Source organism: Alosa sapidissima, chromosome 16 (assembly GCF_018492685.1).
Source record: "Alosa sapidissima isolate fAloSap1 chromosome 16, fAloSap1.pri, whole genome shotgun sequence".
NCBI classification, from domain to species: Eukaryota; Metazoa; Chordata; class Actinopteri; order Clupeiformes; family Clupeidae; genus Alosa; species Alosa sapidissima.
Window position 1 is genome coordinate 17,621,576 of NC_055972.1, and position 141,940 is coordinate 17,763,515.

General features: G+C 43.0%; 8 protein-coding genes and 1 long non-coding RNA gene across 14 annotated transcripts; 6 read left to right on the top strand and 3 right to left on the bottom strand.

The window, feature by feature from the left end:
* Positions 1 to 2,072: 2,072 nt before the first annotated feature.
* foxn2a (forkhead box N2a) lies at positions 2,073 to 26,968 on the top strand. 3 transcript variants are annotated; one of them, XM_042065744.1, is made up of 6 exons: positions 2,073 to 2,263; positions 14,451 to 15,046; positions 19,586 to 19,710; positions 20,150 to 20,199; positions 21,573 to 21,641; positions 23,019 to 26,968. In XM_042065744.1, exons 2-6 carry the CDS (start codon positions 14,465 to 14,467, stop codon positions 23,495 to 23,497), a joined length of 1,305 nt encoding a protein of 434 aa, XP_041921678.1. In that variant the 5' UTR covers positions 2,073 to 2,263; positions 14,451 to 14,464; the 3' UTR covers positions 23,498 to 26,968. The 3 variants fall into 3 exon arrangements, with proteins under 3 accessions (XP_041921678.1, XP_041921677.1, XP_041921679.1); XM_042065743.1 differs by lacking the exon at positions 2,073 to 2,263 and adding an exon at positions 8,152 to 8,493; XM_042065745.1 differs by lacking the exon at positions 2,073 to 2,263 and adding an exon at positions 9,651 to 9,875.
* Positions 26,969 to 29,201: 2,233 nt separating this feature from the next.
* Positions 29,202 to 42,232, bottom strand: smc2 (structural maintenance of chromosomes 2). 2 transcript variants are annotated; one of them, XM_042066124.1, is made up of 24 exons: positions 41,891 to 42,232; positions 40,475 to 40,624; positions 40,231 to 40,353; positions 40,102 to 40,140; positions 39,904 to 40,014; positions 39,645 to 39,689; positions 39,291 to 39,524; positions 38,978 to 39,127; positions 37,708 to 37,941; positions 37,024 to 37,183; positions 36,704 to 36,821; positions 35,914 to 36,052; positions 35,273 to 35,392; positions 34,877 to 35,081; positions 34,454 to 34,589; positions 34,064 to 34,188; positions 33,469 to 33,662; positions 32,732 to 32,875; positions 32,197 to 32,391; positions 31,652 to 31,852; positions 31,074 to 31,190; positions 30,763 to 30,923; positions 30,039 to 30,186; positions 29,202 to 29,589 (listed from the first exon to the last, which is right to left on the bottom strand). In XM_042066124.1, exons 1-24 carry the CDS (start codon positions 42,056 to 42,058, stop codon positions 29,407 to 29,409), a joined length of 3,600 nt encoding a protein of 1,199 aa, XP_041922058.1. In that variant the 5' UTR covers positions 42,059 to 42,232; the 3' UTR covers positions 29,202 to 29,406. The 2 variants fall into 2 exon arrangements, with proteins under 2 accessions (XP_041922058.1, XP_041922057.1); XM_042066123.1 differs by lacking the exon at positions 41,891 to 42,232 and adding an exon at positions 41,041 to 41,333.
* A 446-nt stretch (positions 42,233 to 42,678) lies between these two features.
* exoc1l (exocyst complex component 1 like) lies at positions 42,679 to 48,906 on the bottom strand. The gene is made up of 4 exons (XM_042065561.1): positions 48,844 to 48,906; positions 43,955 to 44,077; positions 43,556 to 43,719; positions 42,679 to 43,353 (listed from the first exon to the last, which is right to left on the bottom strand). Exons 2-4 carry the CDS (start codon positions 44,073 to 44,075, stop codon positions 43,093 to 43,095), a joined length of 546 nt encoding a protein of 181 aa, XP_041921495.1. The 5' UTR covers positions 44,076 to 44,077; positions 48,844 to 48,906; the 3' UTR covers positions 42,679 to 43,092.
* Positions 45,103 to 46,755, top strand: LOC121685185 (phosducin-like protein 3). Its single transcript, XM_042065559.1, has 6 exons — positions 45,103 to 45,365; positions 45,552 to 45,651; positions 45,783 to 45,909; positions 45,986 to 46,132; positions 46,319 to 46,527; positions 46,646 to 46,755. The coding sequence occupies exons 1-6, from the start codon at positions 45,360 to 45,362 to the stop codon at positions 46,684 to 46,686; spliced, it is 630 nt and encodes a 209-aa protein (XP_041921493.1). The 5' UTR covers positions 45,103 to 45,359; the 3' UTR covers positions 46,687 to 46,755.
* ppp1r21 (protein phosphatase 1, regulatory subunit 21) lies at positions 47,288 to 63,755 on the top strand. Its single transcript, XM_042065558.1, has 22 exons — positions 47,288 to 48,601; positions 49,251 to 49,319; positions 49,593 to 49,739; positions 49,884 to 49,985; positions 50,105 to 50,269; positions 50,622 to 50,680; positions 51,006 to 51,100; positions 51,329 to 51,381; positions 51,862 to 52,011; positions 52,112 to 52,213; positions 52,304 to 52,392; positions 52,512 to 52,648; positions 52,966 to 53,058; positions 54,327 to 54,454; positions 56,037 to 56,189; positions 56,619 to 56,711; positions 58,746 to 59,018; positions 59,469 to 59,504; positions 59,781 to 59,897; positions 60,782 to 60,880; positions 61,035 to 61,163; positions 61,966 to 63,755. Exons 1-22 carry the CDS (start codon positions 48,548 to 48,550, stop codon positions 61,993 to 61,995), a joined length of 2,373 nt encoding a protein of 790 aa, XP_041921492.1. The 5' UTR covers positions 47,288 to 48,547; the 3' UTR covers positions 61,996 to 63,755.
* A 1,419-nt stretch (positions 63,756 to 65,174) lies between these two features.
* On the top strand, positions 65,175 to 74,488 carry LOC121685044 (stonin-1). Its single transcript, XM_042065301.1, has 4 exons — positions 65,175 to 65,527; positions 70,506 to 72,453; positions 73,177 to 73,379; positions 73,735 to 74,488. Exons 2-4 carry the CDS (start codon positions 70,572 to 70,574, stop codon positions 73,798 to 73,800), a joined length of 2,151 nt encoding a protein of 716 aa, XP_041921235.1. The 5' UTR covers positions 65,175 to 65,527; positions 70,506 to 70,571; the 3' UTR covers positions 73,801 to 74,488.
* Positions 74,489 to 77,487: 2,999 nt separating this feature from the next.
* On the top strand, positions 77,488 to 86,546 carry gtf2a1l (general transcription factor IIA, 1-like). 2 transcript variants are annotated; one of them, XM_042065304.1, is made up of 10 exons: positions 77,502 to 77,615; positions 77,851 to 77,899; positions 78,298 to 78,399; positions 78,616 to 78,739; positions 79,326 to 79,378; positions 81,219 to 81,312; positions 81,869 to 82,434; positions 83,778 to 84,014; positions 85,749 to 85,841; positions 86,032 to 86,546. In XM_042065304.1, the coding sequence occupies exons 2-10, from the start codon at positions 77,876 to 77,878 to the stop codon at positions 86,137 to 86,139; spliced, it is 1,401 nt and encodes a 466-aa protein (XP_041921238.1). In that variant the 5' UTR covers positions 77,502 to 77,615; positions 77,851 to 77,875; the 3' UTR covers positions 86,140 to 86,546. The 2 variants fall into 2 exon arrangements, with proteins under 2 accessions (XP_041921239.1, XP_041921238.1); XM_042065305.1 differs by lacking the exon at positions 83,778 to 84,014 and having other exon boundaries at positions 77,488 to 77,899.
* A 459-nt stretch (positions 86,547 to 87,005) lies between these two features.
* On the bottom strand, positions 87,006 to 99,964 carry LOC121685045 (lutropin-choriogonadotropic hormone receptor-like). 2 transcript variants are annotated; one of them, XM_042065302.1, is made up of 11 exons: positions 98,125 to 99,964; positions 97,906 to 97,977; positions 92,957 to 93,031; positions 92,707 to 92,781; positions 92,544 to 92,615; positions 91,858 to 91,932; positions 91,344 to 91,412; positions 90,406 to 90,480; positions 89,765 to 89,950; positions 89,276 to 89,341; positions 87,006 to 88,977 (listed from the first exon to the last, which is right to left on the bottom strand). In XM_042065302.1, exons 1-11 carry the CDS (start codon positions 98,286 to 98,288, stop codon positions 87,825 to 87,827), a joined length of 2,082 nt encoding a protein of 693 aa, XP_041921236.1. In that variant the 5' UTR covers positions 98,289 to 99,964; the 3' UTR covers positions 87,006 to 87,824. The 2 variants fall into 2 exon arrangements, with proteins under 2 accessions (XP_041921236.1, XP_041921237.1); XM_042065303.1 differs by lacking the exon at positions 97,906 to 97,977 and having other exon boundaries at positions 98,568 to 99,964.
* A 1,345-nt stretch (positions 99,965 to 101,309) lies between these two features.
* LOC121685048 lies at positions 101,310 to 103,669 on the top strand. Its single transcript, XR_006023237.1, has 3 exons — positions 101,310 to 101,582; positions 101,751 to 101,795; positions 103,568 to 103,669. It is a non-coding gene; the product is annotated as an uncharacterized LOC121685048 (long non-coding RNA).
* The last annotated feature ends 38,271 nt before the right edge of the window (positions 103,670 to 141,940 follow it).

Below are 141,940 nucleotides of genomic sequence, written 5' to 3' on the forward strand. Positions count from 1 at the left end.
AAAACAGCCTGATTCATTTTCCGCATCAGAGGGTCTCAGTGGGGTGGCGTCAGCGCAGCCAGTCCAGCTCTGATTTATGGACCATTAAAGCAGCAGGGGCACCTGACCACAGCACCACCACAGCCCGCCCACTCCACACACACACACACACACACACTGATCTGCTCACGAGCTGGCCCATAGAAAAGAGGAACTGCTCCTCAAGAAAAGATGGGCTCTCCTGGCAGTCAATATCTTCATTCATTCATTCATTCATTCATTCATTCATTCATTTGTTCATTCATTCACTCCGTTTGCAGGTCTATTTGATTTGAAACCTCTCTATTCCAACTCACTGCGGACACCTGTAATATACAATAGCCTATCCAATTGTAATTGGACATTTGTTTAAAGGTTCTGTTCATTTATGCCATCTATTTCACTGCACTATGCATTTACAGTCTGTTCTATTTCCATTTGTGTTATTAAACACAAAAAGGTTTCTCTGTACATGTCTCTGTTCTCACAGTCACAAAACATATGGACCATATCTTTATTGACCACTTGTTCACCTGAATTCCTGTTTTGGTCTGAATAGGGCTGCATTGAAGAAGGCAGGTACAGAGGCAATGCCTTTCTTTCTGATGACACCTTAACCACTGTTGCCACGGCGATCACTGTGTCTTGTCCTTCTCCCTTATCTGCTGGCGCTGCAGTTTCATCTCTCTGATGGAATGATCCGGAGAGTGACAATGGAAGTGCCCTACACAGTATGGTGCTATCTTGCCAGGTACCGCAATAACATTGTGGAGGCATTAAGCAAATTGAACAGAAGAGATAAATGCCATGGAGCAAGGTTTTTTTTATTTTTTATTAATTACATCAAATATCAATACATTTATCACAAGTATAGACACATGTTCCTATTGACAAGCATTCACACACAAATAGATCTTAGTGAGATTTTACATTACATACAGACATGGCCTAAACCTGGACACATAAGATGTCACACATACTGGTATGTGCAAACAAAAGCACCTGCAGGCCTCCTGAGAAATTCTTCTAAGCTTCATTTACTGAAGTCATCTCTGCTTAGGCACTGTCCAGACCCTGTTTAACCTGTTCAACAACAAAATGTAACTTCTGGTAAAACAGGGTGTGTGCAAACTGAGAAACACACAACAAAGTGCCAGCCTAGGCTAAATGTCATGGCATTTAATTTGCTGCTGACTTTAAGAGAATGGGTGAAAACTTCAAAAATTAGATCATTCAGAAAAAATGAGGAGAAATCAGGAGGTAAATTATGTTGGATTACTATAGGCTGTGAGGTTTTTGACTCCACTGGACAGCTGGGTAAGCTATGTAGGCTACAGAGTCACATATCACTCTGCTGTTGAAGTGACAGTTTAGTGTGAAATCACAGATGCTCCACACCAGTAAGGCCAACATACGCAAGAATGTGTAAAATAGAAAGATATCTGCCTCAGTCAATAATGACAACAATGGAAGATTTTTTGTGCGTGTTTACTATTTCTTTCTTTCTTATTTTGCTTTAAAATAGTATTTGTTTTCCTTTTACTCATCAATGGCTTTGTTTCGAAAGACAGTGAGTCCAGGGGGTCTGACATAAGGCTTCAAAACTGGGTTTACCCATTTTCAGCAGTAAGATTACATAAGGGAGAAATGGAAATGCTTGGATTAAACGCGTTTGACGTCACACGTAGGCCTTGGCTGTGGTTACCCTAAATGGATTCCCCAGCAAACGTGGAACAAAAACCCAGTGATTGTCATCAATCTGATATTGCTTATTACATTATTTTATCTGGCTAAATCCCAAATTAGCCAATGCAGACATACTATTCAGTCTATCATCGCCTCCACTTTAATGCATTTGCAATGCATAGGGCAATCCACATTTGCTTAATGAATTGTTATTTTACATTTCTAAAACAACTGAAACACTATCACGGGAGAAATGTATAATTGAGCCGTAATGGCGTGCAGTGAACATTTCACCAGTAGTTGTGCTGTGCTGCGGCAGTTGCCAGGGGGATGTCAGAAGGGAGGGGGTTTGATTGGCTGAAGTAGGTCTGTTGCCTTGGCGACGGCGCAGGGTTTGGTAGCGTTGCCGTGCGGCTCGAGCGGCGTGATCTGTTCGCCGCGCGGATGGAGGAAGCAGCTGCTGCTCTCTGATTCAGTCCAAGCAGACAGGCATCTAAACGAGAGCACACTAAGTACACAACCTGAATTACATTGCTTCACAGGGACAGCGTGTATGAATGTAAGTACATAAACCATTGTTTTTAATAGAGTTTTGAAGTCGGTAAACCAAACACAATTTATTTTAGTTGTACGATAACTGTTAGTGCTAAGGGGAAAAGTGACTCATAATAACGCAACCAGTTCTGTCGTTGTAGCAAGCATGGTAGCCCGGACGGACATTTCCTACATTTCTTTTATTCAAGACAGTGACCTGGGGTTACATTTAAAGATTTATCTATAGTAACACATAGGCAATGTAGTTGAGTATCCATTGTTTAACGTTTGAATAACAAACAAGTGAAAATAAACCACTTTCCCGAAGTGTCCATGTGGTTCGTCGGTCGTAGCTAGTTAGCTGTGGTGCTGCTAGCGAAGGAAAACTTCTTTTGTGGTCAGTAGTGGTGGCGGAAAGCACGAAAGCGTTGACTCATTTGAGTGTTCGTGTGGCATACGTTATTCTTTGCACTTGGAACAGACAGTAATGTTACTGCTTCACCACATTTCGTGTTTCAGATTTTTTAGCATATCCTACCTACCCAACGCGTAACTGGCTCGCCAAGCGCAGCGTGCTGTAAAACTGTTTCAAGTGAAATAAATAACGTTAGGCTTTTCTATAATCATTGGTCCTGCACACCCATATATCAAGGCTTATCAAGTAATGGACATATACATATATAAAATATGGAACATCCAACCGCAACTTGCATACTTGGACTTTATGTCGTCTTTCAAATTGTTCATCTTGTATAGCGCCTGTCTAACTGTTTGAAATGTCTTCTCGTCTAATCCAAGCCCGACAGATGTGTGGTGCATCTGGTGTTATAAAACTGACAATGTAACCAGCTCAGCTGATCACTGGAGCCAAACTGGGGCAACTTTATAGCTAGTAGCCTATGTGGTCGGGTAGAAATGCGAATTTATATGACTGATTTGTTCGTATGATGTGGCTGTTGTGGACGTGTTGTTGTTAACCACGGCATTCGGTCATAACAACTTTGACGATGCCCTTGCTATGGTGATTTTAAAGTATGGTTCTTTCTCCTTAGAGAAAATCAAGTGTTTGGAGTAGTTTCTCAAAAGAAAATGTCAGGGATTTTGGTTCGCTTCCAAAAAAGTACCAATTTGATGCGCTACCTAATTTTCATGGAGTGCCTGTGTTGTAGGCTACACAGTTTATCGACATCTAAACTCAGGCTTGCATGCACTAGGTCTAGCGAACCCTGCTCATCATTTATGAATTAACTTAATTTATGATTAGTTGTTATTTTCGAAGCATTTAATTTAATGCAGGTTGAAACTGTCTATAATGGTGGTAGTTTTTTTTAAACATTCTTGATGAAGAGAATGCTCTGTATCTCTCAACTAAGTCATTGCAGTCACTGTAGCAGCTGATTTTTCCCTCCCTGGTTTAGGCAGATGACCCTTGACCTGAAGCAATCTGTCACTCTGATAACTTTCAACTAACGCACAGAAAGGCATCGATCTAACGCAGGTTTTCGCTAAAGTTACCAATGCAATCGCCACAGATTTAGAGCTAACTGGCCATAGAACTACTTGATCAGTAGGCCCCAGTTCTATCTGTTATGAAATCTGTTAAGACATTGGCATCCTGTTTTGTCAGTTACTATTAATTACCATACAGAATGCATTTGAGAAATGTCAATGATTACAATGTTAATATGTGGAATTTAGGTGTATGACACGTCATCATAACACCGCAATATTACAATTAGTTTCTTCTTTTTTGTATCATTGCCACTGTGTGTTTGTTCAGTTAAGTTTAATTCACCACTCCCACCCCAACCACTGCCAACCCTGAAAGGTTTTCTGATATAACTGATGTATGAATGTATGAAAGTCCAAAAGGTTAATGGCTGGGTTCACTGGGGGAAACAGAGGAAATAGTAGGCTAGTCCTTATGGAATGGATTTACAGGATTGCCCTAGATACTAAGCAACGTTTGAATGAAACTGCCTCTTTGTCATTCCGTTGTCTAGTTGGTTTGACAGAGGTGGAGCAGGATGGGGGTGAGGCTAATGGCAGAAGAGATGGCCCCAGTTATCCTGTTTCATTCAACAGATGTTGTTTGCTGACAACTCTGCTCCAGATAAACGGCAAACAGAGGAGAGCAAAGATAAAAGAGGAGAAACCCAAATGATCAACCTGTCGTCCTTTTTACTGCCAGAAATTCAGGCCCTGGGCAGTCCCTGTGTTTGTGTGTTGTGTGAAGTCTTCAAACCATCTGCTGGGCTTTCTGTGTGTGTATGTGTGTACGAGAGTGTGCACGTGCACGCATGCACTGATGCACATATTATATTCACATGCAAATGCTATGATGCCGTCGGGGTAATTATTTGAGATCATTCCTTAACTCAAGATTCACCCTTATCAGGGGTTGAGTCATGGGAATTGCCCCCTGCAAAACATTGTTTACAGCCACACGCTTTTCATTGCCACAGACCTTTAGACCTTTACAACATCTGAAGACGGGGAAAAAAGCTGTCATAAGCAAAAGGGGTCACTTCCACCAGAGCTTGAGAGAGCAAGGTTAATTGGGTAACCAGCATAGGAGCGTTAATTGCACTAGGCTTTTGCCTCACATGCAATATGGTGAGTCGTGCAATTTCTGGAATGGGGGGTGGTTGAGTTAAGGGGGTTGGTTGCAAGACCCGCAGGTCGAAAGCCTGTGGCCATCCACATCTGGGTGCCTCAGTGCACCCTTGAAAGACCACCTCATCATTTGAAGGTCGCTACAGCATGCCTGCTTAGCCTCTCTCTCTCTCTCGCTGAAGTGGTTGGTTGGGAAAGCTACTTGCTTGAGAACCTGGCCACTCAGTGACTCGAGATTGCAAGGCCTCTCTTCATTCTGTCCCCTTTCAAAGCAGTGGGGAGGATCAGTGCCCTTTAAAAGCAATTAGCACTTTGGGGCAGCATGGGGAAGTGTCCACTGGTCAGAATGTGGAGTGATTTTTTGGGGGGGGAGTTAGTGACTGGTACTGCTGGGGGAGGCTGCTGGTTTGCAGCCCTTTTTGTGTTGTTGGCATTGAAAAATGAGATGAGCCTGCAGGAGGAGGGAGAAAAGCCTCCCGTTTCACTCCAGGTGAAGTGGCAGCACTGACCTCTCTAACCCCTCTTTGCTTGATTTAGTTAACGGGAAATCTTGGAGAGAGATTTTTTCCTCCTGCCTCAGTCAGTCGTCACATTGCCCCAAGATGTAATGTTCTCAGGCTATACCTTGTTTACCTATGGATGCATAGATGAATGTCTCCTTTCAGGAGAAAGAATGGAAACATTATTTTGACCTTTATTGAATTTCTGACGATGGGTTGTCATTTATGTCTTTACGTGACAAAATGTTTTGACGGGAAGACTATTGTTTACCTCATGAGAAACATGTTTTGTTGTTGTAGTTTAATTTGCATAACCTATGCTGTATGGCTACCTGTTTTTGTTTATTTGTTCCCACATTTTAAAAAATCTGTTAATCTGAGAAGTGTTTGTGGAGGGATGCAACAAAGCCAGCACATTTCTGCAGACGCACCTGTGTCTAGGTTTTGACAGACAGTCGAGCCACTGGATTGGGGATCGTTCTTTTGAAGTCTGTTTTCATCACTGAGGTGCCACTGCATAATTTGAACAAAGAAACCTGTCTCTACCATGTTATTGGGGGAAAATTGGATCGTTTTTTATAAAGAAAGTGGAAAAAATGAAGAAATTATTTTTTAGAAAATAGTTGTGGTGCTTTATTTGAAGAACCACAGTGGTTACTCGTCTACTGTGTGTTCAAGATAGGGGTGGGCGTAGTGCAAGCGGTGTCTCCTGACGTCCATGTCAGGTTTCTCTGGTGACCACTCTGAGCCTAAACTGCAGCCTCTGTTCAGCCTCCATCAAGGCCCCAGCGCTCATCTGCTGATATTATCTGGCCTTTGTTGCGAGGTGACTGCTCTTAATGACTGCAGCTGCACACATTTTTCATCGTCTAGCCCGCACCCCTCCCCTCATCCCCATTATATATTTTTTTGCCCAGAGCCAACGGACCAGGGGGAGGGACATCCCCATGAGCTTGCAACGCTTTAGTTGTCTTGGTTACGTGACATCAGCGTGCTGTAATTCAATATAGGTGGCTGTGCTCTGAATTTGGGTTGCAAATTTTGCACTGCTCTAGCCCCCCCCCCCCAAAACCTCACCCTGCTTCCTGCTAAAGAGCACATGTCATTTTGGATCTGATATTTTTTTGTTAAAAATTGCTCTTCATCATCACAGTGAAAGTTCACTGCGTTAGCGATTCCTCATTGATTATGGGGGCAGTTTGTTTTCCTCTGAGTGGTCTTTGGTGTGTGTGTGTGTGTGTGTCTGTGTGTGTGTGTGTGTGTGTGTGCTTGTGTGCTTGTGTGCTTGCGCTTGTCTGTGTTTAGTTTATCAGTGTTTTTCCCAGTCACATGGGTCGTTTGTATGGCGAGCGCGAGGAGGGTCAGCTTGTTTGGTGGCGCCCGTGAGGCGACTTCATAGTGTGTGTTTTGCATCTCCGAATTGGTCACAGTCCCTGTGCATTGAGCCTCTTGCAGCCTGTCACAACTCTGCCCTGGACCCCTCCCATCCCTTCTCCCTCAGTTTCCCTCCCTTTTCTGTGCGCATCCGTCCCCCTGTCTGAGCATGGCCGAGAGGATTTAAGATGTGTGCTAGCAGCCAGCGCTCTCACTCTCTCCCATTGTAAGCAATGCTAATGTGACCGTTGGCTTGATTGAAAGAGAGGGAGAAAGCGCGAGGGAGAGGACCTAGACTGCGCCTTATGTCACAGGCAACAATGGCTCTTTGTTTGGACCGCGCTTGGCCGAGTGAACGGGCCTTGTTTAATTGAGATGGCAGTGTGACAGCGGACTGCCTCACTTGCCTAGCGTGGGTGATGCAGGTCAGGAGGGGAATGGTCGGGATATGGTGGTGGTGGAGATCCCCCCCCCCCCCCCCCCCCCACATCCCACAGAAAATTAGATGTAACCACCAGGGGGAAGATGTGATGGACAACAATCAACTACTAAAACAAGCAATTTGTTCAATTGCCACATTTTTTTCATCCTGTTGACTTCAGTTGTGCAGTTACGTAGGTATTCTGTTTGAGGTCCAATAGACAAACTCAGGTGTGGCTTTGGGGTAAACATGCTACCACAGATATTATATTTTTTCATAAAATAAGAAAAGATATTGGATAGTTTTGCTGAGCAGACTCAATCTTTTAGTTATAGTGTATAATGTTATATTATATTATATATATATATTGTGGAAGGTTTGTTCAATTTAATTTATCTTTATTTGAATAGAAAGACTGGAGGAAACTGAAAGAATCAGATTGGAAGCCATTCAGACAGTGGCATTTTCAGAAATGAAAACATCACACTCACACACGCATCTCGTGCTTGGCCACAGCTGACTCCGAGGCAGTCGGTTAAACAACTTTGATGGGATTCGAAAGGCTGTTGTTTTTCAGCGACATGTTTTGAGACGTACTGCGCCTGTATTGAATTCTGCCCTTAATCCCTAAATCCTGAGCTCTAAAAGGAGAGGCCGCTGGGACTATGGACCCTTTCAAGAGTTCCATTATCAGCATCATAGTTGGCCCCACAAGGCTTCCTTTTTAACATTCCATATGTTATCTTAATGCAGAGGAAGTAGATTGGGGCCCAAATAGAACGTTCAAGCATTGTTTTTGTTTTTATTGTTGAAAGGGTCTATATGTTATCGGAATCCCTCTAATATTAAAATGCATCAGTTTGGGGCATAGCAGGATGCAACACTTGCCTGTGTGACACATGTTTTAGTCAGAAGATGAGAGCGGGGAGGATCGAGCAGGTGCGTCGTCGGTGTGTCACACTCTGATTACTAGGCTCGGGGCGTGCTCCACAGTGGGGGAAAGTTGGTGGTTTCACAGCTCAGAGGACCTACTTTTTTAACCTTCTCTTCACATGTGTACGTGTGTTGAGCACAGCTTCTTCTAGTGTGTGCGTACAGGCGCGTGCGCGCGCCATGTGTGTGTTGACAGCTTTTCAGTGCTCTTGCTGTGTGTGTAAGCGGCACCCGTTCTGCCTCTGCTGGAGAGCTGCTTGTGTCCCAGAAGCACACCGCTCCGAGGCACGCAGCCCGCCTGAATCTCTCCACATTCCTGACCTCAGTGCCTGGAACCCTCTATTCTCAGCTGTGATCTCGCTCCAAGATGACTTTCATCATCTCTCAGGATGCATAAACATGTTGTGTGTGGTAACGTATCACGTTTAAGTGACATAGAAGTATTTGGATTGCATTTGTTCTCTTTTCAGGAGTAAATTGCAGGGTCTATGGCTAAGTGGGACTTGTGTGAGCGTTTCAGAGTCCATTCGTTGTTGCCCCATGTATTAGCCGAGTCTGGAATGCGGCCAGTGGACTCGTCCAGAGAGAAGCTGTAGTGCTTTTAGGAAGAATTACCAGAAAATCCCCCCCTCAGAGTAAATGGAGCCCTGTTTGAGGGGGCAGGTCCTCCCCTGGATCAGTACGCAGGCCAACACGCTCGGTCAGTCTCCATGAGGTGCTTAGAGGGGAGGTTTACTTGTTTGAAAGGGGGGGGGGGGGGGTGGAAGACAAAACAAACACTCACGGGGGGGGGTGTATTGAACTTCCTCAAAGATATGGTTGACGTTTCCTCTTGTTTTTCAGCCTCTCTGGAACACCCTCACCACCATATTGTGCAGTGAGATAAAAATTAAAACAACAGCTCTTTTTTTTCTTTTTTTTCTTTATCTGGGCTGAGCGAAGGGGGAGCGTACTGGGCCTGAATGTCATGTCAGCTTGCTGGCTGGCCTGTTCTACCCATGCTGCAGATGCAGAGAAGGCCCATTCCTCAATGCAAGCAGGAGGGCTATTTTAGTGCCGGCTAAGTCAAGAGGCTGCCATTAGATAAATGTGAGGGGTGAGGAAAAAAGCAAAGGCTCTCTGTTGATTATGTGTCTGGTGTCATGAATAATGAGGCTCCAAATAGTTTTGTCACAGACTGTCGCTCGACCTTTCTGTCCATGTGTTTGGTGTTGTTGATCAGAGCCCCCAGTTGTCCCATTTAGCATGTGGTGGTGGCGGTGTGCGTGTGTGTTTATGGGGATGGGGGTGGGTGGGGGGGTTTGTGGTGGCCCTCCTGGTGAGTCACATGACCACCTGCAGTCCTCATCCGGTGCATAGACCCAGCTGACACACAGCGCTGGGTGCCTCAGCAGCAGGCCTGCACTGGAGTTCTTCGAAATCACCAGGCTTGTTTATCTAGGGTTGAACACGCACAAGTTTGGCCTTGGGGTGGTGGTTTGTATGCGTGGGTTGGGGTGGTAGTTGGGTGGTTGCTATATTCAGTCCCTAACTGTGACATGGGGGGTGGGGGTAGGATGGGGAGTAACCTTCTCTTCGTGTCAGTATCAGGCGACCCATGAGTGCGTATCTGAGCCTCCTCGGTGTGACGTTTACATAACCAGTCGAGAGGAGAAGAGCACGCAGAATCTGACCTTGCGGGTCAACGTGAAACCACCACACACCACCCTGTTGATCTGGGCCAAAGTTAAACAGCTCCAGACACAAAGCCTGCGTAGTCCACTGCTGAGATGATAAAGATATCACACTGGAATGTGAGTAGTAGTCATTGTTTCTCTGTTGCAGGGGGAGTGTTTTTTTTTAATTTTTTTAGGCAGTCTGTGTTGATTGGGGAGAAAGGCATGTCGTTGCAGAGCAAGACGTCACTTCAGCTCACTTGGTGTGTTTATCTTGTGAATTTCCGCGTGTGTGCGTAAGGGTTATGACTAAAAAGTGTGGTTACCGTTTCCAAAAGTGAGTGTTATTTAAACTTGTTAAACTTGTTCAAAGTTTTTAAAGTTTAGCGGTTTTGTTCCGTTAGCGTAGTCCTGGCGCGTTCCTTCGCTTTCTCTCTCTCTCTCTCTCTCTCTCTCTTTCTCTCTCTCTCTCCCCCTCTCTGTCACTGTCTCTCTCTGTCCTTGTGTATTGTGTTAGGTCAGGGCTGCTGTTGGGGCGGACGAGCTACGCTGCGTATCGCTAGCCTCAGCACTTCTAGACAGTATTGATCTCACTCCATTATCTGCTCTCTCTGCAGCAGACTGGAATCACACCCGCTCTGTGGGGAGCCGGGGTCGCCGCGCATCCAGTCCAACGCCCCTGTTATGATAACCTTGTGAGGGTTGGATAACTTTCTGTAGGCTGCGCTGTGCGTTGTCTGCATGTCTCTGTCTGTGTCTCTCTCTCTCTCTCTCTATCTCCTCATCTCTGCTCTCTCTTTATCTCCTCTCTCTCTCTATCTCTTTATCTCCTCTCTCTCTCTCTCTCTCTCTCTCTCTCTTTATCTCCTCATCTCCGCTCTCTCTCTATCTCTTTATCTCCTCTCTCTCTTTATCTCCTCTCTCTCTCTTTATCTCCTCTCTCTCTCTCTCTCTCTCCCTCTATCCTCTCTCTCTCTCTCTCTCTCTCTCTCTCTCTCTCTCTCTCTCTCTCTCTCTGACTATATTATACATGCTTTTTCTTCCTGTAGTCTCCTGGATGTTGTGTCAGAGGTTACTTTTCCACCACTTTTATTTTCAGTCTGTCAGTTCCTGTCTCATCTCTCTGTCTGTATCTGTCATTGTCTCTCTGTCTTTCTTTCCTCACTATTGTCCTCTCTCACTCTCACACTGACTGTCACTCTTTCTCTCACACGCTCTTTTTATCTGTCGGTCTGCCTCTATCTCTCATTGTGAATTTCTCTCTGTGTGTGTTATTGGATATGATGGCTCAGCTCATAAGTAGATCCTGTCACTGATTAATTGACCACCCAGTAATGAGTTCTAATGTCTTAAATGAGACAATTAAAGCATGTGGGCACATTGTTGTTTTTTGTCACATGCGCTTGAACCTGTTGCTGAAGAGGAGCCGAGCTAAAAAGGGTCGTCATTTCATTTCCCCAGTTCTTTGTTTTCCCACACGCAAGCAAGGGGTGCCAGATGCAGCCGTGTGTGTGTGTGTGTGTGTGTGTGTGTGTGTTCGTTCCCAGGCTCTCAACAGACAGAGACGCTCCTCGTCTCCTTCATCAGCTCACTGCTCTCCCCTACCCAAACCCCCACTACCACTCTTTTGCTCTCTGTCACAAGTGGCCCATTATGGTGTGCCTGTCGGGTGGCGGCGGCACCCACTTTGATGCCTTTTGATAAGAGCGATGATAATGACGATAATCATAACAAAGCTGATAATTGACTGGCGGTAATCGCGTAAAAAGCACTTTGCCGCTTCGCAGACGGCCCGGGTGGCGGCTCCGTCTCTCCCACCCCTCTTCATCTCGTGCCTATTCAAATGCCAAGAAGGTGTGTGTGTGTGTGTGTGTGTGTGTGTGTGTGTTTTAAATGGGCAGAAAGCTCTGTTCTACCCCTGGCTCGACACGTGTTAATATGTCAGGGCCTGTGTGGATGAGCCAAGGTGAGGGGGGTTTTATGTCGCTAATCGGGATTAATATACCCCGCGCTGGTTGCTTAGCAGCTGTTGGATACACTGGGAGGCGGCGCTCATATCGCTCATTTGTGCATTTGTGTGTGTGTGTGTGTGTGTGTGTGTGTGTGTGTGTGCGCGCGCGCGTGTGTGTTGGGGGGGGGGGGGGGGGTACACGTGTTTGTGTATGTGTGTTGAGTTTAAGATTCTATGACACTCTTTCACTATCTCCTATTCTTGCCAGCCTGATGAGAATATGCTGCTCTAATAAAGTCAGACACTTAGTCATGCTTGTAAACTTGAACGCACGCGTCTCACCAGTTAGTCATTTGTTGTCACATTTTGACATGGAGCGCGCCACTCTACCGAAACGCCACTCTACCGAAACGCGCTGCTGATGAAGGAGCTCTGTGGAGACGGGTGATGTCTCTTTCTCTGCGCTGGAGCCAAGCTGCAGCCATGTCTACCCCTGTAGAGAGAGATTGACTGTGGGTTGTTCTCTTGTGTGTGTGTGTGTGTGTGTGAGAGAGAGTGTGAGTATTTTTTTCTTCCATGTCTGAGGGAAGCTCTTGGTGAAGCATCGCTTTAACGAAATCGGGCAGTTCTGTTGCCGCCTGACATGTCTGATCGCTCCTTTTTTCTGAGAGTTGTGATTCATCGTAGGCTCAGGACGACTTATTTATTAAAATACTGTTTCCATGGCTCCTCTCACTTCTTGCACTTACCATCTCTCGCTCCCTCTCTCTTTCTCTTACTCTCTCTCACCCTTCCTCTGCCTCTCTCAGGCCTCATTGCATTGATTTCAATGGGCACTCCTTCCTTTAAAGGCAGACACTCTTCCCTCTATCCCCCGGGGCCAGCCGTCCTGGAAGCCTCAGGCCCTTCCTGCTCCCTGTCTGAGTATATCTAGTGTCTGCCTGAGTGTATGTAGTCAGGGCTGCAGACCCTCTCCAGAGCTCTGCCTTTCCCTCCAGTGGTTTAAGACTCTCAGTCGGGACGTTGGCTGGGAACCAGGAGACGGTGGTGGGAGACCTGGTGTACCCCTCTCTCTCTCTCTCTTGGTCTCATCCATTTTTTTCCTGCACCCCTCTCGTTTTTTTTTTCTCTCTGTGTCCCTCGTCTGTCTTTTTCTTTCCCTCTCCCTCTTGTTCCCTCTAGCATGCAGTAGGTTACGTCCTTAGCATGACCCACTTATGCATTGAAAAGCCAGTGAAAAAAGCCTTCCGAGGTTCAAAATGTGTGCCCCCCCCCCCCCCCTCCCCTCCCCCAAATCCAGCCCAGACAGGGACGTCTGGTGCCCATGCTGGGTGTGCCAGTGAGGGGGTGGCCTGCCCGCTTGGCTGGCTGGGTGAGCATTCAGGGAGGTGTGGATGCTGATAGTCAGAATGAGGGCAGGGTGGAGGACCCCTTAGCTCACTCGCTGCTGTCTGTCACTGAGTGTCTGTTTGTGGTTCGCTCTCTCTCTCTCGCGCTCTCTCGCTTTTTTTCCCTCTCTGTCTCTCTGCTTCCCCCCCTTAATTGAAGTGACAGCATGGTTGTCATGGTGACATGCAGGGCATAGATTACAGCTTGGTGTGAGCAGACAGGAGGGGCATCACACTGTACTGCCGGTTCATTTGACCAACAGCTCTCTATTTCTCTCTATTCATCCATTCATCTCTCCCCCTCTCTATCTCTCTCTATCACTTTCTTCCTACCCTATTTCACCATTTTTTTCTCAGTCACTCTCACTTATTCTTTTTATTTCTTATGCCATGTGAGAACACAAGCAACAGCATGACTTGGTTGGCTTCGTGCAAACTCAAGTGCTACATCATTATTTTGACTTTTCTGAAGTACAGTGCTGAGGAATGCCAGTGATTTTCTACAGAATACCCCTCTATGAATGGGGCCCCCCTTTTGTCTGTAATGACTTAATGGCTTAAAATTAGCCAAGGCTGCCGGCAGCATTCAGACTGTGAAGCACTCCTCTTATTTAGCCTCATTCATTTCACACCTAGACGGGAACCGCGTCAGCTGGCCTGCATTTGTTTTTGAAATCCCATCTTCTCACTGGCTGTCTTCTGATCCTTTGGTTTCTGTGCTGAGGAGGCCTTTTTCTTTTCCTCACCCAGAGGCAGCTGGCTGACCTCTCCTACTCGTACAGTGGAGACGGAGAAAGGGAGAGCACGAGGCTTGTCTCTGGAAACCCCTCCATTAATGTGAAGCATCCCCCCCCTCTCCATCTCTCACCTCACCCACCCACCCACCCACCCCTCTCCTCTTGGTTACGGCCTCTCAGTTACAGCGGCTCGTTTCATGCTCGTCAGAGGCTAACGAGCAGCTGCGCGGAGACTCGAGAAACGAGGTAGGCGGCGATGAGAGGCCGCACGAGCGCACGAGAGAGTCATCCCGGGCCACTCGAGCAGGACTCCTCAAAGAGAGCCGTCTGCTTCAGACTGGAGCACCAGAAGGAGGGGAGAAGGGAGGAGTGGAGAGAGGAGGCTCTTCATCAGATGCTTCCTAGATGCTGAAGGGGGAGGGGGGGAGGCAAAAGAACAGGGGGGCAGAATCGGATGTCACTGATACCAAGTCATAACAGGAGTGTCGCTCCCTAATCAGTTACCTTAGTTAGTCCAATGCAAATCATGTTTTCAGTGTCTTAAGAACAAAATACCTTGCTGTGCAGTTGTTTGCTCCCATTTCTTCAAGTTGTCACTGTCATTAATTCTTTTCTTTGCTTTCCTGTGCTCCTGTAGACCGTCTTGGTTTAATGGGTCCAATCATCGGGATGTCTCCGGATAAGAAAGCCGAGAGCCCTGGGGTGGTGGCGGAGGAGCGTGCGGGGAGGCAGGCCCCGTGGGGCGGTGCGGGCACCCTGCCCGAGGCCCAGTGCGGCGCGTCCAGCCCGCTGGCCACGCGATTGGACCAAGCAGCGGCCGACGAGGAGCTGACCAACCTCAACTGGCTCCACGAGAACCTTCTGCAGAACTTCACGCTGGGCGGGCCCGGTGGTGAAGCTGCACCTGGAGGGGGCGGCAGCCCGCTCTTCGACATCGAGGGCGAGCCTGCGCTCGGCCCGCTGGCGTCGGCGTCCTCGTCGTCCTTGGGAGGGGCAGGCCAGGGCGGGGAGCGGGACTCGGTGAAGTCCAAGCCGCCCTTCTCGTTCTCGCTGCTCATCTACATGGCTATCGAGCAGTCACCCAGCAAGTCGCTCCCCGTCAAGGACATCTACGGCTGGATCCTTGAGCACTTCCCCTATTTCTCCAGCGCCCCCACTGGCTGGAAGAACTCGGTGCGCCACAACCTGTCCCTCAACAAGTGCTTCCGTAAAGTGGAGAAGAATCTTGGGAAGGTGAGTTGAAGCCAAAGAGTTCTAGAGAAAAAGAAATGTTTTTAGAATCTACAGCAGAATGTTAGTGATCCGATTCCTGTTCTAAAACTCTACCTAGTGTAATACCTCTATTGATTGCCACATACCACAAACAATAGCCCTCCTTTAATATTTATTCAGTGAGATAGCCGGCCAAACTGTACTTTGTTTAGTGTTCTAGTAGATGAGGTTTGTGTTAAACCACTTAATCACTTACGATGCAACGGGAAGGCTTTTTTCTCCTATTCTTTTTTGGTGACCTTTTTATTGGGAGGAATTGTAAGAGGTGTTGCTTTGAGAATGACTCATTTGTTGCTGTAAGCGTAGTGGGTCTGAGTGTTGCAGAGGGGCGTGACATAGTGACACAGTCTCACAGCAATGACTGTACAGAATTCTCTCATGCTGCTGCTGAGGTCTTTAGAGGTCATCATGGTCTATGTTGGTGCACCTGTAATGGATAGCATGCAAACATTCACATGACTAGAATGTAGTGCTGCAAATATCTATCTATGAATAGTTTGTGGCATCTATTTCACACTGTCACGAAAAGAAAAGGTAATCGACAGATTAACCGACTGAAAATAATTGCTAGTTGCAGCCCTACTTTGTACATGTGTGTTCATATGTTAGCGCTTATGGTTATAGTGTGTTCGCCACTGGACATAAATTATCACTGTGGCTATGGTGTGTTTGTTTGTGTCCATATGTTAGTACTGTGGTGTGGTTATGGTGGGTTCACCACTACATAAATTAACCCTGCGATTGTGATATGTTTGCTAGTGTCCAAATGTCAGTGCTGTGGTAGTGGTTTGTTTACTAGTGTCTATACAGTTTGTCTTGGTGTGTTTGCCAGGGTTAATACTGTGTTTGTTGTCTGTTAGGTGTGTGTGTGTGTGTGAGAGAGAGAATATGTGTGTGTGTGTGTGTGCCACTAGTCACTGTGTTCCAGTGTGGGGGCAGTGAGTGCCAGTAGGCCCCTCAATGGCCCTCCTCCTGATAAGGCTGGAATCTGGTCAAGGTCGCACAGCCTCCTGCTCTCAGAGGAAACACAAACACAACCGTGCAAGAGCAGCCTCTCTCTGAGCAGCCACGCTGGCTAAGGGTCAACTCGACAGATATGCACTTTTAAGGTGCTAATATCGATATCTAATTGCTCTGGATGGCCGACAACTATTTATTTACATGAAAGGAATCAATGTTTGCAAATTCCTTCTATATGAGAAGCAACAGGCAATATAGTAGCACCATTGAGTAGCCTAGTTAATCATTCATCAAGTAGGAAAAAAACATGTGAAAAAAAAACTGAAGTGAAAAAATACTGTCCACTGTCTGTCCAGACATCACAAAACAGTTGAATGTTGTAGTTGTAATGCAAGAGGCAGACAATTGTCAGACAGCTGCATGTGCCATGCAATTTGACCAGTGCACATACTCACTGACACAAAAACAAACAAATACACACGCTCACACACAGCACTGGCACTGTAATAATGAGAAGGCAGCGGATCAGTTGATCAGTAGCACACACACTCGTTGACTGCAGGTGGCTGATGGTGAAGTCAACCTTTAAAAAGGCCAAAGAATAAAAACAAACCAGCCCCACTCTTCCCCCAGCTGAATGTGCAGCGCTACCCACAGACGGTTAACCTCTGTGGCTTTGCGTCAGCCCAGTTCTCACAATTAGGGAGAACTTTGTAGGTTGCTCCATGGGTAAAGTACAAAGTCAAAGTTCATGGCTCAAAGTCCCAGAGAACACAACAAGTTGTTTTTTAGCCCAGAGCTTCTGGAAATGTGATTAAACAACAGTGACTTATCACCCCCAACTTCACTGATCAATATTGATCATTGATTCCTGATCATAGTGAGTGAGTCAATGTGGGGGGTGGGGGGTCTTGGCTCCATTAATTTGCTTAGCGGTGGACTTTTGAGTGACAGTAGGATGGGTGGGAGATAGATACTGTGTGGTCTGGGTTGGCTAGTCATGTAAACAGGGGAGTAGTGTGGCTATTGGACCGGAGCATCGAAGGCGTTTGAGCACCAGTTTTGTGGTAGCACAGCAGACAGCAGCACAATGCTTCTCCTCTCCCCCTGGGCTTTTGGAGAGAGGCAGGTCTTTTTGTGAAGGCACCAACTGAAACCAGAGCGCTTGTGGGCCAATTGTGAGCTGGTGAATGCACTCGGCCCGGCCACAGCGCCCGGTACTGAGTCACCAAGAAGCACAGCGGGGCTGCCCGCACCACACCGCACACAGACCCGCCAGGGGGACGGCTTTTTTTCCAGCCCAGGAGGTGTTGGTGGCTAGCGCTGTAGCAGCCTCACTGTGTGGCGGGCGGCGTGCGCTGTGCTATACCGCACCATCCCAGCCAGCCCCATCCGTCTGCCTGCCGAGCGAGCACTGCTGTGGGTTTCAAATGACACTGCCTGGTTTTGGTTGCCGCGGCAACGCTTCCTCCTTCCTGTTTATGAGTCGACCGGTAATCTGAGTCAAGGTTATATTCCTCTCTCAGTCACTCACTCTCTCTCTCTCTCTCTCTCTCTCTCTCTCTCTCTCTCTCTCTCTCTCTAGTTGTCTTTAATCCTTTCTCATTCGGTGGCATCTCTGTCCATCTCCCTTGCGTGGGTCCTTGTCTCATCCCCTTCATGTGTCTTCTTTTTCACTCATCCATCCATCCTCCCTCTCTGTCTTCATCTCATCCTCCCTCTCCCTCCCTCCCTCCCTTTCTTTCTGTTTCCCTCCCTCAACCTCCCACTCCTTGCAGACAGGACTGGAAAAGCACAGAGAGATAAATGATAAGAACACTGTGCACTCCCTCAGACACACACACACACACACGCCTCTGAAAAAACACAGTTTCCAACCACAAAGCCCTTTTCTCCTCCTGAGCCTCAGCATATATTCCCCATACGTTTGCAACAGAGGCCACTCTCTTCCGTTCCAGCACAGTCATACATCATGTGTCTGAAACACACCTAAGATGCACAAGAGAGCCGATGCAGGCTTGGCCGCTGTCCAGCCCTCTGCTATTTCTCTGCCTAAACAGTGGATCGAGCAGAAGCATGAGTCTCTGAGCCTTTTGATCCCGAGATGAGGACATAAAGCGTGACCTCTGTCCATCTCGGCTCATTTATTCATTAACATTTATGTCACGCTATCATTTTGAAGCATGGAACATTCATGATCGATTCAGTAATATTGATGCATTTGTTTTTCTTGAAATTTCAATATAAATGCCTTTGAATGGGGAAAGCACAGTTATGGCAACTGCATGACAGCTGTTACTCCACTCTTAACAGCACAGAGGTAGCTAAGCATGTACTGTAGTAGGTCACGGTTTTCTATTAGCATAATTGCTTCTGCATTCCAAAAATATCTTCTTGCAGCATTCACAGGTATGCCTGCACGTATAATCAAAATCCATTCTTCATGTTGTTCATATTCATATTGTTTATATTTTCAAATTCATATTGTTTATAACGTACGCATACCTGGTATACCACCCACCTCTAATTTCGGCGCTCAAACCTTTAAGTATCCGCCGCAGGCATGCAGGCAGTGGCTGGATTTTCACCCACGTCTCGCCCGCTCAGGTGACCACATGGTGAGTCACTTGGCTGCGGCTGCAGTCCCCCTCCATAAGGTTCACACCGCTCGTGCTCCTCCATTTGTATGCTCTGAGCGTCTGCAGCCACCAGCGCGCAGAGGAGAGCCCCCTGTACATTCACGCTACCTTTGGGGGGGGGTAAAGATTGTGGTTTTTTTGCTGTAGCCTGCCGCCAATGCCTTTGCCTCGCAGTTGAGAGGGTGACATTATCGGCTGTCATCAGCACTGAGCTGCCAGGGTGACGAGAGAGACGTTTGAATGGTTGAGCATGCGCTAAAGGGCTTTTTGGGATTTGGTGATTTTATTTGTCAGGGTGGGAAATGGAATTCTGTGTTGAAAAAATGCTGTGTGTAGAAGTGAATCAATTATGTTTGGATATGCACATCACATAAACCATAAACATGTACATGTGTATGTTTGCCTGACAACACCTTCTATATGTGTATCTATGCAGGTCATTAAATAGCAATCATGTGATGTACATTTGTCTAAAAAATACCTTCACTTTCACAAAGTATTATTTTGGATGTTTATGTAGTTTCAATACTTTGCAATACTATAAAAGGAAATGGTGTCGCTCATGTCATGGGGCAGCCGTGGCCCACTGGTTAGCACTCCGGACCTGTAACCGGAGGTTTGCCGGTTCGAGCCCCGGCTGAAGTGCCCTTGAGCAAGGCACCCAACCCCGCTGTTGTAGCAGGCAGTTCACTGCGTCGGGATTAGTGTGTGCTTCACCTCACTGTGTGTTCACTGTGTGCTGAGTGTGTTTCACTAATTCACGGATTGGGATAAATGCAGAGACCAAATTTCCCTCACAGGATCAAAAGAGTGTATATATATACTTATACTTATGTCTGCTCTCTCTCCCTTCCTCCCTCTCTCTCTCCCTCTCTCTCTGTGTGCACACTCGCTCCCTCAGGTGAACGGGAAGGGCTCTCTGTGGTGTGTTGACCCAGAGTACCGGCCCAACCTGATCCAGGCCTTGAAAAAGCAGCACTTCCCTACCGCACACGCCTTCTGTACACCACCCGCCTCCCCGCCCAGGTAAGTCAAATGCACACAATCCAATAATACTTATTAATGCCTATTTACACAGGAACAACCCAAGAGGTGCGTGTGTGACGGGGTGTTAGTTTTTTGAATGAGGGAAAAGGTCTGGTCTGCTAGTTAAACACCTTGGAAAATAAATGCCTTGAGAGCTTCATGTGTGTGAATTCCTGTTTCTTTATGAATTTACCGACTTCAAATACAGTCACACACAGAGTAAATACGCACACACACACACACACACACACACACACTTTTTTGTTCAAACAGGCTGGAATGGTCCAAAGATGTCATGGTACTGTCTTGACAACAAAGCTGGTGTGCTTTGATCCTTATCCTCTGTTGCCCTCGAGTGCTCACTCTTTCTCTTTGTCTCTTTCTCTCTCTGTGTGTGCATATGTGTGTGTGTGTGTGTGCGTGCGTGTTATTTTGACAGTGCCTCCTCGCCCCCGCGCCACCTCCTCCTGCAGGGCTGCTCCCTCAAAGGTGAGTCTCTCCTCCCTCCCTCCTTCTCTCCTTCATCTTCACCTCTGTCTCCCTTCTTCTCCTTTCAGTCCTTTCATTCCTCTACCATCTCTCCTCTTTTTCTTCCTTTTTGTCCTCTCCCTCTCAATGTTCTCTCCCTCTCTCTTTTTCTCTCTTCTCTTTTTCTCTTTTCTCTCTCTTCTCTCTCATCTCCACTCCTCTTTCCTCTCCTCTTTTCTTCTCTCCTTAGCTCAGGTGTTTGGGAGCGTTGGGCCGAAGCTCCCGCTTGCGTTTGCTAATTAAGACACACAGCATGTAGATCCGTGCATCTGTGCCCGTTCTGGAAGCGAATGCACGTGGCCTCATTTACACCGAGCTGACGATACAGTCACGAGCAGCACACACACACACACACACACACACACACACACACACACACACACACACACACACACACACACACACACACACATACATTCTAACAGTACGCTCAGTTTGGAGATGGGGGAGGGGGGGTTGGGCTATGTTGATCTGTGCATATGATTGTTCACATTTGCTGTGTCGTATGTGCTTACAGTATGTTCACTGTGGGTTCATGTTTCAGCATCGCAGGTCATGTTTGCCACTGTACACAGCCATACCACTCATGTATATATACCATACACATGACGCTGCGCCTGCATATATATACCATACACATGACTGTTCCTGCATATATATATATACCATACACATGATGCTGTTCCTGCAAATATATACCATACACATGACTCTGTTCCTGCATATACCATACACATGACGCTGTTCCTGCATATATATACATATACCATACACATGACACTGTTCCTCTTTGGTCTTGTTCAGTACAGGGCTAATGTTTAATTTAGAGCACTGGGAGGAATGCTGTCTGTCTCCGTTTCCCGCTGTTGCGTTCTCCATCCTTACACATCTTTGTCACTCTCACTCTCTCTTTCTTTCTTTTTCTTTTCTCTCTCTCGCTCTCACTCTCTCTCTCCCCCTTACTTTCTCCCCTCTGCTGTAACCTTGACTACGGAGGCTGTGGTGTTCTGCTCTCCACTCTTGTCTTGTTGCCGATGAATAATTCAGGTGCCTTGAAGTGTGGCATGGGAGTTCAGAAAACCTGCCCCCTTTGCACACACACACGCACAAGCACTCACACACATCAGTTATGTCAAGCATGCATACCCAAGAAGCTGTGCAAATGTATACATATGTGTGTGTTTACACACATTCTTGAAGTGAGAAGATAGGCGTGCGCAGTCTCCCACATGTGCAAGACAACACACACACACACACACACACACACACACACACACATTTTTTCTCTCACAGAGTAGAAGCCTGACCGCCATGCATGTTCTCTCCTTTTCCAGAGTCTGACATTGATGCTGCCACTGCCATGATGCTCTTAAACTCGGCCCCCGGGCACCATGCTGACCGATGTAAGAGAAGCCATCCTCTCCTCTCTCTCTCTCGCTCTTTGCCACCTCACACTCTGCTACCTCCTTGCCTGCATTAAACGCATGGCCCCATGTTTTTTTTGTTTATTTTTTTTTTAAACATTTCACATCCCTTTATCCACTCAAGTTTTTTTTTCAGAGTTACTGCAGATACACTGGGGAGTCCCTGTCTGTTTGTGTGTATGTGTGTGTGTGGTGCCAAAGAGTTTTTATATTTACTACCAGTCAAAAGTTTGGAGACACTTAGAAATTTCCATTCCACTCCATTATAGACAGAATACCAGCTGACATCATTTGCATAATTTTTTTACTCAGGGCAGCAGTTTTCAGATTACATTATGTGCTTACATAATTGTAAAAGGGTTCTCCAATGTTTTCTCAGTTAGCCTTTTAAAATGATATCAGATTAGTAAACAGAATGTGCCTTTGCAACATTGGACGAATGGTTGCTGATCATGGGCAATGTAAATATTGCATTAAAGATCAGCCATTTCTTTCTACAACAGTCGAGAACCCTTTTGCAATTATGTAAGCACATAATGTAATCTGAAAACTGCTGCCCTGATTAAAAAACAATGCAAATGATCTCAGCCTGGTATTCTGTCTATAATGGAGTGGAATGGAAATTTCTAAGTGTCTCCAAACTTTTGACTGGTAGTGTACACTACTCACAAAAAGTTAGGGATATCTGGCTTTTGGGTGAAATGTAATGTTTCAGTACAGAAAGTACTGAAACATTGAACTGTTGGACATACGCATTCAAAAGTTTAGAGAAGGTCACATTAAGTTCACTTGTAAAGGTTATAGTGGATTTAGGTTCATCCTGAAATTTTACCCGAAAGCCGAATATCCCTGACATTTTGTGAGTAGTGTATAGACACCTGCCTGTGTCTGCAGATGCCTCTAAGCATAACTGTATGTCCTGGTGTCAAAGCCCCTTCACGTCACAAGTGGCCTCATTAAGCACGACACATGCTAATAGGTCTCATAGTCATAGGTGTTCATCAGGCTTAATCTCCCTGTTATGGAGCCACATGTTGATGACCACATCCTGAGCCAAAAGCAGGCATGCACACAGCTCTTGCAGCTGATGGCATATATTGATTGGCACCATCGCCCTGCGAAGCCGAAGCTGGTGCCAGGCTGGCATATTCGGTTACAGATGATGGATTTATTCAGAGGGAATGTCAGGGTTCCCAACAGAGTTCATGACTGAGGATCATTTGTGTGATGATTTCTAATCAACCGCTGATGCCTTGTCTCTTTGTTCTCTCTCTCTCTCTCTCTCTCTCTGTCTCTCTCTCTCTCTCTCTCTCTCTCCCTCTCTCCCTCCTTTTCTCTTTGACCCCTCTGTCTCAGGTGGTCCTGACAGTCCACTGGACCTGTCACGTCCCGACTCAGTGCTGGTGAGCAGCGACCCTAAGCAGGACCACAACTACAGCAGCGTTCCCGTGCAGCGCTGCGCCTCTCCCGCCTCATCCTCCTCTTCCTCCTCCTCGCTCTCCTCCCTGGACGAGGGTGGCCGCCGTGCCCACCGGCAGCCCCGCCGCGCCGGGAGCGAGGGCTTCCACAGCGATGAGGACTCGGACGCCGAGCCGGACACGTACCCCGAGAGCCCAGAGCAGCGGAGGGGCCCCCACGGGCAGCCTTCGTCTCCGCCTCCGCCGCCCTCGCTGAAGGCGCCGGCCAACAAGCGGGCGCGGCGCGAGGCCAAAGCCGAGCTGGACGAGGAGCTCAAGGAGGCGGCCGGCTCCCTGCTGCACCTGGCCGGCATCCGCACCTGCCTGGAGGCCACCTCCAAACATGCCGCCAGGAGCAAAAAACTGAGCAGGAAGTGAGGCGCGTGGAAGGTGTGCGTGTGTGTAGCGTGGCGCCCGTCTTTTGTGGGAAAAGGAAAAAGGAGAGCCTAAGGCCTCCTCTACAAGACGCAGCCTCTTCCCACCCTCCCTCCCTCACTCTCTTTCTCTAGTTCTCTCTCTCACTCTCACTCTGTGCTCCTGTGAACACTCCCACAGATTGCCCTTGACTTTGTGTCCTGGTGTGCATCCTTCCCTCTCCTCTGATCCGTGAATTGTCCCATTTTTTTTTTGGACCATCATGACTAAAAATCAAGAAAAACAGAAAAAAGTGACAAAATGGAAAACGGTCCCTCACTCTCAGCCTCACCTAGCTCGACCATAATGACAACAAAGGCAATAGAACCATTCCCACAGGAGAACAAAGCCATACGGGGACTTATGTGAGGGACCGTAAAAGACATTGATGCCTATCCAACACAGACCATCTGCCTTGCAGTGGGTTTCGCGTCGTGTCAGAGTTCAAGGATAGTGTTTTTTTTTTGTTTTTTTTTTTAACTTTTTTTTTTTCTTTTGGTTTCATTTTGTTTCCTCGAAAAAGATGGACTACAAGATGTTGCATGCTTCCTCTTCAAATCGGTGTCCTCTTCCACGTGAATCTATTTATACAGAGAATGAGTGCATGTCTGTGTTATATAAAGCTAACTTCTCCTGGCCACTGTTCATTCCCCATTACCCACGCTAAAGAAGCGAAAAAACAAAAAAAATGTAAAAAAAAGAAAACAAACAAAAAGTGAAAAGTGACCACCTCTTTTTTCGTCTGAAGTGTACTGCCTCACCTTCCCTACATCCCCCCTACAATATGAGATGCAATAATTATAATCACAAAAAACCTTTAACCCTCGATACTGGTCTGGGTTGAGAATGTCACTGTCCTGGACTGTTGATGTCAGAAAAAAAAAATGTCTTTTTGTGGCGGTTTTGTTTCTGTTTTGTTTTGTCTGGTTCTTGCTTTGGATCTCCAGCTCCCTTTCGGTGGCTACGGGTCCGTCTCATGGCTGCCAACAATCACAGTGTATCCATGGAGAGGGGCCTCTGCTCTCAACTACTCAATGGACTTGATGGGTGAAATAAAAATAAAATAAAAAAAGTGGCAAAGACACTCAATGAACAGCCACTGCCTGGAGAGCTCACTTGGGGGAGCAGGGGAAACGGAGAGGAGAGGGACAATTCTCCCCGCTCCAGCTGAGAAGATCCTTACCCCCCTCACCCCTCCCTCTTGCCCCCTCTGGATGGGAATCCACTGTCTGTGCTCTTTCTCTCTCTCTCTCTCTCTTTCTCTCTCTTTCTCTCTCTTCTTGTTACTGTTGTCACAGTTTCTTCTCAGTTATTTTGTTTCTATGTGCAAACTGAGACTGATATTCGTGGCAAACCTCTTAATTTGGTTTTCTGTGTTAAACCTATGCAAAAAGAAAAGGCAACCGTGGTAGCTCTTGTTCAAAATGTATGACCAATTAACCTTCTGTGTGTGTGTGTGTGTGTGTGTGTGTGTGTGTGTGTACATGTGTACAGTACAGTCCCAGAGCTAGAGCTGTGGTGCTGTGTCAGAGACGGAGAGGGCCGACACACACAGGTGCACAGCTCCTCTCTGGGAGGGGAGCTGGGAGGAGGAGCAAGAGCATCTGCTTTCCCGTTTCCAAATGGGACCTCATCTCTGGGACCCCAGGGATGTGCACCACACAGTGTTTAGAGCTCAGTTGTGGGACGTGTGTGTGTGTGTGTGTGTGTGTGAGAGAGAGAGATCCATGGCCGGCAGCCTGGACTCCTGTCTCCCTCTTTTTAATATTCGACGCGTTTATTTTTGGTTTCACTGTGCTTTCTCCGCTCATCACACTGGGTCAGGATGGAGCTTGTTTAATAATAATAATAATAATAATAATAATAATGATGAGGTGATGGATCACTGCCAATGGATCACATTTGATTAGATGAAAGTTAGAGAGGAATGTGTGTAGTGAGGGAAGAAGAACGGAACAGTTCTGTAGGCAGAGCAAAAAAGGTGGATCTAGTGATAGGTACAGTAAGAGTAGATTGCACGTGCCACAGTGAAGTGGGGTGGAGAGTGAGAGGGAACTTTAGACTCTCAAGGATCAGGGCTTCAGAAGGGTGTTGTCACTCATTAGCCAAGTAATTAGCCCATCTGAGTGTCTATCAGCAACACAAGTCCCACTGAGAAGCATTATAGTGTCAAATAAATCCCAGTAGTCATGGTTTATTTTGTGCCATAAAGACCCTTTTTAAAATTCATTATTGTTGCCAAAACATTTTGATTTGCTGCCATGTACATTTTCTCTGCAAAGGCTTTCTGATTTGTGGATCAAACTGAAGACAACTGTGCACTTGGTGACGAGCTTTAGAGTGATGGAGTGTGATGGGTGTGATCTGCTCAGTTCATGGTCTCTACATTGAGATTCTGACTTCTGAATTATTGTCAGATCCTGTTCTGTCGCATAGGTTTGTCTTGGCAATGATTTGCAAGTGAAGCCTAGTTATGCTGGTCAGGACAAATTGTATTTTCTCTCAGCATCACAATGGCCATACTGCCACAGATCAATGGTTTTGCTTGTCATTACATGATGTTTTGTCAGATGCACTGTTTGGGTGGGTCTTCCTAACCGAAACCATTACTGCCAGGCCTCCTGTGTGTCAATAAGCAGGTGTGCTAGATTATTAAAGAAGCTATTGTTTTCAAACCTTTTTTTCTTCTAATTATTCAGTTATTTGCCAACATTTTACAAATGAATTCATGTGACCTGATCATCCTGAATCGACTAATTCCAGAATGACGTCTGGGTTTTTGCTCATTAAGCTCATTATAGCTTAATTTCTGACCATTGTTTGTCATTTGATGTTATTTAAGTCAAAGCTAGTTTAACTGCCAACTATTCATTTGTTTGTGCTGCCACATTGCAAACATATGTTTGCAAGTCTGTCAACTTCCACAGAAGTCTGTTAGCCAGAGTTGATTAGGACGAATAATAAATAATGTTCATTCATAGTACATGGGTCTGTGTGGAGATGGCTTCACATTGGTCTTGCCAGTCTTTATGATTGCTTGATGGAGTGATTGAGATTAGGGTGTGTATTTTGTGAGTTGAGACAGTGCTGTTCTTGTAGATGATGTAAGCACCCCCATTTGCAAGGACCCTTTGCCACTCACTCACTCATTAATTGCTTTAATTAAATTAAAACAATGCTTTGAGTTTATCAAATGCCCATTCACCATTATGAGTATCATTACCTTATCTCCCTCTTGTTTTTGTCATGTTGAACTAACTTGAGCTGCCAATCCAGTATCAGTTTGCGTCTGTTGTCCAATGTCTGTCAGACAGACATACCCTTGAGTTTTGTATGCTAACCTCTGTTAATAAAATGTTTATAAAGTTTATTTTCGCCAAAGATATGCAATTGCATTATATATGGTATTACTGAATAAAAATGTTCTTGTTTTAACAGAGTTGCTACTTTGTCTTTCCATGTAAAGTGTATATATTTATATAATCAAGTCATTAAAGCTACAGTGTATTCATTTTATTTGGATACAATTTGATATCCAGGGGGCATCTTTAAGCCATGGCAGTCATAGTGGCTGGTCTTCATTCCAGATATTCTTTTTAAAAAATAATTTAATCAAGAGTTTCAAAGTCCAGGGGTTGGATGGACCCTTATGCTATTGGTCAGGCAGAAGGCAGGTGAGGAACTGAATGATGGAGTCAACAACAGCAAAAAACAAAACAAAACAAAAATAATATCAGCCTTGAATATTAATACAATATTACTACAATAGAAATATGTGGCTTTACATCATTTACAGCAATTTCCTAAATTGAGGTAAATTTGCACTTGCTGCAAGCCGTCTAATGAGCAATTGTTTATAATGCATAAGCTATTCATCTATTCAATTAATTCAATACAATCTATTCATTCTAATAGCCAAAGTAAAATGAGTCTTTGAGAAAACTGACACTTCTAGAGACTGTAAAAACGGTTGGGAATCTTGGGATTTATTATCCTGACCTGTATGTCTAACCATCAACTACATCCACTTAGACATTGTAAGGTGTTGAGGTTTAGTTCTAAAAGACTGCTCCAGTGCACTACTGCTCACCCGACCGTCTCCTCGTTATTTTGTGTGGACATGTCCACACTCGAGGCTTGTGTCAAATCTGGGCACCAGCCACTCCTATTTTGTTTTCTGAATGGTGCAAATACAAACATGGAACAGAAGTTAGTGAGGCCACTGCTGTGGTGGGCAGTGTGCTACTGCAGCTGCGCCCATGATAGATGTCCCATCACATGTCCCAACAAAGGCTTCCCCTTTCGGCTAATTAGTCATAGAGGGGCCCTACTCTGACAAAAACACGCGACCCTGAACGCGAGCCTGGTCTCTGCCTAGCCCGGAGGCGCAGTCAGCCCTGTCTATTGTTCATTAGCGCTGTGTGTCTGGTGCAAACGGGGGCCTCCCCTCTCCCTTTCCCTCCTGACTAGAAATCAGAGCACCCGTCCCACCCGCGACCATAGACATAATATACATAGACGCCGCATTGGCTGCTGGAAACAAGAAATGCGGCCGCCATCTTGGACCGGTCATACTCCTCATTGCGTTACAGCAGAAAACACAAGATGACAGCACTGTGCAGCATGTTCCTGCTCAAATCGGCGGACCATACTCGGGGGATTTACTTTTCACAAGTAAGATTTAACATTACCGTACTATTGGTTGTATTTTGTATTTTCGAACAATGTGGCCTGTATCATAGCTACATGTATGACCTTTGCAGCAAAAAAAACCGCGTGAAAATCTGTTCGGTATTCAGTGAGATATGATTAATTAAGTGTGCTGACAGCTCATTGCACCGGCCAAACAGATTACACTGAGTGGAGTGGATGACCGGTCCAAGATGGCGGCTCCAAATCTCGTCAGCGCTAGTAGGGAGCAGCGGTCGATGCGGCGTCTATGTATATTATGTCTATGCCCGCGACCCCCTCCCCTCTCGCTTGCCACGCTGCCCTGGCAACCACACCACGCCAACAGTTACCAAGCAACCATGACTGGGCTGGATCCCCAGGCTGCGTGCTGCTGGTGAGTACAAGTGTGTGTAAGTGGAAACCGTGCAATGCTCTGTATGTGTGTATCTGTAAGAGGACACTGCACAAGGCAGTGGAAGTGAGGTTTGGAAGTGAAGGAATGTGAAATATTTTACATACGTTGGCATGCTCATGTTTTTTTTTTTTTGGCAGAGAGAAAGGCTACTACGAAGCTCATCCATACATTGGCTGGAATATCTTGTAGGAAAAGTTGCAAAAGCATAGCAACATGATATTTGTATATTTCTATTCCAAACATTTTCACTGTGAACTGCTTTTGTACAGTTCATGTTCAAAAGGAAACACTGCTAGTGTGTGATATTTACACATTCAACCTGAAACATTAGGTCTCAGCTGAATCAGATGAGTGAAGGTCTATGAATGGAGCACCAATCTCTCTGGCTTCACAATCAGATGAACTCAGTGGGGAGAATCTCTGGCGTTCCAAATCTGCCATCGTGGCGCAATAACTCCTCCTTAGTCAAAGTGAGACACCTAGTGGCTAAAATGACACTGCATTTTTGTAAAAACTAAACTGTGTTGACGTGAAATTACATTTCCCCTTTTTAGAAAACAAATCTACCAGTCAAAGGAGTAATCATGTTTTGTATAACTTTATTAGACATAAAATACAATGCTGTATAAAATCATATATGGGTGTTACAGGAATAAATGACAGACATAATTTAGCTTGGAAACAGCTGACCAGTAAAGAGAAACAGAACACATACAACACATAAAAAAAGACATGAAACAGACAGAGAATGGAGACACTTATTGTATTGTATGGAGCAGGTTATTTATTAGTTGGCCAGGATCTGTCGCTGTTTCTTGATCTTGGCCTTGTCCTGGGCTTTCTGACCGGGTCCTTTCCCCTCCTGCACCTGGGCTGTGCGGGACACTGTCGACACGCCGTCCACAAACTTGGTCTTGTAGAGCACGTTAGCGTTGGTGAACATGCCGTCCTTCAGCGACACTACAACAAACTACAAAGACACAGGAGAATGTAAGTTTCCCTCTCAGTCATATTAGAAGGTCATAAAAACAGAGGAATACTCTATTGGTCTTGAATAATACCAGGCTCCAGACACACCAGATGGCCGATTCCCATTACATCTAACTTTATCTGCATCAATTCCAGCTAAGTGGTTTATTGTGAACGCAAAGCATCAATTTGCTTCAAGTGCCACTCACAGAGGTATCTAATCATGTGCTCTTCGACTCCCTTAAATGGGAAATCTGACTTGTACTCACAATGACAATGCACTGTGGCTAGATTCTCCGGACTCACGCCTCAAGTCTTACGGTCAGTCCTGACATGACAGAGCCTGTCTGAGTTCAGTGTTTGAGACAGTGGACAGTCCCCCAGCTGTGACACGGGTGCCAAAGAGTGCGCGAGGAAGAGTGTGAACGTGCGAGACGAGGCGGCACGCACCTGTGAGTGTGTGAAGTGTGTGCGCAGCATCTGGCCGATGTTCTGTGTGTGAGAGAGGTCCAGAGCGGCGTCCACCTCGTCCAGGATGTAGATGGGAGCCGGCTTGAACAGCAACATGGCCAGGATGAGAGACAGGGCCACTAGAGATCTGCAGGATTACAGCATAGAAGAGGAAGACATGAGTAAACCTTTTTTTATTATTATGAAATTATTACATTTCATTGATTCAGCCTCTGGCTCCCCGAGTCTAGAGGCAGTAGGATTTGAGAGGAAATCTCTGTAAATATATATTTTTGTCCCTAATAATGTCCAATTCTTATAGACATAATTAATGTTTCTCTTCTTCAGTTTCTCTTCAAAGGTCTATATAGCTGGTAGACACTACACGATTTTGGCTCAATTTTATCCCTGATTCAGTCTAACCCAGTCGGACCAAATTCCCGTCCTATTTGTTGTGCAGTTTGAGCAGGTTCACAAAGCCCATCAATGTTCAATGTACCAGTTCTGGACTGTTCAGAATGTCAGAATTTGTGTTGGCTGTGTTACAGTGTTATAAGCTTGAACACAGTAACCGCAACAGATTGAAACGTTATTGCAAGTTACCGTGTAGTTGTAGTCCTCGACTGCTGTTAAGCCAGCCTGACGCTTAGTTTTGACATACTGACATCATTTTATCCTTGACATAAAGAGTTTAACATTTATTTATTGAGGCTCATTAGCTCACCTCTGTCCCCCACTGAGTTCTGTCAGGTTCTCCTTCCAGGTGTTGCCCAGAGCCACCTTAAACTCCAGCCCGTCCAGAACCCCACAGCCCTCAGGCGGGGCGAGCCGCGCGTCAGAACCGGGCAGCAGCATGGAGAAGATGGAGCCAAAGTCCTTATTCACCTTGTCATCAAAACACCACAACAGAGCACATCCATTACCTGAATCAGCCTAATCAAACCTTCAGTAATATCACTGATCCTGGCTAGAGTATCTTCTTCGGAGTATCACGAAGTAAAAAAAGCAAGATGACGGACATTAAATCTGCCACACCTTTTGCCAGGCCACATTCAGAGCCTCATTCTTCTTCTCATCCAGTTCCTGAATGGTCTCAAGGATCTTGGCCTTGTCGTTCTCCACAATTCTCTTTTTTTTCTTCAGGTCATTGTACTAAAAGGGGAGAAATTAAAACAATTTTAATTTAAAATGACAAAAAGACAATTAAAAGGCAAAATGTTCCTTGTGCGTACTTCTTTGGCTATTTTGTAACAGCTTTTATGCAACAATACAGTGTAGCGCTGTAGCTGCCTGGCTACTTTAGCTGTTGGAACTAGCAACTCGAGCTAGGCAAAACCTGATTGTTTTTGTTCGTACCGACAGAGTGACCTCGAGAAACGGAGATCTATGTGAAAAATCCAATATCTCCTTTAAGATGATCAAAGCTTTACAAAATTCACCAAGTGTTTTTGTTTTGTGGGCTTGATTGTGTTTCAATTCTTTCTGAGTGCAGTCTGATGACTCTGATGAGTCAAGAGTGCACTGTACTGACTTTGGCCAGCAACAATTAATTAAAAACAAACAAACAAACAAACAAACAAACAAAAGGAGTGAAGAGTGGCGGTGCTCCTCACCCTCTCCTCGGCCTCGCTCAGCATGTTCATGGCGCGGCGGTTGACGTTCCTCTCCAGCTTCTCCTTGGTCTCCTCCAGCTTCCTCAGGCGCTGGCCCGCCTCCTTGGGGTTGTTGGCCTTGAAGTCGTAGGCCGAGTTGGGCTGGCCAAACAGGTGCCGTTCCGAGGTGATCCACTCGTGCTCCGCCAGCATCCGAGCGACCTGTCCACCAAGGTCAAAGGTCAGGAGTCATGTAACTTAAGTAAGGTCTCCCAGCATCTGAACTAAAGTAATGAACTGCTGATCTGCCAACAAAATGATCATCCTAAATACAGGAGCCAAAGGCTACCAGCAAGACGGTACAGGCGCTATCCGCAGCTTCCATTTCACATCACCATCCATGTTAAAGGGTAGCACCTGACTAGAAGTAGGTGAGCAGAAATCATACCCAAGTGTGTACAGAGCTAATGTGGTCAATGTGCATGTGTGTGCCTGTGCATGTGTGTGCCTGTGCCTGTGTGCATGTGTGTGCCTGTGCCTGTGTGCGTGTGTGTGTGTGTACGGACCCTGGCCTCAGCGTCGGCGCTGTCCTTCTTGTGCTTGCTGATGTTGTGCTCTAGCTCCTTGATCTTGAGCTGGGCCTCGTTGTTGTGCTCGCGCAGGCGGTTGGCCTCGCTCGTCTTGCCCTTGATCTCACGCTCCTGGCCCAGGATCACCTCCTTCTGCTGGCTCAGCTGCTCCTGGGCCTTCTTCACCGCGTCCTGCACATGCATGCACACACAGTAGTTTTACCATAGAGGAAGCAGCATTTCACTCTGTTGTATCATGGGAATTATGACAGTAAAAAAATAAAAAAATCAATCAATAAATAAAAATCAAGACTTCAATTTGATGATTATAATGTTTGTGTCTGTACTTTAAGATGGCCATCAGCCTAATGCAAGTTCATCATCTATGGTATTATGGGTTTAGTCTCCCACTAAAGGCGCGTCCTTCAGGAATTCTATTTTAATATTTCAGCTGTTTGAGAATCAGTTTCCTCTCTTTTCATTTGGAGTGAACACTCCACTCAGTGCTTTGTCCTCCTGCTGTGGTCTGTACCTTATTAGCAGCGACCGCCTCGGACATGGCATCGATCTGCTCCTGGATGGCCTTCATGGCCTCGTCCACGGCCTCAATCTGCTGCTGGTAACCGGCCTGCTCCCGCTTCAGGTCCTCCAGCTCCAGAGACGCAGTTTCCACTTCCTACAGAGAGAGCGAGAGACAGGGCCAGCCAGACAGAGAGACATTGATAGAGAGAGAGGGAGGGGAAGGAGGGGGTGTGGAGAGAGACAGAAAAAGTAAAAGAGACAAAACAAAATGAGAGAACCGGTCAGTCTGCTGTGGACATGATGGACTGGGAACAGGAAAGAAATAAACTGCCCCTCACAAATTTGTTTGCCTGGCCTGCAATATTGATTTTTCCTTTCAAAGTGCTTTTTCAAGACCCCATGAGGGTTTCTCAAAGAGCATGAAGAATGGGGGGGGGAGCCAGTTTGAGGCTAAAGTTGTAAATAACAGCATGAAGAAGCCCTAAACACACAGCATTTTTAAATGCATCAACACAAGAGCAGCAGGGTTTCGCCATGCCTACAGCTCCAACAACCCTCAAGGCTGAACATCACCACCTTAATAGGACCCAGGTGATTTACTAATGTCTGAAAACACTTTTAACAGGAGAGAGTTATGCCAATGGGTGAAGTCCTTCATGGGAACAAATAACAATAATACCCCCCCCCCCCCCACTATGTGATAGCTGAAGAGGTCGGAGAGTGACTGGTGGAGCAGATGAAGTCTACCTGCTGTTGCTCTTTGAGCTTCTTGTTGTAGGCGTCCGCCTTGCTCTTGGCCTCGTTGAGCTTCTTCTGGGCTGCCTTCAGCTCCTTCTCCCGCTCAGCCTCCTTGTTCTTCATCTTGTTCTCCAGCACCTTGTACTTCTCCTCGGACTTCTTCTGGACCTCTTTAGTCTTCTGCAGAGTGGCCTCGCTCTCCTCTAGGACCACAAACATGGCCTCGGTCACTTAGAGCCAATTTTTTAAATGCCAGATATTTTTTAATAAAAAAGGCCTGTTAACATAGTATTATGTGCACAGTATTAGATCAATATGATGTTTTTTTATTTCAAATTGGTTGTCAAAGAGAGAGGTCTGAATATGCAAGATAATACTACTGAAATATTACAGGGTAACATATTTTTGTAATTTTAGTTATATCTCCAAATAAGATTTAGTGAAATCATGTTCTCAGATTTTGAGACAAATCTGAGATGGTCAAACAGAAAGCATTTGCTGAACTGGCAAAGAACGACCAGCTTCAGATATGAGAAGAATAGGCCTAACGCTAATGGATTAAGGAAAACAGTGGGAGGGTGCTGCTTGAGAGTCTGTACAGTACCGATGGTCTTCTGGAGAGCATCCAGCTCCTCCTGCTGCTGGTGGAAGGAACTCTGCTGGAGTTTGGTCTCCAGGATCTGAGCCTCTTCTGTCTTCAGGTCGAGCTGCTGCTTCAGGTTGCGGTACCTGCAGGGCAGATGTGGTCATTCAAACTTCACCGCATGCCAGCGCAGCTCAACAACAAACTGAAGACTAGAGAATATGACGTCATCCCTTTCCAGTTGCTGAAGAGGTCAGCAGCCAGTCTCCAAATCATAAATATGATTGCTAGCAAAATTCATAAAGATATGCATTTATAGTACAGGTAGATCTTTATTTTTATTTCCTTCACTGTATCCCCTGTAGTTGGATCTGAACAACTGGGGTAAAAAAAAGCTCATAAAACACTCACTTATCTGCAGTGCCTCTGAGGCCAGCGATCTCCTTCTCCACACTGGTCAGCTCGGCCTCCTTAGCGGTCAGATCATCCTGGACGTCCTTCACTTCAGCCAGCTTAGACAACACAGAGGCCATCTGGGGCCGCGCTCCTACAACACAATATCCAACTTTAGAAGACAGAGGGTACCGAGAGAAAAGTTCCTCTCTACAAAACCAAAACATGTTTTAAACACTTCCTGAGTGTGGCCATCGGACATCTGAAGAAGCCTCTGACTACATATAATTGTTTCGGAATGAACACCGCACTATGCTCTATTAAGATTTAAAAATAGGTGAAAGGCTAAGTGTCAGGGCAACAAATACACTGTACTCTCTCTAAAGTTTCAAACTCTGAATTATATTTGAACACAGAGGGGATGGAGGGTTTGTGTCGCACCTCCAGTCAGTGTTCCCTGTGGGTCAAACACGTCTCCTCCGAGGGTAACGGTTTTGGTGGTGACACGCTTGTCAAAGGCCACCTTTTTAGCGTTGTCCAGAGTGTCGCACACCAGCGTGGTACCAAAGACATACTCCATGGCCTTCTGGAGTTCAGACTCGTAGCCCACCAGGGACAAAGCTGTGTGGACGTTATCCGGACCCACCTGAAGCAAAGCACACAGGATTAAGAAAACATTAGTCATTTGGATGGAAGCATGTGAATGTGGCATAAATAAAATCAAGTAATAAAAGTCAAGTTGACTTTGAGACCTCATAGAGTGACCATAATTTGCAGCATCATTTTCAGTACTTAATTCATTGACCGTTACTATAAACAAACATTGTGCAAACATACCAGGTCCTTTGCGTTTTTCACGACATTTGCATTCAGGGTCCTGGCTGCTATTTTGTTGAGGGGAATAATTGTGTAGCGCCGCTTCAGTTCCCCCTTTTCCAGAAGTTTCTTGCCAGTGACCTAAAAGGAGAACATTCACCCACATGTTCATGGTTTCTGTTGGGCTGGTGCACTGACGAGGCACAAACAGAACTGATCAAAGTATTTGCAGTGACAGGATTATGAGGAACTGGTATGCCAAGACCCTATGAGTTGGCCAGTTATTATATTAAAGCTATATTGCCTTCACAGCAAATTTGAAGAATATTATTCGAAGTGGATGCTTTAACACCTGCATTAAGGCCCTTTCACACCAAATCCAAATTTTCAGATGAAATGTTTGCACGAAATCACACAGGTAATTAAATATGTTTTTTTTATTAGTCTTTAAACACCAAGGGCGAAATTCATTCAGCCTCAAATTTATTTTTTAATTGCAACGAATTCGTGTAAAGTCTAAACAGAACACATGTATTTTATTACCAACCTTTATTATGATCTTATAAGGCCCTTTATTTGACAAGACCCCAATTCACTTTTGACTGGAGAAAGATACTGGAGAAGGATAGGCCCTACTGGCTTAGAGTTTTCCATAGACTGACCTCATTGTCGACAACAACGTTGTAAAGCCTGCCTCCGGCAACAACCTCCAGCGCTGTGGCAGTGGACACATCTTTAACCGAGAACAGGCTTGCCACCAGACCCTTCACCTTGCTCCTGTCCCAGCCCCGCTCTGGGTCTCTGCACAACACAGCCATAACACATCCTCAACCAACACAGACATGAAAAGACAACCTCAACCAACACAGACATGATCAGACATCCTCAACCAACACAGACATGAAAAGACAACCTCAACCAACAGACATGATCAGACAACCTCAACCAACACAACAGACATGATCAGACAACCTCAACCAACACAACAGACATGATCAGACAACCTCAACCAACACAACAGACATGATCAGACAACCTCAACCAACACAACAGACATGATCAGACAACCTCAACCAACAGACATAATCAGACAACCTCAACCAACACAGATATGAAAAGACAACCTCAACCAGCAGACATGATCAGACATCCTCAACCAACAGAGACATGAAAAGACAACCTCAACCAACACAGACATGATCAGACAAACTCAACCAACACAGACATGAAAAGACAACCTCAACCAGCAGACATCAAGAAGACATGTTCAGCCGACACAGATATGCTATGCATGCTCAATCTAAACAAATATGATGACATGCTCAACCAACAGACATGAAGACATGCTCAACCAACTGATCTTTCAATGATGGTAATTTAAAGGTGGTGCAGAGTGCAATATTGCAGTCATGAGCTTTTCATCCTGTGCAATAGTAAAAGGGACATACTTACGTGTACTCAAAGCGGAGGTTAGGGAACTGGCCCATCAGAGACTCATACTTCTCCCTCAGGTGAAGGACTTCTTTGGACAGTTGTCTCTTCCTCTCAATCAAACCCTCCTCTTTGCCATCTGTCCAAAAGCAGAGACAGTCAGTTTTTTTTAGTGTTAAAGCTAACATACGTCCCTGTGCTCTTACTAACTGGATGGCACATTATTGTACGGGATAAAATCTCTTTGTCTTTTTCTATTGCCATTTTATCATGGTAAAACGCCTCATTTACTTACAACCAGCAATAGTCAGGAGCCAGGGCTTGACTGTTTTAATACAGACCTTCATAGTTGAGCTTTTTCATTTCAGCTTCAAGCTTGTCCTTGGATTTCTTGACCGCTTCGAATGAGTCCTGGTCTTTCTTGTAGCCACTGTCCATCTTCTTCACCTGGGCCTGCTTGGTCTTCAGCTCCTGCTGCGCATGCTTCAGACGCATCTGGGCCTGGACACACAACGCACGCCAGAGCAAGAAGAGCAATTAGCATAGAAGCGCTCATGGCTCCACACACAAATATAACAAATATAGCGGCCAAACCAATATCAAAGAGTAGTTACTTCTATACTCTTTGCCAATATTCAGTGTGGTCATTCAAAATAAACCTTTATTGACAGGAATACTACTTAGAGATTTGCTATATTATATATCGTTAACAATATACTGGTAGAATTCCTCCCCATGATAGATCATATCACAATATTAATGATATAGTTTATGACATGTGTATGACAAGGTGGGCTTGAACAAGCATGACTGAATGTGAATGAAGAGTTTAAACTAGAGATGAGGAAGAGGAGTTAATTGATGATGGTCAGGATCTAGTTTTACTTTTTTGTGTTTGCACAGCTCTCAAGGCTGTAAGCGGACATGACTTGGCCAAGAAAACAGTGATGAATAGTACTATTTTCATATTGTCATTTATAGTTTCAAGTCTACATCGCCCATCCCCTAGCACCTGTGTGACGCACCTGTTTGGACTCCGTGTCTGCTTTGCTCATGTCGTTCTTGCAGGCCATCATCTGGCCCTGCAGCGTGGCCTCCTCTCCGTCCTCGTTGGTGGACAGGCCGGCAGAGACGGCGCGGAAGTGCTGCTGGGCGGCCTCCAAAGCCTCGGCATCCTTCTGGCCCTTCTCCTGCACTGCCTTCAGACCCTCCGTCGCCTTGGACACCTCCTTCTCCTTGGAGGCAAGCATCTTTTTGTCCTGTGGGTGGCGAGGAAATGCCAGAGTTCGAAATAGCATGCAAAAAAACAAAAAAACACTCGAGGAAGCCAGAGTGTCTAGCAAGTACCATAAACCATTAGGTGGCTTCAACTTGTAATGGCCACCTATTAAAATGATGTGTTTTCTAAGTACTTTGCAATAGTGTATATACCGGTAAATGGAATTGACTCTCATTGAGCCTGGCAAGATACTGCCGCAAAAGTACTTGCTGTTAAAGGCTGACTTTCACACAGAAGTTGGCATCAGCAATAACCTAGAAATCTAGACGCACCCCTAGTAGCAGCAAATTACATTTGCTCCCAGGGCTAGTCTAGCAACCCTACATTTTAATGTGGGTCTGGCTCGTCAGCAACAAAAATATCTAGAATGTTTGTGTTTTACTGTGATTTACACAAGCTGTGCATGAATGAACCTGTATTTTACAAATGGTAATTGGGATTGGGAATAATTAGCCTGACGAGCCAGACCCACATTAAAATGTAGGTTCTGGGCACTCACCGTTCGCAGTGCTCAGTCCGAGGGGCAGGATAATCAATTGTCTTTCAGATTCCCTCTGCACGCAAAAGGACAGCGGCAGCGCTATGAGTCCCATGCGTTTCCCACCAGCGGAGCTACAGTAGTTGGCTAGTTCAAACGTTTGCCAACTTAATAAAAGCTTAACTCGTGTCACACTGTTCGCCAACAGCAACATCCATCTTATTTGTTTTCAAGTAGCAGCCAAACTGTTGCAACTCTGCCATCAATCATTATGTTAAGCCCACCTAACGACTCTATACACGATTTCATTGGCCTGATTGAGTTTCGATTTCTGGAGCTCACAAGCCAACGGAGAGTTGCTAGACTAGCCCTGGCGGCAAATGTAATTTGCCGCTAGGGGCGCGTCTAGATTTCTAGGCTAAGGAATAATACCATGAAAAGCAAAAAAAAAAAAAAAAAACTATGTATGGGCAGAGGGCCAAAGACACATCGTGTGGTGTGTGTGTGTGTGTGCGTGCGTGAGCCTTTGGTCACTCACCTCCTCCATGCTCTTCACCAGCTCCTTCCTCTTCTTGGTCTCGTCCTTGAGGTTCTGCTTCTTCATGTCCAGCGCGCTCTGAGCCTTGGCGTCCACCCTCTGCACCTCAGACAGGTTATCCTCCAGAGACTTCAGAATGCCGCCCACCTCCTAAAAACACCAACAACAAAAAAGACAGGACAGTGAGTTTGAGTTCCAGTCACTAATACTGCTTCCTTAAACTAACACTTTGAACTTTGGTTTATCGTGACGAAAGTCCATGTAAATACGAATGTCAGTTTAGAGTTTCAAAGATACGCAAGACCAGCCTAACCTTATCTCGGTTGTTCTCCAGCTCCTGGATCTCCAGGGAGAGTGCCTTGACTTTGCCCTCGTTCTCCAGCATGCTCTCCTTCAGTTTGCCGATGGCATCCTGCATGCTCTGGAGGTCCTCAGACGACTTCAGCTTGGTCTCCTCAGCGCACACAAACTGGTAGGCCACATACAACCTGCTCAAGTGCTCAATCTCGCGCATGAGCTTCTGGTACTCCAGGTAAGATGATCTTTCCTGAAGAGACATTCAGAGAAGAGGTATAAAGGTTTTGTCTTGGACCAAGTCTTAACTTGGTCACAATATGTTGTAGTGTGCTGTGTTCATGTCTGAGGATTCAAAAGAGGATTTCCCCACCTCCTTCAGTTTCTGCATTGCTGGAGTAATCTCCTCATCCAATATCTGGGGAGCAATCAATCACAATGCCAAATTAGGGGCATAGCCAAAACAAAGGCAAAGTAAGCATAGGAGACTGGTGCTTTTCTGATACAGGCATAACTTGCAAATGGATGTAGAATGATAATGCATTTCCAGGCATAACAAAAGACGCAGATCTGGAAAATCATTTGAAAACTAAACTCTTTGTTTTTGACCACAGATTTGTCAGAAATCGCACCGTCTGGATTTCCTTGAGTTTGGCCTCTTTCTTCTCAATGGTTTTCTGTGCGCTGATCTTCTTGCATTCATACATGCGTGTTCCAGCCGCCTCCTCAATCATGGCAAGAATCTAACAGAGAAAAAACATTTATATGAAATGATAAGTCCTGGTCATGGCTTTCATGGACCATTGCTTAAATGAGAAGGCATGACTCACCTCAGGTGGCTTCATGTTCAGGACCTTAGTGATTCTCCCCTGAGAGAGAGATGCAACATACATTATGTTATGCTGTCAACAAAGGGTATGTAGTGACATGAGGATTGTTTGTGGAAGCTTATATCTTGCCTGCATGATAAGGAAATGCGGGTTGTTCACGTTGAGGCCAATGGAGCAAAACAGATCCTGGACTCGAGTATTGTTGGCGTTCACCCCATTGATGAGATATTTGTTTCTTCCCCCGATTACCACCTACATAACACAACATAGAATGATATAGAACACACACCATCTGATGAACTAGGGTTAACTTAATGTCTACGGTCATATTTTACACCAATGTTTCTTCTTATGACTACTTTACTACTCTTACCTGTCTGGTTATAGTGATTTCATCATGTGTCTCAAATCCAAGTGGACTCTGCTTTTTGTCTGAATTGTCAAAAGTGATTGACACAGTGGCTTTCGTGATTCCAGCCAGTCCATTCTTGTACACCAGATCTTGAAGGTTGGTTGCTCTCACCTAAACATAGAAAATAGCAGGTGTTTGAAATATAAATACACAGTTTTTCTCCCCATTGCTGACCATCAACCATGACACTTACAAGAGAAAATAACATCTTATTTACTTATCTGCAAACTTGTAAATCAACAACATTGCTGTCTAATATTATCACTTTTCTAAGTTGCTTTGGTGATGCCAGTGATGGTGGGGTCTCGAAGAGCATTTCTCGAAATAAAACAATTTATACAAATCGAACCGCAATCATGATTTTGAGTCCATCAAAACAGGTTGTTTTTGTAGAAATGTTGACGCACATGACCACACCGTACTCAATTTGGCATGCTACTATGAAACCCCTCACATAATGAATATTTATTTTACATTAGTAAACATTTTGTACTCTGTAGAGCCCCAATTCTTTCACACAAACATACGGGTATTTGTGGGCGTTCGAGGGCGTTTTTGGAAGGTAACCAGGTACGCCATGCTGTTGGAGGTGCAAACAAACGCTGCATCGCCATTGAGATCACATAGTAAGGAACTGGCTCAAGGGTTATAATTTTTGTCATGTTTAGCTGTATAATGAAAGCACCGTTTTTATAGCTATCCATGTGTGTTCACTTCTGGCTCCTTGGCTATCAATTTGGTAACTACAACCTTTAGAACACTAAACATATCGGAGGTGTCAAATGTTGAGTTACTCCAGTCTATTTTTTGAGGTGAATCACTCCTATGATATTTCTATATCTCCTATGATATGCCAACCAAAAATCCGATATTGTTTGCACCTCCAAGTGATCTGTGACGTACGTGTGTGTGACAAAAAAGGTGAAGTCACAGATGAAGCATAATGGTTGTCAAACAAGAACAACTGCTGTAACTCATGAAAGGACCTAATCAGAGCTATCTATATGGCTCTGGACCTAATGTTATATAAATAATATACATCTACATATCACACGTTTGTAACGTTAGGCCCTAACGTTACTCCATTTACAGGAATGCGCAAAGGCATTCCCAAAGTGCTCAAAAAAAGAATAACAAATTGCTAATGTAATGTGACTAGATAATGTTTGAACAAACAGGTTTGAGAAATTCAATTTTGAGAATGTAATATTACCAAAGTGAGTGCGGTATCACACAACTCACCTTGGGCTAGTAAACCAACGAGTGACAAGTGAATCGGCTAGCCAGCGATAGCATTATTGTGCCTCCCAATAACGTTAGCCACATTACCATATCGATACAGACTAAGGTTGACGTAAGTGTAAAATCAAAACTTACCTGAGATAAATTGGATATTCCAAGGAGAAAGCATATTGAGTCCAAAATGTTAGATTTCCCGCTGCCATTTAACCCAGTGATTGCATTAAAAAGTGGATCAAATCCGTTGATTTCTGTCCTCTCTGCGTAGGATTTGAACCCCTCTAAAATAATAGATTTTATGTACATTTTGATACGAGCTTTTTAGTTCCGTATTGAGTCCGTTGTAGCTCACCAAAGACAGGTTAAACCTTTCATCCAAATCCTCATAAATATATGATCAAAAGACAATATTGTAACCACACTTGTGCAACAACTACGTAAACACACCGTCCTAAAGCTAACTTTTTTCGAACTTGAATTTTGGCGCCAGGCGGCATGAAGCTTCAGTGCGGTCCTGTCTCCGCCTGCTTTAAAATTAATTAAAATCTTATCTCAGTGAACATTATTTAGGAAAAACACATTTAATTTCGATATAGAGAATATTTACATGTAATGTAATTCAAAGTAGTCAGTAATATCATAACGTTTTAAAATACTCTATTTTAAGCAGGCCCATTTGTCTGAGCAAAAAGGGGCTTGAATGGCAAAATATTGCTCCAGACTGCCACCTGTTGACAGCATGAGAGACTGAAAAATTATTAATTAAGCCAAGGGCTACTTGCTGCAGTGTAACTGTTTTTAAAAACGTCGACAGATGTACATTTTATGCATGCTGAACATTTATTTAACAATACATAAGCCTATTTTACTATGCATTCTTTATTTCTTCTTTTGAATACACACATTTACAAGTAAGTAGGCCTTTTTGTATTTACAGTACATTTTCAAGGATGAGAAGCAACTTGCTGTATAATTAATAAATAAATAATTAAATAAATGTAAATTTGTAGGACAACAGTAAATGTAAGCAATTACACAAAGCCTAAACTGAGCTTGTACAGATTATCAGGTTGGACACGAACAATGTTCTATGGCAGTTTTCATTATTGACTGTGTACATGATTGCATCACATGTAATATGTTCTGTTTTTTCTAACTTAACAAGGTTCATACAAACAATGTACAGTACTATTTTATTATAAAACACATTCTTACAGTGTAAAAATACAGCAATGGCCAGGTCCAGTGTCCAAGTCAAGGAGAAAGGTTTGAACCCTGTATAATGCTAATATTCTGCTCTAGATTTCTGACACCTTTTCATCAGTGGTGTAACAGAAACATTAAGGAGCAGGGCACATGGAGAGCCACACAAGGTTGACAGCATAAAAGCAGACTCTCATAAGCACTGTGCAGTCTCCCTGGTCAGAGCAGACGAAGGCTGGTTGGATGTAATTCTGGTCAAAGTTCTTCAAGGTGACTGGAGACTGGTCATGTGAGCTGCTTAGGGCAACCAGAGAGCGTGCAAAGGAATACTTTGCAGCACAGCTGACTGCCCTGACAAAACGAATGGAAGTAAAATGCATAAGGAAGCATGGGTCATCCTAAAAAGAGAGCAAAGGGAGGAAGAAAAGTATATTTAATGGACAGTTTGATTTTTCAGTACTATTTTCAGTGCTATCTGAGTCACAAATAAAGTGTGGCACAGTCTAATACAGTTGAATAAATTCACTGTTTAAAACATATCAATAAATAGAAAGACAGATAGATAAATAGATAGATAGACAGACAAGTTGAGGCACTCACTATGTCAGGATTCCTTCCATCAAGCAGTACAAGGTCCTGCAAAAGCCACACCTCAATTTTCTGGTAGAAGTCCACGAAATGAGACCGTCTCAATCTTTTAGAGTTACATGACTGATGTTTCTGGCATTGCACCACAGACAGCTGGACCTCCTTGTTCTTCAACACTTTAGCCACCATAAAGACATTAACATTTTCATTCCTGTCTATTTCTACATTATTATATAGACATACTCTACATTTATGAATTTCTGAATACATTTTTCCTAAAAGATATACTAAACAATTCATGTCAAAACAAATTCACACAATTGCTATTTTTTTTCCTGAACCTTTTATGATAGTTAATATAGTCACTGACTGCCTTTACTATGGGCATTATAAATAAAAGTGATAATTTACCTGAGACACAGAGGAAATGTCTGCACTGCACTGGTTCCTCGATCTCTATGAAGTCTTTCAACGTCTGTCCCTCTGGCGAGAACAGACGCTTCTGCAACTCCTCTTTTAACAAGGAAGACATTTCTAAAAAAGAATGAGACAACCAACAAAAAGGGACTATTCGCCTTCAAGAGGACACAGTTGTTTCTGAGTCAGGATCTTTTTTGTGGAGGTTCTCTGTCTGCCTTCCTCTTTTTCTCTCCCTCTCTATAATTTTCTCTCTCTCTCTTTCTCTCTCTCTCTGTCATGGATTCATGAATATTTATTAAATTCCCCCAGAGGACCAGGAGAGAACTTTGGCAATCAAACGTTTCTTCCATCTATAGCTTTATTGCAACCTCAATTAGGGTGCATTACAATCATTTTTATCATGGCAGGATACAGAGACGTGACCTCCATTAAGAATTTACTGCCATTAGCCTGCATTTTGGCAGTGAAATTCAAGACAACAGAAGCAAGTGCACATGAGTTTGTTTGAAGGATGCACAAGCATCATGCCGGAGAACATTAACTCATTAAAAATATCTATGGACACCTTTGACACCATTATTCAATTGTACACTCTGGTGTCAAATAATTGAATATCTGCTTTCAGGGTGAAAGCACTTTGGGTATAATGTGTTTTACCTGACTGTGTGTGTGTGTGTGTGTGTGTATTTTCTTTTCTCTCCACAAAACATGTAAATAAATCACATAACTATCAAACAGGCTGATATGTCACCTTAATATTGATCTTATTCAACTATGGCCTAGTTAAGTTTGTCAGGTGGCTATTGAATGCAAGATTTGTCATATTGAAGATTTTGTGATCACAGTATAGTCCATTGTCAACAAATGAGGCTAAGAAATGGTTTGTTTGGGTGTTTGTGTACTTCTAGCACTGAAGGCCAGTTTACATGTGTTACATTTGTTAAAAAAAATGGTGAGAAGCTGAGAATCTACGTTTACACATGTATCCAATACAGCCAGAGACGTTGCCCACTTGTGTTAAGATTCCATTGCATCACATTCATTAGAACTCCCATTGTGCATTCCTGACGACCTTGGGAAGTGGTTTAATCGGCACTGTGCTTTTTTACACCTGTTTAGAACTGACCACTTGTGATCTGATTACCCAAGATGCATGTTAAAAACAAAAACAGTGTCTGAGAGAGACCAAAGGGACAAAACAAGTCGATGATTGTTCAAACAAAATATTGTTGTGCTTGTATTATATCTGTTGCCATAACAGAATTCAGAATTCATCACTTTGGAATTATGGAAATAATGCCATAATTTAGAAGTAAACAACTATTTCATTTATAAGTAATCATTGCTATACTAGGCTACAAAAGTGTCTGAGGAACTGAAAAAACATTTGGGAACAATGCAGGTGAGTGAATTTAGACCAATATTATTTGTAAACAATGAAAAGAAATGTCTTGCCAACATTTGTTTTAATTACAGAAAATAATGCTGATGGTTTAGGCTACTTTTTATTTTGTTGCGAATCACTCTTGACAGTAAACGTTCATTTTTTTTTTTTTTTTTTTTAAATAACCAACTAACGCTGAATAAGGAAGAGGAGGGAGAACATTGTTCACTGATTTCCAAAGGACCAACACATGGAAATGAATATCTAGACCCAGTAACTGATAAACTGGATGGAACAAATTATGGTATTTTTAGAATACACTTGACACATGGACACAAAAATAAACTCACACATTTTATCTGTACTTCAGACCTGCATTAGACCTAAATGTTTTCCGAATTACGTAAATCAATTCTAATTATTTTAATGGGAAAGTTGTGGAGGACTATATAAGACCAGATGTTGAGGAAGAATTAGGATATGATGAAGAGGAGGAAGCAGAGGAGGAGGAGGAGGAGGATGGCATCTACGATGACAACTATGATGATGACATCGTTAGCAAGTATGGGAGGAGACAAAATATTTAGATTGAAAAAATATATAGCTAGGTATCATTGATTTATTTTATTTTTTGCCAGGTTTAGTCACTGTCAGGTGTGGCAGCCGAAAAGAAAGAAAAGAGAGACATTTGGGCAGCTGAGAGAGATAACAGGAGAAGACTATGTAAAAGAGGTTACCCATGCAGGGAGAGGGGTCAAAGTTTTACTTTTCCTCTACAGGCCAGGGTCTGTATTCATGAGGCAAACAACACCTATAGCTAAAGCAATATTAACAGTTAAATTACTTTTTAAAGTCCATAATTCTGTTTTAAGTTATATGATCACTCTTTTGCATTTCGGTCCTCTCTTCTTCCTATTATGGTTTGTTCTGCTGAGAATGATATTCTCTCTCTCTCTCTCTCTCTCTCTCAGGATTCCATTGTGCTTCCTCATGAATCACCACTTCTTAAGACTGGCTCCCAAATTCCCTGACACCAAGTTCCTCAGAATTCTTGACAGCAGCTGTATCCCAAACTATCCAGAGAGGCACCTCCCTACGGTGTTTATCTATGAAAATGGCTGCCTGAGGAATAGTATGATAGGTGAACAAGAATGTGGAGGCAGAAATGTTCTTGAGGAAGGTAAGAACACTATTGGTAGTGGAAAAGTAAGAGATTATCCACAAGTGACAATTTTGATTAGAACTGAAATAAATAAAATTATGTTACATTCATTTGGAGTCAATGTCTTTCTCCCTAGAACTGAAATGGCTTCTGTATTTTGTGGGGGCCATAGACTGAGAGCTGTTTTCTTCTTGGTTTGGTAATATACTGCAGTACTTTTTCAAATAAACAAATACATAATTCAAAGAGGACTCCGTCTCTCATGGTGCAATTTGAGACAGCTATAAATGTATGGGTCAGGGAGTGAAAGTTTTACTTAGGCCGACATTTTGTCCACCCGCTCTAAAGGTGAGGTAAAGTAAAACAACACAGTATCCCATTTTCGTTTCCAATTCCCACTGTCATTCACAAAGCACAGCTGATTGGACTGCATTCATGTCTGCTGAGTGTAGGCCTACTGCTCCAGATGTGCATCAGATATGACAATGACAGAGAGAATAATTATTATTAGAATTATTTTTACATCATCAATAGCATAACAGCATAAATAGGCCTTCTGAACCCTGGTTCATTGACCTGTGGACCCAAAGTGAACTACCAGAGGGCATCCTCATATTAAAAATGCAGAAATGCATAAACTTCAAAATAGTGGAGTGAGGATGTCACTTCACCCTATCAAAACTCTCATAAACCTAAACAGAAATAGGCCCCAACTGAGTTAATTACATCATCTTAATAAACCATTTCCATTTTCGTTTTCAGTATTATATCTTCTTGGAGAAAGATAGTGCTGACATCATTGAATATGGCCCTCCCAATATGAACTTTGAACTTCAATGAATTACAGCGGGATATGCCAGTTAGCTTGCTAGCTGGATAGCTGCTAGCATAACAAAATCTGATGGGAGCTACGAGGATAGGATAGGATAGGATAGGTGGTACAGGAGCCACCGACATCGGCATTTGACCCATTGTCTGCCAAGACAACCAACATTACAGTTCTGTCACGGCGAATACTTGTGAATGATGGAATGCAATTGTGGATTAAGACATCGAAAAGATCGATGGTATTACTGCCATACCTGTCAGATACAGGGACACTGAGATCAATTTGTTGGCTCTCTAACAAATGTCGATGTACTTCTAGCGATTCTAACTAGCTATAACTAAGCAGGCTAGCCGTCGCAAGATAGACAGGCTGCTAGCATTCATATCTGTCTCTATAATGTTAGCTTGCTAGCCATTCTAAACTTTCTTGTCATTACCAGAGAAAACGGGCTCGGTCATTACCATTTCAGAATTTCTCGCTTATTATTCGTACCCTCTCCTAAGCGGCTAACAGGTGATAGCTGTCATTCACAAGATGACCGCAAGCTAACACTAATCCAGCTGCCCAGGTAGTTTGGTTGGGACCTTAACGCGTTAATACGCTGACTTTACAGAGAAAATGGGTTGCAACGTTAGCAAGCAATCTGAGATAGTTGTGTAAACCTATTAGCCGGACGATTCTTCCTACTTTTAACGTTACTTTATTTTCATAGCAGCAGCATTTTGTTAGTCGGGCAGACATAATTTATGTTTGGACATCACTAATGTTAACTCCTCTTACAGTCACACTGTAATGTTAACTTAACATTTCGTTTCGGTTAAGATTTGCTCACCCTAATTTGTGTTAAACGCGAACGTTAGGCTGACTAGTCCTACATTACTAGAACTAACTGTTACCAATTTGTTATTTGATAATACTCCACATATCTAATGTTAGTTAGCATAGCGAACTGGCTACCGTTAAATTATCCACCATAACGTAACGTCAGATCATCTTGCTTCCTTTTAGTCAAATGATGTGGATATGCTGTATCTAGTTAAGAAACGTTAAATCCATTTTCACAAATCGTCGGTTATTTCAACCTCCGAAGAAAGGAAGATAACATTACCTACACAGCCAACGTTTAACAACGTGTTAGACAGCAAAATAGTCAAGTTAACAGTAACAATAGCGAGCTAGCTTCACTAGCCAGGGTGCCGTGCAGAAGATATGGCAGCAGACCTTCAATCAAAATATACCAAACTGGCCCAGGAGTATTCAAAGGTGAGAACCTGACTATCCCCCCCCCCCCCCCGTTCGAGCTTGCTATTGCTATCGTATTTTGTTCTGCAGACCTTCTAGCCCTGGCTGCATATTTAGAAAATATCACACCTAACGTTAACGTTACTGATTGGCGCAACAGCGTGGCTTGGATAAAGGATTGAGACTGTTATTTTGTAACAGTATAGTTAAAATAATGCAAAATACAATATGTATATATGGATAGAAATTAATTATAACTTAACTGTCTAAAAAGTAATTGGTAAACCATAAAACGTGGCGAATGTGCTTGCTCTGCAGAGACTGAAACGGTCAGCTGACATCACGGGAATTCAGAGCGTTTCCTTTTGACTTTTGAGCTTAGCTTTTATTCAAGTTGCTAGAGTTGAAGACAAGGCCCTCTAGCACAAGACTGTAGACCCAATAAAAAAAGCTTGTGGGAACTCAGTTTTTAGCTTTTTAAATATGATTTATTGTGTTACACACTTTAACTCTCAATGTTGCTGTAGACTTTCTCTCTATCACACACACACACACACACACACACATCCTTCCACTTACTTGAGACAGGAAGAAGGATCAGTTGTGCAGGCTGATGTGTCAGCATAATATACCGGTAGTCATAATTGTTAATGTTTCTCAATGGTTGTAGCTCCGGGCCCAGAACCAAGTCCTGAAGAAAGCTGTGGTGGATGAGCAGGCCACCTCTGCTTCAGTGAAGGTATTTTCATTCCAGACAGCTCACTGTCATGACAATTTTATAAACATCCTCAGTGTAGACAAATATATATCATTATTTTTTCAATTTCTTTCTTTAAAGAGCTGTCTGTTCAAAAAGTAGGACATGAACACACAATGTTTACATTCATTAAATGTGTTGTGAGAGTGAATAAAATCTTATTAGACCCTGTTGTCATGTTGTATTTGCATTTTATAAATATGTCTATTGGACCACTGCCATCACTCTCTGTGTGGATGTACTCGTTGTCTACAGGATGAGCTGAAGCAGAGGGAGCAGAGCCTGAGGAAGGTGGAGCAGGAGATGGACAGCCTCAGCTTCAGGAACCAGCAGCTGGCCAAACGGGTGGAGCTGCTCCAAGAGGAGCTGTTGGCCTCTGAGGCAAAGGGCAAGAAGAGCAAGGTGAGGAGGAACTGGTGGTGGAGGAGGAGGAGGAGGAATAACCCTGAGTTGATATAGACATGTCACCAATCAGGTCAGAAAGCTTAGCATGACTGCTTATGGAACTAGGTTTATACTTTTTTTTTTTTGCTTCCCCCCCAAAAGAGTAAAGGAGACTCACCCTCCCAGCCGAACATGCAGACTCAGATTGTGTTTGATGAGGACCTACAGAAGAAGATTCAGGAGAATGAGCGGCTCCACATTCAGGTGTGCACAGTTAAAGTAGTACAATCCCAGTAAACCGGTATCAGTTACTTTGCATTATCGAAGTAGAGTCTCGCACTAGCCCTGCGGTGTGCAGTGATACCGGTTGGTTCTGTGTGCAGTTCTATGAGGCCGATGAGCAGCACCGGAGGCAGGAAGCCCAGCTGAAAGCTCGCTTGGAGCAGCTGGAGAAAGGCTCCGAGCAACACCAGGCCGTGGTTGACGGCCTCACCAGCAAGTACATGGAGACCATCGAGAAGCTGCAGAGTGACAAGGCGCGATTAGAGGTGAGAGGAAGAAAAGAGAGGTTGGGCGTGATGATGACGGGCGGGCAGGCAGGCAGGTTTTGAGGAAGATGGAGAGTGATTCATACACATATATCAAAAGATTTTAGTGAGAAAAAGAGTATCTTGTGAATCTTTTTATAACCACATTGTTCCTGGACGGTGTGAGTGGAAATTCTGTTTGCGGTTTGAATATCTATAAGACTAGTATCAGCACTGAGAAGTGTGTCACATGATCTAGTTCAGTGATATGGAGATGAGATATGGAGTCAGGATACGTCTTTGAAGAGGATGAATGGAAACTGAATCCTTTGTAATATGATGTCTGATGCTTTGCTGCTTCCGTCTTTGGCAGGTTAATGCACAGACATTGGAAAGGGAGGCCAAGGACTGTCGAATACGCACAGAGGAGTGGTAAGAAATATTTGGTCTCAAGTAAATACATTGCAGAGCTAAAATGAATTTAGGTGTGGGCAAGGTTGTTTAAGATTTGAAAATGGATATTTGATGCTGAAAATGGATAAGTGACTTTATATGAGTTTCTGATAACTTCAGGCACAGCAATTGTCCTTGCTTTGAGCCATGACATTGTAATGATAATGTTTCAGAAAGCGATCCATGTTGTGTTTGTCCTCTTGAACGGTTATCCATTTATATTTTATTTTTGTGGTGGTTTGCTACCCCCCCCCCCCCCCTCCCTCTCCCTCTCCTGTGTCATCTCTGTCTTTCCCCTCCCCAGTCAGCAGCAGCTGAGAAAGTACCAGATGGAGCTGAACCGGCAGCTGAAACAAAGCAGCAGTGTCATCCAGGAGAAAGTGCCCTTCAACGACACCAGTCAGTGGTTTAGCTCTGCATGACAGTGCTCTCTTGTGTACAGTATGCGGTGTGAAGCTTGCATGGTCAAACCTGTAGTAGCTTTTTTCAGTGGCACTTTGGGAGTTCTTAACTGCTCTGTTGTTGTTTTGGAGTGAATAAGTGGAACTGAGCAGAAAACCGTGCTTAAAGTGTGTGTGATAAGCATGTGTTTTGTGTTTTTATTTGTGGTTTTCCTCCCTTCATTAGAATTTAGTGATTACAACAGCTTGAACGTTCCTCCACACAACCGGAGGCACCAGGTGAGTTTGTGTCTCTCTTCTTCTCCTCAGCAATAGCAATGGCAGATTGTACCATATGTACTGCATGCAGAGGGAAAATTGATATTGACTGACCGACCATGGTGTCCTTGGCTGTGATCACCATGTTCAAATGTTATTGCCTCGTATTCAAACTTGGAAGTCTTTGTTATTTACGTAATTGAGGTCATAGTAAAGAATAAGACCCTAATCAGAATATCCCTGGTGGTGATGGAGGCTCTTTGAATATTTGTATTGGTCCATATAGAAATCAAATAGGCAGGAGATATTTAAATCCCTCAATCCCTGTTTTAGTTCCTGTTATCTGGGAGGAACTAAAGAGACAATAAGTAGATTAATAGTAGTATAATAATAAGTAGACTTTTTAGTTCTTTTCCTGTTGGGATGTAATGATGGAAGATTATGTTGCTGGCAGTTCCTGTAATCCTAATGGTGATGCTGGTGATTGCATTTGTCTTGCAGCTGAAGGCTCGTGATGTGGCGGGACAGGCCCTTGGGTTCGTCCAGAACCTGGTGGCGGCCCTTCTCAACCTCCACTCCTACACTGACCAGAGGGTGCACATCTACCCCCTGGACTCGTCCATAGAGACCATCTCCCCCCTCAACCAGAAGGTGAGCAGACTCTAACCAAAACATCCCGCTGTTGTAGTTCAGTGCAAGAGTATCTGATTCGGATCTGTTGTTATATCCTTTTTGTCTGTTCATTTTCCAGTTCTCACACTACCTGAACGAGAACGCGGCCTACGTGCGCCCACTTGAAGACGGCCTTTTGCAGCTGCACCAAAGCATCACGGAAGACACTGTAACCATGCTGGTGAGTCCTGTCATCACATGCTTTTTTTTTACGGTGCACTAGGGGGAAATGGAGCTTTATCTCTGGTACACATGCTCTTTTTATCTGTAGGAGACGGTTAACAAACTGCAGGACTTCTCAAAGTACTTCACCGCCTACACACACTTCCTTCAGAAGATCTTGCCCTACCAACTCAAAAGGTATGCAGATTTGGCAGAGTGGTGTGTGTGTGTGTGTGTGTGTGTGTGTGTGTTTGTGTGTGTGTGTGTGTGTGGTGTGTGTTTGTGTTAGTGATCCTTTCCTCCCCCCTTTCCCCCAGCCTTGAGGAAGAGTGTGAAGCCCCTCTCTGCAGCACCTCCCTCACTTCCAAAAACCAGGAGCTGCAGAATGACATGAAGAGAGTTACCTCTGTATTTGAGAAACTTCAGACCTACATCAGTTTACTGGCCTTACCGAGTAAGTCACAGTGCATTGGGTGAACCCCTTGGCCTTCTTCATGACACCAGTTTTGTTTGTCTCTTTGCCATTTTATATTCATATACTTAAAATGAAAAATGCATCAGCTGGACTGAATTTAGCATTTTGTTCTGTTCATTTTAAATTACTTCTCTTTACCAGATGGATCCTGTTCCATGCATAGATCCCATTCATTGAAAACACCATAAGTGCATCAGAAGAGACTTTCTTTTATATATAGCAAAAAGGAGTCGTACTGAATATTGAGGCAGCTGTACCAAGTGCGGGTGTTAAAGTGTGTTTGTTGTTGCTGACAGGTTTGCAGGAGGATGCCATGCCTCAGAGCAGCTCCAGCGCGGTGTTCACCCAGCTAGCTGCCTCCCTTCACAGCCTTCACGACGCCATTAAAGGCAAGTCAGCGTGCAGAAGCACTTAAGCCCAGTGGCTCCCCTGCCAATCACAAGACCTCCTCATACACAGCAGGGCATTTTGGGTAGTGTGGTAGTGCTCTCGTGAGTCCTGTATAAGCTCTATGCACGACTCCATTTTGGATTTGCTTGTGCTGGCATATCAACTTCCTGTTTACATTAAAACATTGGAAAATATGGCTTTTTTTCTATAGTCATTGTCTTCAGGACCTCGTCTCACAGTAATGTAGACCGACTTTGTGAAAATGTTGTGTGCCATTCTCTCCAGCAAATGGGAAAAGGGTGTAAAATGTTCTTAACCATAATCAAGCAACTGATATTACTGAACTGGTTAGATAAATTGAGCTATGTTATTCAACTAGCAATAGCCTACTATATTAAAACTGACAGGCCAGTAATCTGTAATTTTCTGTCATAGCCTACTGTGTACAGTGTAAACAGGAAGTTGATTGCCCAGTAGGAAGCGAATCCCAAATGGAGTTGTGCATAGAGCCCATTGATGCTTTTAGGGATTGCACATACATCTTATCTCTAGTTGAGCAGATGTATAATTTAATCAACATTTGCACTGTGTTCTACACCTTAACAGAAACCAATTGCTTTTCTCATGGATGTTTTTATTTGGGTGAATGACTTTTGTTTTAAAAACAGCTACTGTAAATAAATCACGAACTAAAACACATAGACCCCCATCCTTTTGAAACATCCAGTCAGTGCAGTTTTGACACATTTTGTTGAACCAGGCCAAATCGGAGGAAGGAGAGTTCTTTGTCTCTCCATGATATGACTTACATAAACAGATGGTTATTGTGTCGTTGGCCATCAGTGAGTGTGCCAACCGGAGAGCCCCACAGTGACATTTGAAACAAGCGCTGGCTGCAGACGTCAAAGGGACACTACTCTGTGGGTTCTGAATGCAGCTGCTGGACATTGCTGGCATAGTGGCCCGTTTGGCCTTCCTTGATCCCAGCCGGATGTAGTATTATTACTGATGATTCTACTCAACCTGCATCAGATTTCTACTCCACTTCCAGTTTGTTTGCCTTATAGTAATTGTAATTCTTCTAAAGACACACACACACACACACACACACACACACACACACACACACATATATATATATTAGTATTTGTCACCCGCCCAATACATTATGTGCTAGGGGGCATTTCATTCAGCTGACTGACTGAGTTCCCTCTGTTCCCGGCTCCCTCCCTTTCCACCATTCTCTTCTGTTCCGGGCCGACCCCAGAGATGTCAAAGCATTACAGCCAGAAGGCCAGCCTGGAGCAGGAGCTGCCCACGGTCACCCAGAAGCTGCGCACCACCAACGAGTGCCTGCTGTCCTCACTGGGCTCCCTCACAAACAGCACCCAAAAGGTACGCCCAGGACATCGGTCAGCGGCAGTTGAGTAACGACAGTGTTTGGTGGAGTGGTCACTGTGAATGGCAGACTGGCTGACACGTGTGGGAGAAGAATTGACGTAGCAATAGCGTGTTTGTGACAATGGACAAAAGAGAATTGTTGAGTCTGTAATTGTGTCACAGTATTGTGCAGATTTTAGCCACTAGACTGAGGAACTGTAGCAGCTAAGTTTGGCCAATGGCATTGGCTGTTGGTTTATTTCTCACAATAGAAAGGCCCTTTATTGCTCTCCATTTACGCTCTGTGTAAACCACGTAGGTTTCTCCTTGAAGGATTACGATCTGCCATATAGATACTAGCGTGGAGACTTTTACAGGGTCAGAGGAGAGACTAAATGTTCAGAGTGGTGTTTTATGGGAGGCCTTTTCCCCCGAGGAGGTTTTTACATCCGAGAGCTGAGAGAAGTCGTGACCTTCACCTGACCTCCACCTAGGTCAGCTGTGGAACGCACCCTCAGTGGAGCAGTGCAGTCAGCGACCGCTAACAGCCAGGCTACATCGGGCACCCCAAATGAAGCCCTCCGGTCGCACAGTTTATGCTGCTACAATTAGCTTCTACTGTAATCATTGGAACTGACTATACCAGATGTGATAGCTGTGCACACATTCGAAAAACAATTAGACCAATCTTTTAAAACAATTTTTACGCCTTGTGAACGTAGCGCTTCAGTTGTGCGCCCGGTGTAGTCTGACGGTAATAGTCAATGGCCCAGTCTCAGCAAGTGGTCCAGTCTGAAAATGGCAAATGCACCACAGACTCAATAAGTGACCAGCTTATACTGCACTTTTAGCATGCTGTCCAAAACCTTCTATAATCTCTATGCATTTCCTATAGTCTCAACATACTGTAACGTGTGCGTGACTGCTTTAGTTCCACTTTGTTGCATAAGGATAGCGGTCGTGATATTGACGTGGCCAGTTTGGAAAGTTTCCCTCTGCCTTTTCTGGGAATGAGGTCCTACGTGTAAACAGCTGGCTTTGTTCAAGATTTTATAATTTATGAGTCTGCACCACAGCTGCTGTTTTTTGTCGTAGCTCCATGTGTTTCAGAGGTAGAATGGTATGTGTGGACAGAAAGGTGACTCTTTGTTTTGATCTGTGGGTGGGTGTGTGTGTGTGTGTGAGAGAGAGAGAGTGTGAGTGAGAGTCCCTTTGCCAGGTCCACCGCTGGCTTTTTGATACAGTGATATTCCAGACAAGAGACTCCCAGCAGCAGAGAGAGCAAGGAAAACAGTGTTTATCTGAGAAGGGAGTTAACGGCTGCAGGGGGAGGATGGCTGCCAAGACTCCACTTGGAGTGTGTGTGTGTGTGTGCGTGTGTGCGCTCTGCATCTATGTTCAGGTTGTTAGTCCTGAAAGATAATACTGCTATTGCACATGAATGCACAGAGAAGCAGATACTTTTTGCGTCAATTAAATTTAACAGCCATTTATGTTGAAAGTCCATAAAGTCCTTCCCACAGTTGAAAACACTGCGGTGAAGTGCATGCGTGGTAGAGTTAGTACATCGCTGACTGATGACGTGTGTTTCCTGCAGATTGCGACCTTCTTCAGCAACAACCTGGACTTCTTCACCTCGTCCACCGGCTACGGCCCCAGGGGGGGCTCGGGGACCCTCAACCCGGTACAGGCAGAGAGCATGCTGGGTAACAAGAAGCAGGCATCAGCCTACATGCAAGCTGTCAGGAAGGTCAGCTCGCCCTGAACCACTTTCCATTTGTCTCCCCCGCACTCGACCCCTCTCTTGTTGACGGGGACAAACACACAGTCTCATTTACCGGCTCAGGGATGTAATTAACCGCCTCTCCCCTGGCTCCCTTACAACTGGCCCACACATGTCGGCCACTCTTCAAGGGGCTTTCACCATCCTCCTTTGTTTTTGTTTAATTCCTCATTGACGTTAACAGCTCTTCTAGATCAGCTGTTTTATTAGCTGCTGCCGCTGCCGCCTTGGCTGATTAGTTTATGGTTCACTGCTTTGCCTTTCGTTTACGTAACAGCAACAGTGACCAGAAGGGCAGAGAATTTGTGTTGTCACGTTCCGTTATTCTAGCAGGTTGTTGAGTGGAGTGTTTTTTTGTGGCTGGTGTGTGAAAGCATCGTGGGTGTTTTCCTCCAGGCCAGGCCGCAGTCTGTCCCCTACACCGAGGCCCTGACCAACCGCCACGTGCTGACCAGCTCCACGGAGAGTCGAGAGGGACTCACACAGCAGGTACGGTGACCAGCGTTCAGCTCCCCTGACCTCTGATGGTGTTTGTCACCACAGGGGGTGCTGCTAAAGATTGCCTGGTGTTTAGTGTTGTATTTTACTGCAGAGTCCTCTCACGTGGCCTGATGGCATGCCACCATATTATTGACGGGACCACATTACTAATGGGATTGATCATCTTGTTGGGGTTTTACTCCCCCCCTCATTTTGCATGGAGTGGCCCAGTAAAACGTTGTTCATCATACCAGCGGTGTTCATGGCATGCCAGCTTGTTTACATAAACATGTGTGCTTTTTTGTCATTCGTTTTTATTTTGTGTTATATATGCAGCCTGTATTTGAATGTACGTGTGTGTGTGTGTGTGTATATGTATGTACTGTATCGTAAACGTGCTAATTACCAACCATTTTGTTCGAAAATTCTAAAACAACAATGCTTTTTAATACTTCAAAATAACATTTGTTAAATGAACCTTATATTTTTCAGTAGCCATAGGTGTGTAGATTTGAACAAGTGTTGAGTTGAGTTTAGTGCTAGGCTAGTGGGTACTTATTACCAACCTTTCTCACTGCACATCAACGGTTAGCCCGAGAATTCTCGTCGTCGCAATTCAAAATTCCACTGGAGGAATTGTACGCGGATTTGTACGCAGCCTTACAACACTGTTTACAGCTCTTGAGTCACGGTAAAATGTAATTTTTGGTACATAGCTAATTATGACCGCCGCGCAGCGAAGCTTTTTTTTTTTCTTTTTCGCATGCCCAAATTTCCGTCAATGAGTCCCAGGACACTGAAAGACCGGGGTACACGAAACTTGGTGGGCATGTAACCCCACATGGATAGCATGGAACCATCGTTTTTCGTTTTGATCTGTAACCCCCCCGCTTGACTGGACCCCCCGAAAGGAGGGTAGGGCAGACACAGTTTTCTGTGAATATCTCGAAAACCGTGGGGTTTAGGAGGACCTTTTTTTTTTTTGTATGTTGATCTCAAGGGGCCATGTCAACCCATTCCATAACCACTCATTTAATGTATAGCGCCACCTAGTTAAACACAAAAAAGTAAAAATGAGGTGTTGTAATTGAAGGTATCTGTGACCTAACATAGTCAAAACTGCACGAAATTGGAAGTGTATGATCATTATGACACCCTCTGTATGCACGCCAAGTTTTGTGGAATTCCGTTCATGGGGGGCCTTACAATAAAATAATTTATGTGTACATTTAGTGACGTACACCAACAAGGATTCCCGGGACACTGAAAGACCGGGGTACACGAAACTTGGTGGGCATGTACCCCCACATGGATAGCATGGAACCGTCATTTTTCGTTTTGATCTGCAGCCCCCCCGCTGGACTGGACCCCCCGAAAGGAGGGTAGGGCAGACACAGTTCTCTGTGAATATCTTGAGAACTGTAGGGCCTAGGATGACCATTTTTTTCCGTATGTTTGCCTCCAGGGGTCATGTTAACCCATTTCATGTGCACACATGTGCACAAACAGATACACACACACACACACACACATACATTCACAGTAATGTCACAGACACAAGCACGCACGCACACACACACACACACACACACTCACACACACACACACAACACAAACAATCAAGAATTTCTCAGAATTATAAACAGGCAAGATGGAGGTGAGGTTGTATAAAATTAATTTTACATGTGAAATCTATGAACTAATCATGTTTTGGTACTTGTTGTCTAGCAGATACCAGTGAGAATTGAGTGTGGATAATGCAATTTAGTGAGACCGTTAGAATCATATAGGCCTTTCAGCGTGATTTCTTTTTGTGGAAAAAATGTGCTGGACTGGGCGGCGGTCATATTTTGTACCGCTCTGAGGTACATCTAGTTTAGATAAAATTGGCCATCTTGGTTTGTATAGAAATGAATATTAAGTGACACATACACGTAAGAGGTTGGACATACATGACGGTTGGTAATATGTGACGTTCCTATGTGTATGAATACACTGATTCCAGCACAGTGCAGTGATTTGTGTGTGTGTGTGTTTGTGCAGGTGCTGCAGTCTCAGGAGAAGATTGCTCGTCTGGAGCAGGAGAAGGAGCACTGGCTGCTGGAGGCCCAGCTGGGCCGCGTGCGGCTGGAGAAGGAGACCCAGCGCATCACCGATCTTGAGGCCCAGCTCTCCGCCGCGATGGGGGGTGCTGCTCCCACCGCCCAGGCCCCCGTCACCCCCGCAGCCCACGACAGCCCCGGCTCGTCAGGGTTTCAGGACCAGGACTGTGAGGAGAGAGGAGCTAGCAAGGAGGCCACCCAGAGCACGAGCCTGGTTTGTGTTACACTGGCACAGACACACGATTGAAGAAAGACAGGATACCATCACCACAGTGCATTGCTCCGGTCTCCACTGCTAGACAGGGCAGTATATGCTGCCTGCTTAATTGGTCTGCATGCAAACATAGAACCGTAATGCCCTTCATTGCTGTCCTGAGAGCACGGCAGTTATTGCTGTGTTGTGTTTCTGTGCCTGGTGGGTGCCTGGGTGTCTGTGGATGACAGCAGTTCCTGAGTCCTCACTGGATGCTAGGGGAGATGGAATCATGTGGTAGTTCTGTTTATGAGCCCCAGGATTGTGATGTGCAAGCACTTACAAGAGTAATACCATGCATTTCCTCTGCTATTGGCCTGTAATTTGCTGTTATAGATTTCATGTGTTATTGGTGTTTCCTGTTTAAGAGTAGTTGGAGTTGACCGTCTTTTCTTCCTTTGGTCTCTACAGGTCGGCATGCTGACCACGACGACTTGCAGTGAAGATGTAAGTCTGTAATTATTTTGAAAACAAAGCTATTTGGCTAGTGGTGAAGTGACCTGGGAACATATTAGGGCATATTCAGCTTTGACCTAGTATTTTCATAATGTAACAAAACAAAAAAGCCAGAGATATCTCCGGTGTCTATTGTGTACTACAATGGTCTACAGAATTGTAACTGGTCCTGTGCGGACACCCCTGTGTGTGTGTGTGTGTGTGTGTGTGTGTGTGTGTGTGTGTGTGTGTGTGTGTGTGTGTGTGTGTGTGCGCGCGCGCGTGCAGGTGAGTGAAGAGGAGTCACGAGAGCATCTGATTAAGTCCCATTACATGTCGCGAGTGGCCGAGCTCACCTCCCAGCTGCAGATGGCCGACAGCAAAGCCGTGCACTTCCACGCCGAGGTAAGGGCACTGCCATGCTTTTCATTTTCTTTTTAAAATCCTCTTAATGTTTTATTGCTTGTCAGGTTTTTTTTTTTGGTTGCCTCACTCACACCCCTAATATTACACCTTGCTTCCGTATGGAGTCCAGTTGACTTTTGTAATAAATATTTTTTAAACTTCTGTTTTCCCCTTTTGTTCCTCTTCCTTTTTCCGCTCCGTCTTTGTCCCATCCTCTGACTCATAGCGGAGGAAAGACTCTGGTGCATGAGCTCAGAAGTAGGCCAGGTGCTGCCACGGCTTTTGTCTAAGCTGTTGTCTTTGGGACGTGCGCTCACTAGGCCATGGCCCTTTGGCAGCATGGATGTTTTTCCTTTTGTGCGCGGTGGCCAGCCAGAAGGTCTGACCTCATAGTATCCCCAAAACAAACAAAAGAAATCACCCAGGGTGTAGGCAGTACTCTTGTAGCAATAATGACGACTGGTAATGACTGTGAGTAAGAGGCGTGGCGCATTCTTCTGTCTGTGGTGTGGTGTTGTGGATGTCAGGGCCGGCTGATTCTGAGTCAGCCACTGTGGCTTCTCTGATGAGTAGCTCAGGCGACAGGTACTGCATCTCCATGCAGAGGCTAGGGCTCTGACTTTATAACATACTGCTTTAAAAGCAACACTATGTAACAGTTTGCCATTTTTTTAAATTTTTCTAAGTAGCTCATTGTATGATCTGTAAATTCATTTTGACTGTATATGGTCATATGAAGGACAGATGTACATGCCTGTCAATACAAAATGGTGGAGCATGTCTGTGTTGGTTCATTGGTCTTTCTTATGTGATGTATATGTTTTTGTAAATCATAATGAATGATTGTTTAGTGTTGAGATGTGCTTATGTGTCGTGTCCCATAGTGTCGTGCCCTGGCCAAACGGCTGACCATCGCTGAGAAATCTCGTGAGGCCATGACGGAAGAGTTGAAGGTGGCCAATCAAAACATTTCACGACTGCAGGTACAAACACGTGTGTCCGTAGGAGAACAAAACACCCAAGTTCCCACTCAACTCACATAACACCATCTCCCTCATCAGATATCACACACACAGACATTCTTACAGAATGAAACACTATGGGTCTGAAGTCTAATGGTGTGTGTTGTGCCTGCAGGATGAGCTGGCCACGACTAAGCGCAGTTATGAGGATCAACTGAGCATGATGAGTGATCACCTGTGCAGCATGAACGAGACCCTGAGCAAGCAGCGCGAGGAGATCGACACACTCAAACTGGGCAGCAAGGTCAGCCAGTCACCAAGTGCACATAGATGGAAGAGGGAAACCACATTTCATGTTTCAATGTTTAGTAAAAACACCTGCATTTAAAGTGTTATTGAAGTTTTCATAAGAATCGATTTGAACACACCAACCTGTATAAAATGAAAGAAATTTTTTGAAATTGCAAAAAGCGTGACATAATGTTGCCCACGTGTTATCAATGTGAATGACCAAATCTGGGGTTGTGCTTGTGGAGCCATGAAGGCATACAGCCGGTGTCGTATTTCTGGTGCCAGAGTGGGGCATTACTGCGCGGGCTGCTTCCGCACTGATGGGAAAATCACCTGCCTGCAGGCTCTGGGAAAGCCATTAGACCAGTGGCAACTTAAGTGACAGGGGCTGTTGTTACAACCATTCAGATGAAAGGGTGTGTGTTAGTGAGTGTGCTGGTGTTTCAGCCAGCTTTCATGTTGACGATCTGAGTGAGGTGAGTTGCCTGTGCCCCAGCTCACATAAAAAAAGCTGGCAGCTGTGTTGGCCAAGGAGTTTTTAGGGATTATTGAAGTTTTGGGTGGAGTATCATTACATGTTCTATTCTGTAGATACTTTCATCCATAGCTACTGCTTAAACCCCCATTACCTGTGTTTACTTAATAGACTTTAGGGTAGTCACAAAATTATACTTGCACAAATACCAATATGGAAAAATGGGGACAATTATGCGCTGAATCAAGTTTTGGTTTGTAAAGCTTTTCATTGACAGATCCTAATTCCTTTAGTCTCATATGACTGTTCTCATACATTTTCTTTGTGTATCCATTTACAGGGAAATTCTAAGAAGAATAAGGGCCGGTAGTGATGCACCCGGCCCCAAGGACACCGCGAGGGAAACTGGAGGGATAAGCTATGGGGCCATCCAGCACTGTCCTGCCATCACCACCACGGCAACGAAGAGAGAGAGAGAGCGAGAGAAGGAGAAAGAGTGCGAGAGCCCACTCTCCTGCAATTCTCTCTATCTTGCTGGGGTGCTCTGGGGAGTGAGTGAGTGTGTGTGCTGCTCTGCTCTCTTCTAGAGGAAAACCTGATTTATTTTTTCTTTTCTATTTCTCCCATCCGGTTCCATACACGTGTATGAACTGTATTTGTGAAGTGCTTCCTGGAGCTGGCAGGAAGCAGCTGCCCACTGCTCAGCACATGACGCCCAGCACAGGAGGGGCCGAGCCTGAGGAAGTGCTTATAGATTCAGGGGCCCCAACGCTTTACTTACTTACTGTTTGAACGTGTGTGTGTGTGTGTGAGAGAGGGGGAGTGAGTGTGTGTGTGAGAGAGAGGGAGGTGTGCGTACATGTGTGTGTGACTGAGAGAAGAGAAGGAAAATTGTATGAATTGTGTGGCTACACACACACACACACCAACGTGGGATAAATTCATGTCAAACACAAGGACTTTTGTCTTGGGCATTGGGTGTGGGATCATTTTAATCATGTGAGCTTGTGGTGAGAATTCATTTGTTCATTTACATGCGTGACGGAGGCACTGTTAAGGGACTGGCAGTGACAGTTTTTTTGTATTAATGTATAACTTGTATAAATTTTATATGCAAAGATAGTTGTAGATGAGAGCAAATATGTACAATGAATATAAATGCACCAGTAAGTTCATGAAAAAAAAAGAATAGATTTGCCTTTATCTAGTTGGTATGACAGAGAGGACACTGATTTGGACACACACACTTACAATACCTTCCAATTGTTTCTCTCAGTGTGTCTGGAGAAAGCTCAAATAGCTATTTGGTATTTGAGGACTAGAGGCCAAGGGAATCTGGAGAAAAATAATTGATGGGCCTGTTATTCAAAGTACTTTTAAAGTAGCGCTCTCATAACTCAACTGTTAATGGCTGTGCACTGACTTCTGTCTTTAGAGAGGCAGTTTGAAAATAAAATAGGGATCACCAATGGATCAAAAAGGGTTACGTATGAATATACACCTCTTGGGAGGGGGGGGGGGGGGGGGGGGGAGAGGAATCATGTTTAATATGTGTCGTTCAGTGTGCTTTTTCTTTCTTTAAAAAATGTACGTGCTACATAGGCATTTTATTCAAAAGGCTCTGAATGTTTCACTGAACCAATGAAGTTGTTTCATGTTGACGTGTCGGAAAACAAACACCATCACTAGATGTGCAAAGGAAGCAGTGAAAGAGTCGTTGGAGCTGCAATGCTGCCGATAGTTTTTTACACCAGTGGTGATCTGACGTTTGGAATAGAAATACATCTATTCCATTTCATTTTCTGTGTGGCTTATCAATGCTAATTTGTATGATGGTGTGTTGGCAAACTGTGCACATTCTCCCCCAGTTAATTGAAAGAGTTTCCTAACAACTCATATCATCGTTTACACGTGAAGTCAGATTACTGGCAAGATAGTTTACAGATGACATTTTCCAGTGAATTTCCATGCTATTCTTTTTTTTATAGGCACAGAAAAAGTTAACCACTGTGAGAACACAAAATGTGAATAGATTGCCAACACACCTCCTTTGAGTGTCTGTGCAAAGAAAATGTATGTCATTCAACTAAAATTTCCAAAATTAAAATAAAAGTGCTACTCAAAATCTAATCTACTTTGTTTTTGTTTATACATCAAACATAAGAAACCCTCTTTCCATTTTAAGTCTAAAATAAGGTTCCACTCCTCAGCCTGTTCAATGTGGGAGTGTTTACTTTGAGTGAGCTTGTTCATCACAACTGCCTTTATTAGACGTTAAATGGCCAGTCAGCATGTGAGAACAGGGAGAGTAGAGAGAGGGGGCTCTTGATTCCCCATACTGATCACATTTGTATGGCAGACTGCCAGCGCTGTGCTAACTCTCTCACCACTCCGGCTCTTCTGTGTTTGTTTTTGTGTTTGTTTTGGGCATGCTCCCAAGGGGGCTCTACACTGACTGTGTTGTGGGGTTGGCAGGGATTCCCTCCCTCCCCTCCCACTCCCCACTTTGCTTTTCTGTGGGAAAGAAGTTCCAAGGAAGGCCCCCGGTACCTTCCCATCATGGGCACACTCTTGTAATGCTGTGGCTATGATGTTTGCTTTCAGAGACTGGTTTGTGGTTAGTTAAAGGATGATAATGATTGAACTGTGCTCAATGGTTACACTTCAGGAGTTCAAAATCACTTTTCTTTTGTACTTTGTTAGTATATGTACATAGGAAGTTGTGTGTGTGTATATATATAGCCTATATATGATATATTGTTGTGGCTCATGTTTGAGACTGACTGATGTCTGTAAATGTGTGCAACACGGTAGAGACTTGTGGTGAAGCGCCACGTAGCACCACACCAATACAAAAATTACTACTTTGATTTAAATTAATGGAATGGTAGGACATTGTATCTGTGGACTAGAAGCTTCCGTGTTGATATTTGTCTATTGGACTTCTAACATGCTCTGCTGAAGATCAGATGGGATGGGATGGGAAAACCCCATCTGTATTCCCAACCCCACCCTGGGTGGTGTCTCCTTACAGACTTCTGTTTTGTGGCCGGCAGTGACCGTGGTTATTGGGCCCTCTAATTAGTTCTTGCCGTTCAGCTGTCTCTTCTCTAATGAATTACAGTAATACTTGGATACTCTCATTCCTTGTCCCCCACTCATTCCGTACTTTTAATTGCTGCTGTATTTTGACTTTGGAGTGTGGTGAGGGCAACAGTATTTGACTGTCTGGATCATTAAACTGTCCTCTACGGTGGGGTAGATGAAGTTAACTGTTCCTCTGTCAAACTAATGAAAGTAGGCTGAAATAAAGGCTGAAATAAAGAAAGGCGAAGAAACTGAAAGTAGGCTGAAATAAAAAAAAAGGCGAAGAAACACCTCTGGAACAAACAATAGCAGACAGCCAACGCAAACCCTGCAAATCCACCCTATGCCATTGCCTATGCAATTTGCAACCTCTTGAGATCTAGCTGGAAAATTATTTTTTTGGAGGATAACAATCACTGCTTCACTCTAATGAGATGAAAAAGAAGAGACAGACCGTGTCCACATTGTTTGTCTAGATGCTAGTCGGTCCACTAGGGAAGTTTCACACAGCTTTCTGGTGGATTCCGCTAGACAGTCGTCACCAGTTGGGAGGGGGAGGTTGATAGGGTTGTGCTACGTTGGCTACAGTCATTCCATCGCAGAGCCTCTTGTTTGGCTGGGCCTCTCGTCAGCCCTGGTTAGCGAGGAGAGACGGAATTGCGAACAGCATTGCAGCAGCTGGCCAGACTATCTCTGCCATTTTGTTTGAATCCGGTCAATTTCGGACCAGGAGCATCCGCACGAGGAGTTGGCAACAACAGCGGGACAATGACTTGAATTGTACTTCGGTTCAAGCTCGGCATTTTTTATATTAAGTAAGTTGATGTCTCGTTTTTCTTGAAAAGTTAAATGATCCACTTGAAGTAAAGAAAACTTATAACTGACTGCGCTGTGAACCGCACTCCACAGGCATTGCCTACTGTTACTTTGTTTCGTTACTGGTTGACGACTAAACAAATGTCTCTTCTCACTTTTATTTACCTAGCGTAGCACAGCTTGGGGCGTCTGAGGATTGCAATAGCCTACTTGATATATTATTCCTTCTATTCCTTCCGTATTATTCCTTCCTCAGTCTTGAGTTTTGGGTGTTTTTTTTAGTAACGGTAGCCTATCCCGTATTGAAGCAAGTATACTTTCGTATTAGCTTACAGACGTCATGGTGTTATTTGTTTTAACAGCTGTTTTGTGCTCCATCATCGAGGGGAGAGAAGATGACGAGCATCATTATCCTTTCGTGACCGTTTTCTCCTCCATCAGTGTTGCGTGGGTTGTTTTTGCCCCGGCTCAGTGAATCCAAGCATGCCTGAGTTGTTTATACCACAGTCCGTTCTAGAGTAGCCTAGCCTAGGTTATGGTAATAGTTTCCATGCTTGGGGGATGTTGGGATTGTTGTTAATCTCAATATTTAGGCCATCAGTGCCATTCATCTACTAAATATGGTCCCAATCAGGCACGGTCAGCTGTTAGCAGTCGTCTTTAGTTTATTTTCACATTAGCAGATTTCTGCCAAGCACCAAATAATCTTTATGGGTAGTTTTGGAATTAGTCGCAGGATCACAAAAGCACAGCATTTCAACCTTAACCTCAACCTTTTAAAAAAAAATCAGTTCAGGCCTAATCGGTATAATGTAGCCTAATAAAGGAATAATGTAACTTTGCTCTTCTCCAGGATTTTGAATCGTCATATCTTACAAAATTTGACCTATGCCAAATACAAGTCTATTAAGTCGTGTAGTCCATGATGTCTAAGTGTTTAAAATGACTAGATGAATCAGGCTACTGGCAATGAACTCTTAAGGCTTCAGTTACTGTATGAGGAATTTTAGCTGCTTGGAAACAAGCAATTACAGGACTATACTTAGCTAGTTGGCTTTCATAGACTTAGGTAGGCCACCATTAATCAGAGTATTTGAAAATCTACAGAGAGGAAAATAAACATCCTCCCCTGGTGCAGGGTCACACTCAGTTCATCTGAATTTAGAGAGGGGATGTAGTTGCACGCTGCAATGTTGTTGGCATGTTGTCCTTTGTAATTATCTAACAGGGCAGATCTGACTTGGCTTCTGAAGATGGCAATTTTATATATAAAAAAAAAATGGTTTAGAAATACAAATGTAACAGCTTGTGTAGATATGTAGGCCTTATATCTGACCCTGGTTTCATACTCTTGGACATTCTTCATGGACATTTACTTTATATCAGTTCCATGGGATTTTCCCATTTCATGTCTTAATAGAACAATATCCATCACTGACCAGTAATTGTTGTCATGCGGACGTAAATAGAGACAAATGTAAGATGGGAGGGCCATTCTTGCTGAAATTGGCTAGAAGATGAAGGCAGCAGTATGAATATACTGTACTGTGGGGGAGTTATCACAGAGATTGAGGCATGAAGCACATCCCATGATAGAGATGTCACACAACAATCTTTGGCCATTAATACAAAGCTACTCATCCATGACAAATAAAGGGAGTTGTTCTTGTTGTTGATGTTATTAATTTAGGCCCTACTAATCCTTCTCTTTTGTAGGACATACCTTAATGCCTAGTAGGCCAACTGACAAAACATCCAGGGCCAGTTCCCTTTGCATCGATTAAGCCTGTTGTAGTCCTAGTCTAAAAGCTTTTCATCAATGAAGTTTTCTTTTTATTGAAGGACAAAGCTTAACCCATGTATAGGAAACCCACAATGTTACACCTGCACTTTTCAAATGTCTACTCTATTTCCCCTCCCATATGGAGTAGACAGAACCAAATAATGGCAATTTGACTTAACTTTGTGGCAAAGCTTAAGCTCTCTGAGTTTGTGAGCAGAGGGGCACATGGGTTTATTCAGAACTATTATTAACTGTAATATGAACTATTTGTTTCATGTGCAAATGTGCAGTAGTGAGAAGAACTGGCATTTCCTGTGCGCTTGGTGCTCGTCCCAGCGGAATGTGAGGAATGTCTGTTTTGGTCTCTAAAGATTCTGTAACCTCTCATTTATCTGCCCTCCCTGTTCAGGAGAGCGGCAACTGGCAGCTGTGGAACTGGGTCAGTGCTATTCCCTCCTCTGTTTTCACTCTGGGGAAGGTCTGTTGGTTTTTCCTCAGAGAGAAACATTTTTCCCCTCCTCCAATAAAGGCTTTGCATCACACTAGGCCACAGTCTCTCCATGAGTTTTGAGGAGTGAGATTTGAAAGATCTTTGCTGCTTAGGGGTTAAGGTCATAGTTCAACATCCATAGTACACTTGCTTATTTATAGTCCCGTCTTGTAATGTGACCTTATCTAGCAGAGTGGCAGTAGTAAAGGAGAGGGTTTAATACTACAATGCAACTCTTTATTTGTTTATGCGGAAGCACATTTTATAGGGATTTTCTTACAGTAAACAGCCCTTTTAGGAACTTCTGTTTATAGTTTGTTGTGCCCCTATACGGAGAGCACAAAGATTAAAGGATGTACACAACTCACACTTTGGACATATTTTCTTCCATCATTGATAATCATCATAATTACTGCCTTATATTTTTGTGCAACTCAGTGAAGCTTGGTGTGCTGTACACAAAACAGGAAAGACATTTTGTACTTTCCAACCAAGCACCTATCTCTTTGGGTTTAGATGGGCTGAATCTCCTATCTGTACTGTATTCCATGCTTGTATGTTAGATTTCCTTCTGTTCTTTGTGCTGATATTTCCAGTGGTTTTCTTTTTTGATGGCACCATTCAGACATTACTCAGCAGTCACCAGCTGATTCCAGCGGCTATTTTTAAACACTTCCACAATCTGCCGAGTTGAACTCACGGAATGCGGTGGCATTGGGCATTTTCCCCCCTCTCTCCTTCTCATTTTTTTTCCACGCCTGGCCTCTGAGAAAGAACAGTCCTCTGGTCCTCCAGATGTTTTCACTTAGGCCTGCTTGGAGAAAACTGGTTCAAATAAAATATTAACATGAAGGGCATGCAAAGGGAGCAGAGGCTAATGCTGTGCCATTGAATAATTAAATGTAGTTGAACCAGCAGTCATAGGAGAATAGGTCAGAGCTGGCAGAGTAACAGAAGCCAGTTGGTCTCCTGGTATGAAAAACTGCAGTTGAAAGGCCCAGAAATGTGCAGAGGGGCACATGTGCAAACATAATATCGCTCTGTGACGAATCTGGTCTTTGCTTATTTTAAAGTGGCCTGTAGTTCATTCTATGGCATTACCAATCAGATGTATTTAAGGGATAGAAACAGTAAACATGGTGTATGAAATAATCATGTCTCTAAGCAGACTACTACACTTTGAGCTTTGTCTTTTTATGCTGAAGCACTGTGGATTTCACCACTGCCAGCAGACTGTATGCATATGGTGTGACATCATACACTTGTAAAGAATGGCCTCATACTTTAGACACCTACTTGAGGAAAGCACTTAAATAAGGGAGTGTGCACACAGTGTACACAGTTTATTCACCATTCTATGATTAGCAGGGTCCATTGTGTATGAATACACACATATCAAGCACATAAAAGACCAGTGATGTTAGAGGCTTTGTACCTAAGTCAGCCAAAACATTTATTTTGGATTTTGGTTTTCAAGGACAATCACTGAAAGATCCTTTAAAGGAGTTGTTTGAAGCTACTGAAAAGGCAAGCCAATGGTTATGGCTGAGGTGCTCTCACTACTTGGGGTCAGGTAACCCTGCTAAAACCTCATTTGACTGTTTGATATGCGAGTTCTTGTCACTGTGTTTCTGGTATTTGTTGACGTCTGGTTGTGACATGTGTCCTAATAACCCATGATGAGTGTGGAGTGGGGTGGGTCTGGGATGCCAGACACTGTTGAGCCTTGACTGTTGAAGGTCTGGTGGGGTCTGATTTAACAAAACAAAGATGAAGGAACATCCATGCCTGCTTGAAAACACCAGGTCTTGAAGGCTGCTCTGTAGATGATGTACGTCTTTGCTGCTTTGGCTCTTTGGTTGGGCTTTCAGGCTGTTGGCTTTGCTTAGAGTGCGCTTCACCAAGGTATTTATATCTTTGGGCATTTTGTGGATCCCGGGTAAAACATGCTGTGTGTTTGCGACTGCCACCAGCCAACTGTGCATTGCTGTTGTATCCTGCATCAGATTGTGTAATGATATAGGCTGGGTTGTTGACCGGCCACTGTGAGAACAGTGTTTCCCACAGAATTGAATTAGCGCAATATGGTTATGATGCAGATTTAAGCATGATTTAGCCAGTCGACTTTTATGCCAACAATTGCAGGATTGTTAATGTTTTCTTTAAACGTGCATGTAGGTTTGTTGAGACAAGGGAAGGTTGTGCAAAGGTGCGCATAGCTCTACAATGAACAAATTCCATCCAATTTAAATAGTACAACATGGAAAATCATTGTGTGGTGGTCAATGTTGATATTGTGGTGGGCCGCCACAAAATAAGTCAATAAGTCAAGGAAACACCAGATAAATCCCCTACCCTATCCTTTGTATCTGAAATATGGACCCTTTCAACAAGGTAAACAAAAACAATGCTTGAACATTCTATTTGGGCCCCAATCTACTTCCTCTGCATTAAGATAACATATGGAATGTTAAAAAGGAAGTCTTGTGGGGCCAACTATGATGCTGATAATGGAACTCTCTTGAAAGGGTCCATACATGTGGATATTGAATTTGTGGATTTCATTTATTATGCTGCCTAATGTCCATATGCCAATCTAACATAGACTCAACCATAGGTTTAACAAAAAAAAAACACTTTTCTGACATGTATCTGACAAAATCATTACTGTGTGGTTTTAATGTGGTGCCTGTTCTCTCTACAGATTATCATACAGACTACAAGCATACGTCACTGGTTGCCACACAGTGCTGATGCCAACGGACCAAGAATGTGCTCAATGAACCATCCCAACTGGGTCACCTTTGAGGATGAGGGAACCCCTGTCTCCTCGCCTCCAAAACCGCTACAGACCTCATCCTCCACCCCCAGGTCCTTGCCACGCCCCAATGGCCTCAAATTAGTGCTCCCGCCCCCGGGAGATCAATCATGGAGCTTTAGCGGTGCCCTTGAATCCCCCCAAATAAACTTTGGCCTGAATGGCAGCATGTGTGTCCCTAGTAACACTCCTATGTGCACACCTGTCAGAGAGACTCCTACTAGTGCCTCCCCTTTCAATTTTGGCCCTCGGGGACAAGACCTCTTCAGCAGTGTTTCCAGCTCCCCCTCGACAGTTTTATCGTCCTCAGGACTAGGTCAAAGTACAACTCACCCCTCCTCAGAGAGCTCCACCAGCCCTTTCCCCTCATTTCAGAATGACCTGGGACACTGTAATCCCTTCTGGGGCGAAACTAGTCACAATGCTGACTCTGGTAGCTCTTCGTCGGATTCAGAGTCTGGCTCAACGTTGCCGCGGTTCTTCATCAGGACCAAGGAGGGCTATGAGCCACCCCCCGCCTCCCACCTTCAGAGCTCCTATTCGTACATCTGCCATAAACTGGAGCGTTTACGCGCTGTCGAGGGAGATGGAGAGCAGGAAGACGACACAGAGGACAGTAAGAGGACAGAGCCAAGTGTGGAAGAGCAGAGAGATGAGGGAACTGGGGGGAAGCCAGTGCTTTCTGTTCCTCAGGGATTGTTCCGCAGCCAGAGGAGACATGGCTGGCCGCTGATGCTGAGGATCCCAGAGAAGAAAAATCGGATGTCTTCCCGTCAGTGGGGACCCATCTACCTGCAGCTGTTGCCTGGCGGAGTCCTGCAGCTTTACTACGAGAAGGGCCTGGATAAACCCTTCAAGGAGTTTCAGCTCCTGCCCCACTGCCGACTCTCCGGGCCCAAGCTGGAGAGTTACGGCGAGCCCCGCAAAATTCACGCTGTGAAGATCGAGCATGTGACTTACACTGAGCGCAAACGCTACCACCCCAAGCCCGAGGTGAGTCACGAGGCAGAGGTGGAACAGCTACTGAAGTTTGGCACCACAGACCACGCAGACATGGAGGACGTCATCGTGTCTCTCGAGGAGGAGTTGCTGAGGCTTCCACCCCTGCACCAACCTAGGAAACACTACGAAGAGCAGGAGATGTCATTGCAGATAGCTGATGACATTTGGATGAAGTTTGATAAGGATGGAGCCACACTGGAGAAGGCAGCCATCACAAGTATCCACTGTCTGGCCTTCCTGAACGGTCCTGGTGAATGCTTCATGGCGCTGAACGACGAAAAGCTGCTGCTGAGGGACTCGAGCTACGGGTCCGAAGAAGAAGATGATGTTTGGATGGAAATCACAGACTGCCACTTCCACAGCTGCGTAAAAGAAGCTGAATTTAACAACACACGACTGGTGAAGTTCTCACCTCCGGATGCTTGCAGAGTGGAGCTGATGCGTTACAAGACGTTATCGTTTGCGTGCAGTGACCTCCCCTTTTCCATAAAGGCCTTAGTTACCGTCCAAGGGGCTTATGTGGAGCTGCAGGCGTTCCTTAATACGTCGTCATCTTTCCCATCCATAGGAGTAACAACTGAGGGTCAGCCTTTATGTGAAAACGTAATGATCCGGGTGCCTGTGCCAGGGGACTGGATCAAGGTGTCCCGCACTGTGTCCTTGCTACGGCAGAGGTCCCTAAAGTCTCGTATGAACAGAAACACCTGTCTTGGCTCTGTCAATATGCCTGAGTCTCATCCTGTCATGCAAGTGTCTGTTGGCACTGTCAAGTATGAGAATGTGTATGGAGCAATTGTTTGGAGAATTGACAGACTACCTGCTAAGAATATGGGTAAGACACTTTCCCTCATTGTTGGTCTTGACAGCGTGATCTTTGTTTTCATCACTCGCTTTACATTACTTTAGTTGTTTCTACATTACATTGTTCACCACTGTTCACAAAAGGAGGAGATATGTTGTTTTTTATTTCTTATTCTTAATGAAAATATTTCCAATGATACTGATTCAACTCTGAAAGAACACTGAAAAGATAATTTGCCTAATGTCAGGTTTGTAAGCATTTCATTTCTGTTGTATTACCTGAAGAATTTATAGAAAGTAAATATAGAAAGCAGTATAATCTTGAAACAGAAGATCAAGATGCAGAGAAGGCAGAAAAAGCTTGTTTTAAAATAAAGCTGACAGATTTTGTTGTTGCATAAATAACACATTACCCCATTAAAACACTAGACGTCCTCCCATTACCCTTCCCACCGCCTCTGTTATTATATCCGTTGTTGTTATTATATCCTTGAGGCCTAATCTCTGGATGAACTTTTCAGAATTAGTGACTGTCACTGAAATAGACAAGACTTGCTGAGACAAATTGCTGCATCCCTAGTTGTTCACTTATCCTGACAAAATGGAAATCTAGGAGGTTATTTGTCCACATATCAAAAAAAGTGAAAACCCCTGGCATAACCATATGTGAAATAATTTGGCATAAAATGCTATTGTACACCCCCTGCTGGTTTTAAGGCATTACTACAACTCAAAACATGCTTGGTTCTTGCAGCACTGAACCACCCACATTCCCTCTCCTGCAAGCTGGAGCTTGGGTCTGACCAGGAGATCCCAACTGACTGGTACCCCTTTGCCACTGTGGAATGTGAAGTTGCTGACGTAGTTGCGTCCCAAACGAGGGTGAGATCTCTTGGCACAGAGAGTGACATTCAACCACAGAAGCATGTGAGCAGTCGAGCTTACTATCACTGCCAGGTAAGTGTGCACGATGAACTACAGTAATGGTTGCATAAGTTGTTGAACATGGTAAGTTACATTACTGCTAACAAAAAAAAAAAATGAAAATTGAATTTATTAATTGAATGTAGTAAATTTACTATCATTGAAATACTACTTAACTATACTACTTGATCATATTTTGCTGCTGCATTTGAGTGCATATCACCGTCTGGATATGAAATTCACTCAAGTTCAAGTGTCATCAGCTGGGTTGTGAAATAATAAAGACTAATGCATAGATGAGGAAAATATGGCAGGGGTAGCAAAAAGAAGCCATTGTTAGAGGATCCATACTGATGTTTATTAAAGCTATGCTTTTTTCCCTTTGCAGGTGGAGATAGAGAAGAAATGGATCGAAACAGAGTCTCAGAGACAGTCAAATTGCATGATGCAGTAAAGATTCAGGAGCAAGAGAATCTCTGGAGCAAAGATGGAGGACTCTTTAAGCTGGCTCTAATATATTCTTTCTGATAACTGACGAAATTGGACCCAGAGAAACATAGCTGTAAAGGCTTTAGAATCATGTCTCTTGGGCGCATCGTGTTATTTAACACCTCAACAACATCCAACAGAATTCTGCCTATTCTTGAACCAACCATATTACTCCAGCATGAATACAAACTGTATTTTACATGAAGACGCCACAAACTGGTGATATTTTTGATGCATGTTATGCAAAGTTTATATCCCCACTCTTGCAGCTGCATTGCACTTTACATTCCTCTTTAAGACATTTGATTGCTTACTGACAGGGAACTTGAATTATTTTTTATATGAAGCCTAGAAATAATGTACAATGCAATAACAGTATCACTAACTGACAATAATCTTTAGAGACCAATTGGCTTGTATTTAGACACAGGTTGTTTTTAAACATCTTCTCCTACATTTTAAATGCACTATGTTAATCATTCTTTCTGCAAGTATTGATAAAATTAGCAACTGAAAGTCCATAGTCTACATGAACGTGTGTATAGTGCTAAACATAGTAAAGCCAACAGAATTGATCTATTGTATTGTATGAAATTAGACTACAATGTTTATTCTCAATAACTCAAAGAAGCTAATAAATGTTTTATTTGCAATTGTGTTATTTTAATCATGAATCACCAAATGCCTTAGAGTGGGGGCAAAATTAGTATCAGTGAATTAATTTGCATAACTTTTAATGCAACCTCTGTCCTCTGAATACTGAGAAATCCTCAAATTTCATATAATCAATTTCATCCTAAGAATACAAGGCATTTTATCAGCGTTATGGATGTGACATGAAATGGACACACTTTTGTGAGAGATTACAGGTTTTCTACAAACTCTGAATTCTAAAGGAAACTGCCGAAACTATGATTATATGTACCATGAAGGAGACTTGAATGAACACAAAAAGTGTGTTTTTGAAACTATGCGTCATTTTCGTAATGCATTATGTAGGAAAAACTGGCGTTATGGATGTGACGGTTTCACGTTATGGATGTGACATGTCTGAACCAGTCCTCGACAAACTACATAAAACATATAATTAAGTAGTGAATTTTGATATGAAACAATTGAAATAGTAATCATGAAAAACTAGCGATGAAATTATTGCTTCCTCAGTGCCCACTAAGATCCACAGGAAGAATCAGGACAACAAGTCATTTAAAATATAAAAAAGAAATAAAAAATTTTATTTTACCGTCATCAATTTTGGTCAGTGATTACTGGTCAGGGGTTACTGAAACACCAGGGAACATGAAACTTGGTGGCCACTCCCCTAAATAACTAGCCCTACCTGAACCGTTGCACCCAAGATGACAAAATATTTATGGTATGTTAGTCTCAAGAGCCCACATGAACCTAACCCATACCCACTCATTTGTGATTTGCACACATAAAGTACATGCACGCGCACGTGCACACACGCACGCACAGTCGCACACATACAGACAGGCAAGCACACACACACATAAACACATAGACAGGCAAGCACACACACATGCACAAACACCCACCCACATGAATGCAGACACATAAACACACACACACACACACACAGGCACGCATACGCATGTGGGCATGCAAACACATACGCACACACATAAACACACAGGCACGCATACGCACATGCACACACACAGACACACACACACACTCTTATAAACAAAAGCAAACTCACATATGCACACACTCATTTACATGCACTTGAGTTGCAGGAGTAGGAGATGGAGACAAATTGACAAGCGTGATTTATTTTTGCGAAGAGAATATGCAGGACTGAGAGGCGGTCATATTTTGTACCGCTATGCGGTACATCTAGTTTATTGCTGCCCTTACTCATGTTACTCTGTGGGTATTAGCTACAGAGGACCTGACACTTCAAATGCTGTCATATCGCGTCACATTTAAAATTAAACTGTGTTAAGCAGACGTGAACGGCAGGCTGAATAGATCTGCAACAGAAGGAGGTTGCTATGTTAACTCCAGCTGCAAAGTTAGCCATCTTCACCAGCTAACACGATAATCCAGTACAACATTAGTATGACAGTTATAGGAAGATAATCGCTCAGATTTTCGTTATTAGGCCACTTGAAAATAGGCTATGGCTAATCACTGGAGGTATTTTAATATTATGTTTGTTTTGCTAATGGTTAGGCAAGGCCTCCCTGTGGTTTTGATCAACCTAATAATCCTTGAAATATCAATTGTAAACACTAAATTGAAATGCGTTGAAACTGACATGCCACCAGAACAGACGTTTTATCGGCTTTGAGGTATAATAAAGTCCCCAGTCTTGTAAATTCACATCATGTAACATAACGTCACATCCATAACGCACCATTAAAGGTTTTAAAAGTAAGTAAGGGGCACAATTTGGTCATCACACTTTACATTGATATAAATCAGCTTTGCACAGACACTATGGACATTGTCGCATCAACACTGTATGTGTAGCATAAACTTTTCCTATAAAACGTTATGGATGTGACATGGCCATGGAACTTGCTGACTTAAAAAAACAAAAGCCTTACAAATGTAAGGAGTTGTGCTCTTAAAGGCAAGCTGAGCATAGACATTGCTCTATCATTCCCTTGTCAATCTGGAATTTGTGAAATGACACAATTTGTTTGAACATTGGGTCCATTTATCCACTTTTGAAATATGTATAATATTACCATGTAAAAAAAGTTGTTTCTGTATGGTTGCACACATTTATGATGTAAAAAGAGTGTCATTCTCCATCAAATTCAATCAGATCAGTTACAAACAATAAAATATAGACCTAAATGAAGATTTTAACAACAGTTCTATTTGTACATGCACAACTTTTTTTTTTCCATGGTAAGAATGACCTTTGCATAGAATTGCCCATATTCAGATATTCTTGGAAAATGAGAGATTAGGCAAAGTGAGGATCCATTGATTAGCTCTCTAGCAGTGAAAGGTGAACAGAGGAGTTTAAAACGGAAGCCTAAAGCAACACATAGCAGACCTAAATGAAATTTGATGAAGCACTGACATCACCAAACAAAGAGATTTCTCCTACATTAAATGAGCATTGGCCCACTAATAACTCTATCACGTTTCTGGGCTTTAAGAGATCTGCTTGTATAAAAAGATTTGTGAAATCACAATTGTTATTAGAGAAGCTTTAGTTTGGGGTAGCCTGCGCTCCTATAATTCATGAAGGCTCCTTTTCATTGTTTCTCAACCTGAAGCAGCCGTTTACAGATAAAGTTATATCCTTAAAGACTAATTGAATTGATTTATTTTTGTATTACAATTCACGAGGAGAGCAGTCATACAGCAAAATATGTAGGCCTAAGGAGTTGTAGGCAAAAAAAAAAGACCAAAACTGGGAGTAAGTCATATCTGACTAGCAATGTTCCCTGTATGGGCTATGCAGTAAATGCAGAAAACTTTTAGAGTAATTTGTAAAGTGAGTGCAATATTCTCATCAAATGGGAAATGTGCTTACAGGACGTTTTGCTGTCACAGGGAAGTCTTCAAATAAAAATCTTCATCAAAATCCAGCTGACTACAAACTTTCTGTAGCTTGTTTTATGTCTACCAATTAAGTTAGGATCTCGTGGGCCTAGGCCTCAGCGGATGTGACCTAGCCTAGGCTACCACCCACACCTGCAAAAACCCAGGTTTCTACACCTGATGTTAATGCTGCAGCAGATACCATAAACCTAGCCTACTTGGTGAATGCCTCAGAGTAAAGACCAATGTGTGAGACCCTTTATTTAAACCATATTACAGTTGTACAAAATATTGTTGGACAATACGATAAGTTAATGTTATGAATGTCAGAATTAGCACCTCAGATCAGAATCTGAAGATTAACTAGCTGCCTTCAGCCGAAAATTTGCTAGATAGCAATTTATCAAACATTTGGGTCAACTCTAGGTAGACTATTATAGGTAAACTTACTACCTACTAATGTTACATTTGGACCATCGCCAAGGTGTTGGAGGACACTTCCAGTAGTCATGCATTCAAGCGCGAATGCATTGGTAAGTAAGCTTCGGATAACGTTAACAGTATCGCTAGGTTACATTCCATGTTCGCCTTTGAGAAGTTAGCAGTAGCAACAACCTCAGATTCATGGATCCCTATCAGCCCATAATGTTAACGTTAAATATAACACATTCAAAGTGACTTCTTATAAAGTCTCAGCCTACAACACAGTAGCAAACTATATTGACAGGGATAGACGTGTGCCCCCTCAAATTCTTTGTTTCCCTAGAAGCTATCTGTTTATGTTGCCGTTAATGTCACTCACCAAAATGTCAAAGGCTGTGCTCAGCGAAATGACTTTATCTAGCTGTTTGTAGGCCTATAGTAATTTAATCCCTCCCAGCTGTTCCCTGATTTCGCATTACGTTAATGATGCTCAATCAATATTCTTCAGTGCAAACTTTATCTTTCGGTTATCGACGATGTCATCGAAAATGTGCGAGAGACGTTTCTGGATGAAGGAGTGGAAGAGAGTGTCCTGAATGAACTTCGTCAGGTTGGTGATTTATGCATTTTGTCATTTGCCATAGTCCTACTTGAATGTTTTTAGCAAGGACAGGCTACCTATTGATTGCTTAGGGCCAATAGGCAGACTCCGAATTCAGACATTCTGTCTGCAGATTGAATAGCCCAGTAAATCAATTATGTTTTGGAATAAGGCTTACAACATGCTCAAAAAATACAAGGCCACTTCACTTTTCTTCTTTTGTAGTTGTGGGTGTCAAAGGTCATGCAGTCTAAAGCAGTCGAGGGTTTCCGAAAGGATACCATAAATCCATCAAACTTTGTTCTTCAGCTTCCTGCCAACTACACTCAAACCCTTCAAAAACAGTCTGGTTTGTGACACACCTTTGTCCACAGCTTGTATGCAATTTTAGACTTTTGTACATTGACTGCAGTGAACAATGTGAGAATCCAATACCTTACATTTTACATGTATTCATTTGCTGATTTGTGATACAAAGTAACAGAAAGAGGCATACCATTCAAGCTACAGTGCAATAAGAGACCTTAGTGTAACAAAACATTTATTATTATTATTATTATTATTATTATTATCATCATTGTTATTATTATTACATTCAATACAAAATAACCAGACAATCACCATCCAGAGTTCAGTAAACCAAGGGAAGATTTCAAGATGGTAGTAAACCTAATATAGTGGCGTAGTGCAATCTTTAGTACTTTATGTACTTATGTTTTTTTTTTTTTTTAAATTAATGTACTTATTAAAGACATTTGGACCATTTTAGTGGACTCCTGTTTATTCTGCAGTGTATATCAGGCTGGATTTGTACGAAAGACTTTCTGTGAGCACGTTTTCCATTTGATCAGAGTAACCCACTCACCCCTCTGTACTTGTGTAGACAAAATTTTTTGGCATGATTTGTATTGTTTTTCTCTACTGTATCTTTGCAGCCTCAATCATCCTTCCACCTGGACAGAATGTGCAGAACTACACAGCTAAGGCGGTATGTTCCATAAATTCCTATGAATCTTCTGGGAGAAGGTACAGTATGAGTATGCTTCTTGTTCTGGATGGCCCTTTATTGTTCTCTTGGTGGAATTTTTTATTTTCACTAAAACTTTTGTTTTCTGAAAATTAACCCAAATACAGCAGAAAAGGGCCTGCAAATGATCAGCACTGGCTGCCTGACTTGGTGTATCATACTGCTGCACAGCTTGCCTTCGGTCCAGTTTCCTAGTCTACTGTTAAAGACATGGTTGAAGTAGCCTTCTTTGACTATGCTTCATGTACTATGATTAATGACGAGAGCGGTCACCTGTTACTCAAGACTGCTATGTATGGTTTGCCGTTATGTAGGTTAGATGGTAATGTACATATGTATATCAAGATTGTTTCTAATAAGATAAGCATGGCTTTTGATAGATAAGCAGGGCTTTTGATATTAGCATTGTTGGTTTTAGAGTTGTATAAACCTTTGTCCGTGTTGCCGTTATCCATTAATAAATGGATTGCCAGTGGATACCATGTCTTTGCCAGTCATGTCGAGTCCCTTGATCACAGTACATCCATGTTACTCGGGTTGAAATGCTTTATCTTTATTTTTCCACAATTTCATCCCATGTCTGATTGAGCCAGTGCAAGGTGTAATCTCAGATTATACAATTAGTTATTGGATATTATGTTGCATATTATTGGATATTATGAGCAGTGACCTGTTGGTTGCACACCACTCTTGACTATACCTACCTGATTCTGTTGTGTGTGTGTTGAGTGATGACGTGGGAGAGAGGTGCAGGGGTGCAGACCTAGTCAGTGCATGAATTCTGACCTCATGCTACCAGCCCCCTCTTCAGGAGCGAGCTCCAGGAGAGCCTCTGTTATGACTACAAGCAAGACGGGTCAGCCTGACACTGTATTAAACATACAAAGGAAACAACGCCATTTAATTTAGATAAGGTTTGACAGGAACCAAGAAAGCTGGAGAGAAAGAGACAAGAAAGCAGGTGGAAAATAAATTTAGCCCAAGAATATCCTCTGTCTTTGAAAACCAGGGATAATTTTTCTCTACTTTACCTCAGACATATACACACATGCATGTACACACAGTGGGGAAAAAGACTAATTCAGAAGCCTTTTGTCACACACCTGAGATTTGGACAATGGAGACTGTTAGGTGGGAAGCTTTACTCGTGTGCCCGTGACCCGTTGGCTGTCGAAGTGCTCCCTGAGCATAATTATATGTCTGGCAGCAATATGACTAAGGGATTCAAGCATGTGGCTTCTGGTCCCCATTGTATTTCTCATGCTGGTGAGTGTCTAGGAAGATAAACCTGTAAGGGCTGCAAAGAGTAAAACCTGGCTTGAAGGTTCAAAAACACATTGACTTCTCATGGAAGTGCAATGACTTAGACTAGCCAGTAGGTGGGGGTGTAATAGGAGAACTCTCAGAAAAGCCTACTACTTGTAGTGTTAGGAAATCATATTTGTATAATTTTCAGACCAGGCTGACCAAGTGAGATTTAACATCAAACCATTCGGTAGATTAAGCACCAAATAATTTGTAGGGTGTGATTTACAACCACAACATGTGGTATCTGTTCTGCATTCTGTATTGATCAATGCCCACTTTTGTTTTTCTCAATCTCCATACTTGTGTCCCAGCAAATGCAGCTGGTGTGCTTATTCTTGCAATTAATGACCTTGCTTGTAATTTGTTTCTGCTTATGGCAGTTACAGATTATAGTGACTATGTCATTAGCAGTGCCTTGGGACTCGAGATGGATGGTAGCAGAGCTACTTGTGGTGCTGCTTACCTCATGTTGTTGTGTGCTAATATATCCTAGAGCGGCGCTGGTGCTGTCACTACGTTCTCTCTTCCACCTGGAGTTACGTATCCAGTACACATCCCAGCAGGAGTCACACTACAAACTGCCTCAGGTAAGAGGTGCATAAGATAACCTTCATTTAAATTCTATGTATAACCAACCCCTCCTTTGATTGTAGAAAAACATAAAATACTCAAAGGAGTTTTTGTGCACATCTCCCTCCTGTCTGTGAGGACCCTCACATTCTGTCTGTCCCCTTTACACTGATTTTTGGAACAATAATAACAGAACCATATGGTCTTCAATTCAGAATGGATCCTGTTCTACTGTGTTGTTTATGCCAGCATCAGCATCCATCTTTCTTTTCAAATAGCAGGGAATTCACACGGAACCGTCTCAACTCTGCCGTCATTATGTTAAGCCCGTCCACCGATTCTATACACAATGTGATTGGCCTGACCGAAGTTTGTTTTTTCCAGCTCGCAAGCCAATGGAGAGTTGCTAGACTACCCTGGCTGCAAATTACATTTGCTGCCCCTAGGGTGCGTCTAGATTTCTAGGCTAATAAAAACCTATATTGTGAAGTAAACTGTTATTTTGCCTCTAAATAGTGATTTCACAGTTGTATGACTGGTCCTTTTGCCATGGTTTTGTTTGTGTCCTGCCAGGCCATTTCTACAAAGTAAATGTACCCGTGGTGGTGACTCAGGCCCCCAGATCCAACCGTGTATTCACTCAGCCCGCCGCGCAGCGAGCCCCCCCTCGTCTGCCCCCTCCTCAGCCAGACCCCAGCCAAGCCCGCCCCACCATCCAGCAGGCACCCACCCAGACCTCTAACCCGAAGTCCACTCCAGCAGCCTCATCATCTACCGCCTCTGGGACCCAGCCTGATGGTCAGGCAAGCCAGCCGCCACAGGAGCCTCCAGCACCTGTGGATGATATCCAACAGGCTCCAGTTCCTCAGTCCGCCCCACCACCGCCTCCTGTCAGTCCCCAACCAGTGCCGGAGAGCCCCGGGGACTTCACCCTGGAGGGCATCGAGTTTAGCCCTCACCCCGAGGGGACTCTCAAACAGGAGCAGGGCCAGCTGTTGGCCTGTGAGGTGGGGGAGGGGGCCAGCAACAGCCTGGACACACCTGAGAAAGAGGTGAAGGAGGAGGCTCCCGACGGACTTCCTGTGTCAGACGGCACAGCGTTCTCCAGCCTTGGGAGCCAACTGGATGAAGCCATTAAGGTAAAAGATATTTTTTTTTATTTTATGCTAAACTGACTTCACACAGTGACCGGGTCATGACCTATAAGCGGAACAGTTGCTAGAGGTTATACCATGTCATGTGAAGTTATACTTAGTAGGACAAGTCCTTATAAGTGATTCACTAGCAGCTAAAAAAAAAAATCATTACAACAAAGCTGAAGGGAGGTATAGCTGGTTGTTTTGGTGCTCATCTTTGTTGAAGGTACAGTCAGCGATTGCACAGGAAGTTCTGTTTGTTTGTGTTTATGTTTATATTTTCAACTTATTAGCAAACACTTTTGTCCAAAACAACACACATATTTTACCCAAGGACCAAACAAAACATGCCAGAGAGGTATCTCACCCCTACCTTCAGTGTTCCTAGAGAAACTCCAGGCAGGGTTTTGTGTTTTGTGCGGGGGCAGGCTGCCTCCACTTTGTTTCCAATTTGTTTTTTTTTTTGTTCTCCTCAAGGAATGGGCAGCTAGCGGCCGTGAGATAATGATGATTGCTAGGGGGGTGACGACATCTCGCGTTATAAAAAATGTCACAATGTTTCTCGTCAAAGTAAAAATCTGACAAGATCTCGTGCCACAAGATCTGGCAATACAAGAATATGACGAGTCTTGACTAGCATGGAAGATGCTCCAGCCACTTTTACTTTTTTTTGTGTGTAGCAGCATTTTGGGTACCTGCTGGAAACCTAATATCACTCAATTACACCGTTTTCCCTAAAACACTGTAGCAAAACTGCTACTTGAGCTGCCACTGCGCTTATTTCAGTCTTGCACAGCTAACTTAAAAATGTACAAGGTTCCTGGATCTGTGTTGAATCTACACAGCCTAATACCCTCACACAAATGGTTCTCCATTGAAACTAAACCAGTGGAAGTGTCTCACACTTGGTGGCCAGTGGGTTACAGTAGCTCGGCACGGCACTTCAATGGGAGTTGAAGGAAAAGTAAACAAAACTACATAGAGGGAGTGATATCACACTCTTAAAAAGACCCACACCACTTTTTCTTTAGGGAAAATGGCTGCTACACAAAAAAAGTAAAAGTGGCTGGGGCATATTCTATGCTTGACGAAAAATATCTTGACATTTTTGTATCGCCAGATCTCATGACGCAAGATCTTGTCACACCCCCTTTCTCCACGGGACAGAGTTTTACCTTGACGAGAAATATAGTGACATTTTTGTATTGCCAGATCTCGTCGTACCCCTAATGATTGCTGAATGTGACAAAATTTTTTTTATGGGTTTGAAATCGCTCACTGCGCCTTTAAGTGGTCTCTGCTTCATCTGTGTTAAGTGGTCCGTCCTGCTGTGTGTTGATGTTCAGATGGAACTCTTGAGGGACTTCAACTACAGTGGGCTGGAAGACATAGTGCAGTTGGACGGGGCTGGTGATGGCAGCTCCGAGGATGAGGACGTGGACATCGGGGGGCCGGTGGGAGAGAACGACTTTCTGGGCATGATCAGTGCGGAGGCCCTGCATGTACTCGAGGAGGCTGGTGGCAGCGATGACGGCAGCAGCACCTCGAGCAGTGACATAGAGAAGCAAGAGATTATAGAGGAGGTAATAGATAATTAGTGTGTATGGGGAGTGGACCTATTGAAATGAAATGAAATGAAAAAGGAAATGGGTAGTAACAGACAACTATTATCATAAGGTAGGGTTTGAGTGTATGCTCTGGCACAAAGCATTAATAGGGCCAGAATTGGAACAAAAGTGCATACTTTCATATTTTACATATATATTTTCCATGATTGCCTTATAGGGTCTTGGCAAGATGTTTTTTGTATTCTGACTTGATTGATTGATTGTGGGCTTGCATCATCCTCAGTCATTTTTTTTAATATAGTTTTACAATGTTTTGCCTCATAGCATATCAGAACAGCCCAGCCTTCATTCATGCAGGCCAGTGTGATTTCATAACCGTGACATAATATATATAATCCTAGCTAAAGTCAACGTATTCAGATGGTATTTTGTCTGTTTCATGAATAAGCTAAAGATACAAAAGATGCCACTGATGAATGTGTCATGGATTTGGCCAATATGCTGATTTTTTCCATTACGCAATATATACTGTTAGTTGAGATGAATCACTTAATATATCTCTATATATGAAATGGAAAGTTATTACTTTTGCAACTAAATGCAGAGATATCAGTACATTCTCCTGGATATTCTTTAACCTTATCCATTTCTTTTTGTAGCTTTTAGCATTAGCTCAACAATCCAGTCATACATTATTCTAGAGGGCAAATTACCATGAGGTGCAGGTTTTGCACAGACATGAAGTTAGACGTTTTAGATGTAAAGGCTGTTTGTGTTGTTAAATATATCATGTAGATCCAGAAGTGCATATTACGTATTACATTAATACACAGGATTAGATGTTAAAATCCCTTGTGCCAAAATCCAAGGTAAAAACACATTCAGAAGCCCCTGCTCAAGTTTAACTTTAAAAAGCACGCTACCCACAAATCCGCCAACAAATGGTCACAAACACAAGACAAATGGCCCATCCAACAGCAGTATATAGTATGCGGCATGTCATTGGGGTTCAATGGGCACCCTCATTCACCAAAGTTTCGACACCTCATGAAGGCTTAACAGTGAAACCAGCGTCCTGGAGACACTCCCCTCCATGCTGCCATCATATTACCACATTGAAATATCCAATACCCAAAATACTCTTAACCAGCCCAGGCATGCTAGGTTGGCTAGGTTGGTCCGTCCCGTTGATGTGGACTGAACCATAACCATAAAAACCCTGGCCAACCAACCATCTAGCCACAGCCCATCATTAACACAAAACAAATTAGCCAGTTAGCTTAGGCCCCATCACAAACACAAAACAAATTAGCCAGTTAGCTCACCCCCCATGTTGCCACTATATTACCACAATAAACAAATACCCTTAACCAACCTAGGCATGGTCTAGGTCGGCTAGGTTGGTCCGTCCCGTTGATGTGGACTGAACCATAACCATAAAAACCTTAGCCAACCACCATCAACCTAGGCACAGTCCATCACAAACACAAAACAATCGTATAAACTATCTATCGTATTAGTAAACTATCTATCGTATTAGTAAACTATCTATCGTATGTGCTAATGGGTAAGAACATTTTATTCCAAGATCATAACATGATTGTTGTCAGCTTCTCTGCCCATGCTGTTGTTGCATGTGGAAAGCCTACATAGAACGGCAGTTATTCACACACAAGGAATGAGCTGTCACACTGCTTTCAGCTACAAGCACTCCTAATGTGATCATCCAAACCTTCAATCTAACCACAGCTGGACCCCCTGAACTCAGGAGACGACGTGAGTGAACAGGACATCCCAGATCTTTTTGACACCGAGAATGTCATTGTATGCCAGTATGAAAAGGTAAGTACCATGGCTCTGGCATTGAAATGTGGAAAATGTTGTGTGAAGTGTATGTATTGTATGTGGCTGTAGTCATGCGTGTCTTAAGTGTAATACAGACACACATTCTATATTTGTGTTTCAAATTGTACAGTCTGTCTACCATTAATAAATGATCAGCTGTTTACAAAGTCTATAATTTCTGGACCAGATTCATCGCAGCAAGAACCGTTGGAAGTTCAACCTGAGGGACGGAGTCATGTGTTATGGGGGAAAGGATTATGTGTTCTCCCGTGCCATTGGAGAAGCAGAGTGGTAAGGGTTTACCGAAGACATCACAACAGCAGCGAGGCCTTTGTAGATCAACACTCTGAAAGCGTGACCAGGAAAATACGTATCTGTAATAAGCAGAAATTCAGAAAATTTGCCAATTTATGAATGACTAGTTAAAGTGGTGCAGCCTTAAATGAACATTAACTAAATACATTATTTACGTATTTATTAACTTTAACTTATATTTTGTTAAGAAACTATTTATTTTTGGGAGCTCACTCTGTATAAGCTATCACCTAAGTTCTACAGTATGTGATTCAGAGAGCCAGCGTGATTGAGACTGATGAGAAGAATGTTTATTTGTGTATGTTTTGTTTATTTATTTACATTTATTTTTGTGCTTATGGTCTTATTCATGAGTGTTTTTCTAAATGAACTATTTGCTGCTCTCAATTCCTTGTGGTCTGTTTATGAGTGTGTGATTTCTGGTAAAGACTTTTGTCATACACTGATTATTAAGCTTTTCAGAACGCGCACACACTTGAGGATGTGGTTGTTTGAGTTCTATTTTTATAAACATCCCATATTCCCACTCCTTAACCCTGCTCAACCATTGAATCCTTACCAAGATGTTGCTCCCTCAACCCATACTCTTCATCCCTGCATTAAAATAAATTCCAACTATTAAGTCCTAAACTGAAAGAAAATGTAAATGAAAACCCCCATTGAACAAAATCTTTGAATCTACAGTAGGACATGGCTCAACATATGGGAAACTGATGACGTATGGGATTATTAAGTAGCACCTTGCAGGAGCCTACCATGAAGGGTCATTAGTAGTAACCTACCATAAACAGGACCGGTGATAGGGTGCTCCTTTATGTGGATACCTGCATGGTTGTTTGTATTCTGTGCTCCAGTGCAGATGACCTGAGTCACCTGACTTACAGAGTTCCTATTTGGTTACCTGCTGTTGTTTTTTTTTTGTGTTGATTTGCCTTTATGACTTGGTGACGAATCAGCAATTTGTCTTAATGTGCACAAATAGTTAAATACTACTATGCTTTCAGTCCGCCCGTTTGTGCATCACTAAACAATTAAACAAAAACGTCCTTTAAAGCACCATAATTGGTACCAATTTACCTTTACCTACCATGAACAGCGTAGTTCAGAACAGTTATTTGTGTGTGTGTGTGTGGCTCTGGCTCTGAGGATGTTGTGGAGTTATACATGGCTGACCATGAGCTCTCTGTGGCCCTGGCAGATTAAGTTGGTCAGGTTGTTCTGCAGTATCTCACTGCTGATTGTTAAAAGCTGCTCTTCCGTGGAGGAGGTTTCCCTCTTGCCAGACATGTCTGACTGTAGGCCAGGCAGTGTGTGCTAACGGGCCTGTGGAAGCCCCATTCGTCATGCATATGAAGACAGACTTCCAAAAACACTTTGGATGTTGTTTCTCAAATGCTAATTTAGCTGTGTGCAAAAGATGTGTGTAGAAAAATGATTAGACTGCTTAGACTTTCCTAAGATTTAGAAAGTCAAGCTAGCGCCCCTTATGTTTTGTATTTAAGAATCCACAGATGTATGGAACACTGGTCATTTTTTCAATACCATATTACAAAAATAGTATACAGAAAAAGATAGCTACATATATACATTGTATTGACAGCACCAACGTAGAAAACATTCATTTCAGTAGATAATGTTCATAGCTTTGTCAGTAGAGGCTCATAGTCATGTTGGCCCTTTGCTGAGGAAGCAGCCCTGCATCTTGATGTGGTATGCATAAAACTGTAGAGAGTGGTGCTTCTTGGATGGAGTCTTGCATTTGGGTATACTTGGGTGAGTACTGAAGCCCTTAGCCTGGTACAAACAGGCCTTGTCTTGACAGCAGCCACAGCGGCTGAGCAGTTGGCAAATGTCCTGCCGGAACGCCCGCGTGAAGATGGTGTAAAGAAAAGGGTTGCACAGCGAGTTGATGGGGTAGAACAGGACCAGCAGGATCTTGGAGTGGGAGACGGTGATGAGGGGCATCCACAGCGCCGCTGAAATGGCGAAGAAGGAGATGGGCGCCATGCACAGGAAATTCGTGAATATCAACACGGCCATTCGCTTGGCGATCTTAGTGTCCCCGCTGCGGCCCGCCAGCTCTGGGTTGCGCACGCTAACATAGATGCGAATGTAGCACGTGCACACCACCAGGAAGGCCACCACGTTAAGCAGGAGCACCATCACCACGTAGCCCTGAGCGGCCGGGGTCTCGATGTCCATGGGCAAGCAGATGCTCACTTTGGTGTAGCTGCTGACGCCCAGTATGGGCAGGAGGGCCACCAGGAGGGAGAACACCCAGCCGCCGGCGATCATCAGGGCCACGTGCCGCAGCTTGAGCCTCCGGTCCATCTCCATGGCGTGGGTGATGGTGTGCCAGCGCTCCAGGGTGATCATCGTGAGCGTGTAGACGGAAAGCTCGCTCGCAAAGACCGTGAGGAAGCCGGCCACTTGGCAGCCAGGACCCGTTTGCCAGTCGGTGGCGTGGTTGTAGTACTCCTGGCGCGAGTGGTAATCCATGGCGGCGATGAGGAGCAGGTACAGACCCATGCAGAGGTCAGCAAAGGCCAGGTTGCACATCAGGAAGCGGGACACGGTCAGCTTCTGGTGACTGGACAGCAGGATGAACAACACAGCCAGGTTGCCCGCCACAGCAAATATGGTGACCACCCAGGTGACGGAGCGGAGGAAGCCATAGCCCAGCAGGTCCTCGCAGGGATTGAAGGCATCAGGCTCCGGGGTACATGTGATGGGAACACTGCTGCTGACACACAGCTCCAGGTCTGGGTAGTAGAAGCTGATGTCATCGGGATCAACCAAACCGTCAGTGGCAGGATCCCTGTGGAGAACATGATTAGATGTGTCAACAAAAAGGTTATAGGGTATTTCATGAAGTGAATTATTGTATATCTAAAAAAGGAAATTGTGAGACAACAAATCACTGTTCTACTGTTTGACAAAAGTCACAGACAAATATATGTACATACAGTACATACACCAACATGAGTAGCAAGAAAAATGCAAGAAATGTAACATGCACTTCTATGGTAAGGGCTTGTTAATTGTTTGTATTATTTGCTGCCACCATCCTGGTATTATTTTTTTCAATTCCATCTACAATTAAATACATTGCTTACATGTCTGCTCCAGCATCTTCATTACAGAGCCTTGTCAGGTTGAAGAAGGCTTTTAGAGGATTTTCTCTGAGGAGGAAAAGGGAAGTATCAAGCAGCAGACGGAGTAAAATGTGGAACAATCTAATGCAAAACCAGTTTTTTTTTCTCTCACCTTGACTCCTAGGATGAGTGAAATTGAAATGTTTGGTAGAAGATGACAAACTAATGAGCCACTAGGTTGTACCAAAATGATACACTTCAAAAATCATAGAACAGGTATTTACAACAGACTTATTTACACTTTTGTGTGTTTATTTGTAAAACAATTGCATAATAATTTCAACATAAAAATGGTCTCTCGTCCCTTTCCCTTGTTTACTGGTGTATTTAGGATCATCTGGGCCTACTTGGAGACCTGTGTAAGCGGTCAGTGGCCTTAGGGACTTGAAGGAGACTTGTGTAAGTGGTCAGTGGCCTTAGGGACTTCCGTGTACGCGGTCAGTGGCTCACCTGTTCCGTCGCCAGGTGTGGAAGGCGCAGCAGTGGCTCGAGTAGGTGAGCTGGGCCTCCTGTAGGTTCTGTAGGTTCTCCAGTGGGGGCAGGGTCTTAAGAGCAGGTGTGGAACGTGCCGTCAGCTTCTTCACAAGCGTCAAACCACGTGCAGGGAGTGAACTCAGAGCGGTGGAGGACACGTCACTGTACGAAACACACACACACACCATGTACATTATAACCACAGCTATATGTGGGTAGGCTGATGGCCAGAACCTAGGCCAATATGAAATTTGGATAAGGCAGAAACAATGGAGAGTGGAGTGATAAATTACCAGCATTGCCTGTGGCACTATCTTTGTGCGACCATGGTTATCATTGTTTTTACAGAACCAATGACACTAACAAAGACTTGAATATGACCTTGCCACCTTTTATGTATCATATTTTTTATAATACTGATTATGAACTCATAACAGGCGTATTCATACAGATTCTACAGTAGGCTATGTTAGGGACTTCACTGTAATTTCATGATCCCTGTAACCCTGAGCGTAATTGGACACAAATTAATTGAATATTCATTGAATATTCAGAAGCACATTTGAGGTTCATTGCATCCATGCTGTGTGCATCTCATAAAATCACTATTTCCTTACAGAGCTGTTGGTCCACTTGCTCCCTCAAAGGCATCTTCATGGATTTTGTGAAGATACCGGTTATCTCTCAGAATCCTAAAGAAGAGACACAAAACCCAAGCCACAATTACACACAGTATACAAGACATGTCAGAGTTTATATATGGGTCATTCCATATCAGTTCAAACCGCCTTGACATTTCTGGTCTAAATTTCTTCACCATGTACCTTCCTTATAGACTGTTCCACATTCAAAATCCCTTTTGCCAAATGTTTCAATGGGACATCAATGGTTGGTAGGACCATAATTCCAATGTGATTAGAAATCTACACATGATACTACCGGTGTGCAGATTTTTAGGGAAATAAATGGTTTTGTTGAGAGAGTAAATTATTTATAAAAATAATAATTGAAAAGGCATATTAGCAACAATATTTTGCATGATATTCATATGAAATGGGGGATTGCGAAACAAAAAGCTGATGGTGTCAAATCCAATATTGATGTGGAATAACTCATATGTGTCTTTTTGTTTATCCTTTACAAATTAGTTTATTGTGGTATTGAGAGTAAAATACCAAATATTCAGATTGAGTTTGAATGGAACAAGTTTTACTCCATAGGTATTTCACTGAAATGCACTAAAACGTTGAAAACCAAACTATTAGTGAGAAACCATTATAACTTTTCCAATGTAATTCACATGCAATTTAGGTCACTGATAATGTCTGTCTCTGTCTGCGAGTCTTCAGCAAATATTTTGCTTAACTCAGATTTGAAAATCAATGCTTTGTCTGTGTTGATATTTTGTGTTGTGTTGACTATGTGACAAAGATAAGTCATATCTCAGTCACTGTAAAAACATTGATTGACACTCAAATATGAATGTGACAGAGACAGTTGTCTAGAAACTGGAGCGTTCTGACAGGAATAGATGGAGATGTTGCCTCGTACTTACAGCGTCTCCAGTCTGGTTCCATTGAAGGCATAAGACTTGATTTCCTTGAATCCATTTCTGACAAGATTACTGAAAATATGACACATAAACTTAAGTAATCAAAGGAACTGTAGATAAATAGCCAGTGTTTGAAATACTAATCTGTATAATGTAATAGAAGGGAAAAGGTAGGCCTAAACCACTGACTGTAGAAACAGATGTTTTCAGACAGATGCATCTCTATATATCTTATGATAACATTATGAGCCTCTTAGAGGAGAAAACAAATGTTTACTGTGATCCAGATATTGTTCAGTTATATTGTATCTCCAGTGTTAATACTGGACCACCTTCATTTTGACTCAACAAAATTGTAAAGAAGGGCTCAAATTAAAACAAGTTTCCTTTTAAGTTTTGATATTCACTAACATCTACAAGGCCATAATGATAATTGCATAGTAAGTACACGTCATATTAAGCAAGAATATATTTTTTTTATCTTATCTCTTTAAAAAAAGCTTTGTAGTGTACTTACATGTAATTGTACTCTGATATGCCTGAGAAAGCATTGGATGGGATGCTCTCCAATCTCATATTATCTCCTAGCTCTCTGTAAAAACGAAACATGTTCTCAGAGTTCAGTCAAACTGTGTCTTTAAACCAAAGATGTTAAAGATCATTGGGATGATTGGATAACGTTTCTGCAATCTTACCAACAGTTTGATCACATTTATTATAAAAATTATAAATAGGCAGTAGCCTACATTATTGGTAGCATGGGTGAACCCAGATGAATCTTTGAGCGAAATTGAATTTGCTAAACAGATCCATCTGGCTATCTTCCCAAATGAGCCAATGTGAACACCTGCTTATGTGACATCGGGTGGGTTTTATATGGTGACAGTATGCCAAGAAATGCTGTTGAAAACTACCAACGGTTATGCTGTCAGTGTAAAATGACAGACATTTTCTTTGGAATTTAGTAAACAATCACATTTAAACATTTGTTTACAAGAAAGATGTTTAATGTACTTCCGAAAACATTTGGTAAGAGTTTGGTAAGAATACCAGTTTAAGTAAAATTTCACTGCTGGTTTCTCTCTTAGAAATCGGAAGTGAACAAGGCACTCCCTGTCCAATTCTCAATCTCAATTGTGAATCACTCTGGTGTTAGCCAGGCTACCATAGTGGACTAACAGTCTGTAGACATTCGGTACTCACAGAAAGTTTAACTCCAGTGTAGAGATGAAGGAAAGATCAGGAAATTGTGTTATTCCTGTATTACAAATACTCCTGGAAAACAATAGGAGGTACAACAATCAGAAAAGGTGTCATTGTCACATAGCACAAATGTTAAGGAATAAGTAGGCCTAGATATACTTACAAATATCGTAGTTTGGGTATATCAGTGAAGGCTCCACTCTCAATTGACACAAGATGGTTCATGTTCAGTATTGCACTGAGAAAACAAAACAGACCAACTAAATGTTAGATGACCATATATTGGTATGAGATGTGATGTTCTGTTTTTGACCATTCAAAGCAACTGTGTAACAAGTTCCCAACCAGAAACACTGTTGAAACTAAACTTACATATTCGTTTTTGGAAGAGTAGAAGAGTATGAAACACTTACATTTCTGTAAGGGTTTTCAAAGAAAGGAATGCCTGGTGTTTTATCCTTCTGACCGAGTCACTTTGAGCGATTTCTCTAGTGAAGATACAAATTAAATATTAGATACAAAAAGAAGATACAAATGTCACTGACTTTGTCATATATCACCATAATAATACATAATCATTTACACTGTAGTATTTTGATTGCTTTATTGTACTCTTTTTAGGGTGAAGCAAAGATTACAGAACAAACTAAGAAGCAGATTCTTGGGGCTGATGTGAAACATCAGCCTTCTGCTGCCATGTACTTTGTCATTAATAATAAATAAGACTTTTGTATGGTATTTTAGCTATTCTAGAGTCATAGTAATCAAATATACATTTGTAGATTATATCCTACTCTATAGACAGGGTTAAACATCTATAAGTTTAACTATCTCATTGAAGACACCTGTGTCATGCCCTTCAGTTGTTGGTAGGTGGTCTTATTCAGCTTGCTCTGACACACACACGCACACACCTACTTTCAGTAAACAATGAACACCATTTCAATTATATCTTGGACTTCCAAACGTCCTTGTGTATTGTAGGCTACCCATCTCTGGTCTCCCTGCATGTCAGCTTTCTGAAGTAATTATCCCAATTAGCTGCTCTCAACTAGTGCACCTCTAAAAAGCAATTACAGAAGAGGCCAATCTTCTGCTCGAAAAGCTTTGTCGGCATTTACGTCACAAATAGGACTCTGTCTGTTAAGACTATTTTAGTGTTGCTTTTTGTGGACACCTCATACAGTGTGACATGGTCAGAGGAGCACCATGGGGCACAGATGTTGTACTGCATTTGTTTTCTCTTGAGAGAGTGATATGAGTTTGAGCTTTGATGAGCACTCCACTTAAGGCTGAGGGAACAGCTGGACACAGTGATTTCTGTTTGAAAAGTCAGAGGGCCTGCCCTCAACCCTGTGTCTACAATTGTTTAAAGTGCCCATATTATGAAAAAATCACTTTTTCTGGGATTTAATGTGTTATTGTGTGTCTCTGGCAGCCTAGAAATCTAGACGCACCCTAGCGGCGGCAAATTAATTTGCTCAGCCTGTACGTCTAGCATCAAACCATAGGGATTTCTATTGGCTGACGCCGTGGACTTCATCCAATCACAGCGCTCTATTTTGTTAGAGAGTCTTAAGGCGGGCTTAACAGGATAACGACAGTCCTGTGACGGTGAACAACAAGGAAGGTGGCTATAACGAAGAGCGGTTGTTTGAATCGGCGTTGGCGTTAACTTTGGAGGAGTTGGACTTGTGCTTTTCTTTGAAAGTTGAGCAACACAATGCACTTAAGTAATTCCTTTCGAAGAAGGATGTATTTGCCGTTTTGCCGACCGGATACGGATATGGTCGTAGCGCTGGCCTATTGCATGTCTAGGCAGTTTGAAAGACAATTCTCTGCCCGCCCCTTGGATTAAGCGAGGTAAATGGTTCGATTCCAGACTATACATTTCAATGATATAGGATGGCCCGCCAGGCTATGTCTCTGGTGCTTCCACACGCATACAAACTTGAAAAAAAAAACACCCATGCTTTGAGTGAGATAAGGGTTTCTGGATGTATCCTGCCTTCAGCCTCCAGGGTGAGCTGGTCAAAATCGGCAAGGCTTTTGACGTCACAAGCCGAAACATTTCAATATTTCCACCCACCACCTCCTTTTAGGGCAATTACGTTACGTGAATATAATGGAAACCTATGGAACTTCATCGAAGTGGGCAGGGAAAAGGATTTATACTTACTAAATCGTTGAACAAACGTGAATAAAAGGCACAAAATAAGGATGGTGTAAGAGTTATCTGTTTGTTCATGGGATTCATTCTAATTCCATCACTTACATATTTCCTACAACTAGGTGAGATAACTAAGCTTATGTTGTAGGCTACTGAAGTTCCACTGTTAGATAGCTAGCTAGCAAGCTAACCGTTTTACATAGAGATTATGGTAGGCTAAGTGTTAGCTACGGGCTATACTATGTAAAACGAAGGTGTAGTAGATGTTAGGGGATTTTGAATTGGCGTTGTTTAGACGTTGCATAATCAACACCCCACCTCTCCACACCAAGCCTACAAGTTCAACTGTTTTTTAAGCCTACATATCTCAGAAAATAATGTAGATACAAGCTTAAACCTTTGCACATAGTTAGGGAAAGTTAAGACTTTTTTTCCGCCAATCTGCAAAAATTTTTATTACCAATAGCTTTTTTTACTATGTGTTCCTATAGGTGTCTAGTAACACCTCCCAATTTATCCACAGCTAAATCCTCGGGGAAACACCTGGAGAGCCCATCAAGTTTGGGGTGCCCAGAGGGACTGGGCGAAAATAATGAAAACATTTCCTCACTCCTGTTATCTTCTGGCTGGTTGATGTTCTGGCAAGAGTTACCATGACAGTTCCAACAAGCAGAAATACACTTGACTCCTTGCTTTTTACAGCAGCACCTGAGAGTTGCAGCTGACAAACTTCAGAAGGTAGTCTGGTGCAATGGGATTTGGTGTGGCTGGTGCATAATCATCCACACTCAAGGATATCTAGTGATGGATTTTGTAGCAGTAGCCAATCTCTGGTCTGGAGATATGCCCGCAGAGAGTGCTATGCTGCACCTCCTGTAGTTGGAGGTAGTTTCTAAGGCTTGACACTAGTTATGTTGTCCTCATGAGTTTTACATGTTGCTCACTGTCCACCCTCAACGTTGGACACTCTTTTCTCTCTCTATCCATCTCTCTCTCACACACACACACACATTTATGCACATTGACTCTCTCACAAACACATTCACAACCACACATCAATGCACACTGACTCTCTCACAAACACATGAAACCACCCACCCACCCACACAAACACATATGCACACACTTAAAAATAAAGTTCACACCTTCACTGATACGGTCTCTCTCTGTCTCTCTCTCTTACACACACACACGCACAAATACACACACATGCAAAATGTCCTCTCTCACACACACCAGGGCAGCCGTGGCCCACTGGTTAGCACTTCCGACCTGTAACCGGAGGGTTGCCGGTTCGAACCCCAACAAGGGCACGGCAAGGCACCTAACCCCTCACTGCTCCCCGAGCGCCGCTGTTGATGCAGGCAGCTCACTGCGCCGCGATTAGTGTGTGCTTCACCTCACTGTGTGTACAATGTGTGCTGTGTGTGTTTCACTAATTCACGGATTGGGATAAATTGGGATAAAACAGAGACCAAATTTCCCTCACGGAGATCAAAAGAGTATATATACTTATACTTACTTATACAATTAGCGGGGAGCCCTTAATACATCTGGGCCCAGGGGCCCTAAAGTTCATAATCCGTCCATGCCTGGTCCCTACACCTGAGAACCACTGATGTAAATTTTTTTTACTGTACGGTAATAATGCTGAATGAGCCAAACAAAAATTTCCGCAGCAAAATTTTGGTTGGCCCCACCAAATCTCACTCCAAGGTTTTTTGAAAAGTTGGCAGCTCTGTTAGTGTGTAATTTAAGTCATAACGTCTACGGATTCTCTGGTGTTACGTTGAAACTATTTAGAGTGGTGTAACCCGATACATTTTAGTAGCTCGTAAACTTCAACGTAGTGCCAGTTTACGTTACAACTAATCTAAGATGGAACTCACGTTCAATTAGTGCAACCGCCTGCAGGATATAGAGCGACCAACTTTTTTTGAGCAAGCTTTGATTATGCGTGACACAGTCTCAATTTGCGGGACGCATGAATTGGGCTTCAAATGCTGTGTGCGGACGCGCTACGCGGGACGGGTGGTCACCCTAGCTCAGTGGTCCCCAAACTTTTTCTTCTGAGGGCCAGCTCGCTATGCCTGGCTCTAAGAGAGGGCCAGAGACTCGGAGTATATCAGTAACCATAAATATTTTAGAACTGTGAACAACAGCAGTCTACCTTAGTTGAATATTCCATTACATTTAATCATAGGCTGCTGCAATTTAATACCATTGTTAGCTGTGTTTATATTGCCATCATGCCATATCAGTGTAAAATGTAGCTCAAATGAAACTACAAATGAAAATACTAATAAAAAGACGTAAGCATTCCCAAAAGTATTAGCAGAGAGTCCCAAAAGTAGGCTATATTTTATTCAAAATGTGTGAACTCTGAACTCTGTGTCTTTGCCTACACAGCTCAAGTTGTGAACAAGCAATATCCTACAAATAATTTAAAGTTCAACTTCTCAAACTATGAGAGGTTTATGAAGTGCTGACAAAAACATCTGAAATGACCACTTTCACTCACCTTATGAGAACTTTGTGAATTGTGAATTTGAATGAACATTTGAACGAGTGGATAAAAAATAGAAATAATTATCCCAGAAAGACCCAGAAATAAGACTTGAATAGAAGTTAATTAGTTATTAAAAAATTAATTGATAAACCTTTAGAATACTTTGAGCACTAATGCAGTCAGCATAGGCCTCTTACATTGTTTGCAGGTAGGACTACATTTCATTCCGTTTTCGATGGCAAACGCGAAACAGCGCCAAAACAACCACCAGTGGAAAAAAAAAGAGTATTACATGTGTACAGTTAAGACTCGCCATAGAGAATGAATGGGGGAAATTACGGAGGTTATAGTTTGACGATGTCATACTCCCGTGCGGGCCCGATGATATACCACGGACATGTTTTGGGGGGCCACCCAAAATGAGGTGGCAAGCCGTAGTTTGGGGACCACTGCAAGCGGTCGATGCGGCGTCTATGTATAGTATGTCTATGTACTTCATGCCTATGACGTAACTAATCTATCTTGCTCCACTCTAGAATCTTGCTCCGCTTTAGAATCTTTGATCAAAACATAGGCGTCGTCAACGTTGTCAAAATGTTTGCTGCACAGAGGTTCAACAGCAAAAGTTCAGGCAAGTTGAACGAACTGCACAAACGGACGGTAGACAGAAAGACTACACTTACATTCTGGATACATTGAGTAACCCTTTGAAAGAACTGCTTTGAATTTCCCTCAATGGCAGGTGTACAATTCGCCTGGAAAATAGATGAGATAAGAAGAGATAGAAAGAGACCCTGGTCACACTAAACTGAGTTGAAGCGATAAAACAATTGGAGGTATAACGATATGCCAATATATTAAAAGTATGACAAGTTATCCATTCTGTGAAAACGAAAACTTACAGTGCAGATGGTGAATGTCTTTGCGATTTCTCTTGTGTTTCTCTCGTGCAGCATAATTTCTCCAGAGTGCACTGGCAGACCAGTGGACACTCGAATGTCCAAATAGTCCTCACGTGTTGGACGCTCACCAGCAAAACCACCAACCACACAGTGCGCAAAAGCATACTGAGCAGTCCCTCCAAACTTTTCCTTCACAAACCTTACCCAAATTGGCACAAAGCTAAGCCGCACAAGTTCTGCGATCTCAGTGTCCGTCCTGTCTTTACACGAGAATTGGCAACTAGCGCTCAGAGCGCCGCACGCTCACTTCGGTAAAGTTAGACAGAAATGGCCAGATTCGCAAGATTCGCGTTTTGCGGTTCAATAAATCATAGGAGAAATGTTTTCATTGCACAATAGAGAGCTCTATCTAACCGTAGTAGGGTAGACAACAAGCTACAAACCGTTTTCATCCGAAAGAACCGTGTACATATGTGGATAAATAAAACGCATCCCTGTGAGCATTCTGCTTTCAGCCGAACGTCTAGGGACCGTCTACAAAGTGCAAAAACGAAGGATACAAATAGGCTACATTTAAATAGCTTCACTGTTATTGAGCCTAGGGCTTCCAAAATCATAACACACAGTTAGTGCTTCACTAACAACACACTATACCTGCCAATTACAGGAAAAACTGACTCACCCTACTTATAATATATTTTTATTGGGGGTAAAATTCAATAGCTTCACTGTCATTGATCCTAGTGCTTCCAAAATCACAACACACATCTAAGGCCTCACTAGCAACATACTACACCAGCTAATTATGGAAAAACAGACTCACCCTATTTATAATCCATTTGTAATGGTTGAAAAATTCAATAGCTTCACTGTTATTGAGCCTACTCCTTCCAAAATCAAACACACATATAGGGCTTCCCAAGCAACATGCTACAGCAGCTAATTATGGAAAAATTGACTCGCACTATTTATAATATATTTTTAATGGGGGTAAAATTCAATAGCTTCATTGTCATTGAGCCTATTGCTTCCAAAATCACAACACACATCTAGGGCCTCACTAGGAACATACTACACCAGCTAATTATGGAAAAACGGACTCACCCTATTTATAATATATTTTTTATGGGGGGAAAATTCAATAGCTTCACTGTTATTGAGCCTAGTACTTCCAAAATCACAACACACATGTAGGGCCTCACTAGCAACAGACTACACCTGCTAATTATGGAAAAAATTACTTGCCATATTTATAACATATTTTTTATGGGGGGGGAATTCAATAGCTTCACCCTGTTGGAGCATAGTGCTTCCAAAATCACTACACACATCTAGGGCCTCCCTATCAACATACTACACCTTCTTGTTTTGGTAAATTATGTTCAGCCTAATTATAATATATTTTTATTGGGGATAAAATGCAATAGCTTCAGTCTCACAACACACATCTAGGTCCTCCCTATTAACATACTACACCTGCTAATTTGGGAAAAGCTGGCTTAGCCTATTTATATGTTTTTATTTGGTAAAAAATTCAATAGCTTAATTGTTATTAAGCCCAGTGCTTCCAAAATCACTTCACACATCTAGGGACTCCCCATCAACAGACTACACCTGCTTGTTTTGGGAAATTATGCAGCCTATTTTTAATGATTTTGTATTGGAGAATAAATTCAATACCTTCTCTCTTATTGAATATAGTGCCTCAAAAAGCACTCCACAAATCTAGGGTCTCCCTAGGAACATACTACACCTTGTAGTATGGCAAGACCTGGCTCGGTCTATTTTTCATGATTTATTTCAGAGGAAAATGTCAATGGCTTCACTGTTATTGAGTCTAGCGCTTTTTTAACATTTGAACGAGTGGATAAAAAATAGAAATTATTATCCCAGAAAGACCCAGAAATAAGACTTGAATAGAAGTTAATTAGTTATTAACAATTAATTGATAAACCTTTAGAATACTTTGAGCACTAATGCAGTCAGCATAGGCCTCTTACATTGTTTGCAGGTAGGCCTACATTTCATTCCGTTTTCGATGGCAAACGCGAAACAGCGCCAAAACAACTACCAGTGGAAAAAAAGAGTATTACATGTGTACAGTTAAGACTCGCCATAGAGAATGAATGGGGGAAATTACGGAGGTTATAGTTTGACGATGTCATACTCCCGTGCGGGCCCGATGATATACCACGGACATGTTTTGGGGGGCCACCCAAAATGAGGTGGCAAGCCGTAGTTTGGGGACCACTGCAAGGAATGATTTTTAGCGCTTCCACAATCCTTGTACACATCAAGGGTCTCCCTTCGGTTGTACTAAACATCTAAAGTCTCTATTGTGACAGCCCAGCTCTAACATGCCAGGTCTGTCTTTCTCCATGGATGGCCTTGCTGCTTGCCTTGACTTTTTCTTCAATAAAGATTAATGAAAGATAGGCTGATCAAGAATTTACCAAAGTAGTAGGTGTCGCAGATAGGGAGACTCAGGATGTCTGGAGTGACTTGGGAAGTGCAAGACTCAAAAATAGTCAAACTATTTACATTTTTCAAATAAAAATATATTATAAATAGGGTGAGTCCATTTTTCCATAATTAGCTGCTGTAGTATGTTGCTTGGGAGGCCCTAGATGTGTGGAGTGATTTTGGAAGTAATAGGCTCAATAACAGCGAAGTTATTGAATTCCCCCCCCCCCATTAAAAATTATGTTATAAATAGGGCAAGTCATTTTTTTTCTAATCAGCAGGTGTAGTATGTTGTTTGGGAGGCCCTAGACGTGTGTTGTGATTTTTGAAGGAGTAGGCTCAATAACAGTGAAGCTATCGAAAATGTCCCCCATTAAAGATATATTATAAATAGGCAGATTCCATTTTTTTCATAATTAGCTGGTGTAGTATGTTGCTTGGAAGGCCCTAGATGTGTGTTGTGATTTTGGAAGCAGTAGGCTTAATAACAGTGAAGCTATTGAATTTTACCCCCAATAAAAATATATTATAAATAGGGTGAGTCCGTTTTTCCCGTAATTGGCAGGTGTAGTGTATTGCTAGGGAAGCACTAGCTGTGTGCTATGATTTTGGAAGCACTAGCTCAATAACAGTGAAGCTATTTAAATGTATTTGTATCCACTTTCGATTTTGCACTTTGTAGACGGTCCCTAGAAACTCAGCTGAAAGCAGAACGCTCACAGGGATAAGTTAAAAATGTGGGATGTGCCATGATGGACACAGCAACCATGTCCTGTGTGGAATTTTGGCTTTGCCTGTATGGTCCATCGTTGGAATGTTTTAAAGCTGTGTTAGAACTCTGACCATGCCGCAGGTGCTCACTCAGCAACCCTTTCTCTCTTGTCTTGGTATAGGCTGCTCCTCTAAAAAATTCAAGCTGTACTCCCCAAAGGAGCCACCCAACGGTAGTGCCTTTCCCCCTTCCACCCAGGCACCATGCTGGACAGAGATGTGGGGTAGGTCTGCTAACAGAGCCCAGTGCTTGTGTTAGATAATCATCAGCTTATTACTTCCTCCGAGATAGTTTTTTAATAAGCCATCAGCAGATATCTCTTATGCCCTTTTTCTACTGAGTGCTTGTGTAGAATTGCATCAGATTTAACTGCATGTTTGTGGCTTTGCAGCCCCACACCAATGTACCCTCCTACATACTTGGAGCCGGGAATAGGGTAGATTTTTGTTTCATGGTGATACGTTTTTATAGAGTAGCCAACTAACCAAACACCCCGTCTACCCAGAGGGGTATTCCAGAAAGGAGGTTTAACAAACACTGAGATAAAACTTAACCTCTGGGTTGTCTGAACCTGTGGCGACTAAACCCGAGCTGTCGGTTCCAAAACACCGGTTACCAGTTAGTTCAATCAACCCTGTGTTAGATAACCTAGAGTTGTGCGCGTTCACGGCGAACTTATAAAGGCATCATCTATTGAGAGTCGAAATCATGAGTGAAACCGGCGAAAGGAATTGAGCACAGTATTTTTTAGAGGCGGAGTAGTCGAGGCTTACGAGGAGAACTGTAATAACAAAAAAAGAGCACCTTGCTTGGCAGAGAATAGCCTAACTGACCGTGTAAATGCGTATGTTTAAGATAGCCTATTTAATGTCAAAAGAACAATTAAATAATTCACTGGACATCACGTATTGTATTGACTGCTTTGAATGATGCTTAGCCTAGTTGTCACAGATTGAGTGGGCCATATAATTCTTTGAGAATCCCAAATGTAATTTTCTATTTCAACGCGGGTCCTGCAGCTGTGGGCCAAGTTAAACTTTTGCGCTCCATCGTCGGAAGGGTGAATGTCGGAAGGCATGGGTAGCCTATTGGACACATTTCGGTGCACATTTGGAAAATTTAATAAGTGATGCTGACCTGCCAGTTGGTGAAACTACACTTTAATGATCCTCGTGGGTTTGTGTCCAGGAAAACGAATGAAGTTGCGCAGGAACTGCTTTAGCGCAAGCCAAACTTTACGCACCGACCGACAGCTTGCCGATAGGCTCTGCGTCTCCAACACTACAAAAACTCCCAGTCGGAGAGCGTGTGTAGCCTATTAAAAAATATTTTATCCCAAATGCCATCAGCATTCTTAACCAAACTTAGTGACAATATGCATACCCGGCTGAGCTGTACAGCTATATTTAAACGTATTTATTAATTTTCTATAGGCTATGTTTCCCCTTTTTTGTACTGTACTTGTTTTAATTAGCCTATATCTTCAATGTGTCTGAGATGTTGTTTGTCCATCTGTCTGGTGAGCCAAACACAAATGTCCATATGGTGTTACGGCTAGCTAGCCTACATTAAAGATTTATTTTATTCTATTCTAATCCACCATGCGTAATGTAGGGATGGAGAATGCTTTTCAAGTAGCCTATATTTAGGATTCAGCTGAAAAACTCTAGCGCTCTTAAAAAACTCGTTTGGAAAAGAATGGATAGGCTATCATGTGATGTCGTGGTCTTATCGCCCTCTCACGGTGAATTGCACGGATGAATATTATATGATTTTGTGCTTCTTTGTCAATCGGACCTTCGTGAAAATGAAACGCCATTGCGTGACAAGTGTAAAAATAGCGGCCTGATTGAACATGCACTAAAATAACCGAACATAATTTAACATAACCTGAACAAAACCTACCCCCTACCAGGTTAAGTTCAGAGCCTATGTTACCATAGTTACTTACATAGCCTGATCATTTTTTAGTTTTCTGGAACTGAAATCCCAGGTTTACCGTTTACTCTGGCTTTACATAACCAGTTCAGTTCAGAGCCTATGTTACCATAGTTACTTACATAGCCTGATCATTTTTGAGCTTTCTGGAACTGAAATCCCAGGTTTACCGCTAACTCTGGGTTAACATACCCAGTTAACCCAGTAAACCTGCTTTCTGGAATACCCCCCCTGGTATACTGTTAAACTGTTCAATCTCTGTTTTCTTAGGAGGCACACACCGTATGGGAACCAGACAGACTACAGAATATTTGAGCTTAATAAACGGCTACAGAACTGGACAGGGCTGTCACTTTTGTAAAAAAAAAAAAAAAACGTTCGATTTTTCTGACATAAGTTTTCATTGAATCGATTGTAAAATCGATTTTTTTTTTCTAAAGACGTTTCCATTTTCAACGCCAAATATGCCAATCCACAAACAACTAGGCATTAGGACGAACGTAAAGAGGGCGCTTGTGGACGCAAGCCAGCATTATTTCTGAAGTTTCGTGCACAATGACAAACAGGAGTGCAACATTCTCGAAAAACAATAAGCCGAGTGGACTGCCATTACATCAGTGACAAACATGACTGCAGGCTTCAACGTAGCTGTGTCTGTGTTTACGATTAGAAATGTCAAACAAATTTCGCCTACGTAGAACTCGATTGCACAGTTTGCATAGCCTACCGCTTTGTTCTTCTCCATAGTTTGATAGGCCTATACCAAAAATCCGAAGTACTTCCACATCGACTCCTCAAGTTATTAGGGCCTATCACTCGTCTCTCTACATGTCCCACAGGTTGATCGCGTTGCCGCGTTTGGCAAAACACGAGCAGCACAGCAGCTGATTGAAACAGCCGTTTCCGGTGCGTAAAATTGGTGTGAATTTTCTTTTTAGCTTTCGCAATGCTTACTGCACTTCGGAATTCTTTTATATTCTTGTTTGTGAATTTTGTTACATCTATCTTTTTTTATTTGTTTAATTCGTTTAAAATTAATAGTGTACATATTTGGTTAAAATCGATTCCCTATTTTAGTTTTCGAAACTTGTGTTGTTTGGTCCAATCGATTGTGCAATCGATTTTCGAACGTAAAGTGACAGCCCTACGTGACAGAGGTAAGACTGTTGTTTGAAGAAAAAAAAAAACATTGGCGTGGTTAGAAAACAAATGTGAGTAATGGCAAGTCTAGTACTGTGAACTGCTAATCTTGCATTTTTAGTCATTTGACACATAAGTATGTTATGTTTATGTTATGCTCCCAATGAATAGATATGTTCTCGTTTGGTTAGCAAGTGATGCTATCAGTTCAGTGAGAGAGAGGCATAACCAAGTAACACATCTGGGCCAGCTTTGATATTTCATCTCTGTGTTTGGTCTGAATTCACAGGACTGTGACAACTTATGGTGGGATGCCTTCACCACCGAGTTCTTTGAGGATGATGCCATGCTCTAACCTGACCCTAGCCAGATGAATTTCGTTCCGCTTAGCTCCGCCTAGCTTCACTCACATCCATCTGGGACCTCTTCCATTGAGAGTGATTTCTGCAACCGATTTTATGGTACAGCCAATCAGGACGCAGGGCGGGAGTTTCATAGATGTGACATAGCGTAGAAGCGACTGTGAGACTGTTATTAACGTCACGAGTTGGCTTCGATGTGAGTGGTTGAAGTAGCACGTCAATGGATGACGGACAAGTGGCTTATTCAGTCATATGCAAGCATTTTTTGATTAGGCCCAGCCTTCTGAAGCAACACTTCAATGGATCGGTTCCAGATGGATGAGTGAAGCTAGGCGGAGCAAAATTCATCTGGCTAGGGTCAGGTTAGCCATGCTCATTTTCATGCACTGTAATAAGAAGAAGAAGAAGAAGAAGAAGAAGAAGACTTCGGATAACAGAACAGTGCATTTTCATGCACTGTAATAATGTTCTGTTATCTACTACGCCATTATGTGCTATTTATCACCTATGTTATTCAAAGAAAGAAAGTAATAATTGACATTGATCAGTAGTTTATTTTAAAAATAAAGAAATTAACAACGCCTACAAGTTAATTGTAATAACTGAAAACAATTTATCCCCTACCTCCAACAGCTATTGGTCGGACATTGATTCCCCGATACTTCCGGAGTATCTTTGAAGGGGGAGCTAGGCCTACAGAGCTTTTTTATGTTCTGAAGCATCCTAAGGAGTCCTTTCACAACAATTTTGTGTCTTTGGACTGCGATCAGTACACATCATGGTCACACAGAATGGAAAGCCCATGTTCACACAGGTATAGCACCACCATTGCTGTTAAATAAGACCACTTTGTTAATGTATCTCTGAGATTGATCCTGTCAACACAATTTTAGGAATTGTAAACAAATGGTTTATCTTAATGTGAAATAACTGTTTTGATAGAAGACAAGTACAAGCAATAAAAATCATGTTCATGTTTGACGATATGATAAGGATCAAGACGTGGCACTTCAGCATACGGCAGCATCACGAGGTGGTACCCCGCAGCATCCTGGCCATGCATGTAAGAATCTCCAACTGTGTAGATTGTGGGTTTCATTGAGTTTGTCTCATGAAGTTGCAAGTGGTAAAAAACCCAGTTGCGAGTGGTAAAAAAAAAAAACTTAGACATGAAAACAAAAAGAAATGTATAAAATTGTTTAACAATTCAGTGGTTGACAGTGATTAATGTATAATTGGTTGTGCCTAGTCATATGTTTATCAAAATTATTTACAGAATAGGGACATTTATAATACATACTCTAACAAGGATGACTTTAGGTTGTACATGTCAAGAAGCACATGTTGTTTATTTGTAAATAACCATCACACAAAACACGTTCCGCTCATTGTTCACCTCCAATCAAAATCAGCCAATCGCAACTGCCATCTGGGTTAGTGGGGCCCTCGGCTGAGGTGCCCGTGCAGATAGAGGGTGTTTATGCCAAAGCTCTGCTCGATAGTGGTTCTCAGGTCACCATCTTGTATCGTAGCTTTTACAATACCTATTTGAAGCACCTGCCACTGCAGTCAGTGGAAAATCTTGAAATATAGGGTTTGAGCTCTCATCGAAACCCATATGATGGATGTTTACCTCTCAGGCTCGAGTTCCCTGAAGCAGTTATTGGTGTGCCTCAAGTAGTGGACACTCTGGCTCTTGTGTGTCCTGACCCTCGGACGAACGAGGGAATAGCCATTTTGGTTGGCACGAACACTTACTTGGTGAGGAAGCTGTTCCATTCTTGTCGCGAACAGGTCAGAGATGGGTTTATTAACACGCTGACCATACACTCTGTGATGAAAGAGGTTTTTGAGTCCCTTAAGCACACAGGTGTTTCGCAGGAAGGTGTGGAAAAGCATGGCACAATGTGGTTCACAAGAGCTAAGCCTGTTGTTTTAAGGCCTGGACAGGAGCTGCAGCTTTCAGGACTGCCCAAGTTTCCTGGTGAGATCCATGACTCTTTAGTCCTTGTAAACCAGCCTGTTAGTGCTGATGGCGCATCAGCCCCTGAGCTCGAGGTTAGGCCTGAAGTCCATCCAGTCTCTGCTGTGTTGGGCCGTCGTATCACGGTAAATGTGAGGAATGTTTCTTCAAAGGAGGTTCTTGTGAAGAGAGGTAGTCCTCTGGCTCACATTTTTCCTGTCGACATGGTGCCACAGATTCCAGCCACCACCTCCAAGAATATCAGTGAATTCTCTTCTGCTTCTTTTGACTTTGGCTCTTCTTCCATGCCAGAGGCGGCAAAGCAGCGCCTCTGTGAGAAAATGCTGCAGAGGAAGGAAGTGTTTTCTTGTAGTGAGTGGGATGTAGGCTGCTCGAGAAGCACCCAGCATGAGATCCGCTTGAATGATTCACGGCCTTTTTGGGAGCGATCTCGGCGTTTAGCTCCAGCTGATCTGGAAGATGTGCGTCAGCATTTGTTGGAGCTCCAGAACCATGGCATCATTTCAGAGTCTCGGAGTCCATATGCCTCGCCCATTGTTGTGGTGCGTAAGAAATCTGGCAAGGTCAGGATGTGTGTTGACTACAGAACGATTAACCAGCGGACCATCCCTGACCAGTACACTGTTCCCAGAATCGAGGACGCCCTCCATTGTCTCTCTGGCAGTAAGTGGTTCTCGGTGTTGGACTTGAGAAGTGGCTACTATCAGATTCCCATGAGCAAGGCTGATAAAGAGAAGACCGCCTTTATTTGTCCTTTAGGCTTCTATCAATTTGAGCGCATGCCTCAGGGAATCTGTGGTGCCCCTGCCACGTTCCAGAGAGTTATGGAGCGGACTGTTGGGGAAATGAACTTTCTGGAAGTTCTTGTGTACTTGGACGATCTGATTGTGTTTGGTCGCACTTTAGAGGAACATGAGGAACGGCTCCTTAAGGTTCTGGACAGGTTGAGGGATGAAGGTCTTAAACTTTCTTTGGATAAGTGTCAGTTTGGGAGGACATCTGTGAACTATGTTGGGCACATAGTTTCACAGGACGGTATAGCCACTGACCCCTCCAAGATAGAAGCTGTCGTGTCTTGGCCTCGACCACAGACCATCACTGAGCTCCGGTAATTTTTGGGTTTCTGTGGCTATTATCGCAGGTTTGTAAAAGGGTTTTTCAACTTTGTGCCGTCCACTAACAGATCTGCTGCATGGCTGTCCGTCTGGCAAGAAGAAACATTTTAGTTCACAGGCGGCCAATCCAAAACCGTCGTTCCGGCCCTCGGAGCCCTTTGGTCCCAGATGGGGTGACCAGTGTGAGTCTGCATTTCAGGAGCTTAAGTCAAGGTTAACTCAGGCACCAGTGTTAGCGTTTGCAGACCCCCAAAAGCCGTATGTTTTGCATGTGGATGCAAGCTTGGACGGTCTGGGGGGTGTTCTGTACCAGGAGCATGTTGACGGGTTGCGTCCTATGGCGTTCATCAGTCGCAGTCTTTCCCCTTCAGAGAAGAATTACCCATCTCACAAGCTGGAGTTTTTAGCTTTGAAGTGGGCTATAGAGGATCGGCTGCATGACTACCTTTATGGGGCCGCCTTTGAAGTCAGGACGGACAACAACCCTTTGACTTACATAACTAAGTCTGCCAAATTGGATGCCACTGGTCATCGCTGGTTGTCGGCATTGTCCACTTACGACTTCAGCTTGAAGTACAGGCCTGGGCGGAGGAATACGGATGCTGATGCACTGTCGCGACGCCCTCACATCAGTCTGTCCCCTGATGATGAGTGGCAAGAGATTCCGGCCCCTGGGGTCGAGCTATGTCAGGTTGTGGCCACGCAGAGAGCTGGTTGCCTTTCTTTCCCCCGTGTGGCTGATCAGATTTGCAGTCATGAGTCAGCTGTTCCCAAGGCGTACTGTCATGTATCCACCGTAGCATCTGATCAGCTGCCCACATTCAGTTCTGGTGAGCTTCACGAAGCCCAGAAAGGTGATCCTGTTATAGGAGAGGTTTGGCATGCTGTAAGACAAAAGACACCTGTCAGTAGCATTCAGACGAGGCATCCCGATTTGAAAAACTGGAAAAGGGAGTGGCCAAAGTTGTCCACTGATGAAGGGCTACTTTATAGGACAGTAAAGCAGGCCGACCAGCGTGTGAGGCAGTTGGTATTGCCTAAGCAGTTTCATAGGCTTGTTTTTTAGTCTCTGCATGATGATACTGGCCATTTGGGGTTCGATAAGTCATATAGCTTGATACGTGATCCGTTTTACTGGCCTCGTATGAAGACCGATGCAGAGAAATACTGTAAGACGTGTGAGCGCTGCATCAAGCGGAAAACGTTGCCTCAGCGGGCTGCTCCTCTTTCTCACATCCAGAGTTCAGGGCCCATGGATCTGGTGTGTATCGACTTCCTTTCGATTGAGCCTGACTCTCGGAATGTTGGTAATGTGTTGGTCATTACAGACCACTTTACGAGATATGCTCAAGCTTTTCCTACCAGGGACCAGACAGCTGCCACTGTTGCGAAGACTCTGTGTGAAAAATACTTCATTCATTATGGGCTGCCTGCCCGTATTCACTCCGACCAGGGTAGGGATTTTGAAAGTCGGTTGGTGAAAGAGATGTTGACCATGTTGGGGGTGAAGAAGTCACGTACGTCCCCGTACCATCCTCAGGGGGATCCCCAGCCTGAGAGGTTCAATAGAACCTTGTTAGACATGTTAGGCACTTTGGAGTCCCACCAGAAGTCAAAATGGATTCAGCACATAGCGCATCATGCTTATAATTGCACTCCAAATGAGACTACTGGGTATTCGCCCTATTTTCTTATGTTGGGTCGGGAAGCACGGCTCCCGGTTGATGTTTGTTTTGGTGTGTCAATGGATAATCACTCATCCTCCTCACATTTGCAATATGTGGCAAAGATGAAGCAGGAGCTACAAGCTGCTTATCAGTTAGCTCAGGCATCTGCTGACAAGCTGAATCATAGTAACAAGGTGCGCTGTGATCAGAAGGTCCGGTATCACTGCCTCGTTTCCGGGGATCGGGTGTTGATTCGGAACCTTGGTTTGAAAGGGAAGCAGAAGTTGGCAGATAGGTGGAGTTCTTGTCCATATGTAGTGGACAGTCAGCTTTCTGACCTCCCTGTGTACAGGTTGAGGCCCGTGGATGGTAAAGTACCCATCAAGGTGATGCACCGCAACCACATTTTGCCTTTGGGACAGGAGGTGAGATTGGGCCCCGTGACTGATACTTCTCCAGCTCCGTGCCCAAGAGCTGTGAGGCATAGAAGGGTTAAGGAGAATCATAGGGTTGGTGTCTCTGAAGTGTTGCCGAAGATCTTAGACAACTTAGCTCTTCTGATTCAGATTCGGAATATGGCTGTTTTACTGAGGATGCAGTAGAAAACGCTCCTCTGAGTGCTAGCACAAAGGTCCGTCACCCTATACCAGAGTCCACTGCGCCGTGTGTCTCCACCCCACTTTGAAGCCCTAGGTTAGTGCACACACCTAATGATTTAGTCGCATCTCCCCTCAACCCTGCTCTCCCCATCTCTCCATACAGGTCCCTTGAAGTAATAGAAGACGTAGCAGCTGCAGGCCAGGATGGTAGCTGTCCTGATGGTCCTGAAACTACCTCTGCAGCTCCCTTAGAGTCAGTGCCCCTTGTAGTGCGTAGGTCACATAGGAAAAGGAGGCCTACTGATCATTTGACTTATGGGAGTGCAGAGCAAGCACACGCTAGTAGTATCACGTCTAGCATCAGAGCAGTCTTCTCATGCCTGGTGGTGTTCTCCACAGGCTCTTTGTAGTACAGGTGCACACAGGCCATTTCTTATGCTGTACAAGAATGCCATCGCACCCATAGCTGGTTTTTAAACTAGTTTATTTGTTCTTTGACTTTGTTTATTAATTTGTTTGTTTGTTTATTACCTTTGTTTTCGTTTTCACCTTATACTGTATGTGTCCCAGCATGGGGGCATGCTGTTTGTTTGGTGGGGGGAGAGTGTAAGCACCTGTAAAATATGTTTATAGTGTTTATCACTGCACTGTTTAATTTTTGTTACTACAATGACCATAATGCTTTATGTTTTTGCAATATGTTGATATGGAATTCGGTACAGACCAATCAGATTTGTTTGTTCTCTGTGATTTATTTGAATTTTATATCGTCCAATGATAATTTATAAATGTTTAATGCCCGCGAAATGGTGAGCTGTCTGAACATTCGAACGCCTCAGGAGAGGAGCTGAGAGTTCAGTCCCAGTCAGAGTTCGGAGGAGCGAAGTCCTGTTTTTGATAGGCTACTCCATCAATGCCATTCTGGTGTGTAGTGCTATGCCCACTGTGAATCTGTATCTGTGTATCACGTTTTGTCGGAGGTCTCAGGATCACTGTTATTCTGTCCACTGCTGTGTTGCGGCAGTGTTGACATTTAGAAGCTCGCGTTTTTTTGGGCTGTTGGCAAGCTAAGGCAGACGGCTAGCTAGGGGGCATATAGCTGCTGCCGCCTTAGCTAATTCACCTCTGGGACTTGCCTGATACTTGTCGGGACTCGTTTTCTTCCTCCGGTGCTGGGCCCACCGGAGGTCGACAACCATCACGGACATCTCCTGCCGCTACACTGCTGACGTTGAGGATCCTTGTTTGAGGTCGCATCTCACTGCCGCTAGCCAACGCTGCAGGGGCGCATTCTGTTCTCTGGTGCTGGGCCCACCAGAGAGCCACCACTGGCTGCGACTGCTAACGGCTAGCTTTGAGGACGACTGAGCGGTAACCAACCCCAGGGTCGGCTGCGAGCTGATTCGCCAGGTCGGGACGGTGGATCGTGAGTAACTTGAACCCACACTTACACTGTCACACACACACACACACACGTTCTCTCATTCTCGTTTGGATCACCGGCGAGTTGGAGGGCCGTTCAGCGGTTGCTGTCCTGCCTGCAGCTCATAGAGCTGCCACTTGTGCACCACCGAGCTCCAACGGCCAGCGAAATGGGGGGTTGGGGCTATCTTTATTTTAATAAGTATGGGGTTAATACTATATTAATGTGATTATTCTTGTGATTATATGGTATGTTGTTTGTAATGTATCGCTGACTGTTTGTTTCTTTCCACACTGGTGTCTGTTTAGCTTAAGCTAACATAGCATTATATGTTAATCTTTAACATTACCATTCGTTAACGTTCGGTTTTATCCTAACATTACCCTTGAGTGAATTGTTCGCTCCCTGACATTTGTCAGCTTTTGGGTTGTCACGTTCACGACATGGCTATTATTAAATAAATATTTGGGGGCCAAGCAGCGAAGCTGCGAGGACCTCATTGTGTTTCTACGTTTTCCTATTATTATTATTATTATTATATGCAATGGGAGTCTATGGCAGCCCATAGAACCGTATGGTAAAAAGTTGGGAAATTTGGCACACTGATTGGGGACGGTCCCATGATTCATGTCACCAACTCACGGCAACTCGAACCCTTTAGCGCCACCAACAGGCCAAAGTTGGACGTGCGTTCATGCACGTAACTTTTGACCTGTTGGTCCGATTTTCAAAAGTCAGGTATTGTTGGAAACCAAACCGAGTTCAACGCACCCTATGACGTCATTTTCCACCATGATGGATTTTCCGCCATTTTGGATTTCATCAAAAACACTTAAAATGTATCAGGGGTCACATACTTTCTCTGATTCCCACCAAATTTGACACAGATCATCTTCAGACCAAGCCTCACAAAAGTTATCACTTTTTGTCTTCGGAAGTATTACCGTTCGCCCGTAAAAGCCAATCAAAATTTGCGGCAAAGCCGCCAAACAGGAAGTGAGCTCATATCTCAGCAACCCTTGCATGTATCAAAACCAAACTTGGTACATTGACTCATGACCCCATCTGGTGACCTTTGACCTCTAGGGGACGCTGTAATTCACAAACATGCCTTTTGGCCTGTAGCTGCTGCTGTGCTTAGAATTAAATTGTACTAGTGGTGTCTGGTAATACTGTGAAAGGTCCTTAGGTCAACTGAGGGCAACTTGTCACATCAATATAATTTATTCGGCCGCCATATTTGATTTGATCAAAAACACCAACAATTTCGCACAGGTCACAAATTTCATCTGATCTTCACCAAAATTGGCACAGACCATCTTCAGACCATGCCTTGTCACTTCATTTATTTCTGTAACAATTGATAGAAGCGTTCGCTCGTCACATCCAATCGAAATTTGTGGCGAAGCCGCCAAACAGGAAGTGAGCTCATACCTCAGCAATCGTTGCATGTATCAAAACACATGGTACATGGACTCATGACCCCATCAGGTGAATGCCGAAGAAATGTTGTGACCTTTGACCTCTAGGGTCACTGCAATTAGCAAAAATGCATTTTGCCATGTAACTTTTGACGTGCTAGACGTGAAACTTGCTTTGACAGCTTATGGCCATACGTCTGATTGCAGCATTGAGCTAACAGCATTTCGTTGCCATGGTTACTCCGGCCTATCTGCTTGGCCCCCTCATTGCTGCTTGCAGCTATATTTAATTATTATATTTCTTTATATTCAGGGTGTATTGGCAATTCATTTAACTACAGTACATTCACTAGTCTGATTATTATTTTCACATTGTTATTTAAATTCTGTAGAATTGCATAATACACTAGCCTAAGGTAAGTGTAGTATTTTTACAGTGGAGGCACCGCGCTACTAAATTTGTATTTATAATTATTCATATTCATATTTACCATTTATAATCCTACTACACAGCTATACATTTATATTTATGGTATCAGGAATCTCAGCCAATTCACTATTCCACCGCTGAGAATTCAGGATCCTGTCGCGCCATTATTTAGTGTAACTAAGTTAAGCTTTACTGTGCTGAGTGCACACCCGTTAAAAAAGGGGTTACATATGTATCAGAGGTGGGAAAACCTGGATTCTGAAAGTAAAAGTCCTACCATGTACTACCTGTGCACTTAAAAACAGGTGATTTTTCCAATTATCCAATCTACCTGGTTGAAGTGTTGTGATAATTAGAATGACCAGGTTTAGTGAATGGATGAAACAAATTTGTAGTAGACTTTTACTTTCTGATGTTGGGTATTTTCACCTCTAATATAAATGAATACCAGTCACAAGACAGCAGAGGGCACTGCAAGGCACTCTTAAACATGTCACGTTATTCACACTGCATACCCTCACCAGCTTTAAAGCACTGGTGTAATGAGATATATTACTAATAGTTGCTCTGTGTTCTTGATATGAAACCAAAATTCAGCAGATAAATGAACAGTAGCAGAGTTATTGGATATCTTAAGGAGCTACTAGCAGGGTGACAGCAGAAATTGAATGGTGATGTACCCTCTTTGCTGTTCCCCTGATCCAGGGGGCAGTTTGATATATATTTTTGCTTAGTTTCTGCCATTGATAATTCATGTACGGTATCAATAAAAAATAATTTTCACTTGTAAAGTATTTGTGGTGTCTTCAATTCATCAGTCTTGTCTCTAGGGGAAGCGATATTGATGCTATTTACATGTGGAGAGATATGGTAGATCAGCGCTAGTAAATTTAACGTGGTGGTTGAGATTAATTCATATGCACAGAACCATAATATAAAACCATTGTACTCTACATGTACTAAGGCAATGCGAATATACTAAGTTTTTTTATAAGCCAGAAAGAAAATGGGCAAATTAATTCCAAATATTTTTGATGGTGTGTTTGAGGCTACAGTTGAAAACATACAGTACCAGTCAAAAATTTGGACACACCTACTCATTTGACGGATCCGTCTCTCACTTTTTTTACATTGTAGAACAAAACTGGAAACTAAGAAATAGCACATGTAGGGTTATGTTGTAAACAATGTAATGACTACATTTCTCACACTTTCTATCTCTCAACCACCTTAACTTAGGCATTGGGAATGGTTTTCCAACAGTCCTGAAGGAGTTCCTATGCTGCTTTTCATTCACTCATGTTAATCGAGCTCATGATGTTATGATGATGCCGATAGTGTCTGAAGAATCTGATTCATGAAACATATGTCATGTACAATACCAATCAAAGGCTTGAATGAAATATATAGTCAGGTAGAACCCAGGATAGGTGTGACATAAGGTACTAATGCATTTTTTTTGTTGCATAAATTGATAGTTTAGGGGGTGTAGACTCAGAATCTGACGGTTGCCGCTCTTCTCAAACAGAAATCAATTATGTCAATAAAAACATGCTAAAAATGATTTCAAGTCCCTCCATAGAACATAATAACTGTAAAACCTGGTAAGGTCACAACGCTGAAATGGTAGGCTGAGCAACAAATTGTATCAACCCTCAACAATTAGTCAAATAGACAAAGTTATAAGGAACAAAGTAGAACTTTCTCACAGATTCTGAAAGCAACTATATACAGAACATGTTGCCAGGCTGGCCTTGTACACATCACAAACATCAAATGTCTCTTCCAAAAAACATTCATTCAATCAGACATTTCTCCCTCGCTGTCATCAGTATCCTCCACTGAAAGTGTAGCCATCTTCAAATTTTTATTTGCACACTGTTCACCACCTTTGCCTGGCAGTAGGTGGTGCATGGTAGTCCATCTGACTGACAGCAGCAAGAGGCCCTGGAGCATGCTGGCACTGCCTTGCATCCACAAGCAACAAGCTGTAGAACTGTTTTGGGTGCAATATCAGTGTTGCCATGAACAGGCACAGGAGGTGGGTTTTTTTGTCAGCTGCTCTCCACAGAAAGACTTGTAGCCATGCATGCTTGATGTGTTCTGCTGCATATTGTCTTGTTGGAGGAAGACTCTTTATTTTAGGAGGGTCTCTTTTCTTGGTGAATAGCATGTATCTCAAGTTACTGAGGCTTTCAACAGTCTTTCCATATAATAGTAGAGGCAAGAAAGGAAATCCATTCCTGCCTTCATGCTCATCAGCTTCTACAGTACTGTACATATGTAAAATTCTTCAAATCAAGATTCCTCTTGAGCATCAAATTGATTGCTGAGGTTTTCCCTTTGCCATATGGATATGACACACTGAAGAGCACTGCTCTCCCATGCCCACAACCATGGTTGAAGTGCCCTTGAGCAAGACCCCTGCACCTGACCCCTCACTGCTCCCCGAGTGTAGCAAGTGAACACTAGTGTGTGCTCATTGTGTGCTTCACCTCACTGTGTGTTCACTAATTCATGGATGGGATAAATGCAGAGACCAAATTCCTTGTATATGCAAGTATACTTGGGCTATAAACCTGATTTTTCTACGCTCTAGAATCTTTGCTAGTAATCAAGGATCTTTGGTGCAGCTCTGAAAATTGTATGACTACTTAGAGGTCATCTGTTCTCCTGTAAAGAGCTTTTATAGCTTACAATCATTTCCTTGTTGCCTACCTGCCTGTTACTGGAAATTCACAAGTGTTTACACCACAGTAAAAGGTGACTGGCAAGGATGTTTAATGTCATTGCCCCTTAGTAAATGATTGTTTGTGACTGTTTGAATTCATCAGGGTTTTGTGTGAACACCCTATCAAATGGAGAACTACTCAATACATCTTTAGAGTTGTGTCCTAATTTCAGCAAGTTGGTGTAATTTATCCACATATGTACACGATTCTTTCGGATGAAAACCGGGTTGTAGCTTGTTGTCTACCTTGCTACGGTTAGATAGAGCTCCAGGGGCGTGCAGAGACCTTTGAAGGGGCAGGGGCTCAAATAAAAAAAATGCACATGGAACAAAATTTTCAGAAAACGTGTTAACTTTATTTAAAACTTAATTTTGATTACAACCCAATAGAGAATACATTAGGCTACATGCAAATTATATCAAAATAAAACATCTACCATCTTATTGATTAAATTCAAAGCTAATTTGAATAGCCTAGAAATCTAGACGCACCCTAGCGGCAGCAAATATGTTATTGCCTAGTCTGGCTTATCAGGCTACAATGTTTATCACAGTGAACTACCACCATTAGCAAGCTGGTGTCTTGCAGATTCACGTGCTGTGCGTGTGGCCACTGAGTGAAATGACGCGCAATGTAGCCTACTGTAAACAGAGAACGGCGTGTGGAATTGGGTTAGTTAAACAACTACAGTAGCCTATGTCGTCGGCTTATGACGATTTAGAAAAGGTTTGCCTACTCTGTTTTATGAACTAGGTCTACTAAGCTACTATAACATAGTAACCTAAACAGAATATGTTATGAACGTTCAGCCTTAGATTTTCGAAGCTGCCAGGTTATTGAAATGGATGGACCATGACATGGTTAAAACGGGTTTGAAAGCCTACTTCATTAAACATGAAACAACTTTTAAAAATGTATTCTCTATCTCTAAGATGAATACTATTGTATGTTCAGATAGGCTAACTGCCAAGTGACCTTACCGTGCTCCCAAACGTCCCATGCAGCACTGTGCCTGCGTGCACCTTCTGAGAGTTCACTGAATGTATGACGTCACGGATTGGTGGCCGCAAGGCATCAATTAACACAGAAAATTGTTATTTTTGTAAATTTCTAATTTCACAAACTATTATTGAGACATATTAGCGAATATTCACGTTGGAACTAGCGGAAGTATTACACATTTTAAAAAGTAAAAAACGGGTCTTGTCAAAAGGGCACTTGGACATCAAAGGGGCAAAAGGGCAGGTCCTAGCCCCTGTAGCCCCCCTTCTCTGCACGTCCCTGAGAGCTCTCTATTATGCAATGAAAACGTTTCTCCTATGATTTATTGAACCGCAAAACGCGAATCTTGCGAATCTGCCAATTTCTGTCTAACTTTTTCACTGTCGAACTCGCACGCTCGACGTCACCAAGTGCTCGCAAGGTTACAAACTTACCCATTTATTGAGTGCGAGGGTCAAAACAATCACAGTCAAACATATAAAAGACGTTTCACTCTGCGTCTGTCTCAGATTTGAAAGAAATGTACGAATCTGGTGTAATGGTTTACACCTTCTGAAATAAGGAAAAGAAAATCACTTGTCCTTGTTCATATCCCTTCAAATCTTGTCCAAACAAAATTCAGCTCACAGAGAGAATTGTCTGCTTGCGGGATTTGAGCATACAACAACGAAGTTCTTCACATGCTCTGTAGTACAGCTTTGTCTGCCTGGGCTTTGCCATCTCATCCACTACAAGTCCTCTGAACATGCAGCAGAACCTCTGTACGCTGATAATCAGTCACATCTTTCGACACATGCCATTCTGTGAATTGGTGCCTTGTCAGATCAGATATCCATAACCGTTTGGAAACATGGTGGCGAAGAGTCGACGTGTTTATGACTTGAATGTTAAGGAACTTTTCATATAAGTCATATTTATGGTATTTGTGGTACATGAGCTATAGTGTTTATTTCATTCACAGGTGTTTCAAGCTGTTTGGTATAGCGTCACCTGCAACTGCCATGGATTTGAAGATCCATAAATGACTGATGCATTAATTATTCATCTCTCCATAGTTATGACAGGGCACTGACTTCAGAGAAAGACTTTTTTTTTTATCACATTATGGTTTATTTCATTATTTCACCAATTTCCCACCAGGCATAAAAAATTATGTCTATGTTTTTATGCACTAAAATAGCAAAGGGCACATTGACCGACAACATGCATGGGATGTCAAGTCACTCAGGTGCCTGGTCAGGGAACGTGCACAGCACAAAAGCCTGTCACACCAGAAGCCTTATAATGAGCCAAGCTTTCAGCCCTGGCACCCAACCGAACCTCCAATCTCTCTTCACAAGTGGCCTATGAGTGTATATTTGTGCTGCTGACCTGCAGCTTACAAGTCTCAGTCAGCCAGACAATGTTCCTGTCTCTTTCTTGGTGCCTGCCACCCCTACATTACCAGATGTGAGATAGGATGCTGCTTTTATCTGCAAGGGGGGTGTTGTTAAATAATCAGTCTTGTTCAGGCCAGTGTACTGAATGAATATCCATGATGGAAAATCAGTCAGCCAGGCAAGTGTCATTATAGGGAGAAAGAGAGAGAGACAGAAGGGGAGAGGGATGGCTCCCTATTCTCCCTTAGCTAACCATGTGGAGCATGTGAGGACTACAGCCACTTTTATCTGAGTCCATTTTGTGGCACCACGTAGAACAATGTCTCGCTCCAGGGGGAGTTGTTCCCCCATAACCACGGTTGCCTTTGTGCTTGCTCTCAGGTGCCAGACTCTGGGGGTCACAGTGAGACAGTGTCTGTTACTAATGGCACAGTATTGATGAGCGCAATTGAGCTGAAATGTCTGCGCTCTTCATGGGGACTCATCATGTTTAGATGACTTCTGTTCTGATCCCCAAAAGAGAAAATGGGACAATACATGTTTGAGTAAGTTTACCAGACTGCCTCCTGGGTGACTGACTTGGTGTTGTTTTTGTTGCCTTTTTCTCTATGTTGTGTTTCTCTGTGGGGCATCTCTCACCTCTGGCTGAATGGCTGTCGACATTTTTCTTGTCCCACTGCTGGTTGTTACACGTGGGAACCAGGGCAAGGTGAAGAGGTCTGTGGAAACCTACTCACGTGGATACAGCTACCCACCTGTGCAGCTAATGACACACAAATGTGCTCTCTCTCTCTCTCTCTCTCTCTCTCTCTCTCTCTCTCTCTCTCTCTCTCTCTCTTTCTGTCATACACACACACACACTCATATGCATACATACAAATACCAACACATTGCCTACATGCACACACATGATTTCCAAACGCAATCAACAATTTCGTTGGTACCATTAAAGTTAGCTTGCATGCTAACTGATATATGATATACGTGTGGCAAAATGTTTGTCAACTTTGGGCTATAAAAGTTTTTATTACAATTTTCCATCACCTGGAAGTCTTATACTGTGAATTGCTTAGGTGGCTATAGGAAATAGATGTGTTTAATATTCCACAAATTTGAATGGGCTATATATAAGAACTAGTTCCCCACAAAACTTACCTAAAATTTTCAAAAATACACACTGTTTCTTTTAACAATTCACATAGGCTAAATCAAATCCATTTCTCTGTCAACAAAAAGTGGTTTTGGTAATGTTTTTACCTCCCATGAAGGCCAGAGAGGGAACTGATGGATGGGTAGAGCCCTGACACACACACACACACACACACACACACACACACACACCATCACACACACATACACACACACACACACACACACACACACACACACACACACACACACCGTCTAAGTCATAATTATAATAATGTCCTTTTATCAGTTCTCTTTACACTGGGGCAGAGAATGGTCTTACATTTTAATGAAGAATGGGTAAACAAATCCCAGTTGAAAAGGTGTGCATTATTATGAATGATTAAGCATGCCTTCTTTTAATGCTATGTAACCTTGAGGCTGACTCGGCACAGAGAAAAGAGAGAGGGAGCGAGGGAACGAGAGAGAGAAAAAAGAGAAAGAGAGAGGGGGTGGTAGAGGGACACACACACATTCCATGTTACCATATCAGGAATGCAGAAATCCTTGGACCTCAGTGCTCCCAGTGGTTACTTAAAAATACATGTAAAAGGAAAGAAAAATCCATACCAAACAGCATGGCTTATAGATAAGTAACATAAATATATTTTTTTGCTAGAATTTTTATATAATTTAACTTACCTGTCAGTAATATGGTAGATCTGGGTAGTTGCATGTACTAGTTTTTCAAACCCACACATATGAGTTATTTGTTCACAGCACCAATGGCTACAAAAAGTACTTTTACATGTATTGAAGTGTATGGGATTGCTGAAATGTCAGTGCTTATTAAGAAATAATTTGGTAACACATTACGGGGTAAGGGTACATTAATTAATTCAAGATTTATGCATGACTTAATTCATGATTTATGCATGACTTAATTCCTTAATATCTCATGAATCATGAGGAATTGACATGAGTTCATGGTCTATCATTTGTGACCGTGAGAACAGACACGCTCAACTTCCAAATTTGGAAGTTGGAACAATTTCAGGTGTGAGTTATAAAGAAACTGTCAAATTAATGTGGAAAAAAATGGATTATCAAGCTTTTTCTCATTGCTTACATTTATTTAGACCATGCACATTTCGGCCTAAGCCAACACTGATGATGGCTTAGGCTGAAACACGTCTATGTGGACATGGTCTAAATAAATGCAAGCAATGACAAAAAGCTTGAGAGTGCGGTTTTTTTTTTTTTTTTCACTTTGACTATCATTTGTGACCTCATGCACAACACATCAGCTAAAGCATTAGGTACGGTGGGTACATTATTATGGATTATGATTTATTAAGCATGATCATGATGATTTATTTTTCTGCCAAAAATGTGGTCATCACTTGCATGGCACAAAATGCAACTGTAACAACTCTACTGAGGGGCGCAGCAAACCACATGGAAGCTTCCATTTATTTTGGGGGAATATAACTGACAGACTCAAACAGTTTCTGCTTTTTAATATAACAAATGATGCATTCAAGACACTTTCAATCAAAGGAAATACATACATATCACATACTTCTGTAGCTACCACTGTTACTTATCACAACACTAATTTGCATTTAAAAGACAAACACAATTGTTTGGCTAATATCAAACAAATCAGTCAGTTAAGTATTTTCAGCAACACTATACGCAATAAGTTATTCATATGGCTATATCACACACATCACTTTGAAGAGCCTGGTTTCAGGGATGCATGCAGTGGTATAGTCTATGTGATACGCAGGACTACACAGTATACCCACTTAAAAAGCATCACCATCTCAGTACACCCACTTAAAATAGGCAAGGATACGTATTTACATTTGGGGTTGATCACTATACCCACTACAGCTAACTACTAAATCACAGTATCCACAGCTCTAACTAGACTACACCACTGGATGCATGGGAGGATGGAGGGATTCAGGAAATACTGTCATTCACATTTTCACTATCATTCACTGTCATTAAGTATTCCTGAATACTGGAAACTAGAAATAACTCCCTGTTATGTGTGTCGTGCTAAAAGTCATTGTTGTAGAATTCACTTGACAAGTATTTTTAGTTATCCTAATTTGCCAGCAGGTGGCAGTATGACCCTTGTAATGCTGGACCTCTTCCTCCTGTCTCCCCCATCTTGTGGTGGATTCCTGCAGAGCCAGCCAGCTGGCCTTTGATCACTTATTCATTCAGATCCAGAGTGGTGGAATAATAAATGTGGTGAAAATGGGACATGGGCTTGTTTACCTCTCCTGTGGATGTGGGCTAATTACAAAGTGGCTTGTATTGTGAGCAAAAAAAAAAGATTTGAAAAATAAACTGTCCCTGACCTTGAAATGTGTGATTTCAATTGCACTATAACACAAAATTAAGCTTCATATGTGCCCTGGTGACCAGATGAAAATGGCCAAGCTGCACAGATGTTCAGTGCTACCCAGACCTGATGCAGTGACTAGTGAAATGTGTGAATATTGTGTAAAAGAAAGCAAAAAATAATCTAGTCTGACATGTAAGTTCACTTAACATGTAAGTTTACTTACTTCTACCACATGTTCTCTCAATGCATGTGCACAAACCAAAACCCACCAAAGTCTCAAACTCCTTCCATGTGCTACTGTATGTGTGCATAATGTGTATGCTTGAGAGTGCACATCTTTCCGTGTGTAGCATTCATATTACTATCTTTGAGTGTGAGTGTGTGTGTAGGCTTATGTTTGTGTGTACACAACAGTAAACCATGGAATTTTATTGGACTGTTTCTGATAACATTCAGCTAGACAAGACATGAAGATGGTGCACATTACTAGGAAACTCTTGGATTTTTCCCAGTCTGTGCCCCTGCTCGAAAAGCCAGTGTTGGCGAATTCAGAGCATTACGTTAACGTTAGCCTACATGGTGTCAGTGTAACGTAGCCAGGCTACTCTTACACATATTACAAATATTTGGCAAAGTCTCCTGGTTCAATTGTTTCCAGTTTCATAGAAACAAGGGTGTTAAATTTGCAGTGACTACAAAATCCAACCTACTGTAATAACATTAGGCCTTCCAAGGCATTGCGTTGGATGTTTCTCAATCTCCACTTGTTCTCTTCACGTGTGTGGCAGCTAATCCATGTAGTAAAAAGGGATACCCTTTTAAAAAGAGGCCTAAAGTTGTTTTATATAAATAGGATCGCTATGACCGTGATGTAGAGGAAAAGAAAGTCTAATAGTCTCTCTCATGTGCTCATAACTTGGTTATCAGGTCACTTGCTCATGATTTGCAGGTACAAATGAGGTAGGCCTAGCCTATTGCTTGCCATAATGGTAATGAAAAATATATTACTAGTAGTAAAATATTCAAATATTTTGTGTTAACCTTACTCAGCACCGAAACCTGTCAAACTTCGTTCAAAGTCCTTCATCACATGAATTAAGATTAAACTAATTTAATTTCTGAGCACCACAAAGTCAGACCTCAGCAGCTTTTTTAATGTAAGATTGTTCTTAGGTCACATATCAATCAAATCATAACAACTGCAATGGTACGGTTTTTAAAATCATGTGTACAGTAGTACGCCTAAGTGTAAATGTGTGTGTCTAAACATGCTTTAATGAGCTTACACTTTAATGAGCTGAATTTGAGCTTACAGTTCTTTCACCAACCTATGTGTTTTACATTACAGTTTTTCTCAGTCGCTTTGGTGCTTTTCTCACATCACTATTAACATTTGCACAGCAGTTAGTGTATTTCTCAAAACAATTAGTGCAAACTGCAAAACCTAGTGGATAACCTGCAAAAGCACGTCACTTGCTCAAAATGGATAGTCCATTCCTCAAAAGCAAGTATTTATGTCAATGAAACTGCCAGTGTCATCAAAATGAGAAGTCTTGACATCATCGTTTATGAACAAGATAGTCAAATGGCTTTGTCATGTTTTCATTAAGACAGTTTATGCTCTCAGTGTTTCCCATGCAAAAAAAGGTCAGAACTCGGTGACACTACCTGAAAATGCTCAAGACATCACTATACAGTACTTGTACAGCCATTTGAAAACTACAGTAAAGTTATAAATTGCTGTAGTTAGGGGAGTAAGTGAGTACAAGACACTGAATATGTACGTTTCACAGTTTTACTGTATATGCTCTTTGCAATTTTACAGCATTATGACAGAATTTGACAACTAGTTCACCAATTTTGTATGTAATGACTCAAGCAATGAAATGAAGACTATTAGTTTTATTGGAAACGACTATTAAGCATCCATAAGTATAGTTCATTTTGACTGACATGACAAAGCAACTGATGTACAGTATGTTCAAAAGTATTTGCAATTTGTTCAGAGGAAGGAGAAATTGCTACTATGATGTGCACAAATGACTAAATGTTGTGGAGGTTGAACTAATAGTTATTAGAATTTTCATTCTGATCTAAGAAAAGCACCAAAGCGACTGAGAAAAATTGTAACTTACAAAATAGATACTTTATCTTAGTCCTCAGATAGATGAGGGTTGCTGCTTGCTCTGTTAAGGTATTTCTGTCCCTTCCAAACTGCATTGAAATGGTATGTTTAGCAGCCAGAATTTCAAAATTTCCAGGGGGAGAAATCTCCGGCCCCCCTCTAACATGACCCCCCCCCCCCCCCCCCCCCCCCGAAAAAAATTGCCTGATTGTGCCTTGTGCCCCCTCTGAATTTTGGCTTGCATGACGCCCCTGAATACACTCTACCTGTATTTGTCAAATGAGTAAGGGATAATGTATAGAACGCCGGTCATTATTGGGGAAATAAGTCCCGACAGGGCGAACCGGACCCCGACGCGCAGTGGAGGGGTCTTGTTCTGCCCTGAAGGCACTTATTTTCCCAATAATGACCGGCGTTCTATACATTATCCCTGTTACGACCCTGTGGGTCTTGGTGTTTATTATTTGTGTTTGTTACTTCTGTTGTGTGTTCTTCCAGGCAGATTGGCGCAGCTGAGGGGTGGTGTGAAACCCTCAGGATAGCCCGGCCCTTTAAAAGGGGCTGACGTCATTGAGCTCGCTCTCTTGCTCTCTCTTGCTAGCTGTGGGGATCGTTCATTGCCACCGTCGCTGCCACTAGGGCCAGCCTCGGGCCTTGCTCGTGCCCGTCATCTTTCTCACTCCCTGGGGTGAGAGACCAGGAATGAGCGCCTGGCCGCTGAGGGTAGGCCTTGTTTTTCTTAGTTTAAACATTTTTCCATACTGTTTTTTTTTTTTGTATTAATAAATACACCATTTTATTAAGTTTTGTGTCTGCCCGTTTTTGTTATATCCCACAAGCCCTAGACCGGGATTACTTGCCAAACCCAAACAAACCCCCCACGATATGACTCTTTAGCCTACATAGCCTAGGCTATAGCCTATTTGTTACCGTTTCATCGTGGCTTTTGGTGAGGAACAAATAGTTTGCAACAGCACACACTGAACTTGAATCAAACATTCTTTAGAACACAGCTGATCAACCGTCCACTTTCACTTTTGAATGAAGTTGTAGAAGTAATATTTCACGTAGTAATACGTGAAATAGAAGCACAAAACCCATTTTCCTTGACAGCGGTCTGTTATACTTAGCAACGGTCTGTTATTGAGAATTAGCAGACCACCGAACGTTGGGAAGGCCCATTCAAGTGAATGGAGCATTCTTCAGCATTATGAAGAGCCGTGTAATAAGAAATTATAATCTATTCATGTTTGGTATCATGATAAAGGTCTCCATGCGGGAAAAATAGTATTGTCAGAAGTATTGTCAGACCAGTAAAGTTAATGTATATGATGTTTCTGTAACCTGGGATAACCTGCTGCATTCTGATGAGATACGCCCACACCCCCTGCTCTCAGATAAGAGAAAACTCTGATGATTCAGGGATCTCCAGACGTAAATGTGTGAAAGGCCTCCTTTTCTTCAACCCACCTAACCCTTCCTGCAACATTTAAACAAACTATTTTTCTCCTACACAAACAAAAACTGAAACACCATCACACACCTCATCACCTCAGTGAGTCCTAGCTGCTTATCCTGTGTGTGGGTATGGACCGCAGGGCCATATTTTCATCTCCATGTTAATTTTTATGTAACTTAAAGAATGTCTTTGGCCTACACACACACACACACACACAAGGAACAGTGATTCCTCTTTCTCTTGCTCTTCTGCTCTGCCCCTGGCCGGAGGTCTCTCTCTCTCTCCCTCTCTTCCTTCTTTTGGGTTTGTTTCATTTCTTTATATTTAATGCTTTGTCTATCTGATGTATTTTACATTATAACTTGTTTTATTATTTGTTATTTTGTTAAGTTTACTTTGTTGACTGGCATCTAACTTGTTATAGTGTATTGCCTATTTTATTTTTACCTTGCATTACATTTTAAGTGATATTAGTAGTGTAACCTGCATTGTGTTGAACCTGCGTGATTCAGCCCTGCACACGCCCGGGCTCGAACCCGCGAACAGCAGCACCTCGGATCGGGAGGCGAGCGCGCTAACAATTGAGCCAATAGCCCAGGCTACTGGCTCACATGCCAGCAGCACTCTTGAGGCGGTTTTACCAACGTTCCACAAGCACAGCTAAGCTAGCTGGCATCCGTTACACTCACCCCCCTAAACCTCACTCCCGATCCGGGTCACGGCACCAATGTAACCTGCGTTGTGTTGAACCTGTGTGATTCAGACTCGAACTCGCGAACAGCAGCACCTCGGATCGGGCACAGCTAAGCTAGCTGGCATCCGTTACAGTAGCATTTAAAGTTTTCTCGTTTTTTGCTTCTTTTTTGCTGGCTTTGTCATGACAAATGTCTGAGTGAGAAACTCCATCGCTACCTTGTTCCTGTACTAGGCTGAAAGCAAGACAATCCCACTGAAGAAAACGATAAAAGCAGGTAGACAGTCAGCATTTGAGCAGAGAATTTTAGTCTGTGTGATCATAACAACCAAAAGAAGAATGAGAGAAGAGTGTCACATTGTTTCACAAATGGAGAGTGTCCACCCAGACATGTGAGGATCAGGGCTCTGCTGACCATGTCGCCAGCATCTTTGATCCTTCCCTTCGATTTCTTCTTGGCCTTCAGGTACTTATTCTGTAAGATCTTCCAGTGCTGGGGATAAGCCAATTCTTCCTTCCCCACCATGTTCTCTATCTCCTTCCAGGACCGACCTAGAACGTCGAAAGGTGTCCATGTACTCCTAGAGGGATAAGTTGTAGAGGTTGGGTACCTCCTCACCTCCTCCAGCCTCTTGTTGCTTGGGTCAGTTGATGTCATCTTCTGTGGACATTTCTTATACGTTGGGAGTGTTGTTTTTTTCTTCTGTATACTCCACTTGTGCAAACCACAGCCGCGGGAGTATGCCCAGGCGCTTCCTATCTCTACATTCTCTTCGTCTGTATCCTCACAAAATAGCTGGAACTCACAGTGAATTGAAATTCACTGTGAGTTCCAGCTATCTGGTGTGTGTGTAATGAGTGTTAATGTGTTGTGTGATGTATGTTTGTTTATTTATCAGCATTAGCAGTTTTAGTTTGTTTATTTATCAGCATCAACATATCGGCACCTAACCCCTCACTGCTCCCCGAGCGCCGCTGTTGTTGCAGGCAGCTCACTGCGCCGGGTTTAGTGTGTGCTTCACCTCACTGTGTGCTGAGTGTGTTTCACTAATTCATGGATTGGGATAAATGCAGAGACCAAATTTCCCTCACGGGATCAAAAGAGTATATATACTTATACTTATATATGTAGTAGGTAGCAGTCAGGAGCACTGTGTTGATTTCTGTCTAGAAGAGAGAGAAGTAAGCAGGCCCGTCGCTAGAAGGCAAGCAAACCAAGCAATTGCTTGGGGCCCCGAGCTGGCCAGGGGCCCCAAGAAAATGACTGGTTAAGAATAAAATGCAACGACAAACTGTGAGCGCCCCTTTGATAGTCAATGCAGTAAAGTGCAACGACACTGTTACCGGCAATACCGGGATCCCCCTCAAGGGGGCCCCTCTCAGTAGTCGCTGACAGCAGCCAGCCAGTCAAGTTTGTGATCTCTGCTGCCGGGAAAATATAAAACCTCGCAGTCATAATGAAGCGGAGTTATGCGTCCGGAAGCCAGAAAAGAAAGAAGAGAAAGGAAGAGGATGACAAGAAAAAACAAGATAGTGGTAAGTGATAAATTACACTGGATAAAATAGCTCTACTTGTCTTGTACAAATGGTGTAATGTCGCAGCAGGAAGGCTAGCAAAAACATTTTTTTTTGTTAACTACCTGCCTGACGGCCCATGCTGCTTGTAACAAACTAGAACAGTTAGCGCAACTTTTTTTTTTCGAACGGACGGAATATGGTTACATATTGTAATATGTTTATTAACGGGATAAGGAAGACGCAGATCTGTTCCAGAATCACTGTTTATCGTATTTAATAACATAACATTGCTATAGCTTTGTAATAGGTTTTGATGAAGGTGGCATAGCTTCTCTGCTATAGGCTACTAATCGACCCTGATAATCTATTTACCAAATGGGGGTTAGGAAAACCACACGATAAATTCCGTGCATCAAAGCAGACTGGAACATTCTTGTCTAGCAGTATTCATGCACGCCAGCTGTTTACTGTCTTTAAAGCACGGGGTGCGTCTGTCTAATTCTCAAACAGCAGAATGCTTAAATGCTATGTTAAGATACAAGTAGGCCTGGGTCAATGTATAACATTAGCTTGGGATGTTTTTACAGTAAGCATTGGTAGTTGTGAAAGCAGCTGCATCCCTTCTAAATATCAAAATATGGAAATGCTAACATATCTTTTCTTTCTCCCTCAAGGTGCTTTGCTTAAATTTCTCAGCCCTCAGGCTCTTCCTAAGGATACCTCCACTGATGAAGGTAGAGTAAATTTCTCTCGCTGAGCTGTTAATGACCATTTCCAATATGCTAACAGTGAAATGGTCAAACGTACTTCACAGGTAATCTCAGATTTTTTTTCAATTATTTTCCCAGGTACACCATCAACTTCATCCTCCATTCATGAGGAAGAAGCTGACATTGGATTTTATGGTACGGTGGTGTTTTTGCAAATGTTCAAAATGTTCAAAACTAATGCACAGCATATATATGCAACAGCAGTATTTGCACTGTCAACATTTTTTATTTATATAAAGTGTGGGTGAATTTAAACTGTATGGCTATGCTGTGGTTCCTGTAGGCTTTGCGTGCGGTGGGTGGGTGGGTGGGGGCCTCCATGTCCATTTTGCTTGGGGCCCCCAAATTCCTTGAAACGGCCCTGGAAGTGAGGACTGGTTAGGGTGTGGCAGAGCAGACAGCTAATGGTCTTGGCTCAGGCTACATTATTGTGTCCACATAGAACAACACAAGCCATACCCCTGCTATCAGTGACCAGTTTTTTGAACTAACATTGGATTATAATATGTTGGATTATGGTATCTTCAGTTCAAAACCAAGACGACTTGTACAGAACCAATAACAGTAGGTTAAGTTGACTATTTTAGTCTGCTCACTGCATGTGGCATGGTTGATTGCTGTGTCTGTAAGTGAAGAAGTTATGAATTATGCCATATGCGGTTTTCATCTTAACTTGTTATGGTAACATGGTGTATATAATGGTCTTCCTAGAGCAAGGAGCCACACTGCACTGCCAACTTGTTTGTGTTTCCAAGCCAGAACTTATTTTTGTTCCCTGTCAGACCCTGCTGTACTCAGTTTGGGCCGTTTTTTACTATCCATAGGTATCGGTATCTTAAAACTCAGCTTACTTTCACACAGGAGAGAGACCTAATTGCTACACTCAGTGTTTTCACATGACATTTCACTTAGAATATCCTAAACAACATTAGTGCAATAAGACGGGAAAGAGGCCAAACCACTCTGTGTGGTTTGAGTTTCACCTGTCCTGAGCTCAACTCACCAGCCAGCGCATTCACACAAGAGAGGGGCACATTCACACTGGAGAGAGGCCACATCACTTCAATGTGCCCACAATGTGCCAGTGTGGCAGCAACAGTTTTACTCAAAACTCTGCAGCATTTACACAGGACATAAGTCGGGTAGCCTACTCCCAGTCAGCCACACCTGCCCTACATACAGTCCAATCACACAGCGAGTCCATGTTCATTCACATTACCATCTGTTTCACAGCTCACCCACATCACTATATTCATCACTGGATGTTGCATCAATGTGTATCTAATTAACCCATTCACGCCTGATGCTGCATGACGCAACATTCTATCTCCCGCCTGTTGCTGCATAGCGCAACATTGAATCTCCCGCTGGTTGCTGCGTAGCGCAGCATGCTTTTTATTTCATGTTTCTAGGTGCTACAGAGGCTTAGATATTACATTTTGGTAGACGTTGACAATTTTTAGTATTTTTTCAGAAAACCCTCAGGAAATAAGGTTATTTAGTCTATAATGTCATAGGATTCTATAGGCGTTTTTAGCAGGCATTTTAGGAGTAAATGGGTTAAAGGAACACCCAAAATAATATTTCAGTATTATTTCAAGATCTCAACTAGCCTGGTCCTACCAGAGAGTCTGGCCACTTTCCATTGCCAAGCGTTAACTTCCTTGAAGGCGAGTACTCAGTTGAAGTTTAAAACTACTCGATCTGCCCAAAGCCACCCTGGATCTGCCATAACCAATCGCTAACGTTTGCTCGTGATGTATGTCATGCTCAAACTAGCGCACAACCTCAACGTCAATGTTCTCAGCCACCCCCTCTGTTCGCTGATTGGACAGGTAAAATTTGGCCTGAGAAAACCTGCGAATATACCGAAATCCCAGACGACGTACTGAAGGGAAATAAAAATTGAGTGGAAGTATGTAGGAGGGAAGAGCCAGGCTAGATTTCAACTGCAATGTACAACAAATAATGGATGCAATAAGAAATAATAAGACAAAAATAGAAATCGTATGTATTGCTGCATGGTTTAACACAATATCCCAAAACACAATGGTGCTTGAAAATTAACACAGAGTACTGCTCCTTCCTGGCTCCTCAAGGTTGCTCCTACTGACAGGCCTTCAACCTTTGGGTGAGAGAGGAGGAGAGAAATGACAGCCTTCGAGATTACACAAAATGCTCCTTCAATAACAATAGCCTCTGAATGAAAAAAGTAATTGACTGTCAAAGGGAGAGGGAAAAAAATCACCCACCTATGATGTACTGCTGTCTTTTCCCTTCCAATATATAGTACATTATCATTCAGTTTTCATGGATTCAAGCTTGTGTTTCTAGACCAGACATGTCAAAGTCAAGGCCCGCGGGCCGGATCCGAATGAATTATCTACGGCCCCCAGGATGATATTTGATTAGTATTAAAACTGGCCCGCAGGCCACCGCTGCCGGCTGCTGTTTTGCACGCACCAATACTCCATTCCCCACAATGCAACGGTAGCCCACACGAACTCACTGTGGCGCCGCAAGTGGGCCTCGGCTTCATTATTCATCAGTATTCAGTCAGGGCAGATGTCAACTTTCAGCTACCCCCCTCCCCAGTGTTGTGCCTGAACGCGTTCATTGAACGAAAGTTCATGAACTCGTTCATATTCTGAGCAAACGTGAACTGAACGTACTGTATTGCCTGATGAACGTTACTGTGAACTCGTTCATTCTGGTGTCTGTGAACGGCACGCTCTTTCAGTTTAACTTCGTTGAATAGGGTGTCAGATTTCTACACAGCCTTCCACGCGAAAACCCAGCTAAAATACACCGTAAAAAGGCCTTAAAGGAGAATTCCGGTGTGATATTGACCTAAAGTGTATTGAAACATGATACCGAGTGTGAACGTATGTCTCATAGCCCATCTCGGCTTGTCCCCTGCACTCCAAAATCTGGCGCTAGTTAGCCGATGTTACCAACAGCTTTTTCAATAGTGGTGCTTCGGCATCGGGCTAGCCATGCAAATAAATCACTGTTTTACACCCATTTACGAGGCTCAATGTATCTCCACACTTCATTGGTAGACTTCCGAGGGCCCTGACATTTAAAACGAGACATTGAGAACTTTGAAAAAGCACTGGTAGTTCACTTACAAGACGATTTATACAGACAGTATCTTCACGAAGTTTAGCGTTTGCAACCATCTTGAATTTAGTCACGATAAGTCGAGCAACGAGTAAGAATGAACAGGTATGATAAGGGATCAGATTCCAAAAATAATTCAGTGGAAATGCATGGATTCCAGTTTCTTCCAGTAGCAGCAACTGTCTGTATAAATCGTCTTGTAAGTAAACTACCAGTGCTTTTTCAAAGTTCTCAATGTCTCGTTTTAAATGTCAGGGCCCTCGGAAGTCTACCAATGAAGTGTGGAGATACATTGAGCCTCGTAAATGGGTGTAAAACAAACATTTCTGCAATTAGGAAATACTTGTTTGGTGTCATCAAACATAGAGGCATAGAATTAAGTCGTGGTATGAGCGTTTATTCAATGCATGCGTGTGCACGTTGGTAGCAAAGCTAACCTATTGGAAGGCTATTTAATTATGAAACGACATTTAATAGAACAACGTGGATTTATGCAACTTCCATAAAAAACAGAGCACAGACTATATAAAACACTGTTTGGCATTAAGTATTAAAGTCAGCCAAAAGCTATTAATTAGTCTTAGTTAAAGATAGTTAAAGATCTCCAGATCAGTGATTTACGCATGATCTGATCCGCCATTTACCATTCACAAAAGCTGGTATTGTGTTTCCTGAATCCTTACATTCAGGCATTCAAATTAAATGTAATTAAATAGCATATATATTCTATCAGTGTATGATGCTTGCATGAGGGAAACATCCCAAAACAATGGCACCCATATAATTGCTGTTGTTTTGAGAAGTATTTCTCATGCAACAACATGCAACAATGCAAAAACAATGAAACTATTGTAGGCCTAATTATATTTTACATTAGTAAAGCAGTACTCTGATGTGCATGTTTTCACAAACTTTTGTGAACAATCTTAGCACTTTAAACATTGACTGTTTTGAAGTGCATGTATAGCAATATAGTATAGCCTAAAAATAATAATAATTGTGATATCATTATGATAATTTGATGGGGGGTGGGAGGAGGGGGTGGGTTCATGTAGGTGGGCCCTATGACCCCAAAGTATGCCTTGACTGGGCCTCAGGTCAAAGAAGTTTGAGAAAGGCTGATGTAGACGACAAAGCAGCAAGGAGGCATCGTATGATCATTTAAACAAGTTTTATGACAAGGTCGGTGAGGATGGGAAAAATCGTACATTTCTGTGCAAACTTTGCCCGCATTTCAGTCACAGTCATTATTCATTTAATCATTAAATAAAATACAGTACACGTCTTGGTTCAATAGGTTACGTGCAGTCATTTTAATATGTTTTAATAAACATTGAACCAGTCCGGCCCTCGGCTTGTAGCAAATTTGTTTTTTTGGCCCTCTAATGTATTTGACTTTGACATCCCTGTTCTAGACCATGGGCAATCCCTCAATAGTGCACTCAAGCAATCATTAATAACTATGATGAATGATAAGACACCAGGCTCAGGACTTTGGATCCCTCTATTGTGATACATGTGATCAACAATTTTGAAAATCTACACATCTTACATGTAACCAAATTACTCCAGGTTCTTACCGACAACTGTTATAGACACATCCGGTAGACCAGATGACCACTAAGAGAGGACTGTGGGAAAAGACCAAGCAGCCACTAAATTAAGCACGTAAGCAAGCACATATGACCAGCTACACTTGTGTCTAAGCCTATTGAAATACTGTATTGGTGCACCATGTACTTGTTTTTGATAAGCCTGCATAGAGACATAACAAAGCATGCAGGGCTCGAGTTTCAGTATGGCACAGCAGCACACTATTATACACAGCAGGGAAACCCTGTACACATGGGCAGTGATATATGAATTCTAAAATGTGCCAGCATTGCTTTTGTCAACTGTCAAAATGAGCTCTTTTGGCCTGTGTCCCTCACAAGCAACCATAGCACATTTTAGGTTTATTCATCTGCAAACAGGAAATCTTGGTCCAGAATGTTTTTTTTCTGATTTTTTTTCTAACCGACTCATATTCTGCATTAAAGCAAATCACATTATCTTGCTACCACAGTGTTTCCGCGCAACACCAATCTCCGCTCTCTCTCCTTGGGTCAAGGCTTGAATTTTGACATAAGAGGCTTTTTTTTTTAACTTCAGATGAATCCTTTGCCGTTTTATGTCGTCAGATGGTTCAGCTGAAAAGACAGATTTTATTTGGCATGAACAAGCATAGAAAAACCTGTGTTTTTGAAGAGCAATGTCACCCGCCACAGCTGTCAGTGCATGTCGCTGAAGTGTTTATTACACTGTGAGAAAGACTGAGTGAACGCACCATTGGCTCCTATAAGTTGACTGTCAAAGTGGATTTGCTGTGCATCCAAAATGACTGAAGACGTTTTACCCACGGGATCAATACAGTCACTGCATTGCAGTCATGTTGAACTGCACTTGCATGGTTTTAATATGGCAGTACATTCTTACTCTGCTGTAAGTAAGAATGCACTGCCATAACTGCTATAACTTATGGGGGAAAAAGAGAGCCCATTTAAAGATTTGTAAAACTCTAGCATGGTGGACTTTGTGCTTAAATATTTTAATTTTCTTACGTTGTCTCTTCTGATCCTGATGTGTGTTAAGCTACAATAAATAGCAGAATACACCATTCCTCTACCACAGATGGTTATAGTCAAAGAGTACAGTTTAGCTCAAAATCAGAAAATGCTCAAAATTATTGTGACTCTTAAAACAAATGTGTTGTCCCTATCTGGACACAAACATGTTAAAGAAAAAAACCCAAGTTGTGTCGTTTTCAACGCAAGTTGTGTTCTTTTCAACACATATTGTGTAACATATAAAAAAGGAAACACACACACTGTTGTCCCTATCTGGACACAGAGATGTGTTAAAAAGAAGGTTGCAACAAGAACACAAGTTGTGTTGTTTACAACACATTCATTTTAAGAGTGCAAGGTCTGATCAATACTTCATTGTAGAAGCCAAACTGGTATGTCAAGCATGAACAAAAACAAATACATAGTATAAAATCATTGGACAGAAGGGGCACACAAAATAATTGTAATTGGAAATATAATGTAATTAAATACACAATCTGGATTGGTCTACAACTGGATTGAGCAGACAATAATAATGAACTGCATTTCAGAATGTTTGGCTGCCAAAATGGTTTGGCAGCAACAATGAACTCAGCTTGTCGGTCATGAAACAAAGACTAAAATGAACCTTTAATAATGTTATAACTACTGTACATACCTGTAACTACTATTACTACCACCATTCAAAATCCATGCATAGTGATATTGTCATGGCCACTGTGGCCAAGTTTAACAAAGTGGAACCAATTGCAGACACCAGTAAACTTCAGTCAAAAAATTATAATCTTTAATGAGAGAAATCTTCAACACAGAGAAAAAGAGAAGTCTTGAGTTCAATGTATGAGAGTCCATGAAAATCCAAAAACAAAGTTCAAAAACACAGATCAAAAACGTAGGAATCTCACTTAGACGGCAACACACAGGAGAGCAGCAGGCAAAACTCACAGGCCAGGCTAGGGCAGAAAAGTCTCAAGCGGCAAAAAACAGGTAAGTCCAAAAATCCAAAAAAAGGAGAAAATCCAGGGCAGAGAAATCCAGACAGGGTGAAGACAGACGTGGTCGTGGTTGTAGCTGTGGACAGCTTGGCAAGGCTCCTAACGTTGTGGCATGGTAAGGAGATAATCCAGCACTGGGAGAGCTTCAGAGCCGGAGTTAAATACAGGCCCAGATGAGGGCCAATTGGCCACAGGTGTGCAGCTGCACAGGGTAGAGGCAGAGACGTGGGCAGAGCAAAACCTGGAGCACAGAGAGAGGGAGAGAGCACATGACCTGGAGCACCAGACAGGGAAAACATGAAAGCGGATTGTGACAGAGAGATAATGCATTATTTATAGAATGTTAAGGATAATGTATTTAAGTAGGCTATTGTTCCACACTTTCATCAGTAGTCATGAATACTACTCTGTATCTGGACAAGAATCCGTGATTTTAACAGTTCAATGCATCACTGTATGTTTTCCTTGTATCCCTTTTATTTATACCCCTGTGTGTCGAACTGTCACTGGTAATAATCTACATTAAACTTCATCACGTGGTGAGATAAATGTACGATTTTAGAACTTATAAGAAGAAACAGACTTACTAAATAAATATTTTAACAGCAGTGGATAGCCAATTCAAAGTTAAAAGTGAAACTTGAAGAGTGCAGTTGATCTTGGCTTCTCTTAGATGTAAAAGGGCCACAGGACATTTTTCTGTGAGGAAATAAATCAAAAGTGGTGACATATAAGAGGCCATGTGTTTGCATCAGTGATGTTCTCAGTGTAGGGGAAAGCACAAGGCTCTTCTATTCAGTCATTGTCCATTGTGTAGACACTGTATAGAAAGTGTAAAAGACTGCAAAAGTGCGTATCTCTGTCTCTCTCTCTGTTTGTGTGTGTGTGTGTGTGTGTGAGAGAGAGAGAGAGAGAGAGAGAGAGAGAGAGAGATGTCGCATCATTCCTGCACCAGTTTTATTTTTATGCTCCGCTGCAGTAGAGATTCAGACAGTTTGAAGAAGTCATGTCATTTTTATGAGGCTGCTCCCCATTTCTGTCCAAATGCTGTGATGATGGGCAAACAAGGGCTGTACTGCAGGACTTCACAAAACAGAAATTAATGTGTCATGCAGGAAGAATACAGCCTTTTCAACATTTTATGGTGCTAACAAATTCACCTCTCTGGCAACAGTAGATCACTGTAGGTCAAATGGACATAGTGATCTTAGGTTGTTTTTGGACACACTGAGAGTAGTATGAGCCTATTGAGTGGGTTGCTCCTCTCTCCTTCTGTAGCCTACAGTAATGTTCTGTTAATAATCCCTGTGAATTGGGTATCCATAGGTTTTGGAAATATTCTCTTTAAAATGTTGTTATGAGCCATTTCACTGTTGTTTTGAATGACATCTTGGGTCTGTTTCTCTGGGATGCCAGTGGTGACATTTACCTCAGTAGCAGCACTGTAGACCCTTTCAACAAGAAAAACAAAAACAATGCTTGAACGTTCTATTTTGTTCCCAATCTACTTCCGCTTCATTAAGATAACATATGGAATGTTAAAACGGAAGCCTTGTGGAAACAACTATGATGCTGATAATAGAACTCTCTTGAAACGGCCACTAAAATAGCCTGGAAGACAGCCCGAATTTAACCCTGCCCACAGAAATTCGGTCTGCACTTGTTCCACTGAGAAGCCTCTAAGAAAAGTTGAGAATTGTGCGGACCAATCAAATCTGTGCACTTCTGTTGATTTTGTTTACAACAAAACGGCTGTCACTGGAGAATCTAGACGTTAAGATGTCCCTATCGTGTCTGTTCTACAAGATATTGAGTGCAATAACTTTAAAAAACTAACAGAAAACAGTGAATAAGGCATTTGCCAAGAAGAAGGATGTTTTGGATGTTCTCTCTACAGGATTCACAGTAGGCTATTTCATTGCTCTGATAGGTTAGGTCTATCCAATTGAGTGCAGAGACAGTTTTTGCATTGTATCGGTTGAAACACACCCCATAATCATGTTCCAATGGTGCAGTATCAGACTCAAAATCTGAATAGAATTTACATAAGGAGATGTCAGTCGAGAACAAGAAAAATGATCAGGGATCCCAGTCACCCCAACAACTGCCTCTTCTCTATCCTACGGTCTGGGAAACGTTACCGCTTCCTGAAGTCCAACACGGAGAGAATGCGGAAAAGTTTTTACCCCCAGGCTATCAGGAATCTAAATGAGGATTGTAGCAGGAGCACCAGCATAGCCTAAACACTTTGCACTTTGGACTTTCTTTCTTTATTCTTCTCCCTTTTTTATATATATATATATCCTTTGCACAGTCTTGGAGTCAGTGGAACAAGCATTTCACTGCATTTATAGGCTACCTGTATAATGTATGTGACAAATAAACATTTGATTTGTTTTGATTTGTCAAGCTACAACTAAAATGGAATTGCTCTAATTTCTATTTACAGTGACAGAAAAACACGGCTATGGACATACAGTAATAAGGCTTTTTCATTTACTCAAATTGTAAGAGCATGTGGGAGTAAGGTGGTACATTTCCTGCCATACATCAGTCCGTATATTTGATGTCCTTTGTCATGTTCTGGGACACCAAACATTCTTTATTCTATTTAAAAATGTTTGCAGTCTGGTCTACACGTGGCACACCACTCACACCAAAATAGGGAAAGAATCCCTGTCAGTAGCATGCAACTAAATTGTAATGGGAGAGGGTGGCTCATCTGGGAACGTGGGCATCATTTTTAATTGAAAGATTTAGGAAGAACCTTGCTAACTTCTGTCTTTGAATGAGATGTAAGAACTCTTTTCATTTGTCAGAATGCCAGGCAATAATGAGTTATGGAAATATGGTGACATGGGACTAAGACTTTGCCTTTCATTTTTTTTAAAGGATTAGATAGTGCTTCATGAGTTCAAGCAATTAACACACTTAAACAACAAACATATTTCAGAAATTGTTTGTCGGTGTCAAGGAACAGTTGGAAGACTTTATATTTCTCTGAAAACAATGAAACAGTATACTCTTGTCTCTGAATTTCTATTTAAAGTATTGAAGGTTCAGAATCCAGACACCATGCATGTGTTTCAATAGAATGTTTGTGGATGCCAGATGATATACAGTACGTACCACACTACACATATTTATTTGGTTACACTTTACTTGACAGTATCGACATAAGAGTGACAGGATTAGTGTTAGGGGTTTAGGATTAGTGTTTACTCTTACAGTATGTCAATACTGTCAAGTAAAGTGTTACCATTTATTTTTATTATTGAAATATGTATAAGCATATTTCAAAATAAGTACATTTATTGCACTGTGGCCATACTAAAGATGATCGAGATTGCCTGGTGAATGAATCTAAATGTTGAATGACTCAGTAATTCATGAACAAATGTAGTCAATGAAGGGCCCAGCTGATGCGCCCCTCGACAGTCTTCAGTACTGCCAGGATCATGATGACCACGTGGTCAGCCTTCCCAGGGTGGACGTCTGGCATGGCTCATTACTGCCCTATCCATCCAGGATGCCTTATTCCCTCCTAATGAAGCAGAGAAGTGGAAATGGCCCTTGTGGACTATATACACATTTATTTGGTGCAGCAATGACATCGGGCGGCTCTTTTCCTAGTCGCCAAGGGGCCTGCAGACAGATAGACATGTCACCGGATGGTTATGTAAGATCTACAGTGAAACTAAAAGAGTCTCACACTCCCCCACACACACTGGCCTTTGTTGTGGTTGTGTTACTACGGTGCGCAGGGTGTGATGGACGATCAGGGTGATTGCTTTCTGTTTGTGGTGACGAAGGAGGAGTTTAATAAAGACAAACCGCAAATTTGAGTTTATTGCGAGGGAATGAAAAGAAGATAGGTACACGCCTCGGCAGGGGAGTTGTGGAGGGGGTGTGGGGAACCGGCTCCAATTACGTGGAATAAAAGGTTTATCATGCAGGCCGAGGGGAGCCTCGTGTCTGTCAGAGATTGTGAATAGGGGCCGTAAATCACAGCCCACTCCGCACGCGAGCGAGGCGACGACAGCGACGCTTCCTGGTCACTCATTTTGAAGAGCATTGAAGGGGTGAGATAAGTGTATACCTGGACGAGGGTCACCTTTCCACGACAGTTTGGGGGAAAGAAAATAGATGTACAGGGATACTTATACTGGCTATTTTCTCCTCTGAGAGTGTCAAGTAAAGTTTTCATGATGCATTAGTACTGTCTGCCTGGTAGCCTGCAATGATCTAGCAGCATGAATGCTTTGTAGAGCAGGATTAGTAGAAAATATAAAATAATAATATAACTGTAGGCTGTAATAGAAGTGATTAAAATAAATTCATAGAAATAACTGTTGAAGATGAAGCAAAGAGCCTTACAAATAGTCTAAGGCTATCTCTGAAAGTATTTGGAATGTAAAAAGATATATTGATTTAAGTTATGATCAAGTTTTCCTATAGTTTAGCTAAACAAGCCATTTCACTATTATCAGGACCCTGTCAGGCCTGTACCAACCCTGCCCCTTTTCTGTAAATATTTCCATCTTCCAGCAGGGGGCTGCAGCCGTGCCGGTGTGCACAGGTGTGCTGTGGTTGGTCTTGATGAGCCAGACATTAAAAGGGCCCGCTCTCAGGATGCAGACGGACTCCCTCTCCTCTCGGCCGTCGTCATAGTGCTTATGTTATGTTTTGTTATGCTGTCGAACACTTGTACTCATACCCCTAGACACTATGCACTACACTTTACTTTTTAGCTTCCACATACTGACTTTTCTGTAATTATTATGACCGCAGCGCAGCGAAGCGGCGGTCATATAGGTTTAGTCAGATTTTTTTTTTCTTTTTCGCATGTCCAAATTTCCTGTGACCTAACATAGTCAAAACTGCACGAAATTGGAAGTGTAAGATCACTATGACACCCTCTGAATGCACGCCAAGTTTTGTGGAATTCCGTTCATGGGGGGCCACACAATAAATTAATTTATGTTACTATACACCAACTGGCCTGTAGGTGGCCGGAGACAGTTTTCTTTTTTTTTTGTATGTTGGTCTTAAGGGGGCATGCCAACCTATCCCATTACCACTTATTTCATGTATAGCGCCACCTAGTTAAAAATTAAAAAGCAAAACATTAGGTGTTTTCATCACAAAACTGTGATGGCTGACATGGTCAAAACTGCACGAAATTGAAAGTGTAGGATCATTATGACACCCTCCAAATGCATGCCAAGTTTCGTGGACTTTCGTTCATGGGGGGCCTTAAAATAAAATAATTTATGTGTACATTTAGTGACCGTACAACAACAAGGGACTCTGAAAGACTGGGGTACACGAAACTTGGTGGGCATGTAACCCCACATGGATAGCATGGAATCATCGCTTTTCGTTTTGATCTGTAGCCCCCCCGCTGGACTGGACCCCCCGAAAGGAGGGTAATGCAGACACAGTTTTCTGTGAATATCTTGAGAACCGTAGGGCCTAGGATGACCAATTTTTTGTGTATGTTTGCCTCCAGGGGTCATGTAAACCCATTCCATATGCACACATGTGCATAAACAGATACACACGCACACACAAACATTCACAGTAATCCTACGTATGACACATACTCACACAGTAGACATATATACGCATGCATGCACATGCACACACACAGGCACATAAACAGGCAAACACACAAGCACATGCACATGCACGCACACACACACACCCACACACCCACACACACAATTCAAGAATTTCTCAGAATTATGAACAGGCAAGATGGGGGTGGGGTTGGATAAAATGTATATTACATGTGAAATCTATGAACTAATCATGTTTTGGTACTTGTTGTCTAGCAGATACCAGTGAGAATTGAGTGTGCATAATGCAATTCAGTGAGACAGTTAGAATCATATATGCCTTTCAGCGTGACTTATTTTTGTGGAAAACATGTGCTGGACTAGGCGGCGGTCATATTTTGTACCGCTCTGCAGTACATCTAGTTTAATAAATATACTTTATTGTTACGTTGCGTGGACCTCCCTTATGTTTCATATGCCTGAGCCAGCATGTGTGACATGTGGGGGCTCGTCCGGGATCAGTTCGGATTTGGTTGCTATTTGGTAGTGTTCGCTTAATTACTTTGGTTAATTGATTTGCAGTTTCCGGTTTGCTGCGACGGTGAGAGGGAGTTCCACTGGGTCCTGTGCATAGATGCAGGATTACCCTTTGCATGCGGCTTTGTTCACGTGTTGCTTGGCGTTTGAGGCCTGGTGGAGACCTAATTAGGGTTGGAGCTCCGTAAACCCCTGGTGTTAGGTGAGACCGCCTAAAAGTTTTTTTGTTTTGCTGTAAATTGTTTAGTTTGTTTAAGTTGGCGTGTCGAACATGGGGAGACTGGCTAGCAGTCTAATCGCAAGAGGGCACGCTGAAGACATATGCTATGGAAATATTCAGGGTGTGTGCTTTTTAGTTAGATGCTGGGGCAGCTGCTATTAGTGGCCAGTTTATTTTCCCGATGTTCTCTGACACTTGGTTTCACTGTGAATAGAAGACGCGCATGATGGTGGATTTTAAGGGCTTTTGAATGAGAGGCATTCGTTGAAGTAGACAACGTAGGTTAAT

What these genes read in the sequence shown, in the direction of transcription:
- foxn2a (XM_042065743.1), top strand. Translation starts at nt 8,472, where the DNA reads ATGCATAAACATGTTGTGTGTG. An exon ending in GCATAAACATGTTGTGTGTG is followed by an intron (nt 8,494 to 14,450) that starts GTAACGTATCAC and finishes GTGCTCCTGTAG; the next exon opens with ACCGTCTTGGTTTAATGGGT. An exon ending in CGGGCACCATGCTGACCGAT is followed by an intron (nt 21,642 to 23,018) that starts GTAAGAGAAGCC and finishes CCTCTGTCTCAG; the next exon opens with GTGGTCCTGACAGTCCACTG.
- smc2 (XM_042066123.1), bottom strand. Translation starts at nt 41,217, where the DNA reads ATGGATAGCTATAAAAACGGTGCTTTCATTATACAGCTAAACATGACA. An exon ending in AGGCGGTCGCTGCTAATAAG is followed by an intron (nt 32,392 to 32,731) that starts GTACAGACCACA and finishes ATGCATGTGCAG; the next exon opens with GACGCGGTGAAGAAGGCCCA. An exon ending in TGAATGTGGCCTGGCAAAAG is followed by an intron (nt 30,924 to 31,073) that starts GTGTGGCAGATT and finishes TTTGATGACAAG; the next exon opens with GTGAATAAGGACTTTGGCTC.
- exoc1l (XM_042065561.1), bottom strand. Translation starts at nt 44,075, where the DNA reads ATGTCTTCCTTGTTAAAAGAGGAGTTGCAGAAGCGTCTGTTCTCGCCA. An exon ending in ACATTTCCTCTGTGTCTCAG is followed by an intron (nt 43,720 to 43,954) that starts GTAAATTATCAC and finishes TGGTGGCTAAAG; the next exon opens with TGTTGAAGAACAAGGAGGTC. An exon ending in ATGGAAGGAATCCTGACATA is followed by an intron (nt 43,354 to 43,555) that starts GTGAGTGCCTCA and finishes CTCTCTTTTTAG; the next exon opens with GATGACCCATGCTTCCTTAT.
- LOC121685185 (XM_042065559.1), top strand. An exon ending in GATGATGACATCGTTAGCAA is followed by an intron (nt 45,910 to 45,985) that starts GTATGGGAGGAG and finishes ATTTTTTGCCAG; the next exon opens with GTTTAGTCACTGTCAGGTGT. An exon ending in CTTTTCCTCTACAGGCCAGG is followed by an intron (nt 46,133 to 46,318) that starts GTCTGTATTCAT and finishes TCTCTCTCTCAG; the next exon opens with GATTCCATTGTGCTTCCTCA.
- ppp1r21 (XM_042065558.1), top strand. Translation starts at nt 48,548, where the DNA reads ATGGCAGCAGACCTTCAATCAAAATATACCAAACTGGCCCAGGAGTAT. An exon ending in CGAATACGCACAGAGGAGTG is followed by an intron (nt 50,681 to 51,005) that starts GTAAGAAATATT and finishes TCCCCTCCCCAG; the next exon opens with TCAGCAGCAGCTGAGAAAGT. An exon ending in AAAACATTTCACGACTGCAG is followed by an intron (nt 60,881 to 61,034) that starts GTACAAACACGT and finishes TTGTGCCTGCAG; the next exon opens with GATGAGCTGGCCACGACTAA.
- LOC121685044 (XM_042065301.1), top strand. Translation starts at nt 70,572, where the DNA reads ATGTGCTCAATGAACCATCCCAACTGGGTCACCTTTGAGGATGAGGGA. An exon ending in ACTACCTGCTAAGAATATGG is followed by an intron (nt 72,454 to 73,176) that starts GTAAGACACTTT and finishes TGGTTCTTGCAG; the next exon opens with CACTGAACCACCCACATTCC. An exon ending in GAGCTTACTATCACTGCCAG is followed by an intron (nt 73,380 to 73,734) that starts GTAAGTGTGCAC and finishes TTCCCTTTGCAG; the next exon opens with GTGGAGATAGAGAAGAAATG.
- gtf2a1l (XM_042065304.1), top strand. Translation starts at nt 77,876, where the DNA reads ATGCATTCAAGCGCGAATGCATTG. An exon ending in ATTCAAGCGCGAATGCATTG is followed by an intron (nt 77,900 to 78,297) that starts GTAAGTAAGCTT and finishes AATATTCTTCAG; the next exon opens with TGCAAACTTTATCTTTCGGT. An exon ending in AACTGGATGAAGCCATTAAG is followed by an intron (nt 82,435 to 83,777) that starts GTAAAAGATATT and finishes GTTGATGTTCAG; the next exon opens with ATGGAACTCTTGAGGGACTT.
- LOC121685045 (XM_042065302.1), bottom strand. Translation starts at nt 98,288, where the DNA reads ATGCTTTTGCGCACTGTGTGGTTGGTGGTTTTGCTGGTGAGCGTCCAA. An exon ending in ATACCCAAACTACGATATTT is followed by an intron (nt 92,616 to 92,706) that starts GTAAGTATATCT and finishes ATTGTTTTCCAG; the next exon opens with GAGTATTTGTAATACAGGAA. An exon ending in ATATCAGAGTACAATTACAT is followed by an intron (nt 91,413 to 91,857) that starts GTAAGTACACTA and finishes TCATATTTTCAG; the next exon opens with TAATCTTGTCAGAAATGGAT.